Source organism: Alligator mississippiensis, chromosome 1 (assembly GCF_030867095.1).
Source record: "Alligator mississippiensis isolate rAllMis1 chromosome 1, rAllMis1, whole genome shotgun sequence".
Lineage (NCBI taxonomy): Eukaryota > Metazoa > Chordata > Crocodylia > Alligatoridae > Alligator > Alligator mississippiensis.
In genome coordinates, this window is record NC_081824.1 from 452,513,830 (window position 1) to 452,655,852 (window position 142,023).

General features: G+C 50.6%; 1 protein-coding gene, 1 long non-coding RNA gene, 2 other non-coding genes and 2 pseudogenes across 7 annotated transcripts; 4 read left to right on the forward strand and 2 right to left on the reverse strand.

Annotated features, from left to right (window-relative positions):
• The first annotated feature begins 7,233 nt into the window (after positions 1-7,233).
• LOC132247888 (U2 spliceosomal RNA) lies at positions 7,234-7,420 on the forward strand. The gene has a single exon (XR_009459292.1). It is a non-coding gene; the product is annotated as a U2 spliceosomal RNA (small nuclear RNA).
• Positions 7,421-7,534: 114 nt separating this feature from the next.
• Positions 7,535-74,111, reverse strand: LOC132248503 (uncharacterized). Its single transcript, XR_009459701.1, has 2 exons — positions 73,254-74,111; positions 7,535-10,506 (listed from the first exon to the last, which is right to left on the reverse strand). It is a non-coding gene; the product is annotated as an uncharacterized LOC132248503 (long non-coding RNA).
• LOC132247858 (U2 spliceosomal RNA) lies at positions 21,210-21,388 on the forward strand (annotated as a pseudogene).
• On the forward strand, positions 32,637-32,812 carry LOC132247900 (U2 spliceosomal RNA; annotated as a pseudogene).
• On the forward strand, positions 41,955-42,139 carry LOC132247908 (U2 spliceosomal RNA). Its single transcript, XR_009459304.1, has one exon. It is a non-coding gene; the product is annotated as a U2 spliceosomal RNA (small nuclear RNA).
• Positions 74,112-82,099: 7,988 nt separating the features above from the next.
• On the reverse strand, positions 82,100-107,867 carry LOC132248487 (endogenous retroviral envelope protein HEMO-like). Of its 4 annotated transcripts, none has more exons than XR_009459679.1 (3): positions 107,777-107,867; positions 106,987-107,164; positions 104,623-104,711 (listed from the first exon to the last, which is right to left on the reverse strand). XR_009459679.1 is itself a non-coding variant. In XM_059721471.1 (2 exons), the coding sequence occupies exon 2, from the start codon at positions 84,371-84,373 to the stop codon at positions 82,889-82,891; it is 1,485 nt and encodes a 494-aa protein (XP_059577454.1). In that variant the 5' UTR covers positions 84,374-84,981; positions 106,987-107,063; the 3' UTR covers positions 82,100-82,888. The 4 variants fall into 4 exon arrangements, 1 of the variants encoding a protein (XP_059577454.1); XR_009459681.1 differs by lacking the exon at positions 104,623-104,711 and adding an exon at positions 105,876-105,929; XR_009459680.1 differs by lacking the exon at positions 104,623-104,711 and adding an exon at positions 106,156-106,242.
• Positions 107,868-142,023: the final 34,156 nt, after the last annotated feature.

Here is a 142,023-nt window from a genome sequence, read left to right on the forward strand (position 1 = left end):
TGGAAGACGAGGTGTTTATTGGTTCAGAAGGGGCTTTGTTTTACTTCACGGGAGTGTGTTTATTTGGTGCATGCAGAGTTGGGGTACTACAGGAGTAAAGGGGAGTGGGAAGGTATTGATTGGAGGAAATTGTTTGAATAGGAGGAAGGGAGGGGAAGGGTTGAGAGAAACTATGTTATGATGTGTGTTATGTGTTGATAAATGAGATGGAGTCGAAATGTTTGAGTTGTTTAGGTAAGGGGGGGGGAAGTGTTTCTTTGCTGTTCGAGAAAGATTCTTATGTTATGGGGTGAATGGTTCTGTTTTGAGATTTGATGTGAGAAAGCTGGTGGTTTTCCTTGATTGTGTTGAAAGTTTTATGGGTTTGATACTTTGTTATTTAAAAAAAGAAAATTAATCTGTTCTTATCAGTTTAATCACTGCTATGTCTTCGATGTGAGGACCGCTCCCCTTCTGGGCAAGCGCCTTCCTCCTCCTCCTCCTCCTCCTCCTCTCTGGGTTCCAAAAGCAGCAGCACCAGGGGCGGGATCGCAACCCCAGGGGGCAGACCCTATGCAAAGGGCTGACGCTGGTTGGGCAACACACTGGCAGGGGAGTGAGCATGCGAGCGGGCGAGCAAGCCCGCACGCGCGCGCCCTCCTGCTCAGCAGCACTGCCCCCCCACTCCCGCTGGGGGGGGCCAGGGCCCTGCCCGGGGCCGCAGGGGCCCGCCGCAGCCCCGGAAGCGGTGCCCAGAGGGTGGGTGGGGGAGGCCGGGGCTTTCCCTGCTAGCTACTGGCAGGCCTTGCAGCCCCTTTCTGTGTGTCTCACCCTCCGGCTCAGCCTGCAAGGCCATTTATGACCAGATGCTATCTTCGTCTGGTCGTAAAGCCAGAGTGGTGGGGGGGGGGGGGTGGGCAAGTCCAAGTCAAGGCAAATGAAAGCAGGAGACGGAGACTGGAGCAAATGGAAGGAAGCCCGAGTCGAGTGGAGCGCGACGAAGGCAGTAGACGGAGGCCTGCCAAGGGTGAACTGAAGACAGCCCGAGTGGAGGCGGGCGGGTGTAAGTCAGTCGAAGTCAAGTCGCGTCCAAAGAAGCTGCAGTAGACCGAGCCCCGGGCAACCTGAAGCGAGGAGTCGAGTCTGCAGCGAGCCTGCAGTGCGACGCTGCAGCTAGTCAAGCAACCAAAACGCTGGCATGCATCCATAGAAGCTTCTCAAGCAAATCCTGGGACATCATTCTCCCCTTGTACTCGGCCTCAGCTGGAGTACTGCGTCCAGTTTTGGGCTCCGCAATTCAAAAAGGATGTGGAGAAGCTGGAGAGAGTCTGTCCAGAGAAGAGCCACGCCCGCGCTATCAGAGGTCAGGGAAGCAGACCCTACGATGACAGGCTGAGAGCCCTGGGGCTATTTAGCCTGGATAAAGCCCAGGCTCGCTCAGGGCCGATCTGATGGCCACCTCTAAGGTGGTCACCCCTGATCAACAGTATCTGGGGAACATTTGTTCACCAGAGCGCCCCAAGGGATGGATGACGGCTAGGTCAAATGGTCATCAACTACTACAACACGGTTTCAGGCTGGACATAAGGAAGAATTTCTTTCCTGTCCAAGCCCCCAAGGCAAGGTCTATCTAGAACAGCCTGCCACCAGAGGTGGTTCAAGCACCTACCTTGAACACCTTCAAGAGCAAACTGGATGCTTATCTTGTTGGGCTCCTATGACCCCAGCTGACTTCCTGCCCTTTGGGCAGGGGGCTGGATGGACTCTATGATCTTCTGAGGTCCCTTCCAGCCCTAATGTCTATGAAATCTATGTGTCGAGTCAGGAGCGGCACACACTTGCCAGCCCCTGCCCACCCACACGGTGGCTTTCCCACAGCAGAACCAGCCAGTCGCTCAGTTGCCAGGCCCCAGGACTGACTGCCACTGCCCTGCCGGGGCCACCCCTGGCCCTGCTTGCTGGGCCGCCGGCCTGGGGGGCCCGCTCCCCCTCTGGGGCTGGGCAGGTTATTGCTTCTCGGCCTCTTGAAGGCTCAGATCAGGTTGGCGGATGGGCCTAGGTCCGGCCGCTGCCGGGTCGGGCCTCGAGAGGCCGGGCGCTGGGGAGGACGGAGGCAGCGGCGGCGGAGATGAAGGCAGTGGCGTTGGCGATTTTGACGGAGGCGACAATGGCAGAGGAAGGAGCTGAAAGGAGAGAAGGACGGGAAGATCGAGATCCGTGGGAGAGCGGAAGCCGTGACCAGAAGATCGGAGGAGCGTTTGGAGGTCGAGGTGAGCGTTCGGCGGAGGAGGAAGGGTGGAGGGTGGTACAGGAGAGAGGGAAGGCCCAGGTGGGAGCAGGGGGGAGGAAGATCCCCAAAGAGGGAAGACCAGCAGTGGCGGAGGGAGGACGGCAGGAGCGTTCTGAGGAGGGGAGGGAAGCAGCAGGAGCTGCGGCAGCGTCGGGAGCGGAAAAAGAAGATGGAGGAGCAGGAAGGGAGACAAAATGGAGGCTGAAGGTGGTTTTGGGCCAGGAGGGCCACAAAGGACTGAAAACATTGAATCGGGTGGACTTTATGGCCGCGGTTCTATTTTCAACATTGAAAGTGAACCCCAGGGATGTGAGCTGCGTGGTAGCTTTTGATAACTATAGACAATGGAATGTGACCTTTGCGGATGATAAGAACTACGCTGCTTTCTGGAAAGCTCATGGAGAGGCGGTGCAACAGGGAGTTGGAGGGGTTGCACTTTGAGGTGGGGCAGAAAGCATGTGCGAGAGTGTTGTTTATTAAAATGTATAATGATATGTTGGAGAAGGATGAGGTGGGGTTCTGGCTGGAAGGGAGGGTCCAAAGAGTGGTTTATGTTGAAAAAGTGCGAGACCGGTGGGTAATTTGGATGGGGTCGTGGAGGGCAAAGGTGGTCTTACATGGGGGGGAGTCCAGGGGCAGTGAGGCATTTGATGTCTGTGGTGCAAATTGGGCCCTATAAAGGGTATTTAACGTACAACGACCAGCCCAAGTTATGTAGCAGGTGTGGGCAGGGGGGCCACCTGGCAGCCTTTTGCCATTTGACCATATGCTTTTGCTGCAGGGCAATGGGGCACAGGGCCCAGTTTTGCAAAGAGAAGCTGGTATGCAGGGGCTGTGGGCGGGAGGGGCACATACAGCAGCAGTGCCCGTTTTCTAATGCGAATAAAGTGCGGCGGGGGGAACCAGGAGGAGAACAGAAGAGAGGAGGGGCAGCAGGAGGGGGGCGAGGGAATGGTGGTGGAGGCAACACCTGTGGAGGAGTGTGACAAGGGGGGAATAGAGGAAGGGGTAAGGGGTTTGCTGGAGGAGGAAATAGAGATGGGGGGGAGGGAAAGGGGGAAGAAGGGGAGGGGGGGATATGGTATTAAAACAACTGCGGGGTATGGTGGAGCAATTGGGGACAGGACAAATGAAGGGGAAGGACTGGGCGGAGGAGATGGAAACGATGGAACAGGGGGGTTTGAAGAAAAAGAAAAAAGAGATGGAAGGGAAGGGGGGGAAGAAGAAACTGGAGGTGGAGGAGGGAGGGAGCAAAAAGACAAGGGAAATGAAAGGGAGAGAGGGGGGAAAGGAAAGGGAAGGAAGTGAGTGGTGTTTTGAGTCTGGGAGCTGTGGAAAGTCTCATTGAGACAACTGGGATACGGAGGGAGGGCGTTGAATCATCCGGGGAGTCCTCAGAGAGCGGGAGTGGGGAGGAAGGGTGAAGGGGTAGGGTGGTTTTGTTGGTTTTTTGTAAAGGAATTGAAATGGAAGGGAGTTTCCAAATTGCTTCCGTAAATGTGCAGAGTTTATTTTCAAGAAAGAGGTGGGAGAGGGTGGGGGAGTTCCTAAAAACATTGAAAGTGGACATTATATGCTTGCAAGAATGTGGGATTGGTTGGGAGGGGAATTATGGTTTCTTGGGGAAAAAGTGGGAGAAGGGTGGGTCGTGGTGGGTGGGGGAAATAAGGCAGCAGGGGTGGGGATTTTGGTGAATGAGGTATGGGTGAGGGTGATTGGGGTGGACACTTTAATTGAAGGTCGTTTGCAGCACATGAGGGTGGAAGTGGGGGGGGGGGGGGGATTTTCAACTTGTATGCACCTGTGGTGAAGGCTGAGAGAAGGGATTTCTTTAAGAAGATGGGGATATGTGGGGGGGGGGGGGAAAGGATTTTTGTTGGGGATTTCAATTGTATTTATACAAAAAGGTGATAGGGAAGGGGGTGTGTGGAGGGGTATTGGATAGTACAGGGAGATGGTTGGGGAATTGGATTCGGGAGGAGGGGTTGGTGGACATTTGGAAGGGGGAGCAGGTGGGAACATGGATTGATCCCGGGGGGAGGGAGGGTATCTTGAAATGATTTTGTTTCGATTTCGGAAGGAGCCAGGGTGGAGGGTAAGGAGGTTTTAGAAGTGGGTCTTAGTGATCACAAGGTGGTGAAGGTGGACTTGTGGGTAGGGGAAGCAGGGGGGAGAGGGAAGGGAGTGTGGAAATTGAATACAAGGGTGTTGGGGGACGAGGGGGTGCATGGGAGGTTTGGGAGGGAGTATGGTGAGTGGCAGACAACAAAGGTTTTGTTTAAGTCAAGGTGGGAGTGGTGGAGGGTTACAAAGGAAAGAATTAAGAAGTGGTTTATGCAGGTGGGGAAGCAGAAGGCGTGGGAGAGAAGAAGGGAATTGAGGAGGGTGCGGAAGTTGATTTGGGAGGCGGCAGGGGGGCAGGATGTGAAGCGGGAGTTGGGGGAGGCAAAGCGGGCGGTGGAAGAGTGATTTCGGGGGAAAGAGCAGGGAAAAAATGTTTTTGGCACGGGTACCGTGGGTGGGGGAGGGGGAGGAATGGGGGAAGTATTTTTCTGAGAGGGTAAAGAAGGGGAAAAAGGAAATGGGGCTGGTGATCATGGGGGAGGGGGTGCGGGTGGAAAATCAGGAAGAGGTGTTGAGGGAGGTGATGGGTTTTTATGCAGGGTTGTATAAGAGGCAGGAGGTGGATGGGGGGACAAGGGGGAGGGGAGGTGAGGGAGGTGTTTGGGGGGGGGAATGAAAAGGGGAAAGACACCGGGTTTGGATGGGCTACCAGTGGAATTTTACGAAAGGTTTTGGGAAGTGGTGGGGGGGATGTGGTGGAGGTGTTTCACGAGCTAATGAAGATGGGGGTAGTGGGGGAGGGGTTTGTGGTGGGGGTGGTGGTGTTGCTACACAAGAAGGGAATGAGGGAGGAGCTCCAAAATTGGAGGCCTGTCACTTTGTTAAATGTAGACTAAGTTATTCTCAAAGGTGTTGGCAATGCGGATGGGGAGGGTGTTGGGAAAGGTGGGGGTGGGGGGGGGGACCAGATGTGTGGTGAAGGGTAGAAGGATTGTAGATACTCAATGGGTGATGAGAGAGATGCTGCAGTATGTGGGGGAGAGGGGATGGAAGGTGGTGGTGGGTAGTGTTGATTTTGAAAAGGCATATGACAGTTTAGAGCACTGGTTTTTGTTTGGGGTTTTGGAGCTGATGGGGTTCCCGGGGAAACTTGTGGGGTGGGTGAGGGCACTGTATGAAGGAGCACGAAGCAGGATTTTGGTGAGGGGGGGTTCTGGGGGGTGGGGGAGTTTCGAGTGGAGAGAGGGGTGCGGCAGGGGTGCCCCCTTTCTCCGGGTTTATTTATATGCGGGATAGAGCCTTTGGTGCAGCGGGTGCGGAGGGATGGGAGGGTGAGGGGGGTTCTGGTGCCGGGGGGGGGGGGGGAGAGGGAGTTAAGGTGATGGTATATATGGATGACATTGCTTTTGTGGTCAGGGACGAGGGGTCTTTGGGGAGGGTGGTAGAGGGAATTAGGGACTATGGGGAGGTGGCGGGGGTACGGGTAAATAAGGGGAAGAGCATTTTGTTGGCAATAGGGGAATGGAGGGGTTTGGAGGAGCAAGGTTGGCAGGTGGAGAGGGAGGGGGCGAAGGTGTTGGGGGTCTATATGGATGTGGGGGGGAAAGGGGAACAGGCATGGGAGGTGGTTTGAGGGAGGGTGAAAAAGGTGGTAGGGATATGGGGTACAAGAAGGTTGTTGTTTAGGGGGAAGGTTAGTGTCATAAAGCAGTTTTCATTACTGATGGTTTTATTTGTGGCGATGGTGTACCTGCCCACTTGGCTGCAGGTGAGGCGGGTACAGAGGGAAGTTTATTTATTTTTCCGGGGGGGGGGGGGAGGAGATGGAGAGGGTGGCAAGGGGGGAGGTGTATAAGAGGGAGGAGCTGGGAGGGTGGGGGGTACCGGAATTGGAAGCTTTTGTCTATGCACATTTTTGGAAGGGGGTGGTGAGGGCGGCGGGGTTGGAAGGGAGGAAAGTAGGGGAGTTTTGCAGATACTGGGCGGGGAGGTTTTTGAGAAGGCTGGGTTTGTATGGGGGGCGGTGGACCGGGGTGTGGGCTGAAAAGCCAGCAAAGTGGTACACGAGAGGGTGGAATTTTTTGAGGGCAAAGGGTTTGGAAGGGGTAGGGTATGAGGGTTTGAGGGATGCAAAGCGGGTGGGATGCAATGTCAGATATAGGGGAATTATTGGGGATGCAGGTGGGGAGTGTACAGAAAGGGATAGTTGGGAAAAGGTGGAAGGGGGAGCATGAGGATTTCACATGGCGGGTGGTTTGTAGGGTGATCCCTGTGAGGGCAGAACAGTGATAGTGGGGTCTCACAAGGTCGGCGGAGTGTCCGTGGGAGGAGACTATTGTTCATGTGCTATGGGAATGTGCTTTTGCTCAACGGGTCCGGCAGAGGGTGGGGAGGTTTTGTGAGGCAATGGGGTGGGGGGATTGTGTGAGTTTTGAAGGGGCGCTGTATGGGTTAGTGGGTTGTAGGAAGAGGGAGGTTAGGGTGTTATTACTTTGTGCACAGGTGGCGATTTGGAAAGCGAGGTGTTTGTGGGTGCAAAAAGGGCTTTATTTTTCATCACGGGAGTGTATTTACTTATTGTATGCAGAGTTGGGATCTTATCGTAGTAGAGGGAAAGGGGAGTGGGAGGGGATGGAGTGGAGGAGGCTTTTTGAGTGAAGGGAGGGATAGCCATTAGGATTTTGGTGTAGAGTAAAAAAAGGGGAATGGGGAAGGGTTAGTTTGAAGGGTTAAAAGGGGTTTTTTGGATATCTGTTCCAAGTTGGGTTTCTGTTTGGAGAAAAGAAGTGTAATTGTCCTTTGGTTGTTTTGAAAGTAATGTAGTATGATGGGAATTTATGTAAACGGTTTGCGTTTGGAGTGGGATAATCAAAGTCTTTGTTGTTTGAGTTGAGATTTCAATATTTTGGTACTATGTCAATTAAAAAAAAAAATCTGTTCTTATCAGTTTAATTGCTGATATGTTCTCGATGCGAGGACTGACGCATTAAACGCATTTTTGGTGCTGGGAGCGGGCCTCAGAGCTTGCTCTAGCCCCTCCACGCATCAGCCCGGTATTGTAGTGCCTCTTGGCCCGGTGCCTGCTCCCCTTCTGGGGGAGCGCTGCCTTCCTCCTCTCTGGGTTCCAAAAGCAGCGTGTGGTGGGAGAAACCTCCCTAAGGTTGGTTGTCTAGCTGTAATTTGATAGACAGACAACGCGGGTAAAGACAGACAGCTGTTTATTTGCTAGAGCAAAGACCATAAAGCCAGCAAAAGGCAAAATGGCCCCCCCCCCCCCCCCCCAAGGGTGAGGTGATCTTTTATACTTCTTACAGCAAGGCAAGACTACATGGTTAACAACAAAGCAATACTTGGGTGGTGCTTTGCAAATCTTTGTAACGGCATATTTCTATTAAGCTGAACTAGCACTTTCTAAAAGCTAAAAGTTAAGTAACAGTAACATTATAATATGTTAGCAAAACCTTATACAGTAGTAGATACTTCTCAAGGACACAACCAGTGCACCCAGAACAATGGTTTCCCTGTCTTATCTTGCTTCTTGCTGTAGCTGACTTTTCAGCACACAGATCTATTTTTTAACTTGAAAAATGCTTAATAGAGTTAATGATTATATGACAGCCAAGCCTTTGCTTGTACCATTCTGCCATGTGGTCAGCTGTATTGCTAGGCCACAGGTCATGCCTTGTATTCAGCTGTAAAGCTAATACTTCTTAATAATCCAAATTATTGTAAGCCTAACAGTATGCTATCAAAAAACTATTTTATTTCAGGGTAATAACAAACCTGTGCACTACAATTCCTCCCTTTGTTTTAATTTTCCAGAGGAAATTTTGGAACACACTTTTAGGTATTTAACTTTTTGTGGGGTTAGGTTTGGATGATTGATAATGGATATTTGTATAAACTGACCATATATTTTTACTTGTCTTTGCATAAACTGTTGTCCTAGACAGCACAGACACTGAAAACAGCACAACAGGCAGATTATAGTTATAACAATTCCGATTAAGCTTAATATAAAAGGTCTAAGCCATCCTGTAAGGGAAGGCAACCAATTAGTGAGCCAACTAAGAGATGTATCTTTGGGGATTTTAGCTATATCTTTAGCTTTTTGGATATGGACAGCTGTATCATTGAGGTGGGTTTGTACTATTGTAAAAGAACTGTTAACCCAAACGCAACATTCTGGTCCGATATCCGCACAAGCTCCCCCTTGAGCAGCAAGGAGAAAATCAAGGGCTATACGGTTTTCAATTATCATTTGTCAGAGTTCTTCTTGGTGTCAGCCAAGGCAGCAATGGCCTTTGAGAGTTCCTTGTGATCTTTACTGAATTTATGAGCCATGATTTTTATCACAGCTTGCAGGCATGGTGTAAATCTTCCAAGACAAGCAGTGTCTATTCCCGGGAGTATATCTGCTAAAGAACACCCGACTAATACTCCTTTGGTAAGCGGAGTTTTTTGATATTTGTCTACTATATCACGGCTTTCTTGCAAATCCCTCTTGTTTCGCCACCTGTCCCGTGGAAGGTGCGTGGCGAAGGACATAGAGGGTTTTAGCATTGCCGGATAGCAGATACCTTTTCCTTTGGCAGGGATTTTATGGTAGGCGTGGGAGCCACACACCCAGTATTTTCCTTTTAAAGCAGCGAGGTTTGAATACTTAGGAGGTATTCAGCCCCCGTTTCCTAATCCTAGCACCCCGCGTTCACCCTCTGATTTAAAGGAAGGATTTGCAGTTCCATTGAAGAAGCGTTGTCCCCGGGAGGTATCAGTGTACAAACAATACCACAAGGTATTATTTAAAGAGGAGATGGGGGTGCAGATAGGATTAGTGCCCTTGGTTAAGTTGTTGTTGTTGTAGAAATCATTGTAAGAGCTGCAATAGGTAGGAGTTGCTGTGTTGTTATTATGCCAGTCTCCTCCACTTGAACTAGTAAAATAGTGGTGACATATGTTTGTGTCTAAATTAATGCAGTCTGATACTGAGCAGTTTATATAGAAACACCAATTTTTAACAACAGGCTTTATTAAAAGGAACTCCTGCTGACTTTGGTCCCAAGCTTGGTTATTAGAGGGGTTTAAAAGTGACTCGGGGCCCAAGGGGATGGGAGTCATGGGAATTTCTCCTTGGGTGTGGAGAGGAAAATGACTGTACACCCAACAATCACTTTGGTTTTCTGCTTTAGCGGCTCTGTCAACATATTGGAGATGCATATTGTTATCAGAGATATGGGCAACAGTAGGCTTAAGAGTAGCCTTAGCCTGAGGAGACTTTGTAAATTGTCTGAAAACTGGGTGGGGCTAGGCTTTATACAATATTCTGTTCCATAAGTAAATACCCGAACTTCTGCTGAACTACAGCAATGTGAGGGAGGATATCAAGGGGCAATGTTGACCTTCCCGGCTATATCAGAGAGTTCGATTGAATCACTTATTCAGACAGGAAAACCTCGGGCACCAGGATTAGCACACTTATAGCAACTGGCAGCTATAGCCGACCCCTGTGAGAGACTTATTTCTCCAGCAAAGAGAAAGATTAGAAATAACATAGTTATAAAAACCATATTATAATAAAAATCAGCACAAACAGTATGTATAACCCTGCAGCTCTTAATAACTGATCTTCTGGGACATGTTACAGTCTCAAAGTGCTTGGTTTCAGCTGATCCAAAAGTGTCTAGAGGATGCAGTACTTGGAGTTCGGTGCTCTCTGGGCTGGGCAGGACCCCAAAAGGGTGACAGTTCATTAGTGGACCTTGGTTAGTTTGAGTTTTATATTATCTAATGGGCTGCAGGTCCAGGAGGTGTTTGTCTTAATTTTTTTGTCCGTTTCTGGCTCACCCTTGTCGCGGTCAGGCGGGCGTGCGGTGCTCCTGTGAAATCTGCAGTCGTCTTCTTCTGGCTTCCCCTTTTCCAGGTCAGGGAAGCTCGCGTTGGAGCCAATCCTGAGCTCTGATGAAACTTCTGTCTTCTTTGTATGAGTATAATGAATCCAGTTGTCTTTTTCTGATACTCTTATGGCGGTGTGGGAGGTGAGGAGGACTACATACGGTCCTTGTCACTTAACTTGGAAACGGTCTCCCCTTAAACTTTTTATATACACCCAGCCTCCAGGCTGGATGCGATGTGTTGGGACATCGGCAGGGAGGGGTTGGCTTAAAGCAGCATACCTATGGAGAGATTTTAACTGAGACTGTAGAGATAAAATATAAGAGGTGAGTCCTTTATCGCCTAAAAGAGAAGACGTGTGAGCCGGTAGTAAGGGGAAATGTTGGGGAACAGGGTGTCTAAACAGCAGCTTGTAAGGGCTGAGCTTTAGTTTTTTTGGGGGGGTCATTCTGATGGATGTAAGGGCCAGTGGGAGAATCTTAGTCCATTTTAACCTGCTCTCAGCACATAGCTTTTCAATTTTTTGTTTTAGGGTCTGATTCATTTTTTTTACTTGTCCTGAGCTTTCTGGGTGCCAAGGGGTATGCAATTTATATTCTATTCCTAGGCAGCTGGCCAGTGTTTTATTTAAGTCAGCAGTAAAATGTAATCCTTGAGTGCTTTTAATGATACGTGGAGGACCAAACCTGGGTATAATTTTATTAAGGAGTATTTTTACTACTTGTTGTGCTGTAGCTCTTCTGGTGGGGAAGGCTTCTACCCACCCTGTGAGTTGGTCAATAATTATTAGGAGGTTTTTGTACTCATTGTCTTCAGGCATATCAGTAAAATCTATTTGTAGTCTTGCAAAGGGAGTATAAGCCCAGGGGCAGGCTCCAGGGGGTCCTGATTTTTTTTTTCTTTGATATTAAACTTTTTTGTATGTACTGTAGTGTTCTAAAAGCCTTTTTGCTTTGTGGTAGACTCCGGGTGTGTAGAACAGCCTGTTAGTGATAGTGGCAAGTTTTTCATAACCTAAATGCTCTCTTTGATGGAGTTGTTGCAGATAGGGTCTAAGGGCTGCTTTAGGTAGCACTATCCTTTCATCTGGCAATTGCCATATTCCATCTTTTTCACAGGTGGCTCCTGCCGCTTTCTATCTCTGTTGTTCTAAAGGTGGTGCAGACTTGTACATTTTTAGCTCTAGCAGTATTTCCAAATATGCCTTTGACTGAGAAATTTGAGCTTGGAAGGCTAGGGCGGATAGCGGCAGTAAGGCTGCTGTTTGAGCTGCAGCATTGGCCAGGGCATTGCCTTTTGAGACTTGATCTCCCTTTTTGGTATGGGCTGGGCAATGCATTACAGCTATGGCTTTTGGCAACATTATAGCTCATAGGAGATCATTGACTTGTTTAGCATTTGATACTTTAGTTCCAGAGGCTGTCATAAATCCTCTGTGTTTCCACAATTGTCCAGTGGCATGACTGATTCCAAAGGCATACTTAGAATCAGTCCAAATATTTACAGAGTGGCCCAATGTTAATTGACAAGCTCCTGTAAGGGCAGTAAGTTCAGCCGCCTGCGAGCTCAACTGCCCAGGCAGTGGTTCAGCTTTAAGTACTTTAAATGGAGTTACTATTGCATAACCCGTTCTTTTAACTCCATTGACTAAATTGAAGAGCCATCTACAAAAAAAAAATCAAGTCAGGGTTGTCTAAGGGTAAGTCACTAAGATCTATCCTGGGTTTGTCTGAAAATGCTGCAACTTGAAGGCAATCGTGGGAGTCTGGTTCCCCATTGCTGGGTAGAGGTAATAAGCCAGATTCAGGGTATTGCATCTCTCTATGACCAAGTCTGTAGCCATTAAAAGTGTGGCTTTCTATTTGTTCATTCTCTGATGAGAAAAATGTTGAGTATTTTTCTGGAGGAGGAGGGCTACTGCTTGTGGAGCCTTTAGGATAAGGGGGTATCCAAGGACTAATTCCTGGGCTTTTTCGACTATTGTTGCAGCTGCTACCACTGTGCAAAGGCAGCCTACTCCCCCCTTTGCCACTGGATCTAATTGTGCAGACAAGTAAGCTGCAGGCAGCTTTATGATCTCAAAAGACTGGTTCTTCTGTATCTTTTGGGGTTTGTTTTTTTTGGCGGGGGGGGGCTTAATAAAAGTTTTAGTAGCAATGGCTAAGATTTTTGTCATGGATTTATTCTCAACACCCTCAGTGTCAGGTTGGAGCTTCTTTTTAATCTCTTTGCTAGCCTGACTTATGAATACAAGTTTTAACACAGGCAAAGTGGCAGGTGTCTCGGGCTCCATGTGTCCATACTGATGTATAGCTTTATAGAGTCTTTCAAAGTAGTCTGAAGGGTGTTTTTCAGGGCCCTGAACAGTAGCTGTCACTTTGGACCAGTTTGTAGTTTTATCTCCTGCTTTCTTTAATCCTTTTAAAATGCTGTCTTTTAGTATTCGTATTGAATTTTGCCCCCTTTCCTGACTGTAATTCTAACTTGGATTTTGCCTAGGCACGCCATTAGGCATGGGGTGGTTTTCATGGGGCTGATCGGCTAGAAATTGGTCAGCATGGCGTAGTACTTGAGTCTTCTCATCCGTAGCTAAGAGGCTTTTGAGAAGCTGCATGACATCTGACCAGGAGGGGTTATGAGTTATGAAAATGGTTTTGAAGCGCCTTAGAACTACTTCGGGATCATCTCTGAGCCTGGGGGTGTTTTCTTGCCAGTTTAAGAGGTCGGTGGTGGAGAACGGAGCATGTGTCCAGTGACTGATAACTTCTCCACCCTCACCAGGCACAGGGTATTCTCTTAGAGGTAACTGAAGTGCAGGCTTAGACAATTTTTGACGAGTGCGATTTGAAATCGGAGTGGAACTGGAATCTGGAGAGGGATCTCTGGATCCCTCTCCAGATCCGGGACTCGGGGATTCCGAGAGAGACAATCGAGGTGATGCCTCCCGAAGACTTCTCAGTCCCTCGGCCAGCCCGGGGGCAATGTTTTGGGGTTCAAACATTGGGGGTGGTATCAATGGTAGGTTAGGGGGCCTAGGCATGGGTCTGTAATCAGCTTCTGAATATGACGGTGGTGTAGCAGGTTTTGGACACAGAAGGGGAGCTAACAGATTCTGGAAAGATGCAGGGGTCAGGGAAGCTAAAGGTTTACTAGCAACATTGTCTCATAAATACCAATAATTTATTAGGTCGAGGCAGGGGTCCTCCAAGATCTTTCATAAGGCAGCCAGACAATTTGGGTCAAACGATCCATTTTCTGGCCATTGTCTTCCCAAATCTAACTGGGACGTATAAGACGTCCAATTAGTTAAACAGAGTTCTGCCATACGAGACTTGGACAGTTCTGCCCGTCCCTCCAAATGTTTCCAATTCTTAATCATAAAATCAAGGGGTGAATCGGGAATAGCTTTTCCTAGACTGGAACCCATGATTATATCCAAGCACAAGCAGTCTTATTTCCTTAAGTTCTACCTGCCTAGGAGCTGTTTTGTCCACATACAACAACCGGTGTTCTCAGACTCCACTGGCTTTCTCTGTGAGGAGGGGCGTCTTGAGTCCGAGCCCTAGTCATTGGCCGTTATAACAGCATTTCTACCTTATATCTGTGTCTTTTGCCTTTCAGCCAGGCTGCTGCTCTAACAGCTTTTAAATCAGCAGACAGATACCCTCAAAGACTGCTTCCAGAGACCTCTAGAGGTTAAAACCAGATAGAAACCAAAAACATACCTGACCTGAGGTACTCGCCGGTACAGTTCCTTTACCCGACTTGAGGATCCCGCCTTATTGGTCCCAAGGGGACTGTCCACCTCCCAAGACTGACCCAAATAGGTGAACTCACCTGGTGCGTGCTGGGGTGTCGGGGGATGGAGGTCTCCAAAGGCTCCAAGCTATATATATGGGTCCCATCTGGGGTGCCAAATTGTGGTGGGAGAAGCCTCCCTAAGGTTCGTTGTCTAGCTCTAATTTGATAGACAGACAATGCGGGTAAAGAAAGACAACTGTTTCTTTGCTTGAGCAAAGAACAAAGCCAGCAAAAGGCAAAATGGCCCCCCCTCAAGGGTGAGGCGATCTTTTATACTTCTTACAACAAGGCAAGACTACATGGTTAACAACAAAGCAATACTTGGGTGGTGCTTTGCAAATCTTTGTAAGAGCATATTTCTATTAAGCTGAACTAGCACTTATTAAAAGCTAAAAGTAACAGTAACATTATAATATGTTAGCAAAACCTTATACAGTAGTAGATACTTCTCAAGGACACAACCAGTGCACCCAGAACAATGGTTTCCCTGTCTTATTTTACTACTTGCTGTAGCTGATTTTTTTTCAGCACACAGATACAGATCCACTTTTTAACTCCGTTAAGCATTTTCTGAGTTAAAATGATTACTTGACACAAGCAAAGGCCTAGCTATCATTCTGCCTTGTGGTCAGCTGTATTGCTAGGCCACAGGTCATGCCTTGTATTCAGCTGTAAAGCTAATACTTCTTAATAATCCAAATTATTGTAAGCTTAACAGTATGCTATCAGAAAACTATTCTATTTCAGGGTAATAACAAACCTGCGCATGGCAGCGGCAGCAGGGGTGGGGCTGTAGCTCCTGGGTGCCCCCAGGGGGCAGACTCTATGCAAAGGTTTGCTGCTGGGCAGGCAGCACACTGACAGGGGAGGGAGGAAGGGAGCGAGCAAGTGAGCAGCGCCCTCTGGCGTGGCAGGCAGCACAAGGCTCCTGCCTCCTGCCCAGGAGAAGCCAGGGCCCTGCCCGGGGCCGCAGGGCCTGGGCCTGGGCAGGCGGGGGGGTGCGGGCCGGGAGCCTGCCGGGGCCCGCTGCAGGCCTGGAAGCAGCACCTGGAGGGTGGGTCGGGGAGGCCAGGGCTTTCCCAGCTACTGGCAGGCAGGCCTTGCAGCCTTTTTCTGTGTCTCTTGCCAGGTCTCTGGCTTGGCCTGTGAGGCCGCTTAAGACCAGATGCTGCCTTCGTCCAGGGTGGTCGTTGTCGTTGACGCTGCTGCCGCCGCCGAACAAAGCCAGAGTGGCGGGGCGTGCACAAGTGCAAGTCAAATGAAACCAGTAGACGGAGACCAGGGCAAACGGAAAGAAGCCCGAGGCAAGGCAAGGTGAGCCTGCAGTGCGATGCTGCAGCTAGTCAAGCGACCAAAAGGCTGGCTTGCATCCAGAGACGCTTCTCAAGCAAAGCCTAGGACATCGTCCTTCTCCCCTTGTAATAGGCCTCAGCGAGGCTGCAGCTGGAGTACTGCGTCCAGTGTTGGGCTGGCTCCACAATTCAAAATGGATGTGATGTGGAGAAGCTGGAGAGAGCCTGTCCAGAGAAGAGCCGCGCGCGCACAATCACAGGTCAGGGAAGCAGACCCTGTGATGACAGGCTGAGAGCCCTGGGGCTCTTGAGCCTGGATAAAGCCCAGGCTCACTCACTCGCTCGGGGGCGATCTGATGGCCGCCTCTAAGTTGACCACCAACCAGTAGCTGGGGGAACGCGTTTGTTCACCCGAGCGAGCGAGGGCCCCAAGGAAGGGATGATGGCCAGGTCAAACGGTCATCAACTAACTACTACAAGGCCGTTTCAGGCTGGACAGGAGGAAGAATTTCTTTCTTGTCTGAGCCCCAAGGCAAGGTCTGTCGGGAACAGCCTGCCACCGGAGGTGGTTCGGTTCGAGAACTGATACGTCCTCGACATGAGGCCTCTAGAAGGCCATGAGCAGAGCACCAGGGAAGACGGAGGGGACAGCGGAGCAGAGAGAGATGGCAGCTACGAAGGCGAGGCCCAATATGCAGATCGGGATGCAGATTGGTATGCAAATGACAGCAGAGACGAGGGCTGAGGAGGATAGAGTTCAGGGGCAGCGGCGGCGATGGGCGAACCAGATCAGCAGAAGGGACGATGGAGTTGGTGAGCGAACGGCGGAGGAAGGGTGGACCTGTGTGCAGCGGAAAGGGAAGGCCCAAGTGGAAGCAGGGGGGGGCAGAAGACCCCCAAAGAGAGAGGAGCATTGCTGGCAGCAGGGAGTCGTCGGGAGACCCAGGGGCAAGAGAAGGAGGCGGCAGGAGAGGGGGACCCTGAAGAGGAAGAAAATGGAGCCCAGGGGACAAAATGGAGGGTGAAGGTAACCTTTGCCCTTGAGGGGTATAAGGGAAACAAGACTGAGGCGCGGAGACTTTATGGCTGAGGTCCTCTTGAAGACTCTCAAAGTGAATCCGAGGGACTTGCACTGTGTGGTGCCCTTCGACAACAGGAAGGTCTGGAATGTGACTTGAAAATGAGTAAAGTTATGCTGCCTTTTGGAAGGCGAGTGAGGAGGCATTGGAACGAGGGGAGCTGGAGGGGTTGGTGTTTGATATGGGGCGGAAGGCACGGGAGAGAGTGCTGTATATTAAGATGTTTACAGACATGTTGCATAAGGACAACGTGAGAAGATGGTTGGAACAGAGGGTGGAGAGAGTGACATTAGTAGAAAAAGAATGTGATTGGTGGGGGGTTTGGACAGGGGCATGGAGGGCGAAGGTGGTGCTCCATGAGGTGGTGGGGAGCCCCGGGGTGGTTAAGCACTTGGCTTTGGCAGTGCAAGTTGGGCCGTGTAGGGGATATGTGGTGTATCGCGACCAGCCCAAGCTGTGCAATAGGTGCGGGCAAGAGGGGCACCTGGCGGCGTTCTGCCAACTTAGGGTGTGTTATTGCTGCAGGGGGCTGGGGCACACAGCTCAATTCTGCAAGGAGAGCTTTGTATGTAAGGGTTGCGGGCAGGAGGGGCACATACAGCAGACGTGCCCCTCGTCCTACACAAATCTAGTGCGGATGGCGGGGAGTCGTGAGGAGTGGGGGGGGGGGGAGGAGAGAGAAATGGAGGAGGAGGAACAGATGGGTGTGCTAGAAGAGGGAGGAGAGATGTTTGTGGAGGAAAGGTCTGGGGGGGAGGAGGAGGGTAAAGAGGGGATCAGAGGCAGTCAAGGAGCTGGTGGAGGAGGAGAAGTTGGAGATGAAGGAACAGAAGGGGGAAGAGGGGGGCGATGCGGCATCGCAACATTTGAGGGGTATGCTGGCGGAGTTGGAAATGGAACAAAAATGGGACAAACAACGGGTCAAACACAAGAGAAGGGGTGGGCAGAGCAACTGGAGGAGGTGGAGGCAATTGAACAAGGGTGGGAGGGGAGTCTCAAGAAAAAGAAGAAACGAGGGGAGGAAAAGGGGAAGAAGAAGCTAGGGGTGCAAGCAGAAGGTGGAAAGGAAGAAGGGAAGGGGAAGAAGAAAGAGCAGAGGGAGGGAGAAGGGGAAAGGAAGGAAAGTTTGGGATTTCTGAGCCCAAGAACAGTGGAGGGGCTGTTTGAACCACCTGGGAAATGGAGGAAAGGGGTAGAGGCCTCACTGGAGGCATCAGAGTGGGAGTGGGGATGAGGTGTGAGGGGGGGAATTTTCATTTCTGTTGATTGCCATGGAAGGGGAATTTTGTGTTGTCTCCTTGAATGTGAGGAGTCTGTTATCTAAGAAAAGGTAGGAAAGGGTGGGAGGGTATTTGAGGGTGTTAAGGGCTGATATTATTTGTTTACAAGAGTGTGGGATTGGGTGGGAGGGGGATTATGGGGTGCTGCAGAGAAGATGAGGATAAGGGAAGGTCGTGGTGGGCAGGGGTGGGTGGAAATAAGGTGGCAGGGGTGGGGATTTTAGTGAATGAAACATGGGTGAGTGCTTGGGGTGGAGGTGTTAATTGAGGGGCAATTGCAACACATGAGGGTAGAGGTGGGGGGGGAGGAGGTGGGGGCGTTCAATGTCTATGCACCAGCTGTGAAGGAGGAGTGGAGGGAATTCTTTCGGAGATTGGCAATATGTGGGGGAGGGAAGAAGGTGTTTGTAGGGGACTAACTGCATTATTGAGGGAGGGGATAGAGAAGGGGGGGATTGGCTGGGGAAGTTTGGACAGCATGGGGAGGTGTTTGGGGAACTGGGTTCAGGAAGAGGGGCTGGTGGATGTCTGGAGGGGGGAGCGGTTGGGAACGAGGACCGAACTGGGGGGGGGGGGGGGGAGAAGGTTTTGCAAATTGATTTTGTTTGTTTGGTTTCAGAAAGGGTGGGGGTGGAAAGGAAGGAGGTGGTGGAAGTTGGGTTTAGCGATCACAGGATGTTGAGGGTAGAGTTACAGGTTGGGAGAGGGAGGGGGGTGTGGAAGCTGAACACAGGAGTACTGGAAGACGAACTGGTGTTTGGGAGGGAATATGAGAGGTGGAAAACAACAAGGGTGCTGTTTAAGTCTCATTGGGAGTGGTGGAGGGTTATGAAGGAGAAGATCAGGGGGTGGTTTATTCGAGTTGGGAAACAGCAGGCGTGGGAGAAGAGGAAGGAGCTGGGGAGACTGCAGGGGAAGGTTCAGGGGTTGATTCGGGAAGTGATGGGGGGAAAGGAAGTGAAGCGCGAGAGTTGGGGGAGGCGAAGTGGATGGTGGAGGAATGGTTTTGGGGGAAGGAGCAGGAGAGGATGTTTTTAGCACTGGCACTGTGGATGGGGGAGGGGAAAGAATGGGGGAAGTATTTTGCAGAGAAGGTGAAGAAAGGGAGCAGGGAAGTGGGGGCAGTGGTGACAGGGGAGGGGGTGCGAGTAGAGAAGCAAAGGGAGGTGTTGAAGGAGGTGACAGGATTCTATGCGGAGCTGTATAAAAAGCGGGAGGTGGATGGGATGGCAGGGGAGAGGTTTTTGGGGGAGTTGGAAAAGAGGGTAGAAGAGAGGGAGAGGGTGGAGTTGGAGAGGGACATCACGGAGGAAGAGGTGAAGGAGGTGCTGGGGCAGATGAAGGGGAAGACGCCGGGTTTGGATGGGTTGCCGGCTGAATTCTACGAGCGGTTTTGGGGGGTGGGGGGGGGGGGACATGGTGGAGGTGTTCTGGGAGGTGATGGGGTCAGGGGAGGCGGGGGAGGGTTTTGTGGTGGGGGTGGTGGTGTTACTGCACAAGAAAGGGGACAAGGAGGTGTTGAAGAATTGGAGACCTATTACATTATTGAATGTAGACTATAAGTTGCTCTCAAAGGTGCTGGCAGCAAGAATGGGGAAGGTGATGGGGGAGGTGGTGGGGGAAGACCAGATGTGTGCAGTGAAGGGTAGGAGGTTGGGGGATACGCAGTGGGTATGGAGGGATATGTTGGAGTACGTGGGGGAGAGGGGGTGGAAGGTGGTGGTGGGCAGTGTAGACCTAGAGAAGGCCTATGACAGTTTGGAGCACGGGTTCCTGTTTGAGGTGTTGGGGCGGATGGGTTTTCCTGGGAAATTCGTGGGGTGGGTGAGAGCCCTGTATAGAGGGGCGAGGAGCAGAATCTTGGTGAAGGGCTGTTTGGGAGAGGAATTCAGGGTGGAGAGAGGGGTGCGCCAGGGGTGCCCCCTCTCTCCGGGGCTGTTTGTGTGCGGCATATAGAGCCATTGGCACAGAAGGTGAGGAGGGATGGGAGGGTGACACTGTACATGGATGACGTGATGTTTATGGTGAGGGATAAGGGGTTGCTGGAGAGGGTGGTGGAAGGAATTAAGGAATATTGGGAAGCAGCGGGGCCACGGGTGAACAAAGGGAAAAGTAGTTTGTTGGCGGTGGGGGAGTGGGCCGGACTGGAGGAGGTGGGGTGGTGGGTGCAGAAGGAGGGTTTGAAGGTGCTGGGAGTCTCTATGGATATGAAGGGGAAGGGGGAACGGGCGTGGGAGGAGGTTCGAGGGAGGGTGAGGAAAGTGGTAGGGCTATGGAGAAAGAGGAAGCTGTCGTTCTGGGGGAAGGTGGGGATTATGAAACAGTCTTTGCTGCTGACAATTTTCTTTGTGGCAATAGTGTACCCGCCCACCTGGTTGCAGGTGAGGCGGGTGCAAAGGGAAATGTCTCTCTCTTTTTGGGGTGGGCAGATGGAGAAGGTGGGGAGGAGAGAGGTATATAAGGGGGAGGACTTGGGAGGCTGGGGCGTGCTGGAACTAGAGGTTTTTCTGTATGTGCACTTCTGGAAAGGGGTGGTGCGACTTGCGGGCCTGGAGGGGAGGAAAGTGGGGGCAATGTGTAGATATTGGGCGGGAAGGTATTTAAGGAGGTTGGGGTTATATGGAGGGAGGTGGACAAGTTTGTAGGCTGAGAGACCGGCCAAGTGGTATGCACGGGGGTGGGGTTTTTTGAGGGCGAAGGGGGTTGGAGGGGTTAGGGTGTGAGGGACTGAAGGAAGCAAAGCGGGTGCTGAAGGAAATCAGAGGAAGGGATGAGATGGCAGATATAGGGGAGTTGTCAGAAGGGCAGGTGGGAAGGGTCTGGAAGGGGATAGTGGGGAAAAGATGGAAGGGGGAGCACGAGGATTTTGCGTGGCGGGTGGTTAGGAGGGTGCTACTGGTGAGGGCGGAGCAGAGGAAATGGGGGTTGATAAGGTCAGGGGAGTGCCCGAGGGAACTGTGTGGCAGGGAGGAAACGGTGTCCCACATGTTGTGGGAATGTTCGCACGCGGAGAAGGTCTGGCAGAGGGTGGCGAGGTTTTGTAAAGAGACAGGGTGGGGGGATTGTGTGAGTTACGAGGGAGCGGTGTACGGTTTGGCAAGGCATAAAGTGTGGGAATGGGAGATTCAGGCATTACTGTTGTGTACACGGATGGCATTGTGGAAAACAAGGTGTTTACTGGTCCAGAAGGGGCTTTGTTTTACATCACGGGAATGTGTTTATTTGGCATATGTGGAGTTGGGGTACTATAGGAGGGAAGGGGAATGGGAAGGTATTGATTGGAGGAAATTGTTTGAGTAAGAGGGAAGGAAGGGGAAAGGGAAAGTTGAAGAGAACCAATGTTATGATGCATGTTATGTTACGTGTTGATAATCAAGATGGAGCTGGAACCCTTTGTGAGTTGAGCCTGTAAAAAGGGGAGAAGCGTTTCTTTGTTTGTATGGGAAAATTTTGTTATGTTATGAGGTGAATGTTGTTATTTAGAGTTCTGAACTGAGAAAGTGGAAATTTTGTTGGTGGTGGTAAACGTGGTATGGCTTTAAATAAAAAAAAAAAAATCTGTTCTTATCAGTTTAATTGCTGATATGTCCTCGATGTGAGGACCGAGGCATTAAATGCATTTTTGGTGCCAGGAGTGGGCCTTGGAGCTTGCTCCAGACCCTCCACGCATTGGCCCAGTATTGCAGTGCCTCTGGGCCCAGTGCCTGCTCCCCTCCCAGGGGAGTGCCACCTTCCTCCTCTCTGGGTTCCAAAAGCAGCTGCAGCAGGGGCAGGGCCGTGGCCCCTGGGCAGCCCCAGGGGGCAGACCCTATGCAAAGGAATGCCGCTGGCTGGGCGGGCAGCATACTGACATGGAGGGGAGGGAGGGAGTGAGTGCGCGTCTGTCCTCCTGCTTGGCAGGCAGCACAGCCCCGCCAGCGCCTCCTGCCGGGGGGGAGGCCGGGGCTGCGGGGCCTGGGCAGCAGGGGTGCAGGCCAGGAGCCCACCCAGCCTGTGGGGCCCGCCGCGGGCCTGGAAGCAGTGCCTGGAGGGTGGGTTGGGGAGGCCAGGGCCTTCCCGGCTATTGGCAGGCAGGCCTTGCAGCCTCTTTCCAAGTCGGCCTGCAAGGCCGCTCAAGACCAGACGCTGCCTTTGTCGAGCGTTGTCACCACTGCTGACGACCAAAGCCAGAGTGAGTGGCGGGGTATATGCAAGCGCAAGTCAAATGAAAGCAGTAGATGGAGACCGGGGCAAACAGAAGGAAGCAAGCCTGAGTCGAGTCTGCAGCGCGATGCTGCCAGCTAGTCAAGTGACCCAAACGCTGGCTTGCATCCAGAGATGCTTCTCGAGCAAATCCCGGGCGGGCGGGACGTCCTTCTCCCCTTGTACTCCGCCTCAGCTGGAGTACTGCGTCCAGTTTTTGGCTGGCTCCACAATTCAAAAAGGACCTGACGTGGAGAAGCTGGAGAGAGTCCATCCAGAGAAGAGCCACACCCGCAGTGCAAGATCAGAGGTCAGGGAAGCAGACCTTACGATAACAGGCTGAGAGCCCTGCCTGGGGCTCTTGAGCCTGGATAAAGCCCAGGCTCGCTCGCTCACTCGGGGGCAATCTGATGGCCACCTCTAAGTTGACCGCCAACCAGTAGCTGGGGGAACGTGTTTGTTCACCAGAGCGAGCGTCCCAAGGAAGGGAGGACGACCCGGTCGAACGGTCATCAACTAACTACTACAAGGCCATTTCAGGCTGGACAGGAGGAAGAATTTCTTTCCTGTCCGAGCCCCCAAGGCAAGGTCTGTCGGGAACAGCCTGCCACCGGAGGTGGTTCGGTTCAGTTTGAGCGCCTGCCTCCCTTGAACCCCTTCAAGAGCAAACGGGATGCTTCTCTTGCTGGGATCCACTGACCCCAGCAGACTTCCTTCCGGCCCTTTGGGCAGGGGGCTGGACGGACTTGATCTTCTGAGGTCCCTTCCAGCCCAAACATCTATGAAATCGTTGAGTCGAGTGGAGGAAGGAGCAGCACGCACCTGCCAGCCCCCGCTTTCCCGCCCGCAGGAGAGCCAGCCAGTAGCTCAGTCGCCAGGCCCCGGGACCAACCGAGCAACCCCCACTGCCGGGGCTGCCCCTGGCCCTGCTCGCCGGGCCCCCTGGGCTGCCGGCCTGGGGCACCTGCTCCCCCTCCGGGGTTGGGCGGGTTATCGCTTCTCGGCCTCTTTGAAGGCTCAGATCGGGGATGGCTGGGCAGAAGCCTGGCTGTCTCCCGGTTGGGCCAATGGGAGACGGAGAGCTAGGAGGAGATGGCGGCAGCGGACGGAGCGTTTTCGATGAAAGAAGGATCAATTGCGAGGAGGAGTATGCTGGTGGACGAGGAGCGGCGGAAGGAGGCGACAGCGGAGAATGGTCAGCCGATGGAGGAGGGCGTGTGGATGGTGGCAGGTAGAAAGCGGAAGCAGGAAGAATGGCTGAGGGAAGAGAAGGAAGTGGAGGAGGGGGCAAGAGGCGAGAAAGCAGGGAAGAAAGAAGAGAAGGAGCAGCAGGTGCAGTGGGACCAGCGGAGCGAGAGTGTGAGGGGGAAAGAATGGGGCGAGGAAGAATGCGGTGAAGGAGGAGATAACACAGGACCCATGTGGGGAAAGAACGACCCACGGCGGTGGGTAAAGCTAAGGATAAAAGCGACTGTTGAAAGAGGGATTTTTGGGAGAATCGAGACTACAAAGGGCAGAGTTTATGGAAAGAATACTATTCGGAGACTGCGGAGTGGATGCGAAGGACTTGAGCGCGGTTATCGCGCATGAAAACAACCGGGCGTGGACTATTTCCTTCTGGAAGAGAAGGGCTTATGATGACTTCTGGGTGTGGCATGATAAATTGAGGAGGGAGGGGCACTGAAGGGGATACGCTTTGAGGCGGGGGAAAAAGAACGGGGGAGAGTGTTGGTGATACGTTTGTTTAACGATATGGTGGAGCAGGAGGACGTGGCGAGATGGTTAGAGGGCAAGGTGCAGAGGGTCATGTGGGTAGAATGGATTCTCGATAAGTATAAGATCTGGAATGGGGCATGGAGGGCACGGGTGTTGCTGTTTGAGGGGGGGAGCGGGGGGGGGGGTCAAGCATTTGTCTTCTACGTGTTTTTTGGGGCCAAACAAGGGGTATGTTTATTATTTTGGGCAACCAAGCTGTGTTCAACTTGTGGGAAGGAGGGGCACCTGGCAGTGTTTTGCGAGTTTACAGTTTGCTTTCGGTGTGGGGGATAGGGGCATAGGGCATGGGTGTGCACGACGGTTGGGAAATGTATTATTTGTGGGAAAGAGGGGCATTTTTTGCGGGAGTGCCCTATATCGTATGCTGGTTGGGCTCGGGGGAAGGAACTGGAGAGGGAGGAGGAGGATGTAGAATCCTTGGGGGAGGTGGGGGGGGAGGGGGAGGAAGATGAAGAGGGAGAGGAGGACAGTGTGTCCTCAGTACCCTCCATGGAGGGAATAACCGGGGCTGAAGAAAGGGCGGGTATGGGGGGGTGTGGGGAGGATAAGGGGGAGGGGGGGAAGGAAGAGAGTCTGAAGAAATTTGAGAAGGAAGAGGGGGCAAGGGAAGTAGATGGGAGGGAAAGTGGAGAGGCACTGGCAAGACAGAGGGAAAGTGCTGAAAGTAGTGGGGGAAAGGAGGTGAAGAAAGCGAAGGGGAGGAAAGGGGGAGACAAGAAGCAGGAAGGGGAAGAAGAGATGGGGAAGGGAAAAAAGTTGTTGGGGGAGGGGGAGAAAGAAGGGAAGAGTCTGGGAAGTGGCAGGGAGAGTGGGGAGAAGGGTTTCTTAAGCCTGATGGCCACTGTGGCTTTAGCGAGAGCTATGGGAATGTGGGCAGAGGGGATGGGGAGGGGAGGAAAAGAAGGTTTGAGAGGGAAAGGGGGGGGAGGTGAAGCGGTGGGCTGAAAGAGAATGTTGCCGATAGTGTCCCTAAATGTGAGGAGTTTATTAGGGAGAAAGAAATGGGAAAGGATAAGAGAATGCCTGGAGCAGAAGGAGGCAGATATATTTTGTTTGCAAGGATGTGGAATTGGGTGGAGCAGGGATTACAGGCACCTGCGGAGAAGATGGGGTTGGGGACAATCATGGTGGGCCAGGGCAGAGGATAATAGGCAGTGGGAGTGTTAATTGGGGGGGGGGGGCAGGATTGGCAGGTGAAGGGTGTTAAAATGTTGGTGGATGGGAGGCTGCAAAGGGTGAACTTGAGGGTGGGGGGGGAGGAAGTGATTTTATGGAATGTGTATGCACCAGCAGGGAAGGTAGAAAGGATGGGGTTTTTCAAGAGGTTGGCTGTTTGTTGTGGGGGGGAGGGCATAAAATAGTAGTAGGGGACTTTAACTGTATTATTCAGAGAGGGGGGGAGGGTGGGGGGGAATGGATAGTACGGGGAGATACTTGAGGGATTGGGTTAAGGAAGAAGGGTTAAAAGACATGTGGGAAGGGGAAGGGGTGGTGACAAGGGTGGATCCGAGGGGGGGGGGGGAGGCAGTCTTGCATAGATTTTATGTTTGTTTCATGGGGAGTGAGGGGGGTGAGGAAAGTGGTTGGGGATGTGGGTTTTTCTGACCATCAAATGTTGAGGGTGGAGGTAGGGGAAGTGGGGGAGAAGGGTATGGAAGTTGAATCTGAAATTAGTGGAAGATGAGGGAAGGTGCAAAGAGTTGAGGGAACTATACAGAGGGTGGAGGACACTGGGGGTTGTTTGCAACAAGATGGGAGTGGTGGGTGATGGTTAGAGGGAGGGTCAAGGAATGGTTTATTAAAGAGGGGAGAAGAGCGAGGGAGGGAATTGGAAAGGAGACAGGGTTGTGCAGGAGTTGTTAAGGAGGGCAGGGGAAGGGAGGGAGGTTCGGGAGGAGTTAAGGGAGGCAAGACAGAAGGTGGAGGAATGGTTTGGGGAGCAGGAGAAGGAGAGGGTTTTTCTGGTGAGGGCACCATGGGTGGAGGAGGGGGAAAGGTGGAATAAATATCTGGCATCAAGGGTGAGAAAAGGGAGGGCAGAACTGGGGAAAATTAAAATAGGGGAGGGGAAATGGGTGGATGGGACAAAGGAGATTTTGGAGGAAGTGACAGTTTTATGAAGACTTGTATAGAGGGGGAAGGGGGAACAGGGGAGGGAGGAGTCAGTGGGTGAAGGGGCTAAAGAGACAGGTGACAGAAGAGGATAGGGAGGGGTTGGAGAGGGAAATAATGGTGGGGGAGGTGGAAGGGTGTTTGAAAGGGATGGAGGGAGGGAAAGTGCTGGGACTAGATGGGTTAGGGAAGGAATTTTATTGCAAATTTTGGGACTTGGTGGGGGAGGATATAGTTATGTTGTTTAGAGAGATCACGGAATTGGGTATGGTGGGGGAGGGGTTTGCAGATGGGGTGGTAATCTTGCTACATAAAAAGGGGGAGAGGGGGGATCTGAAAAACTGGAGGCCAATTACTTGGTTAAATGGAGACTATAAGTTGTTCATGAAGGTGTTGGCTGGGAGCTTGAAGAGGGTGTTGGGACAGGTGGTGGGAGAAGGACAAATGTGTGTGGTGAAGGGAAGGAAGATCTATCAGAGGCACTGGGTTTTGAGGGATATTGTAGAGTATGCACAGGTGAGGAAATGGGAATTGGGGATAGGAAGCTTAGATTTGGAGAAAGCTTACAATCGGGTGGAACACGGGTTTCTGTTTGAGGTATTGGAGGGGATGGGGGTGCCAAGGAGGCTTGTGGGGTGGGTGAAAGGGGTATACGAAGGGGCACAGAGCAGGATGTTAGTTAAAGGGTGTTTGGGAAGGGAGTTTAGGGTGGGAGTGGGGGTTTGCCAGGGATGTCCACTGTCACCGGGGTTGTTTGTGTGTAGTATGGAGGTGTTAGCACAAAAGATTAGGGGGGGATAGGGGTATCAGAGGGGTGCAAGCTCCTGGGGGGGGGTAAAGGTTTTGTTGTATATGGATGATATTACAGTGGTGGTGAGAGATAAATATTCGTTAGGGAGGGTGTTGACATGTATGGGAGTATGGGGAAATTTCTGGGGCAAGGTTGAACAAGGGTAAGAGTGGTGTGTGGGTACAAGGGGAGTGGGAGGGGGATAGAGGGATTTGGGGTGGAGGTAATTAGGGATAACTTGAGGGTTTTGGGGGTTATGTTTGATAGAGATGGGAAGGGGAAGCGGGCATGGGAGGAATTGCAAGGGAGGGTAAAGAAAGTGGTGGGGTGGTGGGGCACCAGGGGACTGTCTTTGGGTGGAAAGACGGAGGTCATCAAGAGGTTTTTGCTGCCAGTAGTGCTGTTCACGGGGAGGGTATATCCCCTGTCATGGGCACAAGCCAGGAAGGTACAGAGGGAGATTTCTTTTCTTTTGGAGGGGCAAAGTGGAGAGGGTGGCAAGGAAAGAAATATATAAGGAAGGGGAGAGGGGTGGATGGGGTGTGCTGGAAGTGGAGGTGTTTGTGTATGGGCATGTGGTGGCAGGGATGGTGAGGGAAGCACTGAGGGGCAAGGGATATGCAGGGAAGTTTGGGAGGTATTCAGGGGGGAGGTTGTGGAGGGCTCTTGGTTGTTTGGGGACAGATGGACGGGGGTGTGGGCAGGGGAACTGTCTATGCATTATGGGAGGGTAGGGAGTTTCATCAGGGATAAGGAACTGGGTGGGTTGGGGAGAGAGGGGTTGCAAAATGCAAGGGCGATGCTGAAAATGATTAGGGGGAAGGATGGGCTAACAGATGTGAGGGAACTTTTGTGGGGACAGGTACAGCAGGTATGGAAGGGGGTGATAGATAAGAGATGGGAACCGGGACACAGGGAATTAGGGTGGAGGGTTGCTAGAAGGGTATTGATGGTAAGGGAAACACAATATAGATGGGGATTGGTAAGATAACCGGTATGTCCACGGGAGTTATGTCAGGGGGAAGAGTCAGTACACCATGTCTTTTGGGAATGTGATTATGCACGGAAGGTATGGGGGAGGGTGAGGAAACTTTTGAGGGAGCTAGGGTGGGCGGAAGGGATCTCGTATGAAGGGGCATTATATAGATTAGTGGAAGAGGAGGAAAGGACTTGGGAGGTGCGGGTTATTTTGATGGGGTGAGGATGGCACTGTGGAAAGTAAGGTGTTTACTGGTTGGGAAGGGGTTATTTTTCACAACTAGGGAATGTTTACAACTAGGGTGGTAGGAGGTAAAGGGATACATAGAGGGAGGTGGAGGGAGGCAGGCAGGATAGGGCTAAAGGGGGGGTATGGCACGGGGTAAGGTGGAGGCACTTATTTGAGCTGGCAGGGATAGGGTAGTGGGGGGGGACATGGGTGGACAGAGGAGATAGGAGGAAAAGTAGAGGAGAGAATGAGAAAGAAGGAGGGGAAGTGGAAAGGGAGAAGAGGGAGGGATGGAGAACCGCTTGCTTTTTGCACTGTGCCCGGCCTGGTATTGCACCATTTCCAGGACCGGTGCCAACCCAGTCCGGCAGACTGCCAGAACTATAGGAACAAAAAGTGAGCTGACTAGCAGCTTGCTTTCGCTTCTCCTGTTGCAGCAAGGGTTCTTGTCAGTCATGACAGGCTAGAGAAGGCGGTGCCGCCAATACGTCCGAAAGAGTATCCGGTTGCGCAAGCGACCGTGCTTCTCAGGTTAGTAGCTTAAGGGTCTTCCGGTTCGCCGGACCCCAATAAAGCGAAAACCCCAGCTCGGGCTAGTAGCTGAAGACCTTGGGTCCCCCTCGGTCGGAGTAGGCGAATGCCAGGGTTCGGAGGACAGAACGTGGATCAACAGCCCCAGGTCTCAAGGACGTCCTGATCCACTGACGAGAACGTTTGAGGCGTGGAGACCCCAGCTAGGGCGGAATGTCGACTAGGGATGCCAGAGGACCCTCCCAGGAGGGTGGACCAGCGAACCCGAGCTGGCAAAGAACCCCGACACCCCCCCAATGATGTTGGGACCCCGACAGGCTGCGGCGGACCCCCGACCATTTATTGACCCCCGGAGGCAGAGAGACTCTCAAAGCCCAGAACCCCAGCTGACGAGAGCTGCCTCCTGGTGGAGGACCCCGGAGCCTGAGGACACCCCCCAGATGACGACAGAGCGCCCCAAGCAACAGCGGACCCCTCTGGACCCCCATGGCACCTCGGTGATGACAGCAGGCCCCGAACGACAACCCCCGGACCCCAGCAGTCCCAAGGATGCCTTCCCCCCCCCCCCCCCCGAGGGTCTCACCACACTGGTGGAGGAGCCCCAACCCCCCCCCCCCCCCCCCCCCCCCGTCACCGGACCCCCCCCACAGACGACCCAGGGGAAGGAGCAGAGGTGACAGCGCTCATGTTCCTCGCTTTCCCCCTCCCGGACAAGCTGTTCTGCCCAACCTGCCACCCGCCGAGACCATACAGATTGCACGGCGATATGAACAAGCACCTATGGCACTTCCACCAGCTGTGCCTAGCTTTCTACTGCTCCCTCTGCGGCACCCAATACAAGGCCTTGAAGCTCCTCAAAAACCACCAGAAGGTATGCCAAGGCCACGGAGCAGAGAGGAGACCCGGCACGCTGGTGAGGTATGCCGCCCTGGCCCGGCACACCCAGGCCGCGGTGCGAAGACCCGCCAGACCGGCCACCCCACTGGACCAGACCTCCGGGGACCGCCCGATGGAGAGACCTGCCCCGACGATGCCACCGTGCAGGTCCCCGCCAACGGGCCCCCGTCCCGCCGAGGATTCCGGAGCTGCCGGGTGCCCTCCAGCCCCAGAGCGTGCCGGGATCTCCTGGTGCGGAGCTTTCCCCACAGCAGAGGATGCCCTCTCCATGGCAGACCCTCTGGCTGGAAGAGCTCTCCTGGGCCAACGCCTTCGAGGCTTTCGAGGCCTCAGTGGCCCGGCTCACAGAGGAGCTCTCGGCAGCTGCCCAGCCCGGCCAACCCCGAGGAAACAGTAGACCGGCGATGCGACGGGATCACAGACCGCAGCCGCAGAGGCGACCCAGGCGCCAGTGCTATGGTAGCAGCCTCCCGGATCCAGAAGCTGTACCAGGCCAAGCGTCCCAAGGCGGTGAGAGAGATCCTGGAGGGACCCTCGGCCTTCTGCCAGGTCCCCCGGGAGGCTCTTTTCAGCTATTTCAGCAGGGTCTTCAACCCCACAGCAGAAGCCACCACCCCACACCCTGCGACCATTGAAGCACTGACCCGTGCCCCCGGCGGAGGTGTTGGAGGATGCCTTCACACCGCAGGAGGTGGAAGCCCGCCTGAAGAGGAACAGGGACACTACCCCTGGCAAGGACGGGATCAGGTACAGTCTCCTTAAAACGCGACCTGGGCTGCCTCGTTCTTTCTGTTCTCTTCAACAGGTGTAGAGTTCCGGCGCACGCCCGCCGCCTGGAAGAGGGCCATGATGGTCCTCATCCACAAGAAGGGAGACCCGAACGACCCGGGCAACTGGAGACCCATCCCCCTGCGCTCCACTGTCTCTAAACTATACGCCAGCTGCCTGGCGGGCCGCATCACCGACTGGGCGGTGACCGGCGGAGCCGTAAGCCGAAGCCAGAAAGGCTTCATGTGCACGGAGGGCTGCTACGAGCACAATTTCACCCTCCAGATGGCCCTGGACAACACCCAGAGGACCAGGAGGTAGTGCGCAGTGGCGTGGCTGGACATTTCCAACGCCTTTGGGTCCGTGTCGCACCGCCACATCTTTTGGTACCCTCCGCAAGCTGGGCCTGACGGACGGCATCACCAACCTGGTGCGCGAGCTCTACCGTGGTTGCACCATGACAGTCCGCGCCACTGACGGGGAGACAGTGGAGATCCCCATCCGGTCAGGAGCGAGACAGGGCTGGGCCCCTCAGCCCCATCACATTTAACCTGGCCATGGAACTGCTCCTTCGAGCTGTGGCAGGCGGCCCCAGCGGGCTCGACCTCTACGGCCAGAAGTTGAGCCTCCTGGCCTACGCCTATGACCTCGTGCTCCTCACCCCCGACGCCACCCAGCTGCAACAGATGCCGGACATGAGGTCCGAGGCAGCCAGGTGGATGGGCCTGCGTTTTAACATTGCCAAGTGCGCTTCCCTGCACATCGACAGGAAGCAGAACAGCCGCGTCCTGGACTCCACCCTCATGATTCAGGGCCAGGCGATGCAGCACCTGCGCAACAGCGAGGCCTACTGCCACCTGGGGACGCCCACTGGCCACCGGGCCAGGCAGATGCCGGAGGAGACTATCAATGGCATCGTGCAGGACGCACGCAAACTGGACTCGTCCTTGCTGGCCCCCTGGCAGAAGATCGACGTGGTGAACACTTTCCTCATCCCCCGTGTCGCCTTCGTCCTGAGAGGCTCGGTGGTCCCCAAGACCCCCTCAAGAAGGCGGACACCTTCAGCAGCCGCCGGATCTCAAAGTGGCTGCACCTGCCGCTGAGGGCCAGCAATGAAGTCCTGCACATCCCCTGCCGGCAGGGGGGTGCCAATGTGCCCCGCATGGGAGACCTCGGTGAGATCGCCGTGGTCACCCACGCCTTCCGCCTCCTGACCTGCCCAGATGCAATGGTAAGTATCACTGCCACCAGCGCCCTGGAGACCGCCCGCAAGAGGATCAGCAGGCAACCCACCAGACATGACCTGGCCACCTTCCTGAGCGGCTCGCTGGAGGGCGAGTTCAGCCGAGACGGTGGGGACTTTGCCTCACTGTGGAGCCGAGCCTGCAACGCCACACGTCGCCTCGGGAAGCGCATCGGCTGCGCCTGGACCTGGACCGAGGAGTGCCGGGAGCTGGCAGTCTCCCTGCAGCCAGCCACGCACGCCGCCTCCGTGACCGTGACGCCCCGCACAAGGACCTTCCTGGAGAGGTTCCTGAAGGACGCTGTCCGCAACAAATACGCCAGCGACCTGAGGGCCAAACCTGTCCAGGGTAAGGTCTTCGATGTCACCTCGAAGTGGGACGCCAGCAACCACTTCACGCCTAGAGGGAGCTTCACGCGCTTCGCGGACTGGCGCTTCCTCCACCGCGCCCGCCTCAACTGCCTGCCTCTCAACGGGGCCGTCCGCTTCGGCCACCGGGACAAGAGGTGCCGACGGTGCGGCTACGCGGCCGAGACCCTCCCCCACGTGCTGTGCAGCTGCAAGCCGCACGACAGGGCCTGGCAGCTCCGCCACAACGCTGTCCAGGACCGGCTGGTGAGGGCCACCCCAGCCGCAGCAGGGCAGGTCTATGTCAACTGCACTGTCCCGGGCTGCGAGAGCCAGATGCGCCCCAACATCGTGATCACCGACGAGGAGGCCAAGAAGATCGTCATCGTGGACGTCACCATCCTGTTTGAGAACCGGCGCCAAGCCTTCACCGATGCCCGGGCTCGCAAGCGGGAGAAGTACGCCCCACTGGCCGACACCTTGAGGGGCCACGGCTACAACGTGACGGTCGACGCACTCATCATGGGAACGCTCGGAGCTTGGGACCCCAGTAACGAGAGCGTCCTGCGTGCCTGCTGCGTCTCCCGCCGTTACGCCAAGCTGATGCGCTGCCTCATAGTGTCCGACACCATCCGGTGGTCCCGCGACATTTACGTGGAGCACATCGTGGGCCACCGCCAATACAAGGACCCCACCAGGAAAACAGCCGCCGGACCAGACCCAGAGGGGACTGCCTGAAACCCCCCCCTCCCGCACCAGACGGACCTTCGCTTCAAGAGGATTCATCAACAACGGACGACGACCCAGCGCCACTTGAAGAGGACCCCTGCGATAGACTATATTTAGACTGAGACACTTTTTTCTCGGACCACTTCTTCCACCATTGCGGACCATTGTCACTGGTATGTGTGTTTCTATCCTCTTTTTCTCAGCGTTGTGAAACCCCCCACTCCCTTCACCCCCAGGCTTAGTTGGTTAACTTTGTATCGCATGTAACCTAGTTGCGTTCCCAACCTCACCCCCATCCTTCTATTGTTAGTCCCTCGCCCGGGCGCTCTGTATTTCCCTATCGGCTTTGTCATCTTCTTTGGATTTACAATCCTTAACATCTACTAATAAAAGTCAATCTGTTCTTATCAGTTTAATCGCTGATATGTCCTCGATGGGAGGACCGACGCATTAAACGCATTTTTTGGTGCCGGGAGCGGGCCTTGGAGCTTGCTCCAGCGCCTCCACGCATCAGCCCGGTATTGCAGTGCCTCCAGGCCCGGTGCCCGCTCCCCTTCTGGGAGAGCGCTGCCTTCCTCCTCTCTGGGTTCCAAAAGCAGCGGCAGCGGGGGCGGGGCCATGGCCCCTGGGTGGCCCCATAGGGAAGACCCTATGCAAAGGCCTGCTGCTGCTGGGCAGGCAGCACACTGACAGGGAGGGGAGCGAGCGAGCAAGCGCCCTCCTGCTTGGCAGGCAGCACAGCCCCACCACCGCCTCCCGCCGGGGAGGCCGGGGCCCCGTGTGGGGCCCCAGGCCTGGGCAGGCAAGGGGTGTGGGCCGGGAGCCCGCTGCGGGACCGGAAGCAGCACCCGGAGGGTGGGTCGGGGAGGCCGGGGCCTTCCCGGCTACTGGCAGGCAGGCCTTGCAGCTTCTTTCCATGTCTCTTGCCCTCTGGCTTGGCCTGCAAGGCCGCTTAAGATGAGATGCTGCCTTTGTCGAGCGTTGTTGTTGCCGCTGCCGACCAAAGCCAGAGCAGTGGGGTGTGTGCAAGCGTGAGTCAAACGAAAGCAGTAGATGGAGACCAGGGCAAACGGAAGGAAGCCCAAGCCAAGCCAAGCCTGCAGAACAATGCTGCCAGCTAGTCAAGCGACCAGACCAAAACGCTGGCTTGCATCCATAGATGCTTCTCGAGCAAGTCGTGGACGGGACGTCCTTCTCCCCCTGTACTCGGCCTCGGCTGGAGTACTGCGGTCAGTTTTGGGCTGGCTCCACAATTCAAAAAGGACGTGATGTGGAGAAGCTGGAGCGAGTCCGTCCAGAGAAGAGCCACGCCCACACACGATCACAAGTCAGGGAAGCAGACCCAATGATGACAGGCTGAGAGCCCTGCCGGGGCTCTTGAGCCTGGATAAAGCCCAGGCTCGCTCGCTCAGGAGCGATCTGATGGCCACCTCCAAGTTGACCGCCAACCAGCAGCTGGGGGGACGTGTGTGTTCACCAGAGCGAGCGCCCCAAGCAAGGTGTAAGGTTCGACCTAGAAACTACTATGCAAAGCCTAAGCAAAAGTGAATGTTATGTGTCGAATGCCCATCTGCAATGATAAGGAGCAGACAGTCTTAGATAGAGGAAGCTTGAAAACAAAAAACAGAATCAGAGGCACTGGAACAAAGAGCTCATTATAATACTAAAAATCACACCCTGAAGCAGGGAAGATATATGCTAATGAAACATATATGTACGTTAACGAGATACACAGGTATAGAGACATGCTCAGTAAAGAACTCCTTGCGTCACTCCTTTATAACCAATTAGCAAACAAGGATGCTTATGAAGATTCAACCTCTGGTATATAAGGGGCGCAGTATTGAATATGTGTGTGCTTGTCTTGTGAAATTATTCCGCTTGCACCTTTTATTGCTAGCAATAAATCTTTTTTATACTTTCACCCCTGGTATCTTTATTGGCCTTTGCATACCGGGCACGAACCCAGACTTGAGCTGGGGCCTAACAAAGGGATGATGACCAGGTCGAACTGTCATCAACTAACTACTACAAGGCCATTTCAGGCTGGACAGGAGGAAGAATTTCTTTCCTGTCTGAGCCCCCAAGGCAAGGTCTGTCTGGAACAGCCTGCCGCCGGAGGTGGTTCGAGCACCTGCCTCCCTTGAACACCTTCAAGAGCAAATGGGATGCTTCTCTTGCTGGGATCCTATGACACCAGCAGACTTCCTTCCGGCCCTTTGGGCAGGGGGCTGGACGGACTCGATCTTCCGAGGTCTCTTCCAGCCCGAATGTCTACGAAATCGTCGAGTCGAGGAAGGAGCAGCACGCACCTGCCAGCCTCCGCCCGCCCGCAGGAGAGCCAGCCAGTCGCCAGGCCCCAGGACCGACCGACCGCTGCCACCCCCGCCACTGGGGCCGCCCCCAGCCCTGCTCGCCGGGCCCTCTGGGCTGCCAGCCCGGGGCACCCACTCCCCCTCCAGGTCTCGGCAGGTTATCGCTTCTTGGCCTCTTGAAGGCTCAGATCAGGTTGGCGGACAGGCCTCGGTCCAGCTGCTGCCTGGTCGGGCCTTGAGAGGATGGAGGCGACGGATGATATGCAGAGTGCAATGCAGATGATGGTGGAGACAGGAGTGGAGGAGAAAGGAGGTCGGGAGCAGCAACAGCAGAGGGAGAACCAGGAGATTGGAGGTGAAAGCGGCGGAAGAGGTGAGCGGACGGCGGAGGAGGAGGGGTGGACCGGAGTTCAGCGGAGAGGGACAACCCAGGCGGGAGCGGGGCGGGGTAGAAGACCCCTGAAGAGAGAGGAGCGTCGGCGGCGGAAGAGAGGCATCGGGAGGCCCCTGGGCAGGAGAAGGAGGCGGCGAGACCCGAGGAACCAGAGAAGGAAGATGGAGTTTGTGGAACAAAATGGAGGGTCAAAGTAACCCTGACTTTGGAGGGTTATAAAGGGAACAAGACTTTACGGCGCGGGGACTTCGTTACAAGTACTGTTTAGGACCCTGAAAGTGAATCCAAAGGACTTGGACTGCGTGGTGGCCTTTGATAGTAGGAGGGTCTGGAATCTAACTTTTGGAAATGAGGAATGCTATGCAGCCTTCTGGAAGGCGCATAAGGAGGAGTTAGGGCGGGGGGAATTGGAGGGGTTGATCTTTGATATGGGGCAGAAGGTGCGGGAGAGGATCCTGTATATTAAGATGTTTAGTGGTATGGTGAAGAGACAGGATATGAAATCTTGGCTAGAACAGAGGGTGCAGAGAGTACTGTTTGTGGAAAAGGAGTGTGACCAATGGGGGATTTGGATGGGGGCATGGAGGGCAAAGGTGGTTTTGCATGAGGAGGTGGGGAGCCCTGGGGCGGTTAAGCACTTGGCCTCAGCAGTGCAAGCTGGTCCTTGTAGAGGATATCCAACTTATTTTGACCAGCCCAAACTGTGTAACAGGTGCGGGCAAGCAGGGCACCTGGCAGCATTTTGTCGGTTGACAATTTGTTACCGGTGCAGGGGGATGGGACACACGGCCCAATTTGGTAAAGAGGGCTCTGTGTGTAAAGCTTGTGGGCAAGAGGGGCACGTTCAGCAAGCGTGTCCATCGTCCTATTCTAATAAAGTAGGGATGACGGGGCATCGAGAGGAGCAGAGGGGGAAGGAGGGAGGAATGGAGGAGGAGGAACAGCTGGGGGAGGAGAAGGAGGAGATGGTTGTGGAAGAAACACCAATGGGAGAGGAGGAGGTGGTGTTGGAGTTGGTGGAGGAGTTAGACACAGAAGGGAAGGGGGGGGAGAGAACGAGAGGGGGGACATGGCCAGACAAATGAAAGAGAAGGGGTGGGCAGAGCAAATGGAGGAGATGGAGGCAACTGAACAAGGGAAGGAAGGGGGTTTAAAGAAAAGGAAGAAACGGGGGGGGGGGAGAAAGGGGGGAAGAAGTTGGGGTTGCAAACTGAGGGAAAGGGTGGGAGGGAAAAAGGGAAGGAAAAAGGCGGGGGGGAAGGGGGAAGGGATTGGGATTTCTAAGCCCAGGAGCGGTGGAGGGCCTGGTGGAAGCAACTGGAATATGGAGGAAGGGGGTAGAGTCATCAGTAGAGTCACTGGAGAGTGGGAGTGGGGAAGAGGTGTAAGGGGGGGGGAAGGTGTGGTTTAATGATGATTTCAATGGAAGGGGCCTCTTGTGTTTGTTCATTAAATGTGAGGAGTTTGTGGTCAAGGAAAAGGTGGGAAAGAGTGGGAGGGTATTTGAGGGCATTAAGGGCTGATATTATTTGTCTACAAGAATGTGGGATTGGGTGGGATGAGGGTTATAGGATGGTGCAGAGAAGATGGGCTAAGGGGAAATCATGGTGGGCTGGGGCAGGGGGGAATAAGGCTGCAGGGGTGGGAATTTTAGTTGACAAGACGCAGGTGAGGGTAATTGGGGTGGAGGTGCTAATGGAAGGGCATTTGCAACACATGAGGATGGAGGTGGGGGGGAAGAGGTGGGGGTGTTTAATGTCTATGCACTGGTGGTGAAGGCAGAGAGGAGGGAATTTTTTCGGAGATTGGTGATACGTGAGGGAGGGGGTGGGAAGAAGGTTTTTGTAGGGGATTTCAAATATTATTGAGAAAGGAGATAGGGAAGGGGGGGTTGGGGGGGATGTTTGGAGCATGGGGAGGTGTTTGGGGAATTGGATTGGGGAAGAGGGGCTGGTGGATGTCTGGAGGGGGGAGCAGGTGGGAATGAGGATGGATCGGGGGGGAAGAGGGTTTCACAAATTGATTTTGTGTTTCGGAGGGGGTTGGGGTGGAAGGGAAGGAGGTGGTGGAAGTGGGTTTTAGCGATCATAAAATGGTGAGGGTAGAGTTACAGGTTGGGGGAGGGAGTGGGAGAGGAAGGGGGGTGTGGAAGTTTACTTCAAGGATGTTGGAAGACGAACAGGTGTGTGGGGCATTTGGGAGGGAATATAAGGGGTGGAAGACAAGGAGGATGCTTTTTAAGTGGCATTGGGAATGGTGGAGGGTTACAAAGGAGAAGATTAGGAGTTGGTTTATTTGGGTTGGGAAGCGGAAAGGGTGGGAGAAGAGGAGGGAATTGGGGAGGTTGCAGGGAAGGGTGCAGAGGTTGATTTGGGAGGCGATTGGGGGGGGAAGGAGGTGAAGCGGGAGTTGGGGGAGGCGAAGCAGGCGGTGGAGGATTGGTTTCGGGAGAGGGAGCAGGAGAGGATGTTTTTAGCAAGGGCACCGTGGGTGGGGGAGGGGGAGGAATGGGGGAGGTATTTTGTGGAAAGGGTGAAGAAGGGAAGTGGGGGCAGTGGTGACCGGGGAGGGGGTGCGGGTAGAGAAGCAAGGGGAGGTGTTGGAGGACTTGACAAGGTTCTATGAGGGGTTGTATAGTAGGCGGGAGGTGGATGAAGCAGTGGGGGAGAAGGTTTTGGGGGAGCTGGGAAGGAGGGTTGGGGAGCGGGCGGATTTGGAGAAGGATATAATGGGTGAGGAGGTAAGGGAGGTGTTAGGGAAGATGAAGAGGGGGAAGACGCCAGGTTTGGATGGACTGCCGACGGAGTTTTATGAGAGGTTTTGGGGGGTGGTGGGGGGGGAATGTGGTGGAGGCATTTCGGGAGATTATGGGGTCAGGGGTGGTGGGGTTGCTGTATAAAAAGGGGAATAGGGAGCTGCTACAGAACTGGAGGCCTATTACATTACTGAATGTAGATTATAAGTTATTTTCGAAAGTGTTGGCAATGAGGATGGGGAGGTGGTGGGGGAAGACCAGACACATGCGGTGAAGGGTAGGAGGATGGTAGATACACAGTGGGTGTGGAGGGATGTGTTGGAGTACGTGGGAGAGAGGGGGTGGAGGGTGGTGGTGGGTAGTGTAGATTTAGAGAAGGCCTATGATAGTTTGGAGCACAGGTTTTTGTTTGAGGTGTTGGGGTTTCCAGGGAAGTTTGTGGGATGGGTGAAAGCATTGTATAGGGGAGCATGGAGCAGAGTTTTGGTGAAGGGATTTTTGGGAGGGGAATTTAGGGTGGAGAGAGGGATGCGTCAGGGGTGCCCCCTGTCTCCGGGGCTCTTTGTGTGTGGCATTGAGCCCCTGGCGCAAAGGATGAGGAGGGATGGGAGGGTGAGGGGAATTCCGGTGCCGGGGGGAGGGGAGTTGAGAGTGAGTTTATATATGGACGACATGATGTTCATGGTGCGAGATGAGGGGTCGTTGAGGAGGGAGGTGGAAGGAATTCGGGAGTATGGGGAGGCGGCGGTGCCATGGGTGAATAAGGGGAAGAGTAGTTTGTTGGCAGTGGGGGAATGGAGGGGGTTGGAGGAGGAAGGGTGGTGTGTGGAGAGGGAGGGGTTGAAGGTACTGGGAGTGTATATGGATGTGAAGGGAAAGGGGGAACGGGTGTGGGAGGAGGTTGGAGGGAGGATGAGGAAAGTGGTCCCCCATAGCCCTACCAGGAAATTGTCATTTAGAGGGAAGGTGGGGGTTATTAAGCAGGTGCTGTTGCTGACAATTCTGTTCGTGGCAATGGTGTACCTGTCCACTTGGTTGCAGGTGAGGCAGGTACATAGGGAGGAGTGTCTCTTCTTCTGGGGTGGGAAGGTGAAGAGGGTGGCGAGGAGGGAGATATATAAGGGGGAGGACTTGGGAGGGTGGGGAGTACCGGAATTAGAGGTTTTTTTGTATGTGCATTTTTGGAAAGGGGTGGTAAGAGTTGTGGGGCTGGAGGGGAGGAAAGTTGGGGCATTATGTAGGTATTGGGCGGGAAGGTATTTGAGAAGGTTGGGGTTATATGGGGGGAGGTGGATGGGGTTGTGGGCTGAGAGACTGGCAAGGTGGTATATGCAGGGGTGGGGTTTCTTGAGGGCAAAGGGGTTGGAGGGTTTAGGGTGTAAGGGATCGAGGGAAGCAAAACGGGTATGGAGGGAAATTAGAGGGAGAGATGGGATGGCGGACATAGGGGAATTGACGTGGGGACAGGTGGGGAAAGGGATAGTGGGAAAGAGGTAGAAGGGGGAGCACAAGGATTTTGCGTGGCGGGTGGTGAGAAGGGTATTACCAGTGAGGGTGGAGCAGAGGAAATGGGGGTTGGTAAGGTTGGGGAAGTGTCTGAGAGAACTGTGCAGGAGGGAGGAGACGGTGTTTCATGTATTATGGGAATGTTCATTTGCTCAGAGGGTTTGGAAACGGGTGGCGGGGTTTTGTAAGGCAATAGGATGGGGGGAATGTGTGAGTTACGAGGGAGCGGTGTATGGACTGGTGAGGGGTAAAGTAAGGGAACAGGAAGTTTGGGTGTTATTATTGTGTACACGGGTTGCAGTGTGGAAGACAAGGTGTTTATTGGTTCAGAAGGGGCTTTGCTTTATGTCACAGGAGTGTGTTTATTTGGCATATGCAGAGGTGGGGTACTATAGGAATAAAGGGGAAGGGGAGTGGGAAGGTGTTGATTGGGGGAAATTTTTTGAATAGGAGGAAGGGAGGGGAAGGAAGGAGAAGAGAAACAAGGTTATTTCTTGTGTTAGGTCTTGGAAAGTGAGATGGAGTCGGAGGTGGGAGGGTTTGTTGCAGGGGGGGGAGAAGTGTTTCTTTGGGTGTTTAAGAAATTTCTGATGGTAGGGGGTGAATGGTTCTGTTTGGAGATTTGACGTGGGAAAGCTGGTGTTTTTGTTGTTGGTGGTGATGCTTTTATGATTTTGATACCTTGTTATTAATAAAAAAAAAAATCTGTTCTTATCAGTTTAATCGCTGATACATCTTCGATGTGTGGCCTCTAGAAGGCCCTGATCTGAGCGCCGGGGAAGACAGAGGGTACAGCGGTGCAGAGAGAGATGGCAGTTGCGAAGGCGAGGTCCAATATGCAGATCAGGATGCAAATGATGGCAGAGACGAGAGCTCAGGAGCAGTGACAGCGATGGGCGAACCAGATCAGCGGAAGGAACGACGGAGGTGGTGAGCGAACAGCGGAGGAGGAGGAGGAAGGGTGGACCCATGTGCAGCGGAAAGGGAAGGCCCAAGAGGGAGCGGGGGGCAGAAGACCCCCGAAGAGAGAGGAGCGTCAACAGCGGAAGGGAGTCGTCGGGAGGCAGCAGGAGTGGCGGACCCTGAAGAGGAAGAAAATGGAGGCCAACAGACAAAATGGAGGGTGAAGGTAACCCTCACTGTTGAGGGGTATAAGGGAAACAAGACTCTGAGGCGTGGAGACTTTATGGCTGAGGTCCTCTTTAGGACCCCCAAAGTGAATCCGAGGGACTTGCACTGCGTGGTGCCCTTCGACAACAGGAAGGTCTGGAAGGTGACTTTTGAAAATGAGAAATGTTATGCTGCCTTTTGGAAGGCGCGTGAGGCGGCACTGGAAGGAGGGGAGCTGGAGGGGTTGGTGTTTGATATGGGGGGGACGGCACAGGAGAGAGTGCTGTATATTAAGATGTTTACGGACATGTTGGATAAGGACGACGTGAGAAGATGGTTGGAGCAGAGGGTGGAGAGAGTGACGTTTGTGGAAAAAGTGTGATCGGTGGGGGGTTTGGATGGGGGCATGGAGGGCGAAGGTGGTGCTCCATGAGGTGGTGGGGAGCCCTGGGGCGGTTAAGCACTTGGCTTCGGCAGTGCAAGTTGGGCCGTGTAGGGGATATGTGGTCTATCATGACCAGCCCAAGCTGTGCAATAGGTGCGGGCAAGAGGGGCACCTGGCGGCGTTCTGCCGACTTAGGGTGTGTTATCCCTGCAGGGGGCTGGGGCACACAGCTCAATTCTGCAAGGAGAGCTTTGTGTGTAAGGGTTGCGGGCAGGAGGGGCACATACAGCAGACATGCCCCTCGTCCTATGCAAATCGAGTGCGGATGGCGGGGCATCGTGAGGGGGGAGGGGGAGGAGAGAGAAATGGAGGAGGAGGAACAGATGGGTGTGCCAGAGGAGGGAGGAGAGATGTTTGTGGAGGAAAGACCTGGGGAGGAGGAGAGTAAAGAGGAGATCGAAGAGGCAGTCATGGGGCTGGTGGAGGAAGAGGTTTTGGAGATGAAAGAACAGAAGGGGGACGAGGGAAAGGGGGGGATGCGGCGTTGCGACATTTGAGGGGTATGGTGGCGGAGTTGGAAATGGAACAAACAGTGGGACAAAACGGGTCAAACATAAGGGAAGGGGTGGGCAGAGCAACTGGAGGAGATGGAGGCAATTGAACAAAGGCAGGGAGGGAGTCTGAAGAAAAGGAAGAAACAAGGCAGGGAGGAAAGGGGGAAGAAGAAGGTGGGGGTGCAAACTGAGGGTAGAAAGGAAGAAGGGAAGGGGAAAGAGAAAGAGGAGAGGGAGGAAAGTTTGGGATTTCTGAGCCCGGAGGAGGAGTCAGAGGAGAGTTCGGAATCAGTGGAAGATGAACCTGGGGGTGGGGAAGGAAGGGATGCAAAATCTAAAATGAAAGATGATGGAAGAAGAATTAGAGATGTGTGTTCTTGGGAGGAGAGTAGATTGGAATGGGAGAGGCAGCGATTGCGTAAAGGTTGGAGAAAAGTGCCAAGAGTGATGAAGTGTGGGGAGTCGAGTCGAAAGTAAAACGGGTAAGCGGAAGGTTGTGTTTGGAAAATGAGAAGAGAACAGAAAATGATAATGGGGATTAAGTTAAGTATTAATGTGCGGGGATGAAATGACGGATTGAAGGGGTGTAGGTATGTAAAGGGTGCGGGTGAATGTTGTTATTTTGAGTTGTGAAATGGGAAAGATGGTGTTTTTGTCATTTGTGACAAAAGTCTTGTGTTTTTGATACTTGGTATTAATAAAATAAAAATCTGTTATCAGTTTAATCGCTGATACGTCCTCGATGTGAGGACCGATGCATTAAACACATTTTTGGTGCCAGGGTCAGGCCTCGGAGCTTGCTCCAGCCCCTCCACGCATCGGCCCGGTATTGCACTGCCTCCGGGCCCGGTGCCTGCTCCCCTTCTGGGGGAGCACCACCTTCCTCCTCTCTGGGTTCAAAAGCAGTGGCAGCAGCAGCACGGGCAGGGCTGTGGCCCCTGGGTGGCCCCAGGGGGCAGACCCTATGCAAAAGGCTGCCGCTGCCAGGCAGCCAGCACACTGGCAGGGGAGGGAGCGAGCGTGCGCGTGCCCTCCCGCTCAGCAGGCAGCGCAGCCCCGCCACCACCTGCCAGGGGGAGGCTGGGGCCCCGCCCGGGGCCACAGGGCCTGGGCAGGCAGGGGGGTGCGGGCCAGGAGCCCGCTGGGGCCCGCTGCGGGCCCGGAAGCGGTGCCCGGATGGTAGGTCGGGGAGGCCAGGACCTTCCTGGCTACTGGCAGGCAGGCCTTGCAGCCTCCGTCTGCATCAGCCTGCAAGGCCACTTAAGACCAGACACTGCCTTCGTCGAGTGTCGCTGTCATCGCCACCGCCCAAAGCCAGAGGGAGTGGTGGGGCGCGTGCAAGCGCAAGTCAAATGAAAGCAGTAGACGGAGACCGGGGCAAACAGAAGGAAGGAAGCCCGAGCTGAGTCGAGTCGTGTCTGCAGCGCAATGCTGCCAGCTAGGCAAGCAACCCAAATGCTGGCTTGCATCCAGAGATGCTTCTTGAGCAAATCCCGGGCGGGCGGGACGTCCTTCTCCCCTTGTACTCCGCCTCGGCTGGAGTGCTGCGTCCAGTTTTGGGCTGGCTCCACAATTCAAAAAGGACGGGCGTGATGTGGAGAAGCTGGAGAGAGTCCGTCCAGAGAAGAGCCACGCGCCCACCGCGCACGATCACAGGTCAGGGAAGCAGACCCTATGATGACAGGCTGAGAGCCCTGCCTGGGGCTCTTGAGCCTGCATAAAGCCCAGGCTCGCTCACTCGCTCGGGGGTGATCTGATGGCCACCTCTAAGTTGACCGCCAACCAGTAGCTGGGGGAACGCGTTTGTTCACCAGAGCGAGCGAGCGCGCGCCCCAGGGAAGGGAAGGGAAGGGAGGACGACCCGGTAGAACCATCATCAACTAACTACTACAAGGCTATTTCAGGCTGGACAGGAGGAAGAATTGCTTTTCTGTCCGAGCCCCCAAGGCAAGGTCTATCGGGAACAGCCTGCCACCGGAGGTGGTTCGGTTCGAGCGCCTACCTCCCTTGAACCCCTTCAAGAGCAGACGGGATGCTTCTCTTGCTGGGATCCACTGACCCCAGCGGCCTTCCTTCCAGCTGGCCCTTTGGGCAGGGGGCTGGACGGACTCGATGATCTTCCGAGGTCCCTTCCAGTTCGAACGTCTATGAAATCGTCAAGTCGAGTAGAGGAAGGAGCAGCACGCATCTGCCAGCCAGTCCCGCCCACCCGCACAGTGGCTTTCCCGCCTGCAGGAGAAAGAGCCAGCCAGTTGCTCAGTCGCCAGGCTCCGAGACCGACCACCGCCACCCCGCCGCCAGGGCCGCCCCCTGCCCTGCTTGCCAGGCCCTCTGGGCCACCGGCCCAGGGCGCCCACTCCCCCTCCACCGTTGGGCAGGTTATCGCTTCTCGGCCTCTTGAAGGCTCAGATCGGGTTGGCGGACGGGCCTAGGTCCGGCCGCTGCCTGGTCAGGCCTCGAGAGGCCAGGAGTCAGGAGCGGAGATGGCGGAGCAGGCGAAGAGAGCAGTGAAGGAAAGGGCGAGGCGGATGGAGATCAGTGAGCAGAGGACACTGGAGAGGACGGAGGTTGGTGAAGAGCGGAGATTGGAGGAGATGGAGGTTGGTGAGCAGAGGACATCAGAGGAGGTGGAGGTCGGGGAGCAGAGGAGAGTGGAAAGGAGGCAACGAGGTCCGGGAGAGAGCGGGGGGAGCGGTCATACCATCGGAGGAGGTGAGCAGAACAACGAAGGAGGTGAGCAGTCGGCAGCAGCGGAGGTTTGGAGTGTTGTAGGACGTCGGGGGAAGGTTCAGCTGGGAGTGGGGGGGAAGACCCCTGAAGAAGGCGGATCGGCAGGAGCGGCAGCAACAGAGGGCGGTCGGAGGAAAGAGACCAGGCAGGAGAAGGAGGCAGCAGGGACAGCGAAAGCGGCGGGTGCAGAGAGAGAAGAGGACAAGCGAAGGAGGGATGTTCGCTGGAAAGTGAAAGTGACTCTGGAGCAGGAAGGATTTCAAGGAGCAAAGACTTTGAGCCAGTGGGACTCTGTCTAAAATCTTATTGGGAGTTTTGAAGGTGCAACTGGTGGACTTAGTCTGTGTACTAGCATTTGATAATTATCGCGAGTGGCACGTGTCTTTTTGGAGTGCAAAAGCATATAATGCTTTTTGGGAGGCCCACGGAGTGGCTGTGGAACGGGGAGAGCTGGGGGGGGCTAAGGTTTGAGGTGGGCCAGAGGACGAGAGAGTGTGTGGTGTACATAAAGATGTATACAGATATGGTGGAAGAGGGGGATGTGGTGAACTGGTTAGAGGGTAGGGTGCAGCGGGTGAAAACAGTGAAGAAATGTTTTGACTGGTGGAGGGTTTGGACAGGGGGGTGGAGGGCATGAGTTATTTTGCATGAAGAAGTGGGGAATCTGGTGGGTATGAAGCGCCTGTTACCAGTTTTAAGGATGGGGATGCACAAGGGCTATATTATGTACGATGACCAGCCAAAGCTGTGTAGTAGGTTGGGGGGGGGGGGGCACCTGGCAGCATTTTGTGCGTTAACGATTTGTTTTCAGTGTAGGGGGATGGGACATAGGGCACAATTTTGCATGGAGAAAATGGGTGTAAGCAAGAGGGGCACTTTCAGTGAGATTGCCCCTTCTCATATGCAAATAGAGAGTGCGGGTACGAGAAGACCGGGGGGGGGGGGGGGGGGGAAACAGGGGGAGAGGTGGAACAAGGGGATGGGGAACACCTGGAAGGGAGGGCAGGGAGGGAGAGGTTGGTAGAAATGGCAAAATGAGGGGATGGAGGAGGAAGAACTGATAATAGAGGAAACACCTGAGGGGGAGGGAGGACGAGGACAAGCCATTGAAGAAGCAGTACTGGGGTTACTGGAAGAAGAATTGGAAGGAGAAAAGAAGGAGCAGAAGGGAGAGGAGGAAGGTGGGGCAGAAGCCTTAAAACAGCTGAGAGGGATGGTGGAGTGTTTGGGGGAAGTGGAAACATCTGAAGGAGGGAGTTGGACAGAGGAAATGGAAGCCCTGGAACAAGGACAAGAAGGGAGTTTAAAGAAAAGGAAAAAACAAGGGGGGGGGGTGAAAGGGGGTTATAAGAGAGCGGGGATGGAGATGGATGGTGGGGACTCGGGAGAGAAGGGGAAAGAGGGAGGAGGGAAAGGGGGACGAAAGGTTACAGGAAGGGAGGGAAGGGAGGGTGGGGGGGATATTTGAGCCCTGGAGCAGTGGAAGGTTTGGTAGCTACAATGAGGATATGGAGACCAGGGATGGTGACTCCTGGGGATGAGTCTGAAAGTGAATTAGAGAGTGGGAGTGGGGTGGAGGGGTGAGAAGACAAAAGGGGGTGGTTTTGTTTTTGAAAAAAATTGGAATGGCAATGAAGATTGTTTCTTTGAATGTGAGAAGCTTGTTAACGAGGAAAAGGTGGGAGAGGGTGGGGAGATGGTTAGAAGCACTGGACACAGACATGATTTGTGTTCAAGAATGTGGGATAGGGTGGGAAAGGGCTTACGGGTTTTTGAGGAAATGCTGGGGGAAGGGGCAGTCGTGGTGGGCTGGGGTGGGAGGGAATAGAGCAGCAGGGGTGGGTATCTTGTTGAATGGGACACAGGTGCGGGTAATCAGGGTGGAGACATTCATTGAGGGGCAGTTGCAGCACATGAAGATGGAGGTGGGGAGGGAGGAGGTGGGGGTCTTTAACATATATGCACTGGCAGTGAAAGCGGAAGGAAGGGAATTCTTGAGGAAGTTGGGGATATGTGGGGGTGGGGGAGGAAAGAAGGTTGTCGTAGGGGATTTCAATTGTATTATAGAAGAAGGGGATAGGGAAGGGGGTGTTGGGGGGGGCTTCTGGACTCTACAGGGAGATGGGTGAGAAATTGGATTCGGGAGGAGGGGCTGCAAGATGTGTGGGAGGGGGAGCAGGTGGGAACAAGGATGGATCCAGGAGGAAGAAGGGTATCGAGGACAGATTTTGTGTTTGTGTCCGGGGGGGTGAGGGTGGAGGGGAAGGAAATGGGAGAGGTGGGGTTTAGTGATCACAAGTGGCTGAGGGTGGATTTGCAGGTTGGGTTTTTGAGGGATGTGTTGGAATACATGGGAGAGAGGGGGTGGAGGGTGGTGATGGGAAGCGTGGACCTTGAAAAGGCTTATGATAGTTTGGAGCACGGGTTTTTGTTTAGGGTGTTGAGGCGGATGGGGTTTCCTGGGAAATCTGTGGGGTGGGTGAGGGCACTGTATGGGGGGGCACGGAGTAGGATTCTGGTGAAGGGATTTTTGGGAGAGGAATTCCAGGTGGAGAGGGGGGTGCGCCAGGGGTGCCCCCTGTCTCCGGGGTTGTTTATATGTGGTATGGAGTCACTGGCACAAAGGGTGAGAAGGGATGGGAGGGTGAGGGGGATTCCAATACCGGGGGGAGGGGAGTTGAGGGTTAGTTTATATATGGATGATGTGAGCTTCATGGTTCGAGATGAGGGGGCTTTAAGGAGGGTGGTGGAGGGTATTAGGGAGTATGGGGAGGCGGCGGGACCACGGGTGAACAAAGGGAAGAGCTCTTTGTTGGCCACGGGGGAATGGAAAGGGTTGGAGGAGGAAGGGTAGCAGGTGGAGAGGGAGGGTTTGAAGGTACTGGGAGTGTATATGGATGTGAGGGGGAAGGGGGAACGGGCATGGGAGGAGGTTCGAGGAAGGGTGAGGAAAGAGGCAGGGATATGGGGGACTAGAAAGAAAGGGGAAGTAGGGATTATGAAACTGTGTTTGTTGCCAACCATTTTGTTTGTGGCGATGGTGTACCCGACCACCTGGCTGCAGGTGAGGCAGGTGCAAAGGGAAATGTGTCTTTTTTGGGGGGAGGGGGGGGAGACAGAGAGGGTGGCGAGGAGGAGGATATACAAGAGGGAGCATCTGGGAGGGTGGGGTGTACCAGAATTAGAAGTCTTTTTGTATGTGCACTTTTGGAAAGGGGTGGTGAGGGCTGCGGGGCTGGAAGGGAGGAAAGTGGGGGCAATGTGTAGATACTGGGCAGGAAGGTTTTTGAGAAGATTGGGGCTATACAGGAGGTGGACGGGGCTGTGGGCTGAAAGACCAGCTAGGTGGTACGAGCAGGGGTGGGAGGGTTTGAGAGAAGCAAAGAGGGTACTGAGGGAAATTTGGGGGAGGGACAAAATGGCAGACATAGGGGAGGTGGCGGAAGGGGGAGCAAGAGGATTTTGCTTGGAGGGTTGTAAGGAAGGTAATACCAGCGAGGGTAGAACAGAGGAAATGGGGGTTGCTGCAGTCGGGGGAGTGCCCGAGGGAATTGTGTGGGAGGGTGGAAACTGTGTTACACTTGTTATGGGAGTGTTTTTATGCACAGAGGGTTTGGCAGTGGGTGGCAAGATTCTGTAAAGCGATAGGGTGGGGGGATTGTGTGGCTTATAAGGGGGTGGTGTATGGTTTGGTAAAGCCGAAGGTGAGGGAATGGGAAATGAGGATCTTATTATTGTGTACAGAGGGGGCGATATGGAAAACAAGGTGTCTACTAGTTCAGAAGGGGCTATATTTCACTTCACAGGAATGTGTGTGCTTAGTATACGCGGAATTGGAGTATTATAGGAAGAAAGGGGAAGGGGAAGGTATAGGTTGGAGAAAATTGTTTGAGTAGGAGGGAATTGAAAGGGAAGGGAAGGTTCAAGAGAATAATGTTATGATGTATATTATGTGTTTGAGAAATGAGATGGATTTGGAATGGTTTTGAGTTGATTATGTAAAAGGGGGAGAAGCATTTCTTTAGCTTTGGTTTTGTTTTGGGAAGGTTCTTATGTTATGATGTGTATGTGTTGTCTTGAGGTTTGAAGGGACAAGCTGGTGTTTTGTTTGGTTGAGTTCAAATTCTTATGGTTTTGATACTTTTGTAATAAAAGTACTTTCCGTGTCGCTCGGCCTGCGAGGCCACTTAAGACCAGACGCTGCCTTCGTCGAGCTTTGGCAGCGGCGACAACGACAACCAAAGCCAGAGCGGTGGGGCGTGTGCAAGTCAAGTGAAAGCAGTAGACAGAGACCGGGGCAAAGGGAAGGAAGCCTGAGTCAAGTCGAGTCTGCAGTGCGATGCTGCAGCTAGTCAAGCGACCCAAACGCTGGCTTGCATCCGTAGATGTTTCTCGAGCAAATCCCGGGCGGGACGTCCTTCTCCCCTTGTACTCGGCCTCAGCGAGGCCGCAGCTGGAGTACTGCGTCCAGTTTTGGGCTTGCTCTGCAATTCCAAAAGGACGTGATGCGGAGAAGCTGGAGAGAGTCCGTCCAGAGAAGAGCCACGCCCGCGCACGATCAGAGGTCAGGGAAGCAGACCCTGCAATGACAGGCTGAGAGCCCTGCCTAGGGCTCTTGAGCCTGGATAAAGCCCAGGCTCGCTCGCTCGCTCGGGGGCGATCTGATGGCCACTTCCAAGTTGACCACCAACCAGTAGCTGGGGGAACGCGTTTGTTCACCAGAGTGAGCGCCCCAAGGAAGGGATGACGACTAGGTCAAATAGTCATCAACTAACTACTACAAGGCCGTTTCAGGCTGGACAGGAGGAAGAATTTCTTTCCTGTCTGAGCCCCCAAGGCAAGGTCTGTCTGGAACAGCCTGCCACCGGAGGTGGTTCAAGCGCCTGCCTCCCTTGAACACCTTCAAGAGCAAACAGGATGCTTCTCTTGCTGGGATCCTATGACCCCAGCGGACCTCCTTCCGGCCCTTTGGGCAGGGGGCTAGACAGACCCAATGACCTTCCGAGGTCCCTTCCAGCCCAAACATCTATGAAATCGTCGAGTTGAGTCGAGTCAGGAGCAGCACGCACCTGCCAGCCCCCGCCCGCCCGCAGGAGAGCCAGCCAGTCGCTCAGTCACCAGGCCCCGGGACCGACCGACCGACCACCGCCGCCCCGGCTCCCAGCCCTGCTTGCCGGGTCCCCTGGGCCGCCAGCCCGGGGTGCCTGCTCCCACTCCGGGGTTGGGCGGGTTATTGCTTCTCGGTCTCTTGAAGGCTCAGATCAGGTTGGCGTACGGGCCTAGGTCCAGCCACTGCCTGGTCAGGCCTCGAGAGGCCGGGCACGGGGGAGGATGGAGGCGGCGGCGGCAATGGAGGAGATGAAGGCGGTGGCATTGGTGGTTTTGGCGGAGACGACCATGGCGGAGTAGGGAGCTGAGAGGAGAGGAGGACAGGAGGATCGTGATCAGCTGGAGAGCAGAAGCGGTGACCAGAAGATCGGAGGAGCGGATGGCAAGTTTGGTGGTCGAGGTTAGCGTTCATCGGAGGAGGAAGGGTGAAGCGTAAAGCTAAGGAGGCTGTAGTCATGGGGGACCTAAACTACCCAGACATCTGCTGGGAGACACAGCCAGCAAAGTCCCACCATTCACGCAGGTTACCATCCTGTGTACAGGACCTCCACCTGATGCAGAGGTACACAGTCCCACTAGGGGGGATGCCTTACTGGATCTGGTACTGGCAACAGGAGATATGTTAGGGGACCTACAGATCAGTGGCCATCTGGGGGACAGCAATCACCTACTAATAGAATTCACCATAAGACATCAAGTGGGTAAGTTAACTAGTAGGGTGAAAGTGCTAGACTTTAGGAATGCTGATTTCAATGAACTCAGGCAATTAGTCAAGGACGCGCTGCAGAGTAGGAGTTTTGAAGTGATGGGAGCCCAAGAAGGGTGGCTGTGCCTTAAGGAAATGATCCTTCGGGCACAAACGGAGACGATCCCGATGCGAGGAAAAAGAGGGAAAGGGGCCAGGAGGCTTCCTTGGCTGACCAGAGAAATCCAGGGCAGCCTACAGGCCAAAAGGGGGGCACAATAACAAGTGGAAACAGGGAGAGATCACCAAAGAGGAGTATACCTCTTCTGCTCGCGCTTGTAGGGAGGCAGTTAGACAGGCCAAAGCTACCATGGAGCTGAGGATGGCATCCCAAGTTAAGGATAACAAGAAATTGTTTTTTTTAGATATATGGGGGGAAAAAGGAAGGCCCAGGGAGGAACAGGACCCCTACTAAATGGGCAGAAGCAATTGGTGACGGACAGGGGGGGACAAGGCTGAACTCCTCAACGAGTTCTTTGCCTCAGTGTTCCTAAGCGAGGGGCAGGACAAGGCTCTCATTGGGACTGTAGAGAGGCAGCAGCAGTAAGGCGCCAGACTACGATGTGTAGACCCTGAGATGATGCAGAGGCACTTGGAGGAACTGGATGCGTTTAAGTTGGCAGGCCCGGATAAGCTGCATCCAAGGGTACTGAAGGCACTGGCTGACGTCATTGCACAGCCACTGGCGGGAATATTTGAATGCTCGTGGTGCACGGGCCAAGTCCTGGAGGACTGGAAAAGGGCCAATGTGGTCCCAATGTTCAAGGGGAGGAAAGAGGACCCAGGCAACTATAGGCTAGTCAGTCTCACCTCCATCCTTGGCAAAGTCTTTGAAAAAATTATCAAGGCTCACATATGCGAGAGCCCGGCAGGACAAATTATGCTGAGTGGAAACCAGCATGGGTTCGCAGCAGGCAGATCATGCCTGACTAATCTAGTCTCTTTTTATGACCAGGTTACGAAACGCCTGGACAGAGGAGGAAGGGTGGATGTCGTATACTTAGACTTCAGGAAGGCCTTCGATACGGTATCCCACCCCATACTGGTGAACAAGTTAAGAGGCTGTGACTTGGATGACTACACAGTCCACTGGGTGGCGAATTGGCTAGAGGGTCATACCCAGAGAGTCATGGTGGATGGGTCAGTTTCGACCTGGAGGGGTGGGGGCAGTGGGGTCCCACAGGGCTTGGTCCTTGGACCAATACTCTTCAATGTCTTCATCAGTGACTTGGACGAGGGAGTGAAGTGTACTCTGTCCAAGTTTGCGGATGACACAAAACTGTGGGGAGAAGTGGACATGACGGAGGGCAGGGAACAGCTGCAAGCAGACCTGGATAGGTTTGACAAATGAGCAGAAAACAAGAGAATGCAATTCAACAAGGAGAAATGCAAAGTGCTGCACCTAGGGAGGAAAAAAGTAGGCACACTTACTGCCTAGGAAATGACCTGCTGGGTGGCACAGAAGTAGAAAGGGATCTTGGAGTCCTAGTGGACTCCAAGATTAACATGAGTCGGCAGTGACGAAGCCATCAGAAAAGCTAATGGCACTTTATCGTGCATCAGCAGATGCATGATGAATAGATCCAAAGAGGTGATACTTCCCCTCTATCGGGCGCTGGTCAGACCGCAGTTGGAGTACTGCGTGCAATTCTGGGCACCGCACTTCAAGAGGGATGCGGATAACCTGGAGAGGGTCCAGAGAAGGGCCACTCCCATGGTTAAGGGCCTGCAGACCAAGCCCTATGAGGAGAGACTAGAGAACCTGGACCTTTTCAGCCTCCGCAAGAGAAGGTTGAGAGGCGACCTTGTGGCTGCCTATAAGTTCATCATGGGGGCACAAAAGGGAATTGGTGAGGTTTTATTCACCAAGGCGCCCCCGGGGGTTACAAGAAATAATGGCCACAAGCTAGCAGAGAGCAGGTTTAGACTGGACATTAGGAAGAACTTCTTCACAGTCAGAGTGGCCAAGGTCTGGAACGGGCTCCCAAGGGAGGTGGTGCTCTCCCCTACCCTGGGGGTCTTCAAGAGGAGGTTAGATATGCATCTAGCTGGGGTCATCTAGACCCAGCACTCTTTCCTGCCTATGCAAGGGGTCGGACTCAATGATCTATTGAGGTCCCTCCCGACCCTATCATCTATGAATCAAAGCCTTTCAGACATGGTGCTAGCCAGCGTAGCACTGCAGAGCCTTTAAGTGTGGTGTGGGTTCTCTCCCCCATAGTGGAGCATCTTGCATTTCTCAGCATTGAATGCCATCAGGTTTTGATCTGCCCACTGGGTAAGTCTGTTGATCAGCCTGGATTGCCAGCCTATCCTCTAGGGTGGCTGCACTTCCCCATAGTTTGACGTCATCAGCAAACTTAGCCAGTCCACTTATAAACCCGAGTCCAGATCATTTATAAAACACATTGGAGAGTGTAGGTCCGATAATGAAGCCCTGGGGGACACCACTAGTTACAGTGTGTCAAGTTGAATTGGTTCCATCAACTATCACTCTGGGTCCGTCCACGGAGCCAGTTCCCCAGCCACTGGACCGTGAAATTGTCTGGGCCGCAATTCCCCAATTTTTCTATGAGGACATCATGGGACATCAAGTCAAGTCAAAGGCTTTCTTGAAGTCCAAGAACATGATATCCACCTCTTCTCCCTTGTCCAGGTGATGCGTCACCTGGTCATAACAGGAAACCAGGTTTGTCAGATAAGATCTACCTGCCACAAAGCCGTGTTGGCTCTCTCAGAATATTACCTTCTGTTAGGATGTTGGTAATGGTTTCCTTAATGATTTTTTCCAGGATCTTTCCAGGGAGTGAAGTCAAGCAAACTGGCCTGTAGTTCCCTGGATCTTCCCTTCTCCCTTTCTTAAAGATAGGTACCACACAGGCCCTCTTCCAATCCTCAGGCACCTCACCCAAGCACAAGTTCTCAAATATCCTCGCCACATGCCAGGATATGATGTGTTAAAGGAACTAGCTGACTCTTGGGTGCATTCCATCCAGGCCAGCTGATTTGTGGATGTCCAGCCTCTTAAGATGTTCCCTCACAAGATCAGTGGTAATGGTGGATGCAGAGTTGCCCTTCCTCTGGTGATCCTGCCTCCTGTCAGGCAGGGTGATCCTACTGGGCTGATGGAAGGCCAACATGAAGTAGTCACTAAGGAGATTGGCTTTTTCCTGAGCATCAGTTATAAGCTGCCCCACTTGGTTTAGTAAAAGGTCCGATGCTACCATTGTTCTTTTTACAACTTCCCACATATTTGAAGAAAGACTTTTTGTTGTCCTTAACTGAAGTGGCCAGTCTGAACTCGGTTTCAGCCTTGGCTTTCCTAGTTTGCTCCCTACAGGTGCAGGCTACTGCCAAGTACTCCTCCTTAGTGATGTTTCCCCATCTTCCATCCCTTAAGCTTATTTTTGTTTGGTCCAGGGGTTGTTTGGGTTTGTTTGTTTTTGTTTTTTGGGTTTTTTTAAGATGCAGGAGATCCTCGAGTTCCGTACTGAGCCAAGGGGGTCATCCAGCCCTTTTGCTATTTTTTCTGTGGGTTGGAATGGACTTCCCTAGAGTTTCAAGGATCGCATCCTTGAGGAGCAACCATTCATCAACATTCCTCCCTGCCAGATTATAGTTTCTAAAGGCCTAAACAACTACTTTCCTAAGCTTGTGGAAGTCAGCCTTTCTAAAGTCAAGGACCAACTTGCCAGCTTTGCAGTAAAAGTGATCAACTCAAGGTCACCGTCTCCTCGATTCCCTTTGATTTTCAGGTCACACTCACTAGATCATCCCCTTTGGTCAGTACCAGGTGAAAGTTTTGATGTACATGGATGATGTTACTTTTGTGGTTTGGGATGAGGGGTCTTTGGAACAGTTTTTGAAATATACTGGGGATTATGGGGAGGTGGCAGGGATGCGCATTAAGGAAGAGAACAGCATACATTTGATGGTAGGAAATTGGGGGAGTTTACAGGATTATTGGTTGCAAATGGAGCAGAAGGGATTGAAAGTGTTGGGGGTATATATGGATGTGGCAGGGAAAGGGCAGGTAGCATGGGAGGTTTTAAACAGGGTGGGTGAGGCAAGTGTTAGGGTTATGGGGATTATCGTTTAGGCTGAAAATTTGTCTGGTGAAACACGTTTTGTTGCCTATGGTATTATTTGTGGCAGTAGTGTATCTGCCAACACGGCTACAGGCCAAACAGGTGCAGAGGGAGATGTGTTTATTTTCTGGGGGTGGCAAAAGGGAGGGGTGGCCAGGAGGGAGTTACATAAAAAGGGGAAGCATTAGGAGGGTGGGGTCTACCAGAGATCAAGGCATTTGTGTACTTACATTTTTGGAAATGGGTAGTAAAGCTAGTGAGGACACAGGAGGGGGAAAGGGAGATTTTGTAGGTATTGTGCAGGAAAGTTTTTGAAGCAACTGGGGTTATATGGGGAGAGGTGGACAGGGCTTTGGGCAGGGAAGCCAGCAGGGTGGCATATGCAAGTGTGAAATTTTCTGTGGGGTCACAGCTTGGAGGGACTAGGGGTAGGAGGGTTGAGGGATGCAAAGAAGGTGCTAAGGTTCATTAGGGAGCAGGATATGATTCCCAATCTAAGCAAACTGTCATGGGAACAGGTTGGTGGGGAAAGGGTGGAATGTGAGGATTTCCGATGGCACGGAGGATTCTTCCCACTAGGAAAAATGCAGCGGAGATGGGGTTTATTACGAACAGCAAAGTGTCCGAGGGAAATCTGTGCGAAGGAGGAGACAATTTATCACGTTCTATGGGAGTGGTATTTTGCAGTGTGGGGGATAGGGCACGCAGGTTCTGTACACAGTTACCAGTTATTTCAAACTTTTGGCTAAAATAGAAAAAAGGTTGACAGGTGTTAAGAGAAAAGCCAAAGATAGCACAGCTACCCGTAATACAAGTTAAAGTAGACTCAAGTCAAGAAAGTATGATAGTTATTTATCTCTTGGCTTCACAAGTCTTTGTACTGGTAGCGAGGAACAGCCCCAGTGTGTTATGTGTCACAAAACTTTCTGCTGAGAGTATGAAACCAAGCAAATTAAAATATCTAGAAACAGGTCAGAAAGAGCTAGCTAACAAACCTCATGATTTTTTCTATTTGAAAACATGATGAAATTTAAACAGTGAAAAAGTGAGTCTAGTTAAATATAGTAGCATCGCTTCAAAAAGCTTTTTTTTGCCTCTTATCAAGTTGCATACAGAATTTCAGTGCAAAAAGCTCCAAGCAACTGGAGACATTTTAAATTCTTCTAGCAGCTGTTGACATGGTTACTACTATGCTGGGGGAGTCTAGCACACAACAACTTTTAAGCATCTCATTGGAGAATGTTGCTGTGTCCCACCAAATCACAGATCTAGCAGAGGATTTAAATGAGCAGCTATGTAAAGATAAGAAACAAACAATTTGCCATTCAGATAGATGAGGCGATGGATAGCACCAAGGATGCTCGTTTAATAATATACATAAGGTTCATTGATGAGGTTAAAATAAAAAAGAGGATTTATTCTTCTATAAAGAAATTACAGGGACAAGCAAAGTTGAGGACCTTTTCAATATTATTGATAGCTATATGAGTGCAAGTCTCCTAGAGTGGTCAAACTACATGGAAGCATACACAGACATAGCAAGCCATCATGAAGGACTTCAAGCTTTAATTCAGCAAAAATCTCCTGGTGCTGTGGGGACACACTGCATGATTCACAGACAAGCTCCTGCTTTCAAAGATTTGAGCCCAGTATTAGAAGAAGTTCTACAAACAAGCAAACAAACTTTGTGAACTACATCAAAACAAGACCTTTAAAAGGCAAGCATTTTTTCTAGGTCACATGAAGAGATGAATGCAGAGCACACTTCTTTACCGTGAATCAAAGTGGCTGATCTCGGAGGAATGTTTTAACATGAGCATTCCAGCTGAGGAACGAACTTTACTAGTACTTAACCAAGGAAAATCATGACAGTGCTCATATGTTTAGCAACAGTGATTTCAACATGAAGTTGGCATATTTAAGTGATGTGTTTGAGAAGCTGAACACTCTTAACACCGCACTGCAAGGTGGTGACAGTAATATTCAAAAAAGTATATTAAAAAAAATTGAACTGTGGCAGAGGAAAATGGCAAGTGAAAATAAGTGGACATTTCCTAGTTTAAAACCATTTAAATCAAGAGCAGTGACACACAAATTAATGGAGATGTGAAAAACTATCTTGGGTCACCTTTCTTCACTGAAATCCCACTTTGAGAATTACTTTCCTGATCTGGAAGTGAAAAATTATGACTGGATTAGGGAACCTTTCAATACTGTACTGAAAAGTGGTATCCTCACTATTACTGAAGAGGAGCAATTCATTGATATCTTTTCTGACGCCTCTCTGAAAATCAAAGTTCCCGACAATGTCTCCCTGAATTTTGGATTAGTATGCAAGCTGAGTACAAAGCAAGAAAGCTATGAAAATACTGATTCCTTTCACAACATCCTACCTGTGTAAAACAGAGCTTTCACCAGTTGCCACTCTATAGAGCAAATATCAATCAAAAATAAGTGTGGAGCACAAAATGACACTGGCAGTCTCAAAAATAAAGCCCAGGTTCAAGAAACTAAGTAGTATCAAGCAAGATCATCCTTCTCATTGAAAACTATTGACAGTTCTAAATTGGACAAGTTTGTTCCAGTGAACAGTTTTGAATTTGATAAACTTTCTGAAGTGTTTTTTGACAAATATAGTTAACACACAAAAGGTAAATGTGCTTTACTTTACAGGGTTGTGGTATCCATGGGTGACTGGAATAGACGTTCTCTTCCTGGCACTTTTCTTCAAGCTGCCTGGCCACAAACACCATGCTGCTCATTCCATGTCCTTTTCTAAAGCCACATTAACTCTCAGGCAGTAGGTCATTTAGATGGTCAGTCAGCCAGTTGAGGACTCCTGCTACCATCTTGCTGGCAGTTGAGAAGGAGATGCCCCTGTGACTGTCACACAGTTGGAGATTTCCCTTCTTGTATAGGTGGACAAGGAAGCATCCTTGAATTCTTGAGGGACTACCTCCTGCACCCACATACTGCAGAAGATCTCAGTTAGTTTCTCCATGAGGCCGTGACTGCTTGATTTGTAGACCTCCACTGGAACTGTGTTTGCCACCAGACATTTGCTGTATGGCCTTTTGGACTTCGCTTGAAGCTCTGCCTACAGTTGCAGGCGATTTGGAGACAGCTTGCATATGGCATCCATGCTGACAGAGGACGTTTGACTGAGGTGACAATGAAGTGTTCAGCCTCTCTCTGGAGGATTGGGGGACTTGGTTGGAAGCACGGGCCTGCCGGCAGACAGCAATGGGCAGGATCCAAGGACCTGCAGACCATAAACAGCTTTTAGGGCAAAGAATTTCCTTGTGTCATTTTGGTCAGCATAGTGCTGGATCTCGTCTGCTTTGTTCTTCAACCATGTGTGCTGCATCCCTCACAGCTTACACTGAATAGTCTTGCATATCGAGCTGTAGGTGTGTTGCACCGATGCAGATTTATCATAGAAGTAGATTCTGTAGAGACATGAGTTTCTCCTCTAGCAGCCATCGAGTCTCAGCATCATTTCATCAAGCCAGTCTTGGTGTGTGCAGACACTTGGTCCCAGGGTCTCAAGGGCTGCAGGGTGTATAGCTTCATGGAACCACTTCCAGTTGGCTTTGATGGAACCGTAATGGAGCAGTGCAGTGCAAATCTGATCTTTCAGATGGTTTGCAAAAAGACAGTCTAGTGCTGTTGTTCATCAGCCCTGCAGTTTTGAGTAGCTTCGGGTCCACTTTGTTCTTGTGGATGCTATCTAGCTTGAATTGTGACCTTTAGTGAGGAGATGAGTTGATTGTCAGTCCAGGATTTAGCACCACACATCGCCTTGGTTACACAGACATCACATCTGTCCCTTCTTCAGATAATGACATAGTCAATAAGATGCCAGTGCTTGGAGCAAGGGTGCATCCACAATGTCTTCTTCTGACTGGGGAGACTGAACACAGTGCTAGTAATCAGGAGCTCATGTTCAGCACAATCCAAATACACCATTCCTACTGCAGTTTCCAATCCCGTGCTTCCCGATGACATCATCCCATACTTGGCAGTTAGAGCCAATCCTGGTGTTTAAGTCACTAAGGAGGGTAAGACCATCAGACTTTGGTACAGCAATGATCATGGAATGCAGGTCATCACAGAACCGGTTCTTGACTTGGTCAGAGTTGGTCACAGTCAAGGCATATGCACTGATGATAGTGGCACACTTTTTGCCAGCTAGCCAGCCAGCTCCTTAAGCAGCTTCTTGACAAGGCTGTTTTGTGTAGCAAAGCCGACACCCGCTTCCCATTTGGCTTTGCTGCCACAACCATTCCAGAAGGATGTATAGCCAGCTTTTCCTTCTATGAGCTGCCCTTTGTCAGGTAGGCGAGTCTTGCCAAGGGCAGCAACCTGGATGCCTTATCAACCCAGTTCTCTCTCAATAAGGGCAGTTCTCCTTTCAGGTCTGTTGGTGTTTCCGTCAGTCAGCAGACATATGTCCCACGCGCCCAGCTCGAGGGGGACTGGATTTCTTTTCAACCGCTGTAGTGGGACCCCTGCTAGGCACAGTATGCTGGCCAGGGTGAGGTGAACAATGTTTAGGGCACCTTTTTTAGCCCCTTCCTCATTCCAGGACATGAGCAATGCAATCCTGAATAGGGCTGCTCAGGCACTCACAGGAGTGCTGAGTTTTACTGCTGCTTCTGTCCAGTAGAAAGCAACCCAAAGCCCTGAGCCGCCTGTGTGCAGGTTTGCAGCTGCAGCTTCCAGTGGGTCCATACCTGCTTCTTTGTCACAGGCTTGTCATCACAGGGCTTGTACTAGATGCATGTTGTGCAGGATTTGGATGCAAATTGAGGAGGAGTTGTGCAGCATCAGCCTCACTCGCTAGTCCAAGCCAACTGGTAGCCAGCGGCAGGACAGTTGGAGATTGGCCCAGATGCAGCGGATGACCAGGATGTCTTTTGCACAAATCGACAGTGCATTGGTGTACCGCCATCATGGCCATTGGATCATGAAAGTCTTGTCTACCTGGCTTAGCTGAAGTCAGACTTTGCATGCAAAGATAGGCATGTCCTTAACTCCTCAGAAGTCTGAAGACTGACTGAGTACCCTCACCTGGTTTGGTCTGCCTGCCAAGGCAGTTTACCAGGGTGTGGCTGCTGTTGAATGCAGACAGCTGCTTGGACCTACAGGTGAGAGCCAAGTGCTGGTGAGGACCAACAGAAGAGCAGCCACTCAAGCAAGTGCAACATAGCACCTCTAGAGAAAGAGTACCTCTCCCAGACACCCCAGTGAGGGAAGGTAGAATTAACTAAGAGTATTATTATCAATTATTTTGTTTACAGGGATGGTATACCCACTATCGCAGATGCAAGCACAACAGATCCAAACAGATCCGTTTTCTTTTGCAGAGGGAAAACAGAGAGGGTTGCAAGTGGGGGGAAATGGGGGTTACCAGAGGTGGAGGTTTTTGTTTATGGGCATTTTGTGGCATCAGTGGTATGGGAGGCAAAAAGAGAAGGGGGGGCTGTAGGTATTGGGGAGGGAAGATATTGAGGGCAGGAGGTTTTCTGGGGCATGGTAGATAGGGTTAGGGGCAGGAAAACCATCACTGCACTATACAAGGATGGGAGCATTTATCAGGACATGTTTTAGGAGCATTAGGGGTAGAAGGGTTACATACTGAAAAAAAGTGTTTAAAAAGGTGAGTAGAGGGAAGGATAAGTTAACAAATGCTGGGAATTTATTGGGACAAAGGGGTGCATGGTGTCATATTGAATGAAATAGTTTGAATGTTTGTAATCGTTGCCCATTAGCCAGTTTCAGGAAGACAACAAGATTTATCTTCTTATCTAGGCCGTTGTTTTGGTCTACGTGCGGAAGGTCCTGACTTTGCTCAAAGTCTTAACTCTTGAATTTTATCTTTAGAGGCCTTTAACAAAGTTAACCTAAAAATGACCCTTAAGTAAATATCCCAAATTCCGAGAGATCAAACCCTAGGGCCTTTTGACAAGATTGGAAATAAAAAAAAAAAAAAATCAATTCAGTGATGTGGAAATTCCCCAAAGTAATTACAATAGTCAAGAAAGAAACTAATTACTAAGCAAAAGAATCTGTTAAGTAAGATCTGAGCCCAAATTTGGGAGTGGTGACAGGTTTGGGTAGGAGGGGCCCAGGACAGCAACTCACTCAATAAAAACTGTAACCTACTGTCCCAATTTGGAGGTAATCTCACTTGCAGAACGACGAAGGAAGAATCGCAAGTATAGGCCAGATCAGACTGATCACCTGAACCACCCTCTCCATGAACACGAATCTCTTAGTTCACACTGAAGCTGCAAAGCACCCGAAAGGGACTGAAGGAAGGGGACTTAGTCCTATCAGTATTGAGGCCAGCCCATTGAATCGTATTGCTGAGGCGAGCCCATTGTACCGTACTACTGAGGCCAACACATTAAATTGTACTACTGAGGAATGAAACCATATTTAGGTGTTTGGCTTCTCGGAATTCTAGGATTGTAAGTATGTTATGAAAATAATAGTATTGTTTCAAATTTAACCTTTAGTTGTAACTGAAGTTGTTTTTGTAATACTAATTCTTATAGCATTGTTTGGGAAGGAAGTGCATTTGGAGCATTGTTTCTGATATATGTAGTTATTGTGTTCTTAATGTTTGTGGTAGTTCTTAAAAGCTAAGCAGTGTTATATGCGTAGCAAAGAATTTTAAAATAAAATTGTGTCGTATGAATTAAGTGTGTAATCATTTTGAAATCATGCAATCAACTAGATACTCCCCCAGCCAGTACATCAAAACGAATCAGTAAATTGTGTGGGATTTTCTCTATTCCATAACCCACTAGAGACGCATGGATCAGACAGGGGAAAGGGAACAACAACATTTTTCTATTCCTCTTTCACTTAAGTGGAGCCGTTTGTTTGAACCAAAAGGAATTGGGTAAGACAGGCGGGGGGGGGAATGGTGTTTATGGATAGATGTGTGTAGATGATAGGTTGGTTGTGTGTGTTTTGTGACTCTAATATGGGTTTATGTGATCTTAAAGCTTTGGTTTGTTTCATCACCTTTATAACGAACAGTATGTCAAAGACATGTTAACACAGTTTCAGTACTTAGAAAGGAAGCTGACGGGTTGGAATACGTTGTGTTATATAAGCGGAGGTTCTTTTGTCGATATTAATGTTATTGTGGTGTTTTGTTAACAGTTGATAGTCCATAAGTGGATGCATATATGATACCCTATTTGAGGACTTCTGTATTGTATTGTGGTTTATGCTGTTCTATATGGTTTTAATTTTTTTTTTTTAAACTATAACAAAATCTGTTCTTATCAGTTTAATCCAGGGGCAGGAAATTATTTTGGATGGAGGGCTGCTTCCTGAGCTTTCGCAAGCCATCAAGGGCCACGTGATAGGCAACCGGGGCAGATAAATATTAAAAAATTTCTAAAATTTTTAGGGGCTCCGTAAGCCAGATAAAATGATGCAGAGCATGTTGAACTTCCGCTCTGAGGCAGTTGTATGGATGGGGCTCCACTTCAACAATCACCAAGTGCACCTCCCCGAGCATGGACTGCACAAGAGCAGCACCATCCTAGACATCTAGAGTAGTGGTCACTAACTGGTTGATCCCAGAGCCTTTTGAAGTTAATCTTGGGCTGGGGGGGCCAAGTCCATGCATGTACACACATGCATGCCCCACCTCCCTTCCAGCCCAACAGGTCAGTCAATGGGGGAGGGAAGGGGCAGAGGCCCAGGGGGCATGCACAGCAGGTTCTGGACACAAGCCCAGCCTGCAGTGGGAGCTGCCACTGCTGTGCATGAATTGGGGGGGGGGGGGGGGGACGACAGGACACGACACACATGCCCCCAGCAACTATACATGGGGCAGGGGGACAGAACCACAAGCAGCTCATCCAGGAGATGGGCCCCCTCCATGGCTGCCCAGGCCAGATGGAAGAGGGAGCACAGCAGGGTGAGGCATGTGTCAGAGGAGACCCACCACCACCACCAAGTGAGGATCCTTCTGGGGAGGTTCCTGAAGGATGCAATCCCAGGTCATTGGCATACTTCCCTTAGGGCAAAACCCAACCAGGGCTAGGTCTTTGAGCTCCCCTCAAAGTGGAACGCAAGTAACCACTTCATGTGATGCTCCCATTGGGCATGGTTCACAGAGTGGCGCTTCATCCACCATGCCTGCCTTTCAATGGCATTGTCTGGTACAGGAACCACAACAGAAAGTGCTAGCACTATAGCTACAAGGCAGAGACTCCCTCCCATTTGTCACAGAAACACAAAGTTAGTTCTGAAAGGGATCTCAGGCGGTCATCTAGTCCAACGCCCTGCTCAAAGCAGGACTATCCACAGCTAGATCATTCCAGCCAAAGCTTTTTCTAGCCAGGTCTTGAAAATTTCCAAAGGTAGAGATTCCACCACCTCGCTGGGTAACTCATTCTAGTGTTTTACTACCCTCCTAGTGAGAACATTCTTCCCAATATCCAACCTAAACTCCCCTTGCTGCAACTTGAGACCATTGCTCCTTGTTCTATCATCTGCCACCACTGAGAACAGTCCAGCTCCATCCTCTCTGGAACCCCTCTTCAGGTAGTTGAAGACTGCTATTGAATCCCCTCAGTCTCCTCTTCTCTAAACTAAGTAAGTCCAGTTCCCTCAGTCTTTCACCACAAGCCATGTCCCCCAGTCCCTCACCATTTTTGCTGCCCCCTGCTGGACTCTCTCCAATTTGTCCACATCCTTTCTGTAGCAGGGGGCCCAAAACTGAACAAAATACTCCAGCTGCAGTCTCACCAGTGCTGAATAGAGGGAAAGAATCGCTTCCCTGGGCCTGCTACCAACACACCTACCAGTGCAGCCCAGCATGCCATTAGCCTTGTTGGCAGCTAGGGCACACTGCTGCCTCATATTCAACTTATTGTCCACTGTAACCCCCAGGTCCTTTTCTGTAGAGCTGCTGCCCAACCAGTCAGTCCCCACTTGTACTGGTGCATGGGATTCTTCCTCCCTAAGTGCAGGACTTCACACTTGTCCTTGTTGATCCTCATGAGATTCCTTTTGGCCCAATCCTCCAATCTGTCTAGGTCACTCTTCATCTTAGCCCTACCCTCTGGCCCATCTACTACTCCCTCTGGGCCCTCTCCTACAAGCTCCACATCAGAGCATGGAAGCTGCACCACAATGCCATCCAGGACTGACTGGCCAATGACATCCCAGCCTCAGCAGGGAGCATATCCATCAACTGCATTATCCCAGGCTGCAAAAGCCAGCTGCACCCAGACATCATGACCAACAAGGACAGCAAGTATGTCCTGATGGTAGATGTCACCATCCCCTTCAAAGACCCACAGCAAGCTTTCATCAAGACCTAAGAACACAGTTGAGAAAAGTATCCTCCCAATCTTCCCTGGCTACACTGAAATCACCTCCAAGGACTTTTAATCCTGGGCTCTTCCCTACCCCACAACTATATCCCACATGTTGTTTTTTGTAACTCTGTTTTTCAAACTCTCTCCCTATTACAATGTGTTACTGTTGTGCAGAGTCTCCTGTATATCCTCTGCTTTGTAAATGTCCCTTAATTCTCTCTCCCTTCCCTACCACCCCCTGGCTTAGTTGGCTATATGGTTTATATGTAAATTTAGTTGCATCCCCCACCCCTAACCTTCCTCTACTATGTCACCCCTCTGCTCAGGCCTGCCTATATTTCTTTGCACTTTGAATTTTGTCATTTGAACTTTAACATTTTCTAATAAAAGTTAAATCTGGTGCCTGATCAAGGCCACAAGAACTGGGAGGCAGCCACAACAGAGCAGTATAAATGGAGGCAGAAGCAGAGCTCCCAGAGTCTGATGCAGCAACAATGGTGCTAGAGCAGGGGTGGGCAAAACACAACCCAGGAGCCGGGTGTGGCCTATGGGGCCCCTAAAAAAGTTTAGTAAATTAATTTGCCCCTGGATGCTTATCATGCAACCCTCCATGGCTTGCCAAAACTCAGTAAATGGCCCTTCGCCCAAAAATAACTGCCCGCCCCTGTGCTAGAGAAAAGCAAGACAACAGAAGGAGGAAAGGAAAGCAAAGCATCAGAGTGGGAAGTGGTGGAGAAAAAGAAAGGGTGGAAAAGGATACAGTGGCTAGAAGATTAACTGGTGGAACACATCACTCATTCTAGTGAGACAGGAAGAATAAGTAGTGGTGCGTGGACAATGGAATGAAGAAAACATGGCAAGAATTCAGCCCTTGCCAGAGTACCTATTGGGCCCAGACTTGAGATGCAGCTTGGGCTGGTAGTCTTGCCTGGAGGTTGGGCCTGGGAGTTCATTTTTCAGGATGTTTGAGGCTTCTAAAATGTTGGCAATTTACAGAGCAAAGAAGAAAGGGGACCAGAGTCTTCACATTTTTTCCACTTTGGAAAATTGGAAGGGAATGGGGAACACATGGTAATCATAAAACATGTTCAATTTGGCTGCACAGAAAGAGGACACAAAACTTTGGTTAAGTATATTTATCAAAAAATGAACTGGATGAAGTAGGCAACACCCAGATGGAATTTGGACAGGGGCCTGGCACACAAACCCTGTTCTGGAGCAATCTGGACAGCCCAGGAGATGTACAACACCTCATACCTCCTTTCAATAATAGCACTTGGGGCAGCTAGAGCAGTACTTTGTTATCCTGGGTAACTAAAGAACTGTAGATACAAAGAGGAAGATAGCTTGGCAGGAGCATGTCCATACATAATATGCAATATCTGCAAAAGAACAAACACGTGACCAAAGAGTGCAAGAAGGAAGAGATACTGCAAACTGTGCAGGGGCAAAGGGCATGTAATTCCAGTTTTGCCCCCAGTTGTGGGTAAACCACAAAAGGCAGGGAAAAGGAAGAGGAAGGAGGAGGGTGGGGCAAAACTGTGAGACCTTACTGGAAGAGCTTGAATAAGTGGAGCATCAGAGATCAGAAGCAGGGAAAGGGGAAGAGAAGTGGTACATGCGGAAAAAAGAGAAGGTAAAGGAGAGAATCTCGTATTGTTAGTTTGTAATGTTCCTTCTGTCACAACCCAAGGCTGTGATTTTTGTTTGTGCGCGCTTCGGCACTGCTGAATTATTTTCTCGCCGTTTGTAGCTTTCTTTGCAGGGTGCATTTCTCAAGTTGCAAGAGAAATGCATGGTGCAAAGGAGTTCCCGCCACTCGTATGTAAATTTATTCCCCGCTATTGGCTAGTTCTAAATTATTCCCATGTGGCAGCTAGCGATTGGCTTGCTAGCCGTATAAAAAGCTTGAGTGGTTTCCGCCCAAGTTGAAGAGGACTCCACATCCATCTCGTGGGGACTCTGGGTACACGGCAGGGTAATAGAAACCCTGTGAGAGACTCAGAGGAGTTTGGCAGCCTGATCCACCTCCCACCTCTTCCCGACTTCGCGCAGTAACCTTTCTTAAGGCGTATCTACGAGTTTTCTGCTTTGTGGCGCGCTTGTCGAGGACATCCAGAGCTCTGTTTCTGTGGAGCCTAGCAAACTCCACGTGATTGTTCGTGTTGTTTTTGTTTGTAACCGCAACTTAAACGAAGCTTTCCTGCCTGCACCGCGACCATCTACGGTGTAAGTAAAATAATCTTTATATCAACCTTTAAGCGTCTGTGCCTAATTCTAGCGTGTCGCCCGTTTTCTCCAACCCAGCGTGCCCGGGCTGCTGGCCACAGCCCGCGGCGCGAAAAAAGGGCCCCGGATCGCTCCTGGCCTGCACACCTTCCAGTATTGATTTTCAGTTATGGAAGAAGAAGTGTACCACTTGCAACTATATTCACATGCCTGTGAATCTTGCTATAGATCTGGTAGTTGAGGGGTGGGGAGGAGAAGAGTAAAGTAAAGTAGTATGGAGAATGAGGAGGGTAAAATGAAATGGTTGGGAATTAGTAGTAAAAGGAAGAAGGATGTGGGGCAAACAAACAGGGAAGATGAAAATGACAGAACAGGCTCCTTTCTAGATCCTCCATCTACCCCACCCCCTACTAGCCATTAAGGCAGGCAAGCCTAAAACATTTTGGCAGTGTTTTTTACTACCCAAGAAGACTAGGCAGAAAGATTCCTAGAACTGGACACAGAACAACTAGACATAGGCTTGTTGTTTTGATGACCAGTTTGGAGTGGAAGAGGAAAATGCATTGGAGAAAGAGCAGCCAGAGTCAACGGAACAACACCTGTAAAAGTCGAAGAGGAACCAAGACCTCCAAAACAACAGTAGAAGAAGTCTTGCTGAATGCAAGATCAGAACTGAAAGATGGGTGGAGGATACTTGAAGCATATTTAAAAGTGGATATTATTGACTTGCAACAGTGCACAATCTCCACACAAGAATTGTATACAGGCAACCCGCGCTTAAAACGAACATTATAGTGAAATTAGCACTAAACGAAACAGTGTTAAATTGATACCCGACTTCACTTGGCACTAAGCAAGTTTTGTTATAATACCTGCGGTCACCATCTTGGGTCATCAAAAATTTTCGGTTTTGCTTATTTCACTTAAACACTTGGTTTTTCAGGAACCAGTTAAGTGCACTAAGCAGGGGTTGCCTGTAGAGTATGAAAGACATTGGATACTGGAACCATTTGGTTGGTCTAGTTCCAATATGAGCAGAGCAGTAGGGGTAGCTATCTTAATCAAGAATCTGGGAATTATGATTAGAAGAATCAGAGAGGTGGTGGGTGGAAGGATGTTGCAAGTGATGTGCAAAGACCATGGGTCAGCTTTCAGGATCATTAATATTATATGCACCACTAGAATGAGATGAGAGGTGTGGTTTTCTGGAAAGGCTAGAGTTTGTCACAGAAGACACAGAACCCTATGTTAAGGTAGGGGATTTTAATTGTGCGCATGAGGCATGGGATATGAAAGATGGGAAGGCAAGAAGGGCCTAGAGAGAAATCCACGCAAATCTTGAACCAAATACTCTAATATGACAACCTACAGGATACCAGGGAAAGCAGTGGCATTTACATGGCCCAATGCAGAGGGCAGGCCTTTTCACAAATAGATTATATTTTGACATCTAAATACTGAAGGAAGATGGAAGCAGCAACAGAGCCTGTCTTTTCATTAGATCATTGTCTATTGACCATGTCATATTGAATGAAATAGTTTGAATGTTTGTAAAGGTTGCCCATTAGCCAGTTTCAGGAAGATAAGATTTATCTAGTTCATTGTTTTGGGACTACGTGCAAAAGGTCCTGACTTTGCTTAAAGTCTTAATTTAAATTTCATCTTTTAGAAATCTTTTACAAAGAGAGCAAATATCCTGAATTCCAAGAGATCAAACCCTGAGGCCTTTTGACCAGGTTGGTAAGAAACGGGCATTTGCAGTGATATGGAAGTTTCCCAAAGGTAATTTAAAATGCTCAACAAAGGTAAAAGAATCTGTTGAGTAAGATCCGAGCCCAAATTTGGGAGCAACCATATATTGAGTAGGAGGAGCCCACTGACGGCAACTCGCTCAATAAAAACGGTAACTTGCCGTCCCAATTTGGAGGTGACTATACTTGTAGAACAACGAAGGAAAAATCGCAAGTATAGCCCGGTTCAGACTGATCACCTGAAACTACCCTCTCCGTGAACACGAATCTCCTAGTTCACGCTGAAGCCGCGGAGCACCTGAAAAGGACTGAAGGAAGGGGACTTAGTCCTATCAGTGCTGAAGCCAGCCTACTGAATTGTATTGCTGAGCCCATTTCATTGAACCGTACTACTGAGGCCAACCCATTAAATCGTACTACTGAGGAATGAAACCATATTTTGGTATTTGGCTTCTTGGAATTCTAGGATTGTAAGTATAATATGAAAAATAATAGTACTGATTCAAATTTAACTTTTAGTTGTAATTGTAGTTGTTTTTGTAACACTAATTCTTATAATATTGTTTGGGAAGGAAGTGCATTCGGAGCATTGTTTCTGATATATGTAATTATTGTGTTTTTAATGTTTGTAGTGTTTCTTAAAGCTAAGCAGTGTTATATACGTAGCAAAGAGTTTTAAAATAAAATTGTGTTGTATAAATTAAGTGTGTAATCATTGTGAAATCGTGCAATCAGCTAACTACTCCCCCAGCCAGTGCATCAAAACGAATCAGTAAATTTTGTGGGATTTTCTCTATTCCATAACCCACTAGACACAGACCACAAGTCTGGAGGAGGGACAGAGAATGCAGAAAGGGAAAGGAATGTGAAAACCAAAATCAAGTCTGCATATGCAGTCATGTACTTTGATTCTACTAATAAAGTGAGCATTTCCCATCCAGAATGGACTGTGAAAATGGGTTAAAGGAAGGCATGAAAGAACTCTGTGAGGGTGGGGAGAGAATGTGCAAAGACAGAAGTGTATAGAAGACAACTACAGCAAGATCTACAAAAATGGCATCATTTGAGTAGGTTAAGGTTTTGAAGCAAAAGAAGGAACTGTGGAGGAGAAAGGAAACCTCAAACAATGGTTCAGAGAACAGGGCAGAAAGAAGATATTCCTGGTACCCGAGATGTAGGGCAGAAAGTTTTCTAGTGCTTCATTTTTCCATGGGAAATTTTCCATTTCTAAAAATTCATTAGTAAAAATTAATGGATGCCAATACAGTATTAGGCAAGCTTGGCAGTTTCAAAGTTCTAATTACAAGTTTTTCAAGCAATTATCCCTAGAAAGTGTGCGAGAGAATACATACATGTTAAATTGATTTGTGAACAGGCAGGTAACTACAGTACACTCGCATAATAATCCAAACCCAAAATCAAGTTATGAATTCACTTAATTGGCCATGCAGATCAAATCAAAACTAAAACTAAAATTCTTATTTCACCTCAAACTGCAAGTGAAAGCAAAACCAGAACTAGAACTGTGATTAATTTGCTTCATTTCAGTTCAAACACACAGAGCAGTGTCTCATTTCCTTTCTGGAGTTGGGAAAGTTGGAAGTGTTTGCATAAGATCTGTTAGATTGTTAGTGCTTTTGGTTTCAAGTAGTCATAATAATGCCCAATCAGAAAAAACAAAACAAAACAAAAAAAACAAGTGCATGGCATCTTTATAGTGAAGTTCAAGCCACTGAAGGAAGGAAGCAAGCGAGTATATGTAAATATTGTGGGCAGGAGCATGCTAACAACAAGAATGAAAAAACATGCAACAACATGTAGAAACTGTCCTAAAAGAATACAAGCCATATACAGAAAGCTAATACAACTAAGTGGTATGTGACAAGGGACTGGGCATAAATCAAATACTTAACCACAGGGAAAGAAACCGAGCAGAGCGAAGATAAGACAGGAAGAAGAGTGCTTCCAGAGCAGCTGCTCCTTTAAGACAGAGAAACCCCAGGATGGGTGGTGTGGCACACAGAGAAAGAACTCCTAAGAAAAAAAGGCTGAAAAAAGACTGCTGGGAATGGAGAATCCCTAGAACCGGACCCAACTAGAAGACAAGACTTGACCCAATATCATTAAGCGGGGAAGTCACCGGTGAAGTAAGTTCATCTTAAAAATAAAAAATAAAAATAAATAAAAATACTCCGCAGGGAAAAAGAGCCTTGGCCAAAGTTGCAAGAAGGAGAGAATAGTGACTATTCCTCAGGTCCAAGCAAAAGTTGAGTTTATGGTTTCCTTCGTTTTTGGACACTGAGCCTAGCTCTAGGGGGTTGGAGGAGAGAAGGAGCCTGTGACAACTACTCCCTCACCCTTAAAAAGGTTGAAAAAAAAAAAAAACCTCTCACACACACACAAAAAAAAAATATTAACCTAAAAGAAGCAGGAGTGTCCCAAGGGATCTAGAGAGACCAGATCTTACCTGGAAATAGAGGGAATTAGAAGAAAGAGACAGATACAAAAGAGTATCCTGGTCACATCTGAATGGTTGTTACCTTTACCCTAAATGGTGTATTATCCCAGACTAGATCCAGCTAAATATTTCTAATATAAAAATTAAGAGTTACATACAACAGCAGAAAATAACCACAGTTTATCCAAGAGATTTCAGTAACACCTCCCAAATAACATCCAAATTAATCAAGATGTGGCAGGTGAGAGTCAAAATATAATACAGGAGTCCAAACACTGGGCAATCTGAGAAATAAAAGCTAAAATAAGACCTCAGACATAAGTGGTTCCGTCACAGGGTGGGTGGAACAACATCATCTGACAAAAGTCTACTTCAAGAATCCTAAGTAAACAAATGTATATGTTAAACAACACAGTAGAGACCAGCATCTATATTGTTTTAAAACATTACAAGTCTTTCCCCCCTTTTGTTGCAGGAATTTTGTAGCTCAAGTGAAATACCAGATTTGCAAAAAAAAAAAAAGGAAAATGAAAATGCTGAGCTGCCAGATCTGAGGGAAGAGACAGCAGGATCCTTGCTTTCAAGATCACCATCACCAAATATGCAATCCACCATGAGTAGCTGCTCAGGAGTCAAGCTTTTTAATCAAACTTTATGGGCAAAATGTCAAAAGATAAAAAAAACAGATGAGACATTAGCTCAAGCTATATTTGCCAGTGGTACACCTCTTTCTTAACTGGAAATCAGTACTGGGAGGAACATTACAAACTTATTTGCCAATCATATAAGTTACCATCACATTATTGCGTACATCACATTCTCTCTTAGAAAGTATGACAGAGTTCAAACAATGGTTAGTCAAAGGATTGGTCAAGCAGAATCAATTACTCTGATGTCAGATGGGGTGGACCGATATACAAGGAAATCCTTTATTGAATATTATATGTTAGCAACACCTGGACTAATTTTCCCAAAAGCAATTGCTACCAAATCTTCTCGTCATACAGGTGACTACATAGCCAAATTACTGAGTGAAGAAATTGAAAGTGAAGGTCCATTCAGGGTACAAGCCCTTGTAACTGATAATGTAAACATGAAAGCTGCATGGCAGATGTTAAAGGCAAAGTATCCTCATTTAATAGTATTTGTCTATCTTGCTCATGGGTTAAATCTTCTGGCAAAGGACAGGGTAAGGTGAGTACAATGAAGACAATATTGGCAAACTACAAAGCGACTGTGAAGTTATTTAACAATCACCCTGTTGCTAATCACACTAAAGAGAGTACAGAAAGAGAAGCAAGGGAAGGCACTTTTAGTGCCAGGAGGAACTAGATGGGGCTCAGCTACAAAGTGTTTACATAGTTTGCTGTGCACAAAGAACTGTTTGCAGTGTGCTTCAATAGATGACACCATATCCCAGATTATTCCACTGAACACTGAAAAGCAGATTATCAACAATGTGTTCTAGGCTTGAGTTCAATTTGGTGAAAATGGGGGCGCTGGAGCTGCTTACTCTGCCTGATGCCACTGCCAGCCACAGCCAGTAGCAGCAGCCTGCTATCATCTGGCACAAACCTGAGGGCACATGCCTCTTGGGAAGAGCCCGGCACAGCTCCACAGCTCTCCCTGGGGCATGGAGCAGCAAAGTGAATCCTGGAGGCAACAGCAAGGGGCCCACACCCACCCACATGCCCTTCTCCTGCAGGCAGGAGCTTCCCTTCCCCACTCACCAGCCATACCCCGGGGAATTGTGTGATTACGCCTAGTCAAAGGTTTACACACAAAATTACGTGGGCACGTAATCCCTGGGGTGCAACTCAAAGTGCCGTCTCAGGAGGGAAAGGATATTCTTTATGGTCAAAGCAGGAAGAATAGGGAAAGCTAGGTTTTGTCTCTAGTTCTGTCACACATTTCTATGCAACTCTGTATCACTCAGTCCACCCCTCTTATCTCAGCTTCCATCTGAAAAATAGGGTGATATAGTACTTCCCTGCCACAAAAGGCATGGAGAGGATTGATTAGCAGCTGAGATGTTACACCTGAGGCCATGAGCTAAAACAGAAAACAGCATTTCTCAACCTCTGGGTCACAACAATGTATGAAAGCCTGGCAAGCAAGCTTTAAAAACGGATCAACAAACTTTAAAAATTAATTCTCCTTTAAAGAAAGAGAAAAACGTGGGAAACCGTGGTTTTTCCCCTTGCAGGCTGAAGCTCTTGACAGCCTGCAAAGGGCTGCTTCGGGCCCCCCCCACCATGATCCACACACTGGGGACTGGGGGCAGTAATGAGAGGCAGTAATGAGAGGCACTGGGTCAGCACTGGCCACCACTGTTTACAAATAGGTCCTGGTACAAAAGAGGTTGAGAACCACTGAGCTAGAGGTACACTGATATACTGGTCCATATTGTAAATGCTCTAAGAATATCCACAGCAGGGTACCTGAAACCAGAAGCATCAAAAGTAGAAGCTTCTCTGAGGCATTAGCCTTAGGAATCCAAGTCCAGCTAATCAAGTTCCTCCTTTAACTATACTGGGATTTGTGTAGCTGGCATAGACTTCAGCTGAGTTGCACGAAGGATGAATGCAGCCAAAATGCCTCAGTAACTGTCCCTGTAACAACTGCCACAGGGATTCAGGCAGGCAAGACCCTAACTTGAGGCTCAACAGTGCAATGGCAATGCAGGTGATCTGCTGACAGTGAACTGCAGCTCAGCTGTGGTCCAAACCCCAACCTGAGAGCAGCTGCAAAGCGACAATCCAGTCCCCTGGCTGCCAGGTTCCTGGGCTTAGAGAGGCCAAAACACACCCCCTTATCTCCACCAGGACACCTTGCCCCTGCTGCAAAAAAGGTACCTGCCTACCCCATGCTACTTTGTGCTGCAGCTCCCTTGCAAACAGTCTTTCAGCTGCTACTTCAGAACCAGCTCAATTCACTCCCCAGGCACCAAGCAATGGACATCCGCAGGGACTGGGACTGCAGCTCCAGAGCAGCCAGACCCATGTTTCCAGGACTGGAGCGTGCAAACCACCCTGGTATGCAGACACAGCCTTGCAAAGCAGTTAACAAGCCTACCAGTGCCTCTGGTCAAAGCTTGCCATTAAAAGACATTTCTTTCTTGCAATAATCTAGTTGCTCTAATAAAAGAGATCACCTCTATCTACCGCGAGTCCCAACTGCTTCCACCTGTTTAAGTAGCCCAAGTCCTTCAATTAATAAAAATCCAAAATTCTCCAGCCAGAAAACTCCCAAACCTGCATTTTTCCCCCCAAATGCAATGAAACGCCACATACCTACCTACAGGTTGATCAGCTAAAGCCGATACATTTACATTTCTGAAGCAATGGGAATAGCTACCAGTGCTTCTATGTTATATAACCAAACAAAGTCGACGTAGCCCCGACCTGAAGGGGCTCCGGCCCCACGCGGACCCCCGGCGGCTCCAGCCCGCGGCGGGCCGAGCAGAGGCAGCAGGTCCCGGCGCCCCCCCCGCGCCCCGCGCACTGACCTGGCTCCGGCTCCCGGCTGCGCCGCCGGCCCCAGTGCGCGCACCTGCACCTCGGACGTGGCGCCGCCGCCTCCAGCAGCTTGCGAAGGCAAACCTTGCGAGGGCTTTTCGCCCTTCCCGAAGGAAATCCGCGGGAGACAAGCGGCCGGGAGCCGCGAGCACGGGAGCGGAGCGGAGCGGAGCGGAGAGGAGAGCAGCCCCAGCTCCCGCGCACACGCTCCCCGCGCCGGGCGCCTGCGCAGAGACGGGGGCTTCCCCTCAGTGGCCCTGCTGGGAAAGCGGCGCCACCTGGCTTCCGCCTTGCCCGCGGGTCTCTGCCCCGGGAACAATCCTGCCGGTGGAGCTGCGCTGCTGCACGAGGCCCGGCTGGCGCAACATGCTTCAGTTTTACCCCGTTCGGATCATTGTAGGGCGGAGGCGTTTGCTTTAGTTTTTTTGTGTTTCAGTTAGGGTTATTCTTTTTGGTTTCTTCAGTTCCTTTTCCTGACATCACAGTAGCCCTAGTGTCACTGAGAAACACCCTCTGCTTTTCCAAGCTTCCCAGAACACAGCCTTTCTTTCCAAATGAGCAATTAAATGAAGGGCTGCTAGAAGGCTTTCCAGGAGAGGTTGCTAACCAGCGGGTCCCACAGGACAAGATGAGGTCCAGGGTGCATCAGACAGAAAACTTTTCAGTGATGAGACTTCTCCTTGCGCGGGTTTTCTGTTGGTTTGTTTTGGTTTCGTTTAATGAAGCAAGGGGGTGTCGGTCTCCCAAGCATGTTTTCCTAGCAGGAGGTCTGAAAAGTATGGCTATTTTCAAAAACCAAATGTTTGCCCCTTCCTCTCAAGTCCTTGTGCACCACAAACAGAAGGGTGAGCAGTTTGAGTGCTTGCACGTGACCGTGCATTTGCATGTTTAATTAACCCATTGGTCGGTTAATCTGGCAACCTGTGTGAATACCTACCTGACCTGCTGCATGGCAGTGGTAACCTTCAGCAGAAATGGGCTTCTTTGTTGCCCTAGCAAAACAAGCCTGCTATGCCTAGACTTGGTTGCCAGGGAATTATCTGCCTGTGACCTGTAACTGAGTGCCTTTACATAACTTAGGTATCTGTAATGGTCTACAGATAAAATTACATTCAGTTTTTTTGTTTTTCTTTTGTGTTTTTGCCAAAATCTAGTTGGTCTAATACAAGATATCACCCCTACCACAAGTCCTGATTCTTTTTACATAGCTTAATGTAACTGTTGTCTCTGACTGCACTTCATAAAATGGTGATTTACAATCTGTTTATTAGCTGCAGTGCCCCTAACATCCTGGAAACAATGAGTTGAGTGCCAAGGGGTCTAGGATGTAGCCCTGTTGGAAGACAGGCAAATCAGGTTCTTTGGATAAATCTGATATCTTTTATTAGACCAACTGAAATAGTTTGAGAGAGAATTTTTCCAGCTTTTTGAGTTAGTTTAATGAAGGATATCAGATTTACCCAAAGAACCCTGAGTTGATTGCCAGGCACTTAGACCTGCTGCAGGATTTGCATTTGCCCTCCAATTCATTTCTACAAAGCCACCCTGGCAATGGCAAACAAGACTGCAGAGGAATAAAATGGTAGGTTTGGGGGAAAAGCCCTTTCTTACAAATATGGATGAGATATGTATATGTATTGTTCCTGACATGCTGCAGAGAACCCGCAACCCTAGTTTTATTTGTGTCTGAAATTACAATCTTCTCAGCTCAGTTCTGCCATTCAGTAGATTTGGCCTGCCTGAAAGATACCCAAAAGGGGGGAGGGGGGGAGGACTAAGCATTAAATTAAAGTGCAATTTCCAGAATTGGTTTCTAGTGTCACCACATGTCATTGGGTGATGTGCTGACTTTGGGTGGGCTGGCAAAGGGCAGATGGAAGTCGAATTCCTCTCAATGGAATCTGAACAACAGACAAGTAAATCCTAGTGGGGGATTCTCCCCACAGGCAGATTAACCAGAGTTTATTGGCTAGTTAAGTAGGGAGCAGGGAAACCAAGTCCTAGCCTCTGACCATTGTTCTTTCTTAGGGTTGCCTTATTAGAATTGGGTGCAATCCAGGGATTGGAAACCCCTGGCACGTGAGCCAGAGCATGGAGTCTGGGCAGCTGCCACCAGCCACAGAGCCTGGGGCTGCTTGCAGCAAGCAGACAATAGGGAGACTGCAAGCTCTGCAGCAAGTAGCCCAGGCTCCATGGCTGGCAGCAATTGCTCAGAGCACTGGCCTGCTGAAGCTAAGAAGCTGCAAACAGCTGCATCAAGCTCTGTGGTGGCACTGGGTGCACACAGGCTTCTGGATGGATGGATGGTGGTATAGGAGCCAGGGTTGCCCTGCCCCAGGCCCTTTTACTGCTGTCTGCCAGTACAGTGGTTTCCTGACAGTGTAGAAGTTTGCAACCTCCCAGCTGCCAGCCACAGCTGGCCCAGGTTCTAGGCAGCTGCAACAAGCAGGCTGCAAACTGCTGCACTGGGCTCCAGAGCCCTGGCACCAGCTCAATGCTGTGCACCTCAAGGCGTGAGGAAGGGGAGAGGCCTGGGGGCATTACAATCCCTGCTCCCCACCCAGGCCACCTGCCCAGAAGCGCGTGTGCAGCTGCTGCAAGCAATGGGGATCAGGCCCCTCATGGCTCCCCCATGGTCTGCCCCTGATATGGCAAATTAAGACATCAGTCAGGATTGGGGTATTTTTCGCCTGACCCCTGGTGTGATTACTGGCCTCTGTATCTCAACTCCCTTGCTGACAGTCTCTCGCATGCTAACAATCATTGCGATTCAGACTGAACTGCTTCTGGGAGCAGAGTATCTGGGAGGAGGAAGGTAGCGACACACCCAGGACAGCCAAATGGGATGAGGGGTGCTCAGGACTCCCCAACAACAAAAGGAGTCTTTTCACTTCACCAGCTAGCTATATAGCTTGTAAGATGCGGTGATATACAGATCCATTTAATGGATCCAGGCTGAGATCTGTTACCAATTTGTTTCCCAAAACAAAGTTCTTGGAGCACAAGTAGGTCAAGTGCCTAGGTTTCCAAAAAGCTACAGAATCTTTGAACTAGCTCCGGATCTAACAGCTCTTTACTTTGCAGCCAGAGAAGGAGAGTGGAATGGCAGTGCACTGCCATGCAGAAGCATCCCTAGTGAAGGTGGGCAGCAGCAGAGCAGTGCCCTCAACCGTAGTGATCCCCAGTGGTGGTGAGGACTGATAGTAATGGTGGAGCAGCTACACTAGCTACCATATTCACTCCATGTGACTGAGAGAACTCTGAACATATTGGCTGTAATAACCTGTTCCTAGTTGGTTGCAGTGGGCCACTGATTATTTAAGGGTTTCCCATGTCTGTTGTTCCATTCCCTTCCCCCTAAAATAAACCATGCGATAGTTTGGTATTGCTTGCAAATGCGGAACTTTGTTTTCCCAGGTTTCTGGGTGGGGGTTTGAGCCAAGGTAATACATTTGTATAAAACCCCTAAGCTGAACTCAGCCCTTCTTACTGCAGTCTCATGCCCAGCCGAAGGGTAACACCCACATAGCATCAACCTACTATCACACTTGTCTAAAGGCCCTTTGAAGCCTTGCACAGTGTGCACCTCCATCTAACTTGGGGTGGAGATTTTGTCCTTCTTTCTCTCCCTTAGCATCCTGCTCCTTTAGCCAGGAGTTGGGCACAAGAACTGGCAGTCTTGTCCACAGCCAGCTAATATGCCCCACAATGCTGTCTCAGTCCTTCACCCACAGAAGTGCTGAGGCCACACTTCCAGCAGCTGTGGCACACTGCCCATGCCCACCCAGCCCCTTCCGGGAGGAAGCACACTGCAGCTTAGCTGCTTCTTTCCTAGCCAGTGTCACGGAGACACCTGTACTCTGGGCAATGGGGGGAAATCTCCAGTCCAGTAGCCATTACACATGCCACAGGGGCCTGCGTTACAGGAGTAGGGGTGTTCAGCAGCTGACTGTGGCAGGGTGCTGAGGTCAGGTGGATTCTGGGAGGGAGCAGTGGGGTGCTGGAGCAGAACTAGGGGATGATGGTGGCACAGGCATGGGAAGATTAGAGGGTGCACCAGTGTCATGCAGTAGACAGGGACTAGGTAGGCGGGGGTGCTTTGGCAGGCAGTAGGTGTTTGACTAGAGGCCCAACAGGGCCTCAATTCCTAGCATAGCTCCCTCCCACCCCTTCTGCTTATTTTGAGGAAGGCCTCAGGTTCCAACCAGGCTTCTTTCCTGGAAAATAAAACCTGGCCTGGCCAGGTTCTCAAAACATGGGAGCAAGGAGTTTTAAGACCCTTGCAGATCACAGCTGGAAGAGCCCTCTTTACAGACTTAACACTGTAGGGACAACTCATTAGCACCCATGCCCAAGTACTGAAATAAGTCACACCTGTATGGCTAGCTGCCTGCTAACAGGTAATTGGGTTTTGTTATGTAATCATTAAAATCCAATTGGTTTCTCCAGGTACTGGCTGTGTAACACAGGTGTTAACAATGAAATTGTTCTAGCAGTCTGCCTGTCTGAACAGCCAGCTGAGAGCAATTAAAGGCTCTGGTTGTATTCCTTGTGATGATTCTTTAAGCTTAATGGTACTGTACCTAGCAAACCAGGACAAGGCCAAGCCATGAGGGACTGGGACTCCTTGCAGCAGCTGGGAAGTCTGGTGTCTGGGAGAGGGAGGGTGGATTGATGATGTGGTAGGGAGAGAGGGGTTGGTAGGCAGCAGGGCTTGGCAGCTGTGGAGTGCTGGGGGTGTGGGTACTGTGGGGGGAACAAGAGGGGCAGGAAACAGGGATGAAACAGGGTGGCAAGAAGATGGGGCACACAGGAGAGAGGGATATTGGGATGGCAGTCCTAGATGGGGAATGTGGGGGGTACTGGCAGGGGGCTCTAAGGCAGTGGTTCTCAACTTTTATTTATTAATTTTTTTTTTGTACCAGGACTCATCTGTAAACATTAATGGCCAGTCCAGACCTAGTGCTCTTCACTCCTGACCCACTGCCCCCAGTATATAGGCTGGGGGGGAGGATATAGCGGGGCCCTAGTCAGCCTCTCGCAGACTGGAACTCTGCCAGCCTGCAAGAAAAAAGCCAGGTTTCCCATGTTTTTCTCTTTCAAAGGAGAATCCATTTTTAAAGTTTGTTCACAACCCTTTCATATATTCTTGAGACCCACTTTTGGCTCGCACCCCACAGGTTGAGAAACGCTGCTGTAAGGTGCTTTGGTGGGTTAGGAAGACCTTGTGGCTGGGAGTGGCAGAAGCTACTGTGAATGGTTGGAGGTGGGTGTTGGCAGTGACAGGGGAAAGCAGGAATTGGGGTGGAGGTGGAAAGCATATGGGGTGTGCAGGCTGCTGAAGGCAGGCTGGGGTGAGAGGCACTGGACAGGGGAATAGTTCTGCAGTAGGCATTGGGCTTCTTTGGATGAATTGAAAAGAAAAGGGGTGATCTGTTCAGAGACGGCTGCTAGGAATTTGGGCTGCCACTGAAGCCAGGAGGTGCCCTTCTTGGTAGAGCCTGTGTGTGTGAGACTGTCCTGGTGGAATAAGCCGAATGACCTCCCCAGTCTGCGCTGTGGGCACACATCCACTCCAGGAACAGCACCTTCCCTTCTCTCCCACAAGTCACTCCTTTTTTTTCCCCCTTTACAATTCATTCCCTCTCCCTTCCCTGCCACAATTTCAACCCATTCTCTCTTCTGAACAAAAAACACTCGCCACCATAGGCCACAGCACGGTTTCCAAAACAGAGCACAATGCTTTCATTTTTTGCTGTTTCTCTTGGCCTACTCAGTCATTGAAACAGTATTGCCAACTCCACCATGTAAAAAATCATGAGATATACTCTTAAAAATCAAGAGATTTGGCAGCTAAATCATAAGATCCTATTTTTTAAGTGTGTGTGTGCAGTGGGGAGTGTTATTTGTAAAGAGATGGGGGGGGGCTGTGGGTGTCTGTCTGAGGTTTGGAGCCTGGGGAGAGGGGGTCCCTGCATACCCTGGCAGCATGTAAGGTACTGTGGGTCAGGAGTAAGGGGCAGCAGCAGGGCTGGGTATGCTGTGGCTTAGGGCTGAAGGGCGGATACAGACACACACACTTGCAGACACACAGACCGCACCCAGCTGGAAAGTGGAGGGGAAGGGGCAGGGGGTGCAGATTGAGGCCCCCATGGTGTGGGAGGAAGTGGGGCAGGAGCTGGCATGAATGGGGCCCCGGGGGCTGGGGTGGGTTGTATGACAGAGGGAGCCCAGACCAGGCACCCCTGAGGGAAGCGTGGGGAAGCATATGCCCCCCGGATTTGTGCGCAGGGCAGAGGGGCTGCCCACTGTGGGTCTGGGGCTCTGCACCATGCTGCCTTTGCCCCAAGAGCCGCATGATGCCATTGCTACCTGCCAGACAGCAGGAGGCACGCTGGCCTCGTGACTGAGCTCCTGGGGTAAAGGCAGCAGGATGCAGTGCCCCAGCCTGAAATGGGCAGCCCACCTCTGCCCCGCGCACAAATCTGGAGGCCGCGCTGTCTCTAACTGACTGCCACTCTATGCACCCTTCTTCTACTTTCATAGTATTCCCAGTTGTGATTAAACTGAATCATCTGTCATCACTTCTGTGCAACTGTAACTTCTCAACCCATCTGCTCATACAGATTTACAGGCTGGACACTATTAGAAAAAAAATCCCCTTATCCCAAGTCCAGGGGGGCTATACCTGAACCCGATAATCTGTAAGGTCCCTTCTAGCCCCTAACATCTATGAAACTATCCCTTGCTTCTGCTTATGCAGTTCCAACCTGCACTGGCTTTTGCTTTTCCTGCCTCTAGTTTGGTAAAACTATTTGACTTGTTCCCCAAACCTCTCCTTTCCCTGTGCTTTGAATAATTCCCTCCTCCCCCATACATGTTTTTGTATGTTTCCATAATCTAATTTAATTTAAATTTCCTTTTTTTTTTTCATTCTTGTGACCTCAGAACCACAGACCTGAAACTAAGACAAAGATTTCAGGCCATTTAGAGAGCTTAAAAGGTCCAGGAATGCTGACAGATCTTTGCTTTCAGCGTATTGATTATTTTGGGGAGGTAAGTATTGCTTACCTGCGCCTTGCCAGAAAACACCAGCTCAAGATCAGCAAGGACTTTACTGTTTGCTGCTTCCATACAGAAAAAAAATTAAGTGAATGAAAACTGAACAGCCTCCTTGTTACTTTCATTTCCTTGTTTCTTCCTCTTTTTTAAGTGGAATAAAGCAACATGTGGTCTTAATGGAAGAGGGGAGTCCTGCATAATTTTGCCCATTATTTTCCAGTACTTTTGTTTGATATCCATTTCTGCTCTTAGGAGCCATTGCTGCTGCTGTCATGTCTTCTATCAGGCAGCTCCATGTTCACTCACAACAGCTACAGAAAGTTTCTGAGGAAAAATGTTAGGTGTTTTTGTGAGCCCCTGAAACCAGAACGAGATGAGGAAAGCTATGGAAAGTGTATATAGAAGTACTCCTTTCTATCCCTCCAAGAAGCTTCCCCAAGATTGATATTACCACTAACATGCTGTGTTTGCACTCTAGAAATGGGACTGTATCTTGACAAGTTAACTCTGAACAGGTTAGTTGTCCCAAGCAAATGCCAAGGGCAATGCACTTATATCTTCAAAGTTAAATCAAAGGTTGGAGCAAAAAAGCCAGCACTCAGCAGAAGGAACTATTTGACTCCTATCTATTGTTTCATTTGTTACTGTGGTTTTGTTCCATTATTAATGACACCAGAAAGAGAGAACAAACATGAGATCCTCTGCGGGGACACAGACGAGGCAAGAAAGAAAACTGGAATTAACCAAAATGTGTAGGAAAACGTAGGGCTATAATAAGGCAAGCTAAAAAAAAAAAAATCGAGAACTTGCTGGAGACATAAAACAATAAAAAATTATTTAAGTACATTACAAGCAGGAAACCTGCCAGGGAGTCAGTTCAGTCACTGGATGATCACGGTGTAAAAACAGATTGGAAATAAGTTAGGCCTACTGCAAAAGAATGAAATTAATCCTTTGCATCTGTCTTTATTGTAGAAGATGTGAGGGAGGTTCCTCACCAGAGCCACTCCTCCTCCCAGGGGACAAATCAATAGAAACTGACTCATATGGAGCTATCAGAAAATAAGGTTTGAAGCTGGTAACAGCTACCAATTGCCAGGACCAGACGGCATTTACCCTAGAGTCCATACTCCAAATTGTCAAACTCTTTAGCATGCAACCTTCACCAAAAACAACCTTGGTCCCAGAGGACTGGAGTTTTGCAAATGTTAACTCCACTCTTTAAAAAAGGCTCAGGATAGGCAGGGGCAGGACCAGGCAACTAGAGGGAACAGGCTAAATTCTGTTTCTCAGAAATCTGTAGAAAGATAGTAAAAATGGGGTTGTCCAGTTCATGGGTAAAACAAATTTGATGTGGAGAAATCAGCGTGGCTTTGCTAAAGCAAGAACATGACTCACCACCAGCCTGTTGGAGTTCTCTGAGGGCAGCAACAAGCATGCAGATCGTTGTGATCTGGTTGATATAGTATATTTTGACTTCCAAAAAGCCTCCACAAAGCCTCACATCAAAGGGCATTTGTACACACCACAAGATTTCCCATTAACCCATATGCAGTGTAGGTGGAGCAATGTTCTGGGGCCCCCACCAGTGGGATCCCCAGTACCCAATGAATATTAATCCACCTCAAAACCACAAAAACAACACCCAACCACCCACCCAATGCTAGTGCTGCTTTACAAAAAGCGCCTCAGTGCTCAGGTTTTGCAAATAGTTTCACAAAAGACAGCAGTGAGTGAAACGATTAATTCTCTTTTACATAACAATCCTTTAATGTTTTGACCCTTTTATTTTCCTTTTCATTGGTAAAACCCTGTGTCAGTGTGGAAATACACAGTCCATTCATGGTGCATTTCAGTGTATTCACAATAAGAACCAAGATACCCACTCACTCACACACCCCTGAAGGTCAGAAACAAAAAATAAAGCAGGGTGGGGTGCATCTGCCCTGGGCACAGGGATGCCAAACAATTTGGGGAAGGGGATGCAAACAAGGCAATACAATTTTCATTAAATGACAGTGTCGTGGAAACACACACAGAGTACTTTTGGGTCAGGTCAGCAGAAGCTTTTATTCAAAAGAAACTATAGCTGTAGGGGGAGTTGCAAAGTGACATGGATTTCCCAAGCACTTGGAAGGGGTCCCCCCCCCAAGAGCAAAATCAGGAGGCTTATATACTTTTTAACAGTCACTTACAACTCACGTGATCATATAGTGAAATTAGCATGAAAAGCGGCTATAATATTACTTCATTATTTCTTTGCTGTTATCAGGATAGGAATTATGGGGGAGGTAGGGTTAGTTCACAAACCTCCTTCTTGCACCTGGAAATCTACTTTGTACATACTTTTTTTTTCTACCTTCAAGGCCGTGGTGAACGAAGCAGTTGCAGAAGAGTTACAAAGAACAAACACTTGCCCTTATCTGTTCTACTGTACAGAGCCAGCAATTCTACACAAAGCGGTTATGTCATCTTATAACTAAAATTATCAAAGTTTAAGGCATATATTTTTTCTGATTCCACAGCGCCCCCCCCTTTGAGACTATTTAGTCTCACTTTAGCCTTAAATTTCCATTCTCATGAGCCCCTCTATTTCATCATGCAGCCTTTCATGTTTTCTTTCAATCTGCTCACACTTTTGTAACACCATTATTCTAGACTCTGCTGTGGGTTTTCTTGCCTTGCTAAAGTTTCCCCTGCTGGCTTTCACGCAGCAGAGGATCAGTTGCATTAAGACATAGAACATTATCAGAACTATCAAGACAAACAATATTCCATACAGGATTTTCTTGCCAAGGGCCCCGAAATCTGGGAGCCAGGAGGTTAGCCAAGACCACATTTCTTCTAGACCCCAGTCAGTATTTTCTGAGGCCACTTGATGTAGGACCCTTAACTGATTTCGGATTTTGCGAATGTCAGTTTTGATTCGCATGTCCTGATTGACATAGACACAACGGGTGGAGTTTACTAAGGCACATACTCCTCCCTGGGATACCAATAGGTAATCTAGGGCTATGCGGTGTTGTATAGTTACTTGTGAGATTTGGGAGATCTCTTTTTGCAGAGCCTGAATTGCATCCGCAGTGGCATTTCCCATGGCTTCCATTGTGGCTGAAATGTTAATTATGGCTAGTTCCAATTCTCTTACTCCAAGCCACGGTATGAAGGTTCTCACAAATCGATGGAACCCTGTGTTTCTGGTAGCTGAGGGGTTAACCGCCCTTTTCATGTGATGGTTCAAATTGTTTACTTGTTCCAGATATATTGCACTATGCATTTCGAAACCAGGGATAACACGTCCAAGAGTGCATGCCCCCACCCAATTCCAGGGCAAGATTTTATGAGCCCTGTTTCCGCAGAGCCAGTAAAGGCCTGGGGCAGAAAGGGTACTCAAATCTCGACAGTTGTTGTGCCCTATCCGGCACTTTCGATTGATATGCATCGTATAGGACGGTCCACGTTCAGCTGCTATCCTGCTGGACCGACACATATTACAAGAAGTAAAATTGGAGTGAATGTAAAATTCCGATCTGTTTGCAATGAGAGCAACATGAGGTTCCTTAGAAAAGTTGTAGACCATGAATCCTGTACAATTGAGAGAGGGTACGTTACCCAACAGGATTCCACTGGTGCTACTAGGGCTATAATCTAGAGTAGTTAGGCAATGAGGGTAGTGTCCTACAGGTGTGGCTTTATTATAAGCTCCGGTGTTGTTGGATCTGTAACAGAAAGGCGCCTCTACTCTTGGGGAGATTATCCAGTTAGCAGGGGCGGCCCTCCATTCTTTAGGAGCGGACCGATGGGCAGCTAACGAGTAGTGTCTAACGAAGCCGCCGTTTATTGTTCCCCATTGCTGGAGGGATATTGGTACTCCGATCATTGGGATTCCTTGGTGTAGGTGTGCTGGGCTGTGAGAGCATATCCAGCAGTCACTTTTATTTCCAGCTTGAGCCACCGCATGGGAGATCTGCAAATACAAATTTTTCCCCCACCCCCCTTGGGTGATACTGAGATACCCAAGTGTGATATATAAGGATATCAGTGCCATTTTTAGATACAGGAGGGACAAAGAATCTTAACAACAAACATAACCAGTACCAGTAAGAAAAAGAACACTGCCAGCCAAACCCAGGATGGCAGCCAAAGTCTTTCTTCGTCCTCTGGGCTCAAGTTACCTAAAGGACTGATAATATCGGCTCTTGCTCTTGATCGAGGTGGTGATCTTCCGAATGGGAGCATTCACTTTCTTCGAGGCCGAAGATGATATCTTCGTTCTTCAACTGATGAATCCGGCTGGGCTGAGGTGTTGGGTGCAGGGGAGAGGTTATTAGCACTTGCACCCTGATGCTCCTCACTTGCCTGAGTGAGGTCCTGAGGGTCTTTGTCCTTGGCCTCAGGGAAAGATCCCAACCTTGGTTGGAATACAGCTGCTTCGGGGTCCAATGGAGGTGATACCTTCTTGCAGTGCGAGGCGTGAGTCCACGTTTGGTGACCTTGGCAACGAACAGCAGAATTAGTGGTCAGAAGTACCTGGAAAGGTCCTTTCCATCTGGGTTGAAGTGCGTTTTTCCGTTGATAGACCTTTACGTAGATCCAATCCCCTGGTTCGAGGTTGTGACAGGGAACATCCGGTGGTTGAGGTAAGGCTTCTTGGACCTGTGAATGAACAGACCTGGCATACTTCATTAATGCCTTGCAATAATTTAGTACAGTTTCATCAGTTAATTGTAGGTCTGTTTGGTGAGGGGCAACAGGTGGTGTAGCTGGCATCCTCATGGGTCGTGCCATGAGTATTTCGTAAGGGGTTAGGCCATGTTTTCTGTTAACAGTGTTTCTAATGTGCATAAGAGCAATGGGCAGTGCATCAGGCCATTTGAGGCCTGTTTCAGCACAAATCTTCGAAACGCGCGTTTTTAAATCAGAGTTTTTACGTTCTACAGCACCACTTGATTGTGGATGATAACTACAGTGTAGGTGTTGCTGTATGTTGAGTGCTTGGCAGATGTTTTTTACTATCTGTCCTGTGAAATGGGTGCCACGGTCACTATCTATTGTGAGGGGCAATCCAAATCTAGGGATGAAATCTTTGAGCAATTTCTTTGCTACAGTGATGGAATCAGCATGTACGCATGGGTAGGCTTCCACCCATCCAGAGAACACATCAATAATAACAAGAATGTACTCATAAGAACAGCACTTAGGTAGCTGCAGAAAATCAATTTGCAGATTTACAAACGGTCCCCATGGAGGGGGATGGGCTGCGGGTGTCGTTTTTACCCGTTGCCCAATGTTGTGAGCTAAGCAGATGGGACAGGAGCTACAGTACTGTTGTGCCATGGAAGGAAAATTTGGGGCAAACCAATTTCTTTGTACTGTAGCAATCATTCCTCCTTTGCTCGTATGGGCCACAGAGTGGGTTAAACGAGCAAGATGTGGCAAAAGCTCTCTAGGCGCCACCAGGCAGCTGTCCGGGGAGCGCCAGAGAGAGTCGGGGTGCAGTGAACATCCTGCATGCAGCCAGTCATTTCTTTCCTTTTTTGGGGCCTGATTTTGAAGAAGGGCCAGACTTGAAAGGCTAGCCAAAGGAGACTGGTCTGCTGAAAAACAAACAAAAACAGAGTTAGGAGCCTGTGGGCCAGAAAGGGCCGCATTTCTGGCAGAACGGTCTGCCAGATCATTTCCTCGTGTGACATCATCAAAGGGTTTCTCATGAGCTTTACATTTAACAATAGCAATAGCAAGAGGCAATTGAACAGCTTCTAAGAGCGCTTTTACATAACAACCATGACTGATTTGGGTCCCTGATGAAGTGAGGAACCCTCTTTGTTTCCAGATTTGTCCAAAATCATGAACAACACCAAAAGCATACTTAGAGTCAGTATAAATGGTTGTGGTTTGATTTTTTGCAAGAATGCAAGCACGTGTTAAAGCAATGAGTTCAGCAACTTGAGCAGAACGAGCTTGGGGTAAAGAATAGGCTTCCAAAACAGCGTACTGAGTGCATACTGCATATCCCGCAACTAATTTGCCTGCATCATTTCTAAGACAGGAACCATCAACAAACAAAACAAGGTCAGAGTTCGGGATAGGAATGTCCTTGAGGTCAGTTCGAGGGGTTAACAATTGAGTTGTGATAGACAGGCAATCATGAGGCTCACCATCAGAGGCAATAGGCAGAAGTGACGCAGGATTCAGAATTGAACAGCGATTTAAGGTTACATTTGCAGCTGACAGTAGAAGTTTCTCATATTTAGTAAGACGGGAATTGGAAATGTGCTGAGTTTTGCCCTTGAGCAGAAGGGCCATCACAGCATGTGGAACTGCAACGGTTAAAGAGTGTCCCAAAACTAGAGAATCTGCCTTTTCAACCAACAAGGCAGCAGCTGCAACTGAACGGAGGCAAGGAGGAAGTCCCGCAGCTACGGGATCAAGGGCAGAGCTGTAATATGCAATTGGGCGATGCTTTTCACCGTGCAGCTGAGTGAGTACTCCTAAAGCGATTCCTTCCCGTTCATGACAAAACAAGGTAAAGGGTTTCTTATAATTAGGAAGTCCAAGAGCAGGAGCAAGAGTGAGGGCTTGCTTAAGGGCCACAAATGCTTGTTCGGCTTCAGGAGTTCAAGGGAGGGGTTCCAGGGTGGTATCATGAGTGAATGCTTGCAAGGGTTTTGCGAAAGCAGCATAACCCAGGATCCACTGTCTACAATAACCCGTTGCACCTAAGAATCCCCTCATCTGTTTTCTAGTCATAGGTTCGGGAATGTTGAGGATAGCTTCAACTCTACTAGGGGAAAGGTGTCGTTCACCTGCTGAGATATCATGCCCTAAATAATGTACCTTAGACTTGCAGAGCTGCAATTTAGATTTTGAGGCCTTGTGGCCTTTCTGAGCTAAAGCTGTGAGGAGTGTCAAAGTATCTTGCTCACAGGCCTCTAAAGTGGGTGAGGCTAACAATAGATCAACAACGTACTGAACAAGGGTGGACCCCCCTTTGAACGTGATAGGATCCAAATCTTTTTTTAGGATCTGGGAAAACAGGGTTGGGGACTCTGTATATCCCTGAGGGAGTCTTGTCCAGGTATATTGAAATCCCTGATAAGTAAATGCAAACAGATACTGGCTATCCTTATGAACGGGGATAGAGAAAAAAGCGGAACAAAGATCCACTACTGTGAAATATGTAGCATCTGAAGGGATACAGGAAAGAATAGTGGCAGGGTTAGGGACCACGGGGAAAGCGGGTAACACAGCGGCATTTACAGCTCGAAGATCTTGCACAAAGCGATACGTATCTTTACCAGGTTTTTTGACAGGTAGGATAGGTGTGTTGCAAGGGGAGCGTATTGGGACAATAATCCCTTGCTCAAGGAGTGAGGAAACGACAGGCTTGATCCCTTCCTCAGCTTCCTTTGAGATGGGGTACTGTGGATCACGAGGAAGTGGCTTGGCAGGGTTCAGGATGATACGCACTGGTTCAGCACTCAGCATGTGCCCCACTTCATTCGCGTGGGTGGACCACAGCTGTGGAGGTACTCGTGCCAACAGTTCCTCTTGCAAGAAGGAAGTGTCGGAATCAGAGTACTCCTGGGTTAGCAAAGCCACAAGCTCGGTTTCCCTCTGTTCCGGTACCTCAAGGTAAACACCATCTGGGCTACAATAAATCACGCATCCCAGTTTACACAGCAAATCCTTACCAAGAAGGTTGACAGGTGCACAGGGGCTAAGAAGAAAGGCATGATTTTCAGACAAAGGGCCAATAGAGATGGAGACAGGTTCAGAGACGGGATGTGGGATAGGTTGTCCGCCTATACCGACAGCATTTACAGTTTCAGGAGAATAAGGTAGAAAAGGAAACTCAGCAGCCTTTAGCGTGGAGCGGGACGCTCCGGTGTCGACAAGACAGGAGACAGGTTTACCAGAAATAAGGCATTCAACAAACGGACCAGATTGGTCAGTAGCAAGCAAAGGAGCAATGATGTCACTGTCCCTCAGGCTGTCCTATTCAACACTGGGAAAATTGACAGGAAGTGGAGGTGGGGGCTGGGGTCTGGGTCCTTGGCCGGGGCGGTTGGGGCATTCTGATTTCCAATGTCCTTCTTGCTTGCAATAATGACATTGGTTCCCATAGCCTGGGTTTTGTGGGCTCAAGGATCTATCTCTTCCCCTGAATCTACCCGGGCCTCCCCTTCCCCGTCCTCGTCCCCTTCCTCTACCTGGACCCTGCAACTGAGAAATCTGTAAGGCCATTAACTTAAACTCGGCACTGTCTTTAGACCGTTCCAATTTGTTATGAAAATGGTTAGCCGCAGCAAGGACTTCAGTCAAATCTTTAGTTTCCCAGCCAATAATTACTGTTTGAATTTTCTCAGCAATTTTAGGGTTAAGTCCCTGGACGAATGCTGCCACTATTGCTTGTTTAGCATTTCCGACTGGGTTATCCATTCCTGAGTATCGTTCAAATGCCTGTTTGAGGCGTTCTAAATAGTCACTGGGGTGTTCATTTTTGTTTTGTTTACAGGTATTTATTTTGGTCCAGTCTGCCTTTTTTGGGCAAATTGTGAGAACTGCCTGAACCAAAGCATTTCTCTTGTCAATAAAGTCTTGGCCAATCCCTGGGTTTTGTTCTGGCCAAGTACAGGCAGCGTACAGACGTAGCATAGTCTCCTTGGGCAAAATGGATCGCATGAGCTGATTAATGTCAGCCCATGTTGGATTATAACAATTTATAACAGTCTGCAATTCTTCCTGAAATTTTTCTGGGTCTTCCCTGATTTTTGGGAACTTTTGAGTTAAATTGTAGAGATCACCTGGAGTCCAGGGTGCATGCACAGTTACTATATTTTGTCCATCAGTGCCAATGCCTGGCATTTGTCTTAGGGGGTAAACTTGTGCAGTTCGGGATCTCAGATTGATGGGAGATCTTTCCATGCCTATTCCCATTCTTCTAAATACACCTGTGGTGGGTTGTGACCCAGGAGTAAATTGCCACACTGGTGATGATTGAGTGGCAGATATGGTGGATGAGTCCGGACTATTAAGCTCTGTGGATGGATTTACTGAAGGAGCTTCAGCTAATGGGTCACTAGCCTGGGCTGCAGCCTGATGTTGAACCGGCTGTTGCTGATGTGGGAGTCCCAGGAGAGCAGGGTTCGAACAAAGGTCAAGGATATCCTCTGCTGGCTCCGGTGGTGGGGGCGCCCCGGGCAATGCTGGATACATCGGAGCGGTGGCCAGCGTGTAATTTGGGGGAGCAGCCAATTTCTCCCGAACAGCTTTTAACTGCTGTTTTAATTTTTCTTGAGAGTCTTTTAGGCTCCTAGTTTGAGATTCTGTCCGCCGTTTGGACATTTCATCATACCAATAAAAGAACGCGTCCCACTGGTTTTGTGGTGTTTTGGATCCACGGGACTCTAACGCCCCTCTCAAGTGCACTATTTTATCCTGATCAAATGTTCCTTCCTGTGGAAAATGCTTCACAGGATCATCCCTAGTATACCAGTTCCACTTATCCAGGTACTTGCAAGTCTCGGGAGAATAGTGTGTGTACATAAAGTACTCCGGAGTCCCCTTAGGGGGGACAGGAACCTGTTTAGACTGACTTGTTCCCATTTTCAGTCACACAGGGAGACGTAGGAGAGGCTTATTTAGGATGTCCGGGCCGCTCAGTGCCTTGCCCCGCAGTTTTTCACTGTCCAGACAAAAAGCTTCTGACCCGACACCGGCTCATAAAATGGAAATGGGGAGGGAAACACTAGAGGGATCCTTTCACTCCTGCTTTTGGCAGAAGCTACTGGGACGAGGGGTTTGGAAAAGACAAAATCACTCAGACGCCCTTACCACTGGGTCACGAGGTTCCAGTTGGGTCCCCTTGCTTTCAAAACTGCCCTGTCAGGCAGAATTGGGGCGTCTGAACCCAACCTTAGTCTCAGTCCTGGTCAGTGGCTCATATTTCTAAATACACACACACATTCATTCAATAAGCCCTGTCCACTGAGTCACGAGGTTCCAGTTGGGCCCCCTTGCTTTCAAAACTGCCCTGTCAGGCAGAATTGGGGCGGCTGAGCCCAACCGTAGTCTCAGTCCTGGTCAGTGGCTCATATTTCTAAATACACACACACATGCACATTTATTCAGTCAGCCAGACCTCCTACCCCACACCGCCTTAGTTAATTAACTACAAGCCCGATGTGCTGTTGGATGAAGGTGCCTCAAACAGTTTCTCCCTAAAACGTACGTTACCAGACACAAAATGGGATCCTTTACCAGACAGAAAATTTTAGCCGGCAGGAAGGTTCAGACTGACCTGTTTTAACAAGGTTCAGATCCAGTTACCACGGCCAAGTTGGAAGCCTGCAGGCAGTCCTCCTCCGAAACCCCAATAGAGATTTTGAATTAGGTCTCTTACCTCTCAAGTTTGGCGCCTCAGGGTTCGGGGTGGGGGGTAGCCTGCGGTCCTCCTTCCTCAGCCTGTGTTCTGGATCCGAGTCACGGCACCAGGAATTGTCGTGGAAACACACACAGAGTACTTTTGGGTCAGGTCAGCAGAAGCTTTTATTCAAAAGAAACTACAGCTGTAGGGGGAGTTCCAAAGTGACATGGATTTCCCAAGCACTTGGAAGGGGTCCCCCCCCCCAAGAGCAAAATCAGGAGGCTTATATACTTTTTAACAGTCGCTTACAACTCACGTGATCATATAGTGAAATTAGCATGAAAAGCGGCTATAATATTACTTCATTATTTCTTTGCTGTTATCAGGATGGGAATTATGGGGGAGGTAGGGTTAGTTCACAAACCTCCTTCTTGCACCTGGAAATCTACTTTGTACATATTTTTTTTTTCTACCTTCAATGCCGCGGTGAGCGAAGCATTTGCAGAAGAGTTACAAAGAACAAATACTTGCCCTTATCTGTTCTACTGTACCGAGCCAGCAATTCTACACAAAGCGGTTATGTCATCTTATAACTAAAATAATCAAAGTTTAAGGCATATATTTTTTCTGATTCCACAACAGTATCCAGTGAATACTTTTGCAAGTGCAGCAAAAATAGCTGAAATCAATTGAAATGTTATTCAGATTGGTGAATCACAATAAATTGCAATGTTATTTCCATTGGTAAATCACAATAATTTGAACTTTTATTCATGCAGGCCCAGGCCTTGCCCCAGAGACCTGACAGATTTTTTTTATTGCTGAATCACAATAAATTGGAATACTATTCATGCATGTATGTATATGAAAAAAGGTGGGACCTCCCTCACCTAGTCCAATGGGACTGCTCTGCCTGGCAAGAAGCGGGACGGCCAGGGTGAGGGCGTATTTATACCCAGCATCAGTGTTGATCTAGTAAAGGATCACCTTGAGAAGCTGGACACCTTAAAGACAGCTGGTCCTGACAGATTACACCCTAGGGTACTCAAGGAGCTGGCAGGTCTCATAGCCCAACCACTGGCAAAAATATTAAAAAATCGTGGCGCTCAGGTGAAGTACCTGAAGACTGGAAGAAGGCCAGTGTGGTACCCTGGTAAGGTTCTTGAGAAAATGATCAAAGAGACCCTTCTGAATGTCTCTAGTGGGTTATGGAATAGAGAAAATCCCACACAATTTACTGATTCGTTTTGATGCACTGGCTGGGGGAGTAGTTAGCTGATTGCAGATTTCACAATGATTACACGCTTAATTCATACAACACAATTTTATTTTTAAATTCTTTGCTACGTATATAACACTGCTTAGCTTTAAGAAACACCACAAACATTAAGAACACAATAATTACATATATCAGAAACAATGCTCCGAATGCACTTCCATCCCAAACAATGCTATAAGAATTAGTATTACAAAAACAACTACAATTACAACTAAAAGTTAAATTTGAATCAATACTGTTATTTTCATACTATACTTACAATCCTAGAATTCTGAGAAGCCAAACACCTAAATATGGTTTCATTCCTCAGTAGTACGGTTCAATGGGCTCGCCTCAGCAATACAATTCAATGGGCTGGCCGCAATACTGATAGGAATAAGTCCCCTTCCTTCAGTCCCTTTCGGGCGCTCTGCAGCTTCAGCGTGTACTAAGAGATTCGTGTTCACGGAGAGGGTGGTTCAGGTGATCGGTCTGATCCGGCCTACACTTGCGATTCTTCCTTCGTTGTTCTGCAAGTATAGTCACCTCCAAATTGGGACAGTAGGTTACAGTTTTTATTGAGTGAGCTACCGTCTTGGGCCACTCCTACTCAAACCTGTCATTACCCCCAAATTTGGGCTCGGATCTTACTCAACAGATTCTTTTGCTTAGTAATTAGTTTCTTTTGTTGATCATTTTAATTACTTTGGGGAACTTCCATACCACTACAAGTGACCTTTTCTTACCAATCTGGTCAAAAGGTCCTAGGGTTTGATCTCTCGGAACTCAGGATATTTGCTTAAGAATCATTGTTAGGTTCTCTTTGTAAAAGACTTCTAAAGATAAAATTCAAGAGTTAAAACTTTAAGCAAAGTCTGGATTTTCCACACGTAGTCCAAAACAATGACCTAGATAAGGAGATAAATCTTATCTTCTTCCTGAAACTGGCTAATGGGCAACCATTACAAACATTCAAACTATTCCATTCAATATGACAAGATTCACTAAAGCTGCGGCCTAGAAATATACTATGAATAGACCTTCCTGCAGCAGTCTGTCCTAAAGATGATTGGAAGGAAGAGACAGTCCTTGAGCTGTTGCTACAGCTGCCACCATACTTGCCCACAGAGTAAAGGGAATATTGCGGGACATTAAAAGATATTCAGGCACTGAAAGTATATATTAAGCCCAAACATTACAACACTTACTTCTGTACCCCTGGAGCTTGCTTTACTACCTGTTTGTCCAGAATCTCCTGATGCAGCACACACACATACACAATGCCCTGAATTAGGTTGTACTGGCTAAATACAGAAGTGATCTGTCATGACCTTGTAAGTGGAGCTCACCCTTCACTCTTCAGGCTGTATACCTGCATACCTTTCTTACAGTGGTGCTGTGAGGGTCAACTAGTAAAATGGTTGCACAGTATATTTTAACAAGTGGGGCTATTTCATTGTGTGTCAACATATTGCACATAAATATTATTTATTTATTAGGTGCATGTGTGTCTAATCTTACTTACACACCCACACGCGCCCTATTACCCTCTGTGGGAACTCTGGGGAAGGGCAGGCCCATTGTTGGGAGAGGGATTACACATTCACTGTGGCTGGATTTAAAATAGAAATCCAGGTGCAAGCAGTTCTGGGAAACAGTGCTCTGCGTGGGGAACCATAACGAGTTGGCCAGGACTTGTGCCAGGCCCAGGGCTGGCTTTCGCCACACGGCCTAGATACACAAGGGACATTCAGGATGCCCAAGTCCTAAAATCATATCAGGACACTCATCTGGTGATTTCAGTGGGGTTCAAGGCCCGCTACCAGTCTAGGCTGCCAGAGTGCTATGGAAGCGTGCACGGAGGGGATGCTTACGTGAGAGATGTGATTTGGGGATCAAGATGTCCTGGAAATAGCACAGCATGGCATCTCTAAGGAGACCCAGGGATAATCAAGAGGTTAATACCGTATTTTGCCTTGGAGGGGTCAGATGATCCGTTCTGTGCAGCGGGAAGTTCTGTGTTTCCAGTAAGGACAAATCTTACTGGACTGGTAATGAAGGAAGAGCAACCTGCCCAAATGCAGCCAAGAAACAGAAGCTTGGGTAAAAGAGTCAGTGACACCAAGAAATGACATTTCACATCCTGATTGAAATGAACCATTGCTCAAATGGCAGCAGACTCTTTGCATAGGGGAGGTCATCGCTGCAGCTTGTCACAGAAGGGCTCTGGATTTGCAGAAGTAACCGAACGGGGAGTTGACAACTGCCTTGAAAAGGATGGCTCCGGAGATCCAGTGTCTCTTCCCTCTTCTCCAAACTAGGACAACCTGGGTCTTCAGTGGCCTTCTCAGTAGGGGTGTGCAAAACAGGCCCTGCATGATTCGAATTTGGATTTGGCCCAAATCGGGGACAGGGATTCGATTAATTGATTCAGATCACTGTCCCCGATTTGGTTTGGGCAAATCCAAATCTGAAGATTCGATGCTGATTCAGAGAATCAGTGATTCGGCCATAAACACAGCTTGAAATATTTTTGTACATACCTCGAGGTACCAGCACAGCTCATGATCGCTGTGATGGAGCGTCCCACAGGAGTGCCCCGCTATGCTACGTGCTCAGTGGTGAACCCGGAAGTGGACCAGAAGTATTTTCAGTCTATTTCTGGGTCTGCCGGGGAGCCAATCAGGGGCCCCCCATCCCCTCCGGCTCTGCGATCAGCCTCAGGGCAGACCCTGGGTGTCCCCCCCAGACCCAGGAGGCACCAGTCACCAAGCTGGGGCGATGCAGGAGGGCCCCCAGTGCACTACCCAGCGGACCCAGAAGTGGACCGGAAGTGCTTCTGGTCCACTTCTGGGTCTGCTGCCGAGTGCGCTGGGGAGCGCCCCCGTGCTCCTGTGGGACGCTACATGTGCCCCCGCATGGCAGTGTTCATGAGCTGTCTGCTACCTAGACTTATGTAGAAAAAACATTTAAAGCTGTGTCTATGTCCAAATCACAGAATCTTTTTGAATCTCTCCGAATTAATTCAGAGGGATCTGATTCGATTTGGAGAGATTAAAAGGTCCTCTGATTCAGTTCAGATTTGGAGATCCAGCCCCAAATCGGACTGAATCTCTGCCAAATTGATTCACGGACCGAAGCTTTGCACAGTCCTACTTCTCAGCCTTCCAGACGGGTGACGGTTACATCTCCTCCCCCAGTGCAGTGGGGAATGTGGAGGTCTCTGTCCATCCCATGAATAATACTGGCATCCCCTCCACCCTACTGATCCCTCTCCACCTTCTGAAGCTTCCTCAGTTTCCATGTCCAGCCACTGGGGGTACTTAAACGAAAAAAGGTTGAAAACCCCTGGAGTAGTCGGTTGGAGTACCAGGAAAGCATGACCAGAACCTCCTGCCTTGACATCTGCCTAGGCCCGTCATAGGTGGAACAAGCACTGGACCTGACTGCTTACAGACTCCTTTTCCTGGTCCAGTGCACACAGTGATTTGCAAAGTTTCAGGACACAACAGGGGCATTATTTGATGTCCCCTCTCAGCTGTCACTGTGAAGAGCAACAGCATCACCTTGCCTGTTAGCTGACAGCCAGAAAGTTTCCTTTCTGCAGTCAATTGCCTCTCAGACCCATCTGCTAGGATGAGATCAGCCCAGACACACGTGTCACAAAGCCTGGACTTGGACGTTCCACCAGCTGACTCCAGGGGTTGCACCAGAAACCTCACAGACAGCAGTGTCATCACATCTGCAGCACGAGGGAGAAGAGCTTAGGTATGATCATGGCAAAGCTCTGCCCCCGTGGTATTATTACAGAACACTAAAGCTTTCTAACAAGCAACGTCACACAGCACTCTGAGGGCAGCAGTTTCTTGGACCTTAGCCTCACAAGGCCTGCAATCCTTTAATCCAGTGGGCAATGGGATAATTTCTACTTAAGGATCAGGCTCTGGCCCTGGAATAAAAGAATTAGGGTTCTTCTAGGGAAACAGGGCCTGAGCCTAGGGCACAGCATGTGGTTCCTAAAGCAGACTGATGTGCCTCACTCCTTTTTATGCACAGAGAATACTGTACTCCATCAGGTCCAAACTCAAAGTGATGGGGAAGCGTGAAATCACAGCATGTCCTAGCACCACCCTTGAATCCAAGTGGAGACCAACACAAAGAGTCAAAGACACATCTGGATATGCACTTAAATATTTATTTAAAGAATAAATTACAGAACTTAATTACAGAACTACAGAATTATGGAGGATGGCCCAGGGCATGGAGGCGGAGGGCAGACCTGCAGCAGCAGGAGAAGTCAATGTACTGGCCAGCAAAATGGCTACATGAGCCATTCCTGGAGGACGAGCAGGAGACAGCGAATGTCCTGGTTTCTTGCCACAAGCAGCAGCGCTGTGGGAATACTGGATTGCCTCATTTCAGAGATGCAGCAGAGACAGCGAGTGCCCTGGTGTCTCACCACGAATACAGGATCGCCTCTTTTCAGATAAAGCAGCAGCAGTGCTGGAGACGCACTAGATCTCCCTGTTTCAGGGACGGAGCAGCAGCACTGTGGAGACACTGGATCTCCCTGTTTCTGAGGACAAGCAGCGGTGCTGTGGAGTCACTGATCTCCTGGAGGAGGAAGAGGACGAGACGACACTGGATCCCCGGAGTTGTCCTCTTCCCCTATGCTGCCAACACCTCTGTTCGGTTGCTGCAGAGTCAAGATGGAAGAAGCCTTCTGGGACAGCCCCCAGTGATGGCCTCCCACGATGCATTCTGCCTGCCACCATTTGCAACAGCTTCCACTTCTGTTTTGCCTTGAACAGCCTCTTGCCATGAGCGGACAACCTCCTGATGGCCACCAAGCCCCAGCAGTGGGAGCACCCCATGTCTGGGAGCAGCTTCCCACTCTGGCCACCAGCCAGAGCTTCAGCTGGCCCTATTTATAGAGGAGCGGCTGACTGCAGCTGACCAATCACATAGGGTCTGTCCATATATGGCCATCAAATTGTCCTATAGCCATCCAAATGTCCATATATGGCCATCAGATACGGTGACCATTGATTGTTCATATATGGAGAACTCCTCTCCAATTAATCCAGGTGAGAAAATGGGAAAAGCCTGGGTACATCCCACACCTTTCTTTCACCATGGCAAAATCAGGACTCTGGCTGCAACAAACACTTGTAATCATAAATGTCCTTGTCTTTGGTTTTCTCCTCTTTGGGGTTTCCTGCTTTGCTCCAGACACGTGGGGCACAGCCCCCATTCCTCATTGGCAGCGAGGTTCTGCCACAATCACAGGCCTCCAGGAGCTGGGGCTTGAAAGGAAACACTCACTCCCAGGAGAGTCGCGCTAAAATCCAACTTGCCCTATTCGTTTCATCCTCCCCCTCGTCTTGTGGGGACATCCCTTCCTTCCTGGATCGTGCCTGGGACCACGAACTGTTCTTTCGCTAAACCACCTGCCTCTCTGGGCACAAACGGACTTCGGACTGAGCACAAAGCTCCAACTCTTTGGTCTATCTCAAGTCAAGGGGAGAGCTGGCATTTAGCTGTCACTGCCTCCTCTTGCTGCCCCTATAAGTCAGTGGTACGTGAGCTGTTTTACTGAGACTTATACTTGAATCTAGTTACAAGAGTCCTGAGGAAATCAGTCCATCCGGCAGTCCTTAGTAAGACACCTCACAAGTTCGTCTGTTATGAGATCAACCTGGCAGTTTCCTCACAAAGGCCTATGCTAGGCTCTGACATCAGACCACTAAGTCAAGACACAGGACCAGTGACTTCATAGACACTTGGGTCTTCGGGCCAGCTGAGTAAAACAGAGGAGCTCACTTATGTACATCACAAAGCATCCCAGCTAAGTAAAGCAACCTCACACAGCCCTCTGCAGTGACCTCACTCGAGGGCTTTTCCTTCACAATCCCTTTTAGCACTTGTTCTTCCAAGAGACACTTGGCCAAATTCTCAGATCAGATTTGGGGATCAGGCTGAGCCCCGGGAAGAACACAACATGGCATGTCTAGGGAGACAGGGACAAGCGGAGGGCAAAAGTGTAGATTTGCTAAGGTGGGGTCGGCTGCTGCTGCCACATTGTGGGAGGGGGATGTTCTGTGCTTCCGGTAAGGACAGACCTCTGTGTGATATGGGAGTAAAGGGAGAGCTTAGATGCAAACAAGAGATGAGCGCTTAGGTGAACCACACTTGGTGACAACAGGGAACGTCATTTCGGTTCTTTTTTGACGTGGATCATTCAAGTGGCACGTGAGAAGTCAGCACTGAACGTGGCCACAGAAAGCTTCTGGATTTGCTGAAATCAGAAAGGAGAGGAGTGATGACTGAACAGAAGAGGACATCTCAGGGGATCCACTGACTCCCCTCCCTTCTCTAAATCAGGAGGCTGAATGCAGTACTCCTCCAGTGAAAGGAGGTGATCTGACATTTCTCCAGAGCACCAGACCCACTGTCTCCACCGGCTCTCATGTCCTAGTCCCAGGCATCCACACGGCTTTTGTCCATCTTTGGCCATATAAGAAAACACACATACATGACTAAACATGGCCATAAAAGCCACTCAAAAAGTCCCGTGCCCATGTAACGGCAATGCCCACAGTCATAATAGCTGTGTGTTTCCCTATATGGAGACTTGGACGGGATGGGGACCAATCTGATGGCCATATATGGACAAGCCAAGTCTGGTTGGCCCTCAGTGAGTGATGCCATGGGACCTGGCTGGCCAGCAGCTCCCTTATAAAAGGGCCCAAGGGCTGAGCTCCTCTCTGAAGCCAAGGACTTCCCATCAAAGCGAGAAGCTCCTTGACAGTAGTGTTGCCACGAGACAAACCACATGCGAATGGCTCAGGGGAAACAAAGCAGAAGGACCGGTGCAGAGAGGTGCCGCCGCAGGCTGCTGAGGGCAGAGCATAGGCCTAGAGAGAAGAAATGGCAAAGAAGGACCCGACTGGAGAAGAGGCCAAGGCTGGCACTCCTAAAGGAGGAGGTGGTGGAAGAGAGGCTGGACCACCGTGTTTGGGAAATAGATGAGGGGGCCTGTGGAGACAACGAAGCTTCTTCTTGGGCAGAAGATGAATATCCTAACAAGGCACAACCCCGAATAACGACCTGGAGGAATACTGCAGCTACGAGAGTCTATCAGATGGATTTTGTGTACTGAGGGAGGAGAAGAGGAGGAGACATTGCCTTTACACTCAGGGTCCGTGTAAAATAGGAAGACTCTAGAAAGAAAGAAGCCTCTGCATTCTCAGGGCAGGGAGCCAAACGGCAACACATCCTGCTGAGACAGGGCAATCAGGAACAGACCCAAGAGCTTGGAAAAGTCACTGGCACTAAATCTAACAGAAACCCTCTTCCTGCTACCAAGCAGCCAGAAGGAGGATGGCTCAAGACCAAGGTAGCACACCCAAGCTGCATTTCCAGAGGCAAACTGGTCTTTGGTGAAAACTCAGAGTCTCCTAGCCCTCCAAAGAGAAGATCAGCTCCTTCTTGCAAATGTGTTCCCTGTCTGATCCTGCCAGTAGCTCCTGGTCCTTTCTGCCTGATGTCCCCAGAGCCTTTTAGTTTCATTAAATAAAGATCATTTTCTCAGGATTGTGATGTTCTCCTTATTTTGTGTGATCATGCCTTGTTTTAATAAGATAAATACACATCAATATATGAACTGTTCAGTTCCACTATTTAGAGCAAGTCTTGATAAGAGAGTGTCCTCCCGTGTCTCAGGCACAACTCATGACATGGGTGCTTGTGCAATCGTGTCTGTCTTGTGGCACAGACTGGGGGGGACTACTGCAGTCCTGGCTGCTAAGCTACTGCCTTACCAGTTCCCAATCAATCATGATTCACTGAGGGACCAGCTCAATACACAGGACCTAACTACTAGTAGCTACTAGGTAATTAGTCAATCAGCAACCATTAACACCTACAAAACCACAGATTCAGGAGAGGGAATAATCAATACAATCAACTGCCCCAAGACAGAGACAGTCAGTCCCACAAGCACCCATGGCGTGAGTTTTGCATGTCAGCAGCTAGGAGTGCAGGGCCCCAGAAGCCAGAAGCCCCCTGCCCCTACCTCCTCCACAGCTGGCAGACGTTGTGGCCACAGCAGGAGCTAGCAGGCCTGCAGCTTTCGCCCTGCTGCGCCTTCACACGCACAGTGTCACCCATGGCATGAGTTTGGCTAGTCTGCAGCTTGAGGTGCAGTTCCCCCAAACCCCTGCACTGATCTTCTTGAAACTTGGCAGGCTTTGTGGCCTCCCCACGGGCCACCACCCCTGCACTTTTCACTCCCCTGTGGTGCAACACATACACATGACAGGAGTTTGCTTTCAAGAATTTGAGGTGCAGTTCCTCCCAAACCCCTGCACCGACCTCCTTGAAACGTGGCAGGCTTCATGCTCCTAGAAGAGGCTACCATCCCTGCATATTTCATCCAAATCAGATGAAAAACAACAGCATTATAGATATTTCATTGATTCCCCATGATACCCTATGGCCAGATCTCTGAAGCTTTTCCGAAGCGCTTTGGAGAGCCTAACGAAGCCAGCACTTGGATCCAGACATGCTGCTTCGGATGCCGAAGTGTCCAAAGCTTCTCCAGATCTGAAGTACGGTCTGAAGCCTTGCACAGCCCTAAGCCAACCTGTAAAGCAAGTGTCCCACTTGGAGGCAAGGCCCTATGAGGAGAGACGGAGAGACCAGAATCTCTTCAGCTGTCACCAGAGAAGGCTGAGAGGTGATCTTGTGGCTGCCTGAATTTCATCAGGGAAGCACAGCAGGGACTAGGAGATGCTCTATTTACTAGGGCACCCCCTGGAGTTGCTAGGAACAATGGCCACAAATCGATGGAGAGAAGATTTAGGTTGGACATTAGAAAGAGCTTCTTCATGGTGAGGGTTGCCAGAATCTGGAAAGGGCTCCCAAGGGAGGTGATGCTCTCCTCTACCCTGGGGGTCTTCAAGAGGAGACGGGACCAGACTGGATACGTGCAGTGAAATCCTCGGCAAAGCCCTGGGAATCCCTCCGCTCCTGTGACATGATTTCATCTGCTCCAGTGTGTTCCAGGCTCAGCCCGTACCTGAAAGGTCTTCCCTTGGCAATAAAATCCTCAGTAAGGGTCTGGGGGTGGTTTTTAGCAGCCATTCATCATGTTGCACATAAGAGAGGATGGTCCCGGCAGGATCCCAGGTACCATCCATGTCCCAGATGACTTGATGTCCAGGAATCAGAGGGAACTTCAGGCCCCAAGGCTGCAGCAAGAATTATTATAACAAACCTGACGGCTGCCCTGTCCTCAGCACATAGAGGACTTCCAGCCCCAGCCCCTTTCCCTCAGGGCACCTGGAAAGAGCTCCACATTTAAGGCACATGGAAGGGCATGTTTAACTCCGTTGCTGTCTCTGGAGCAGCCAGCAGGGCCCTTTCTCATCATAAGAGTCACTTTACTGCCTCCAGAAATCTTCTTGTGGCAGATCGAGTGACTTCAGCCAAAATCCTGGAACAGATGCCCCCAAAATAGACCGAATAGCATCCTCCCTTTTCTGTGCTCTCCCCCCGTGATGACCACCCAGCTGAGCAGCGCATCACCCCCATGCCTACAGCAATGCCCAGGGGGGTTTTATTTAACAGACAGCAGCTGCACTCTGGGCAGAGAAGAAATTTGTATGATGCCAATGATAGATATCTACTGGCCTCTGTTGGGTGTAAATGGTGTGCTGACCCCATGGCTCTCTCAGACCATGGACTGGAGAGGACAAAGAAACATGGGACTGGAAGGGACCTCTTTATTCATGGCTATATCCTTGCCAGTGCAGGCAATCCCACTGTATGATCCCATGCTGAAATTCGACAATCAGTATTTTAAAACTAGTTGTTCCCTCCCACGGGGAACCTGCTCCAGAGCCTCCTGTTCTGATGGTTACAATCCTTCTTCTGAGCTTCAGCCTATATGTATGTGTGACCCCTATTTCCCCACTTCTCCTGGGGCTGGCATTTGTCTTTTCTCTTGTGTGGCTCTTCTCCCTCTCAGCAGTATTTCCAGAGGGCAGTCAGCTCCCTTCTCAGCCTGCCTCTCACTAGGATGAACAAGCCGGTTCATCCCAGGAAGTCTCAGCTGTTCTTGTTCCACTTCTGGCATGTGGGGGCTCCAATCGCACACAGCCGACTTCCTTCCATAAATGGATGTCTCACATCTGCCTGCACTGTTGCCTCTGCTTTTGTGTGCCTGCTTTTCAGCTGTACATTCCCAATGCTGGGGACTCAGGCCTATGCTGTGTGTGAAGGGGAGCTGTCACATTTGCATGTATATATAGCATGTACATACAGCAGGTACATCTAGTTTTCACATCACTTGCAGGCACATATAGCAATACCTCTTCTCCCCTGGTTCCAGGGTATCCTGGATCTGGCAATGGGGGTTTTCCAAGAGAATGGAGGCAAAGCGGAGAGGAGACTTCTCACAGACACCAACTCTGATCTCTCCCTCAGCTACGGAGGAGGTTGCGTGGAGCCACAGCCCCCAGAAGACCGGGGTGGCAGAGCCACACTGAGAGTCCGCTCTGCCTCTCCCTCCACTCCCTGCATCGCGCAGAGCTGGAGGTCACTGCATCCCACAATTGCATCCTGGTCCAGAGAGCAAGTCACTGCAGGGAGACCGAGTGACTTTAAACTCTCCAGCTGGGAGGCACAACAAGGGTCATACCTCTCTTCACATCAGAAACACCCTGGTTTTGAAGGCCTTCAGTGTACACGAGTACGGGGAAATGCTTCAAATGCGACATCTGCCTGCACCCACAACGTGATGGCTAGAGAGCACTGTCTATGAGACAAAGCCAGGATGGCAAGAAACTCTTCATGAATGCCAGTCAGCATTGACTTTGGCAGCACAGGACATCTCTGTCTAAACTACCAGTCCCTTCCATTTTACATCACCTGGCCACTGCCAGTGCCAGGACTGCAGGAAAGTCTTCATTAGTGACAGTCACCACTGACTTCAGCAGCACGGGACATCTCTGCCCAAACCACCAGTCCCTTCAGCTGTACCTCACCTGGGGTGGAAGCAAGAGCCCCCTGTGCCCCCACCAGCGCTTGTGCCCCGGCTCCAGCCAGTTTCCCCAACCCACCCCGCAGCCCCCGCCCCCGCCCAGCCGGGCAGCGCCCCTCACTCCCAGCCCGCAGCCCCGCCCCGCCCCGCACGGACCTGCTCTCTGCTCCCTGCCCCGCCCCCTCCCATCGACGTCACACGCATGACGTCACCGGTTGGCGCCGCTGCTGCCGCCCCGCCCCCGCGTTAACCCCTTGGTGGCAGCAGCCTCTGGCAAGACTGGGGTGGGGGGGCCCTTCCGGTCCCTGCCTCAGTTTCCCCGCGCGCTCCCGCCAGCCCCGCCCCGCCCCGGCCCTGCCTCAGTTTCCCCCGCCAGCCTCCAGCCCGGCCGCAGTTTCCCTTGTGCCTGGAGACGCCCCGGGCGCCTGCCCGCGTCCCGGTGCGGAGGGCCGTGCCGCCCGGGGCTGGGGGACGCGCCGGGGTCGGGGCGAGGGGGCCCCGGTGCTGCCGGCTCTCGGGGGCTCAGTGTCCCGCAGCGCCGGGCTCCGGGGAGGGTTTCGGGGTCCCCCCACCCCAGCTCTGGCGGTGTACTGGGGTCCCCGGTGCTGCCAGCTCTGGGCGGTATCGGCCCCCCTGCACACGGCACCGTGGGGGTCTCGGGGTCCCTAATACTGCCAGTCCTGACTCTCATACTGTTCCACCTAGGAAAGAAAACGTGCCACATTTTGATTTTGTTTTATTTTAACTGTTTTTTTTAATGCCATTCCATCCAAAGTACAGGTAGCACGTCTCCCCATCTGGTGGAGGGACTGGAAGTGGAGATAGAAGCAATGGAAAATGCTCCTGCCCCCATGCTGGTGGGGAGGGATATTACAGAGCTGGAGCATAAGCGAGCAGCGTGGGGAAACTTCCTAGATCCCCTCCGCATTGATGTAGTGACTCGCTGGCAGAGCAAGAAGGTGAGGAGGGGAGGTAGGGAAACCGCCCAGAGCCAAGTAACCCAGTTGGCTGTGGAGGCAAGAGGGGGATAAGGAAGAGACCCCCGACTGCAGCAACCAGCTGGCTGCTGAGGGAACCAATGACCCTGGGGTCAAGCTAAGTGACAGCCCCAGGGAGGAGCCCAGTCAGTCAGTGGTAGAGGAAGCCGAGGCTCTCAGGGAGGAATTAGAGAACATCCCAGTGAAGGAAGGGTCACCCCTTAGGGAAGCACTTGAACTCCCTGCTGATTGCCTAGCTGGGCAGGAGTTCAAACCCCAGCTTGGAGGAACTTTGACGGGTGGCCCAGGCGCAGAAACAGGTCACCCCAGATAAGAGGGAACAGGTGATCTGGGATAAGTGGGAACCAACGATGCGGCTAGGACCAGCCCTGACTGCATCATGAAGGACTTCCATGAACTGGGAGACAGCCTCAAGAAGACTGGAGCACAGGTTGTATTTTCTTCCATCTTTCCGGTCGGCTGCAGCTGGAGATGCCAGGGTGCCTGCATCAAAGAAGTTAACCGGCGGCTCCAGAGTCGGTGTCTTCAGGAGAGCTTCGGATTCTACAGCCATGACCAGCACTTGCAGGGAGGAGGCTTCCTGGGAGATGATGATCTTCATCTCTCCCCCAGAGGTAAGTATCTGTTGGCCCGCAGCTTGGCTGATCTCCTCCCAAGAGCTTTAAACTAGGCTCGATGGGGGTTGGGCAACCAGTAGTCAAAGAGAGCCCAGGGCTGGTAAATGACAAACAAGATGCCAGATCACACCAGGTAAGTATTAAGGGGTTGGTAAGCCATAAACAAGGCACCAGACCACACCAGGTAAGTAATAAAGGGAATATATGCCATCAAGGCACAGGGACACCAAGAGCCCCCTTTGGGGGATTAAAATGTCTTTATAGAAATGCCAGGAGTATGGGGAACAAGCAGGAGGAGCTCGCACTCTTGCTTGCTAGCACCCAGTACGACCTAGTCGGACTAACCGAGACATGGTGGGATTCTACACATGACTGGGCGGTAGGCATTGAGGGGTATAGGTTGTATAGGCGAGTGGCCATCCTCTGGACACTCTCCAGATTCCCTGCGTCCCTCCTGAAGTGCGGCGCCCAAAACTGGACACAGTGCTCCAACTGTGGCCTGACCAGTGCTGCATAGACGGGGAGCATCACCTCCTCTGATCTATTAATCATGCACCTGCTAATGCACGACAAGGTGCGATTGGCCTTGTTGATGGCCTCGTTACACTGCCGGCTCATGTTCATCTTGGAGTCAATTATGAGTCCAAGATCCCTCTCTGCCTCCGAGCTGCTGAGAAGGATACTCCCCAACCTATAGGTGTGCTGGGGGTTCCTCCTTCCCAGGTGGAGTACCTTAAATTTATCTTTATTAAATTGCATCCTATTTCTCTCTGCCCATTGATCCAACCTGTCCAGGTCAGCCTGAATCTGCTATCTGTGTTGGTCTAAAGACATGGGCAGACAAGGCTCTATGGCTCAATGTGATATTTTTTATTAGGCCAGCTAACCCTGCCCCTGCCCTACTGACTCCCTCCCTCGATCTGCTCCCCCACACTCCTTCCCCCCACACCTACCAGCCAGACGCTGCTGTCCAAGCTGCCGGGCTGCAGAGCAGCAATCAGATCTCTATGACCCGCTTTGGCAGCTCAATAATCAGTCTTTGGTTTCAGCCCAAAAATATCTTTCAGTGCTGCCCTAATAAAAAGCATTCCCCTAAATCCACTGCCAATCACTAACACCAGGCTCCCACCCAGACCAGTACACACCCACCTGCACCAGTAAATCCCTTGGTTCATAAAACCAGTTGCACTTGAACCATCATTTCTTAGCCCTTCTGCGGGATGGAAAAGAGCCCGCACCAATTAAACATACATTGAGTATGTGGTGACAATGGTTATGAGTAGGTACTTTCAGGGATCATTTCTGTAGTTGATGCCTAGAGAGGGGTATGTAACAGTGATTTATTAGTGGTGTAGCCTACACCCTTCGCTACTGGGTGTATTTAGATGAGGGTCCCTCATTATCTGGCCATGTCCTCAGCAAATCTCGGCTACTGAATCCCTCCCGTCAGGAAACCTCTTTGGTGAACGGAGGCTTGCCCTGACTAAGGGGAGCAGCGCAGGCGTCTGCAGTGCGTGCCACGGTACACTGTTCTCACGCTGCTCGCCGTGGTTTCAAGTCATCACTGCTCAAATCCTGCACAGCTTCTGGTTGAGTTTTACCAAGCCAGGCATGCAAACACCTCCCATCTTGGGAAAAGAAAAGAAAAGAGAAACACTTGGCTGCCAGGGATAAACCGAGCAACTCCTCAGCTGAAGGATCTCTCACAAAAAGGATCTGGAGGGACACTCTGCATTTCAGTATCGATCCAGGAAGAGGCAATTGCCATTTACATCAGCCTAACCTATCCACAAAGGACAAACCGGAGTACAGCGCAGGTTCATCCTACAAAACTGATCCACGTTTTATCTGCAGATCCAGAGTCTTTACCTGCACCCGTCAGCCTGGCACATGAATGGCACGCATCCTCGCAGCCCACCCCCAGGCTCCCCGTACATGATTGCAGGTCTCCTTGACTCCATCTATCTCGACACATTTATTCTGGGAGGAACCTGACAGGCTTCAGTGTCCAGAAGTAGGCGGGGGAGAAAACCCTGGGTTTAGAAAAATCCACTTGAGGAAGAGAAGGGCAGGGACATTTGGACATGCATGGAAAGGGGCTGAGGAAAAAGGAGGTGCTGTCCTGCAAACAACTCAGGAACTATGAGATGTCAGATGAACAGTGAATAAGGGCGAATTACAGGCGTCGTTCCTCCGATGCACATCTAGGAAAGCAGGCAGGGACCTGCTCTCCAGCCCAGCCCAGGGGCACTGGATGCAACGACTCTGCAGTGCAGCTGGATTTTATGGTGCGATCGTGTGGTGGCTATAAAGTCCAGGCAGGCAGGCCTACGAGAAGGGGCCTTAGCACCTGACCCCGCACAGTCTCTTACCTTCATGTGGCTGAGGAGGGGCTGGAGGAGCCCCCAGAGCACAGGACGCTCTGTCTCCATCCTTGCCTCCATCTGCCAGCTCTGTCACACCAGGGGATGCAGGAACTGCTGCAATCTCACATCCAAGCCCGAGAAGAGTCACCCGCAGCTCCCACCCCTCATGAAAATCTCAGCGACTCTAAAAGAATAAAATGAAATACAAATAAAAAGGCAACGTATGGGCAGCCAAGACAGTAACTGTGTTCCTGAGCTCTGCATGCACCTGTGCCAAAGAAAACTCATCTCAGTGGTACTAGTCAGTCCTGCTCCTCCCAGCAGCTCCCCAACCCCCCCCAAACGCCCTGAGATTTAAACCAGAGCTGCTCCTGCCCCGCGCCCCCTCCCCACCCGCCACCAAAATCTCCCGCGGGGCAGAACGGATCGTGCCCACGGGCAGGACCTGACCTGCTATTTCAGTTGACACCAACACAGTAAAACAGGAGGTAGAAAGAGAAGCAAAGCCCTGAACGCACCAGACCAGCGGGGGAAGCCAAGCACGTGTGGGTGGGATGCCACAGCCCGAGGGTGCAGCGGGACCAGAGGTGCTGCCCGCACTGCCCCGGCCCAGCCCCGGGGATGCGCAGGACACGCGGGGACCTGCCTGGTGCGGGCAGCGCAGCTCCGCCACGGCCGCCTGCCCGCGCCCACCTCGTCCTGCCCGGCCCGGCCCGGCCCGGCTCGGGGGCACTGGGACTGGGACCCGGGCGGCGCATGGGTGGAGGGGGAGAGAGATAGATACAGATCTCGGTACCTTGTATACAGAGGCACCTATGTCTACTCCAATATAACAACACGGGGTCCGTGCCTGTCTGTCCCCACGTCCTGGAGCCGCGGGACAGGGGGACCGGGGCGTTTGCAGCCGGCCGGGCCGGGCCGGGCCGGGCACTGCGGGAGGCGGCGGTCGCAGCCCCGCTTGGCCCGGCCCGGCCCGGCCCGGCCCGTGCGCTCCCCCCGCGGGGCCGGGCTCCCTCCCCTCTGCTGCCCGCCGGCTGCGGGGCTCGGAGCGGGGCAGCGCCGGGGCCGGGGCCGGGCAGGAGGCGGCCGGAGCAGAGGGGGAGCCCGGCCGCAGCCGCCCCGCCGCCCCCGGCCCTGCGCCGCCCGCGACCTGCCGGGCTCTTCCCGGCACCCCGGGGGCTCCGGGCCTCCGCCGGCCGCGCTGCCCAGGCTGCCCCGGGGGGTGGCGGGGGCCGCCCGCGCCGGACAAGGACCCCGGCCTGCGTGTGTGCGCGTGTGTGCATGCATATTCCCGCACGCGGGCACGAGGGTGTGCGTCTCTCCATTCTGTATGTGCATGTCAGTGTACATGTGTCTGTGCGTGCATGCATGTGCGTGTGTCTGCGTGCATGTGCGTGCATGTCTGTGCATATGTGCATGTGTGTTGATGTGTGTGCGTGTGCATGCATGTGCATTTGTGTGTGCATGTCTGCGTGCATTCATACATGCATGTGCCTGTGTGCATGAGTCTGTGTGAGTGTGCATGTCTGCATGTGCCTGCCTGCGTGTGCATGTATGCTGTGTGTGCATGCGTGCATGTCTGCATGCATACATGCATGTGTGTGTGCATGCGCTCCTCTGCATGTGCGTGTGCCTGTATGCACGTGTGTCTATGTTCATGGCAGAAGAGTATATTTGTGTCTGTGTCCATGTGCAGAGAGTGAGTGCCTACAGTGCGCTCCTGTCTGAATGTGTGTATGAGTGCATGCATCTGTGTTCATGGCATGGAGAGCGTGTTAATGTGTCCTCATGCAGAGTGAGTAGAGAGCACACCTGTCTCTGCGTGCGTGCGTGCATGTGTATGCGTCTGTGTTCATGGCAGGGAGAATATGTGTGTGTCTACGTGCCCATGTGCAGAGAGATGGTGCGTCATGAAGGACACGTGCCCACGGCGGTGACGGGAGTACGACGGTGGCGGCGGGAGACTGGCGGTGCTAAGCGGGAGCTCCCGCAGGCGGCACTGGTGCTGTCAGCGGTCGGAGGGTGGGGGGTGGTGGCGAGCACTGACCAGGGGGCAGCAACCACCCAGAGACCTTGCCAGCAATGTTGGCCGTGCGTTTTTGTAGGGAGTGCAGTGCCACGCTCAGGGGGGGCATGTGTACATGCGTGCATCCCTACACATTGCCCCTGTGGTAAGTAGAGTCACACAAGGAACAATGGTCACAAACTGACAGAGAGCAGATTTAGGCTAGGTATCAGGGAAAACTCCTTCAGAGTAAGGGTGGCCAAAATTTGGAGTGGGCTCCCAAGGGAGGCAGTGCTCTCTCCCACCTCGGGGGTCTTTAAGAGAGGGCTGGATAGGCACCTGGCTGGGGGCATCTGGCCCAGCGCTCCTTCCTGCCCAAGCAGGGGGTCGGACTCGATGATCTGTTGCGGTCCCTTCCCACCCTAGCATCTGTGAATCTGTGAATCCGTGCTTAAAGTATACCATTTTGTCAACCTTCAGACCTAGGAGACTTCACATTTTGTCATGAGAGCACGCTACCAACATCCAAGGTGGTTAGCGCATGGGCACTGCTTTATAGTTATTTTTTTTAATGTTTGCATGAACTGATCTCCCCAAGCTCACAACATGACTTTTTCGTCTTCTACTTCACCTCCCTTTCCCAAACAAGGCCACGGAGCCACTATAACAAATGTATCTTGTGTTTCACTCTTAGTGACAAAAGGGATTTATCTAATCTTCTTATGCCACTGCTTCTGTCCCTGAAGTAGCACACCAAGAGAGCATCGAATCACCAACTATGGGACTGGAAGAGACATCGGGGCTGTCTAGTCACCGCCTGCTCAAGGCAGGAGCACGCCCTACAAACCCGTCCAGCCAAGCATCAACCCTGCTCGTACGCATTGGCAAGCATGGAGATTGCACAACTCTCCAGGTAGCCCATTTTCGTGTTCCAAAAAACCTAAAAAAAATCACCCTCATATAGAGCGAAAGGTCTTGAATCGAACCAAAATATCCCCTGCTGCAATTCTTGATTTACTCTGCGTCTGTTGCTGTGGCTGAAGAAAACAGGACACGTCTCCATCCTCTCCATGGCCACCTCTCAGGGATTTGAAGACATCGAGCTCTCGAGGACTAATCTCACAACAGAGTCGTTCAACCAAGATACGTCCATCTTCCAGTCCGTTCATCTCAAGCGAAAGAGATAGCGCCATTATCGTTAAGGAAGCAGGCAGGAAAGGTAAAATGAGGATGGCAGAGAAGGAGCATTACCTCAAGGCGCAGTAAGCACATGATATCCATGAAAGAGCCTCTTCAGCCACAGCTCTGGTGAAAGGGCTGTTTGTCCAAAGGCAGAAGAGGGAGATCCAGGGCACGGATCTGGTTAAACATTTCGCCCTCCAGAAAGGGAAAGGGCTTGAAGGGAATCTGAGGGAAGTTGCCCATGAAAGCGGTGCAATGCTGAGAGACTGGGAGGATCCACACCGTCAAAGGGCCGACAGCAGGCGGCAAGTAATATAGTGTATTTCCCCCAGCTCAGAGCTGGGAGCCAGCGGGAGCCCCCCGGCCTACAGAAATAGAGGTTACGTCACCGCAGGGAACACGTGTGAGATAGACCTGGGCCGTATGTTCTTGTGCACACACAATAAATGGTGTTCGTTAGGAGCTGTTGTTGGAGTCCCTTTCCTCATCCGCTGTCACAGTGCCCTGGAAGGAAACCCTTGCAGGGTCCAGGCCTGGTTGGAGTCCCTCCTTGTGAGTACCATCAGGTCGTGTGCAAGCCAAGCCCTGTCTCACACCCGGCGGCTGATGCAGCAGTGCGGCCGGACACGGCCGAGACGTGCAGGTGGGCAGACCCGGAGAACGTGACACGCATCACAATGGCCCCTTCTAGAACCGGCTCGTCGCCGTGCGGCTCTTGGAGACGAACACAGCAGGTCAACTGCTCCCGACCCGACACTGGTTGTTGTCAGGTCACACCCGTGTCCTTGCGATCACCCTGACCGCAAGGGTAAGTGTGGGCAAATGAGGGGGGTGTTTGCACCCACACTGGGGGAGTCCTAGGGTGGGTGACTTGTGGCTGGGGGTATTGTCACTTTTATGCTTTCATTTCTTTCCTAAACATGACTTCAGTCCGCTCCAGTAGCAAGCCAAGCACTGAAGACTAGGTGTGCTTGCCTGCCATGGGGGGAGGCGGGGGGAGTGCTTGGAGCGATGATGTTTGCCGGGGCAGGCATGGTGAGGGGTGCAGCGGAGGGGGCAGTGAGGATGCGGATGGTTGCTTTAGGGTTTCCATATTTCCAGGTCCAAAATGCAGGACACCTGTCACATGGCGGAGGGGGGATGGGGGGATATGACAGCGTGGGGGCAGGGACATGCCAGTGCCCTGTCACTGCCCATGCTGTTGCCCCTCAGTGCCAAGCCACAGCCCCCGCCAGCCCTGCTGCTGCCCCTCACTCCCAACCCACTGACCCCAGCCCTGCCAGTGCCCCTCACCCCCAAACTGCAGTACCCTGCCCCCCGGGCCATGATGCTGCCCCTCACTCCAGACATCAAGTAACTGGGAATTACTGGTTGTGGTTTCAACTTGCTCTTCCTTTTTTCTTTCATACAGCTACAGAAAACTGGATAGCTTCTTATCCCAGGATACAACCATGGGATCCTTTGGAGACACAGGAAGGTAAATCAAATAGAGATGTCAATTCTCACTGTTATACGCTCTTTTTGCCTCGCCTAATTTGAGAGATTCAGGTGTTACTTGAAGAATGCAGTGCTCAGCAGATCTTCACAATGCGTGGTAAGGAAATGAGTAGTGCGTGTGATCAAACACTCCTGTCGCTGTCGACAGCAGCACGTGATGTTAAATGTGATTAATGCCATCTCCGTGTAACGACTCTGGTTTCATGGCGAGGGGAAGGGCAGGGAGCTGCACTGGAAAGAAGATGGCCCAGCCAGGTGTCTGTGCATAGCGGTGGAGTGAGCTCTGGAGCAGGGCCAGAAAAGATCCCCTGAGGCCCGCAGACGACAATGAAGCCTTACTTCATTTTCATTTCCCCTCTTTATTCTAGGGAAGGAGAAGATGCTATTGAGGCTAACTTTGCCTTGGTTGAACACTGAGGAAAAGGGCTGAGGGCTCAACCCAACAAGAACAGTTTTTCTGTTGGCTTTTTTGGTACTTGAAGTGACCCCTAAATTCTGCTTCCAGTTTCATTGGTTGCCGTCCATTGACTCTGGGGGATTTACATAAGCAAAACCTGATTATTAAAGTGTTTTGTGTTGGATGATAGCCTTGAAGGGTCTTCTTTGGGGTCTTCTTCTCCTTTAATGCCTTAGTAGTCCCATCGATGCACTGTTAATTTTCCAAGTTTCCTGCTTTAATCTATTTTAAAAATGTATTTCTATGTGTTTAATTGGGTGTCCAGCATGGAATAAACTCCCCGCAGTGGTGGTTCATAGCTTCATAGATGTAGGGTGGGAAGCGACCCGAGCAGATCATCGAGTCGGACCCCCTGCCCTGGGCAGGAATGAATACTGGGCTCATATGAGTCCTGGTACATTGAAGCTCATGTGACCCAGCTGGGTAGTTATCCAGGCTCCTTGGAAAGACCCCCAAGGTAGGAGCCAGCACCACTTCCCTTGGCAGCTGGTTCCAGATCCTGGTCGCCCTGACTGTGACCCTGAGGGGTGCAGTCACCTGCCTTGGAAATCTTCAGGAGGAGACGGGAATGTCACCGCGCCGCGGTCACTTGACCCCCTGTGTCTTGTCCTGCCTGGTGCAGGGGTGGACCCGAGGATCGACAAGGTCCTTCCAGGCCTGACAGTGCATGAATCGACGAACAGTTTGCTCCCCACGTAACATCCTGGTCTCCCCTTCTCACGCTGGACTTCAGGCTCTGTGGGCTTCTTTTGGATTTCAATTTCCATTTTCTAAACGAGTTGATGCAAACAGTCTCCTAAAACTTGCTATTTAATATCATAACACTTTTCTTTCATGCCTTCCTGCTTCCTTTTTTTGTTAAGAGGTCTGGCTCTGTGGCAGTGTGCTCATGGTCCGTGTGTCCATTATGGCATGCTTTTGAAATTAAAGTAAGGATATACATTTATTTAATTTTAACTTTAGGATCTTCCCCATTTTTCTTTACACAATTCCTCTTTCTAAAACACAAGACCACGGCACTAAGTTGAAATATTCTTCTTTATGAATCCTGTGGTATTAATACCATTGGACTAACTCTGGGTGTCCGTCTTTCTACTGCCTGCTGGAGCGCGGTGATGTCCAGGCTCTGGCAGACTCGGTTCATATAGTTTGCTCCAACGTGCTGCATTTCCAGCGTGTCAGAGCAGGCTCCCTGCCCGCGTATAGGAGCTCATAGTGACTCACTGAAATAATAGAAAAGTTTTTGCATTTTGCTTTTAGTAATGCATGCTTTCAGCAATATTGTGCTCACCTTCTGTATCCATTTCTTCAGCTTTCATTTTAAGGGTTTTTGTCTTAAGAATGATACATTTCATCTATCAGTTATCAAAATTAGACTATATGCCATTAAGAGGAAAACAGTATTCATTCATGAGATGCTGCAGGAGATTTTCAATCGAAGACAGAAACATACTGTGTCCTAGGCAGGCATTTCTAATTCGTCATCCTCTCAGTGTTGCCTAGGCGCAAAGCTCTACTTTATAAATCCTGGGGGAATCTCACTTCTTCCAGCAGTTTGGATGAGAGGTTTTTTCATGGACTCCTCCCCTCCAGGTTGCTGTGGCACAGGCTGTTTCCCTCCCGTCCATGTTACCCCCTTATGGTAATTCAGACCATTGCTCACATGAGAAAAGATGATCAGGACAGCGGTTACTAGAACTTCATTTCCCTGCAATGCAAGAAGTGTTTTGTCTTGCCTACAATGTAAATGCAAAACACGGAAATCTTCACCACTGTTTAGTCTTCCTGAAACTTAATTCAACATATCTCAGCTCAGAGGACACAGAGTAAAGTAGATGAAATGAAGTTAAGTTAATAATCCTCGCATTTTCTTTTTAACTTCTCCCTCTCCCATTGACATGGATCTTCTGCCACCTTGGCTGCAATGCTTGTGGTTCCCCTGTCACTTGTTGTGCACATAATTCAGCACTAGTCCTTCACTCCTGGAGAGACTGTCCTGTCATTTCAGACCTGTCCCCTGGATAACGTCTTTCCATCGTTCCCCCTCATTCTTCTCCCTCAGGCCCTAGCTATCAGGTGTGCTACGTGTCTGTGTATCTGCCGGGGGTGGCCGAAGGTCAGTGGTATGTCCAGTCTGTATTTTGGGAAGCACTTTGCAATCTTTCAGGATGAATGACGATGCATGGATATAAAAGCAGGGCACAGTCATTAGGCGTGTGTCTCCACATGCAGGGGCATGCGGTTGCCACAGCAAAAATAGAGGTGACATAAATTTCCTTTATGCTGCGGTGCAAGCCCTTGCACATGGGATTGGTGCAGGGCAAGCTGTCTTGGGTGGGGGTGGGAGGCTGGAGCCAGCAGCTGTGCTGGCCCCAGCAACTTGACTTGGGGCCTCCCAGGGCAGCAGTGGCAGCAATCCTGCTGCTTGGAGCCTGCCCAGGTGCCAGAGCATAGCTCTGTCCAGCCAGGCTCTGTTTCTGGCAGCACACGTAGGTGCCATGTGCACTGTGCCACCTTTGATTTCTTTTGTTTTTTGACACCAGGAGCTCCCAGTGTCAAATTTGGGCACCACACTATAAATCTGCAGCATGGCAAAGGAGTGCATATGTGCCACGTGTGGTCTATGGGGCCTGAAACGTGTTTGAAGTACCACAAACTGCATGTGCACACTCATCGGGACACGATTGATGTGTGCAAAGAAGTGGCACAATGCATGTTGATTTATTTTTCTGTTTTTGTCTCTCTGATTTATTTTTGTTTTCTTTTGAAAGGTATAGATGTGCTTAGCACCCAGAGAGTGGTGGTAGCTGGGTCGTTCTTGGCCCGGATGGAGGTGGGCAGTGGGGTCTCATGGGGTTTGGTCCTTGAACAGGTGTCATTTAATATTTTCATCAGCGATTTGGAGGAGGGTATGGAAAGCACCCTCTGCAAGTTCGCAGATGATACTAAGTTATGGGGAAAAATTAATACACTGGAGGGCAGGTAGCAGATACAGGCTGACCTGGACAGGTTGGATCAATGGACGGAACAAAATAGGATTGAGTTCAACAAAGATAAATGCAGGGTACTGCACCGAGGCAGGGGGAATCCCCAGCACACCGCCAGGTTGGGGCATGACCTCCTCAGTGGCTCAGAGGCTGAGAGGGATCTTGGAGTCACAGTTGACTCCAAGATGAACATGAGCTGGCAGTGTAATGAGGCCATCAACAAAGCCAATTGCACCTTGTCATGTATTAGCAGATGCATGAGCAACAGATGGAGGGAGGTGATGCTCCCGCTCGATGCAGCACTGGTCAGGCTGCAGCTGGAGTACCGTGTCCAGTTTTGGGTGCCCACTTCAGCAGGGACACGGAGAACTTGGAGAGGGTCCAGAGGAGGGCCACTCGCATAATTAGTGGTCTCTGTGAAAGACCCTGTGAGGGGATGTTGAGAGATCTGGATTTCTTCGGTCTTTACAAGAGACGGCTGAGGGGCAACCTCGAAGCCGCCTATAACTTCATCAGAGAGGATGGCAGGGAATTGGTGATGCGCTGTTTACCAGAGCACCCCAGAGAGTAACTCAGAATAATGGGTGCAAACTAGCGGAGAGTAGATTCAGGTTTGACATTAGGAAGGCATTTTTTACAGTAAGGGTGGCCAGAATCTGGAACTGGCTTCCAAGAGAGGTGGTGCTTTCACCCAACTTGGAGGTCTTCAAGAGGAGGCTAGATAGGCACCTGGCTGGGGTCCTCTGACCTCGGCCCTCTTTCCTGCCGGGGCAGGAGGTCGGACACGATGATCCTTCGTGGCCCCTTCCGACTCGACAGTCTATGAATCTTAACACCTAATCATCTTGGCTCCTCACACTACTGAAAGTAATAACTTCCAATTAACCAGGTTTTGAACTCCTCAACAGGGCAGAGCAGGAGGAGGGCTATGGGTGCAGCTGCATCCCTCTGCCTTCTTTCCTCCAGCGCCTCCGCACCCGAGAGCCGAGGCCCCGAGGAGGCAGCCAGGAAGGGCAGGAGCAGCTATTTGACAGCGGAGACTGGAGGACCTTGCAGGCTCAATGGAGGCAGCAGCTGCAGCTGCAGGTAAGTCTGTGGAGGAAGGGGACAGGGCCGTGGGTGGGGGGCAGATGGAGGCCCCAGTAGGGCTCTGGGGATGGGGGACAGCAGCCACTCCAAAATTCACCATAGCCCCCCGACCCCCCACCCAGCACCACTGCCACCCTCCCCGAGTTTCAGAGCGGGGAGACTGCTTGTTTCATGACTGATGTCATGATTTTCTTCTTTTGTTTCACAGGTCATGCAGAAAAATGTAGATGCTCTTCTGGAGGATTTTGGGAACATACATACATTTTTCGCAACATACAGGACCTTTGCCTCTCCTGGTGAGGTCCTAGAAATGCTCCTCAGCAGGTAAGAGCCAAGAGCTGTGGAGGAAGCTGTGATGGCCTTTAGAGGTGGGACGTTGCAAGAAATGATCTCAAATAGTTTTGAAGATGGCATACTTAAGAAGTTAATGCTATGCATGTATTTCTAACGAGCTTGAAAAAGTCAGTGTTTCAGTTGAAACAGGGTTGAAAATGCCTCCTCAGAGCTGAGTACTTCCTCAAACAAGGAGACCAATAAGTAAATTGGACTGCTTGGTTCCTTAGTGGAAAGAGAGGACAGCTGGAGGCAAGCAGTCCTCCAAACAGCTCAACACACTGCTGGGAAAATCCAGAGTTAACAAATCCAGGCTGTCGCTGTCCCTGTGCGTAACTCTTTGCTGCATGAATCGGCCTGTGCTGGATCAGGACCTTTCTATCTCGTCCCCCTGCTCTCTGCAAGTCCGTTCATAGTGTCTGAGGAAGGCCAACAAAAGTCTGTAGCTCTCTGAAGAAGTTATTGTCTCAGTGCCACCCTGCCCTGCCTCCTGCCTGCCCCTAGCAGTGGTCTCCAGAACAGGTATAAAGCATACCATTAGGCACCATGTCTCAGCATTAAATTCTCCCACAAGCATATTTCAATGGAAAATGTGGGCAGCCTTTAATATGTATAGATTTGCAATGGCCAAGTTTTTCCCTACAACAGTCGGTAAAGAAGACTTCTATTTTTCCTAGCAGCAAATAATTAACATCTTTATTTTGCAACTAATTCTTCTAATGTAATGTCACACGAAAGGGTGGGCCAAATTGTACCATTTAGTTGCTGGAAATGCCCTGGTGTAGAAGGAAGCAGAAGAGGGAGGGGGACAGGGCTAAGACTTGACCTCCTTCCTGTCCTCTTTGTAGTGATATGCCGCTGAAAGGTGATATCCATCTGAGAGTGAACAGCGAGAGCAGTCTCAATACTCTCACGACTTCAGAAAATGCGACAGCCCCTCTCCGCGTATGGAGAACATGAGGGGCGGAGGGGAAATCTTATCACAGCAGCCCTTCCCCAAAGGGCAGTCTCAATCTGGTCCTCAGCAGGATGAGGGTGGGCTGACAGCCGGAGAAGAAATTATGTTAAACCAAAGTCCTGTAGAAAGAGACTCCTTGGGGCACAAGGGTGCTAACTACAGGGGCTGCCTGCCTCCTCGCTCCACTCTGTAGCACCTTCGTGCCCGGCCAGTCCCTCCATTGCCCAGTGCTGCCCCCGAACTGGGACTGATGCTCCCTTTCAGCCTGGGACTCTTCTGCCCTGGCACAAAGTGCTGTGGTCCTGGGTGCACGTGCAGATGCTGTGCCTGGGAGCAGTTGACTCTGGCGCCAAGTGCACCAGAGTTTATGGCTCGCCTTAATGTCACGTGTAGATGCACCCGATGTGTAACAGCCTCTCTTTGGTGCTGGACTAAGCCAGCAGCCCTGGGGTGGGAGCAGGTCTAGTTATCACCGATCTATATGCAGTCTTCTCCTTTCTTCCAAGCCCTCCCACCTTTCCAACGACAAGGTCTGCTAATCTAGCTCTTCCATTTAACCAGATCCCCGCTTTGCTGTCCAGCCTCACTATTAGAAAAAAAACATTTTATTTGAGTCTCAGTGAAAGCATGATGTAGCCATGATAGTCCAGTAATTATGGGAAAGGCAGGGATTTCTGAAGAAACCTCTCACATCTTTTACTCTGCTCAGGGTCACAACGTGATCCTTGTCCCCCCAAACTGGCCAGATTTGGTTTCCTCTCTGACTTGGGGAGTGGTTTTCCTGCTGCTCTTTTGTGCTTTTGCAGACTAATCAGAATAGTGATAAGAACGTAAATGGATATGACAAGGACATTTTACTAAGGCGTAGTTACGTTCTTGTCCGTCATGATCTCTGATCACACCTGCTGGTCCTATTACCCTGATAGGCTGTGCGGTCTAGTGGTGCTGAAGCGTCTAGTGGTGCTGCCCTTCCAAGTATGTTGAGCTTGTTTTTTAAATAACTCTCTAAAATATCCATTTTGATGTTTAGGCATGGAAAGCTGGAGACCTTGAGCTGCAGAGGAGATGAAAGTCCAGATTTCTCAGCGGACTCCAGGGCAGTCCTCAGGAAGTAAGTGTGCTGTACAGCAAAACCTCAGTCAGGATTCAAGGGATGTGGTAAAACTAATCATCTTTCATATATATATATATATATATATATATATATATATATATATATATATATATATATATATATACACACACACACACACACACACACATGCACACAGAGCCATCCTTATTGGTATCAGCAAAGAATTCACTGTATCATGCCTACATTAATTGACACAGACTGGGATGCTGCCCCAAAACTAAACAGAAACTGTCCTTTATTTTGGGGTCAATAATTTCTGGGGGACAAACAAAGCATGCTTGTTGCCCTTGCTTCTTTTCACCACATGTTATGCAAATATGCATGTTATTGTCTGTTGTGGATTTCATTTTCTATTCTGGAAATGCCGACATACTCTAGGGGGGATGTAGCCCTGATTGTGCTTGCATGTGATGCATGTGTGTATGTCTGTGAGCATGTGTTTGTGCATGCATGTGCCTGTGTGCACACGTGCATGTGTACATGCATGTGTGTGCACACATCTTTGGCATGCACAAGTGTGTGCTTGCATGTGTCTGTGCATGCACAAGTGTGCATGTATCTGCATGCATGTTTCTGCATGACTGTATCTCTGTGTGCTTGCATGTGATGCATGTATGTGTGTATGTCTGCGTGCATGTGTTTGTGTGCATGCAAGTGCCTGTCCCCCAAATCCTACATGCTGGAATTGCTTAAGCATTGGTTAATTGGTCATTTGATTAATCATTCATCCTTGTGGATTTTTAAATTGTGTTTACATTTGGATGCTCAAAATGGTGAAACTGAACCTTTCTTAAATGAAAAAAGAAGATGTCTTCTTCTGCCTCTAGTTCCATACGGACCATTACTTAGTTTTTAAGAGGCAGGAGTCTAATGAACCTTCCCTCAGCACATCTATACATTGTCATCTGCATGCTCTGAGGTTTGGTATGCACTGGCAGTATAAAGGACTTGAAGGATTATATTTGATCCCCCCCTTGTTGATCCCGCTGACTCCCTTCAGCTCTCGGCAGTGAGCGTATGGCTCTGAGTTTCTCTGTAAGAGTGCTAGCACAGCTTCCGGCAAGTAAATTAACACAGTTTCCCACATTAAGTAAATTGTCTTAACTCCCATGATCTTGCTTGTCAATGATTGGATTTAAGCAAGGGTTCAAGTAGCTTCAATTCTTTCATTTCTTTTGGGAAAAAACAAGTTCCACATCCTTTTGTGTCATGTGCCATCTCGTCAGTACCCCAGGACTAGTAAATCCAAGACGAGAGTCTAACTTCCAAGCCCTTACACAGGATCTTCCCTCCCAGAAACAACCTTTCTACAAAGTTTCATGAATAGGGTTTTTAGTTTTCCGAAGTTTAACATTGCTCATTCCTAAGACATTCTGGCAGGGGGGTGTTACAGAGAAAGCCACAGGTTTTCAAACCCCACTACAAAATGATTATTAATACTTACCATTACACGCTATAAAATATCTGACCTACCAGTCCCACCATCGGGAAATCCTCTTAACTGGGTGGCTGTGGGGTTGTGAAGTGCGAGTAGGGCATGTTCTGGGAAGCAGCAGCTGTTGAGTCTGGACCTGAGATGGTCGAAGCTCGATCTTATCTCTAAGTCTGATGTTAATAAAGTGCTGAATAACCTGCTTGTCTTTGGGTTTACTTGGGAAGAAATATGAATTAGTGGCTAAAGTAATGGCCTTGGAAACCAGGACTTCCTGAGGCTACTGCCCACTCTGGAACAGATGTGTTTTAATCCCCTATATACTTTGCTTAAGGCTTTATCAGAGCCTCTGGAAACTGCAGCGGGGAGCCGCAGCCAGTCCTGGTCCCAGTCCTGATCTGGATGCATGGGGAGGGGCAGTTTGGGTCAGGGCAACCCCAATCCAGATGTGTGGGGGAGGGGAAGGGAAGAGTGGCCCGGATGTGGGGGATGGGGGAACAGCTGGATCCTCCCCCTCTATGTGACACTGGGCAGGCTGCAGTTGGAGTACTGTGTCCAGTTCTGGGCGCTGCATTTCAGGCGGGATGTGGACAGCATGGAGAGGGTCCAGAGGAGGGCCACCCGCATGATCCGGGGACAGCAGGGCAGACCCTATGAGGAGAGGCTATGGGACCTGAACCTGTTCAACCTTTGCAAGAGAAGGCTGAGGGGGGACCTGGTGGCCATCTGTAAACTTACTACAGGAGACCAGCGGGGTTTGGGAGAGACCTTGTTCCCCTGAGGGTCTCCCTGAGTAACAAGGAATAACGGCCGTAAGTTGCTAGAGAGTAGGTTTAGACTAGACATCCGAAGGCACTGCTTCACAGTCAGAGCGGCTGGGATCTGGCACCAACTCCCAAGGGAAGTGGTGCTGGCTCCTACCCTGGGGGTCTTTAAGAGGAGGCTCGACGTTTACCTGGCTGGGGTCATTTGAGCCCAGTTTTCTCTCCTGCCCAGGGCAGGGGTCGGACTAGCAGATCTACAAGGTCCCTTCCCACCCTACATCTATGAATCTATGAATTGTAAAGTGGGTTTGCATTATGCAAATGTGACTGATGTGCCATGCTCCAGGAATGTGTGTACAGAAGAAATCGAAGGAAACCTGTATTTACTCTCTCCTGATACAAGAATTTAGGGCCACCTCATTAAATGATGAGGCAGCAGGTTTGAAACAACCAAAAGGAAGCACTTTTTCACACCTCACTAATTTGTGAAACACATCACCCCCGGATGTTGTGGAGGCCAGTACTATAACCAGGTTCAGGAAAAGATTGCAACTACCCTTTCGAAAGTTGTCAATCTGGGGCTGTCAGTCATAGGGCTTAGGGATGTCCACGTGCGTGGTGACTTAGCAAACATCGAGACGGAGGATGCATCTCTCTATTCACTTTCTCCTACTTGTCCTCCAAAACATCTGCTCCTTACCACTTGTGGAGACAGTGTTGCGAGATAGCCGGGCCTCTGCTCTGAGCCAGATTGTGATTCTTACGGTCCTATGTATCATGTCTGTACAGGAGAATGGGCATTATTCCTGCCTGTCTGTGGGAGAGCAAGGGGAGAGACTGGCAGACTTCAAAAGCTGTGGTAGTGACTTAGCTGAAGTTTACCCACTCAAGTAGGCATTTCTTCTTTGTGTGACACTAGGAGAGAAGCACTGCAGAAAGTGGCCCAAATGTAGCAAGAAGAAAAGAAAGCAAGAAAAGTAGAAAGCGAGAAAGCCAGGCAATTTGTGTGTTGTGTAAAGGTTGTGTTTGGGGCAGGATGTTCGTGTTTTCCTGTGTCTCTTTTACTTTGTTTGCTGTAATACTAGATCAAATTGGAGGATGGTGATATCGCTAAAAATAGTTATAATTGTCCTATATTTTGCATCTTGAGGATACAATTCAGTGTTCATTCACTAGTTTGATGAGTAATTAAGAGTGGTAAAATGTGTGTCAGTGAGTTTAGACCAGGATTACGGAAAAAGGTGCCCAGATCAGAATTCCTTGCTTGCTCATAGCAGAAGGAATAGATTCATCTTTTTATTCAAGTTTGAATGACAAATATCACTGTTACATAGACTGATTATGACTGGATTTTGTCAATGTATTTCTTTTCAGTCCAATCATCTTCTTCTTGAAAACTTGGCTGCACTTCAGCCCTGAAGATTTCAAAGAGCCGCCGAAGTACCACACACTGCGGAAAGTAATAGCACACCTGAACAAGAACGTCCCTGGCTGTGACATTGAAATGGAGGCCAAACACCTCCTCCACCAGTTTCAAAACGAAGCAGAAAATGAGAGTAAGTTATATTTTTTTTCAAGCTATCACTTCATCATCTCCGAAACTGCACTAAAGAATTGCATTTTGGGAGGTAAATGTTAGCAACAATTATATTGCCAGGGCCTAATCCTGATATCACTTACACGACAGGATCAGGCCCTGTAGACTTTAGGGTTTTTCTGGCTCTGTCCCTGGTGAATCTCTCCTGGGAGAGTGGGTAAAGAGTGGGTAGAAACACAAATCTGCAGTGGGGAATCACAGGCCTGGTCGTGCGGATTGGAAACTGGGAACTTGGCATTTCAGAGAATTTGCCAGCGCACAAGAGTCAGAGCAGCAGCCAAGAGGCAAATTGCCTTTGCATTTTCAGCACCTTGGAAGTATGGCCAAAGCTGCTCTCTACCTACTTCTCTTCTTGCAAAGAGAAAAATCTCATCAGATGTTACCGTGCTCTGACCAAAGGCAGCTTCAGGCAAAGCCTTTTTGTAGTGAAGCATGTCTTGCTAGTGACCACCATAGCACAGGAAGTGCGTGTGACTGTTGTTTCCTCTTTGAGCGATGGGTTTCTGACCTCCAAGGACAGAGAAATAACTTACATTCCAGGTCAAAGACCTGCTGAAACAATGGTGAGCTGTGGCAATATAAGAATGCTATATGTCCAGCGTCAAATTGACACACGGTCCTTAACCCAGTTAGAAACTTTCCTGTGGCAAATCACTTGCTGGGTATGCTTCTTGGACCTGGTGCAATGTGCTAATGTCTCGCTTTGGCACAGAAGTGAAAGGAAATGATATATGAAATAGAGGATACAAAAGCAAAGCAGTATTTTAACCCCGTAAACTTGACCTGGTGGATGTTCCAGAAAGAAGGTGTTATTTTAGAATTGGGTTCACTGCCAGATAAACTCAGGCATTTAAAGGTGGTTAAAAGATGCATTGCATCCCTCAAAAAGGCAGTTCCCCGGCCAACTTTTTCTTCAGCCCCAAAAACATTCATATCTCCAAGGTTGCTAATAGGTGTCTAATGAGGTTCTGTCCTGGATTTGGTTCCAGTGGGCCAAGAAAATGTTCAGGTCTATGTTTCGATCCAACTCTTGTTCAAAGCAAGCAGAAGTTTCCAGGGGTTTTGTTCTTGCATTTATTTCTTGTAGTAATATTTGAAAAAGGTTCTTAAACTTTGAGTGACAGACACCTCACTTGACTGAGAAGTGTCAATGAGTTAGACTATAGGGGAAATGCCAGTGGAAATTAAGAGGTTAACATCTTGTAGAACAAGATTTAGAGTTGATTTTACTGAGTTAAGATAAAGAGAGAGAGAGGGGAGATGCCAGTTGGGGAGGGAAGGAATCAGAAATGGAGGACAGAGAGCTGATTTTTGTGAACAATTGTTAAAAATTCTATTTATGTGGCTTCTTTTCATAAACTATCCATACATAACTAAGGCTGGTAGAGCCATTTTCACTCACCTCATTTAGCTCAAAATAAACTGGTGTATCTAGGCCAGCCTGAGGACCAGCCAGGAGACCAGCCAGGGGACCAGCCCAAGGGCCAGCCCAGGGAACTGCCTGAGGTCCAGCCCGGGAAGCAGCCCAAAGGCCAGCCCGGGGAGCAGCCGGAGGACCAACCTGGGGTTCATCCCAAGGACCAGCCGGGGGACCAGCCCGAGGGCCAGCCAGGGGCCCTGCCCAAGGACCAGCCCAGGGACCTGCCCGAGGTCCAGCCTGGGGAGCAGCCTGAGGGCCAGCCAGAGGACCAACCTGGGGACCAGCCCAAGGGCCAGCCCAAGGACCAGCCCGAGGCCCATCTGGGGGACCGACCTTGGGACCTGCCCGAAGTCCAACCCAAGGGCCAGCCTGGAGAGCAGCCCGAGGTCCAGCCCGGGGTGCAGCCCGAGGGCCAGCCCGGGGAGCAGCGGGAGGAACAACCTGGGGACCAGCCCAAGGGCCAGCTAGGGGACCTGCACGAGGTCCAGCCCAGGGACCTGCCCAAGGTTCAGCCCGGGGTGCAGACCGAGGGCCAGCCGGAGGACCAACCTGGGGACCAGCCTGAGGGCCAGCCCAGGGACCAGCCCGAGGACCATTTGGGGGACCGACCTTGGGACCTGCCCGAGAGCCAACCTGGGGACCTGCCCAGAGTCCAGCCCAAGGGCCAGCCCAGGGACCTGTCCGGGGACCAGCCCAGGAACCTGCCTCAGGAAAAGGTATGGTCTAGAACCTTTTGTTTAAAGTATTCAATTTGAAAAGGGGATGAGGAATTGCCAATATTTGTATTATAAATGAAAATTGAATTTCCACATGCATTGTTTACTCCTGTCCCCCAGAAAGCTGTTTATAGCTGTGACCAAACACAAGTGCACGGCTGCAAACAGCTTAAATGGCCCACTGGGTGAAAATCTGGCCCCTCATTGCATGTGGTGTCAGCTAAAGATGTTTCAAAACGTAGTGTCTTGTGTAACGTGTGTCTGCTGGGGCTCCCAACCTGTGGGTGTTTTCAGAATGGGAGGGGGGCAAGGGAGCAGAAGGAGTTGAGTCTTAGGGTTTTTCAGCCCCCGCTACAGAGTGGGGCCAGTGTATTACAGGCCCCCCAAAGTGGGGTGGCTCCAATTCACCCACTCCACCCCTCCACACCAGCTGCAGAGCACCAAGAACAAGCTCCCTCCACTGCCTTTCCCCCCTCCCATTCTGAAACAGCCAACACTGGCACAGAGCTTGGCCCTTGTTGTGGAAACCTGCTTGCAGGCTCCCAGCGGGCAGCTAGATCCCCACCCCTCCAGACCAACAGTGAACTTCTGTTTGGTCTCAGGCAATGTAGGAACTCAGAACGCTTTGCAAAAATCCTTCTGAGTTAGAGCTGGGAGCTCCACTTCTCTCTGCACCCTTACGGCACGTCCACACATGTGTGCTTGCAGCAGCTCAAATAGGAGCGGCATGTATTTGAGCCGGGGATTTCTGGCTCACCAAATGCCTGGCCACACCCTTTGGTGTGGGGCAAGTTGTGCCATCTGGGGCAAAATAAGCCCACCCAGCTCCTTCCAGATCTGCAGCGAGGGGGAGATAGAGCCTGGGGCCAGCAGCTGCTTGCAGGAGTGAGGTGGGACAGGGGGTGGGGATAGGTGTGGGGGGATTGTGGGGGGGCTGTGGGTGGGCGGGGACTGTGGGAGGATGCTGCTCAGGTAGGGTGGGTCCTCTGCCCCCCAACAAGGCATAACTCCCTGACACAGCACATGGACTGCCGCCCCCAGGACCACAGCATTCCCCCCCTGCCAGGCCCACATGCCCCCTGCAGGGCCCACAGCTCCCCCACATAACCTACCCCCACAATACCTCAGCCCCCCGTGCACAGCCTGCAGCTCACTGGGAGCAGCAGTGAGCACTGGGGCATTTGGGGCCTCCTGGCACATCCCCCCATGTGGCACAGCAGTGCGGCTCGGCACTGGCCGCTGCTCTGCCACATCACCTGGGCCCACTCCCGGAGACCACCTGTCATGCTGGCCCAGGTCCTGCGTGCATGGGCACCACGTGCCATCGGGTGGGGCCTGTTTCATGCACGCAGGACCCATCCCGCCTCAACACACAGTCCCCGTGAGGGGCACGGGGCACCCGCAAGTGACAGCATGAGTGGCCCAGAGCTACCCAAAAGCTCATGGTGCTATACTAAACCAGGCCAGGCCTCGACTGAGTTGCACTGCCCCCCAGTGAGGAAGGGATTGGGGCGGGAGCTAGGGCTGAGGCTGGGACAAGCTGCCCAGCTGGGGCAGGGGGATGTGGGACTTGGGGAGGGGGTTGGGGGTGGCGCGGCTTGCTCTGGGTGGAAGGGGGCAAACAGCAGCAGGGCATAGCCCCCACTCCCGGCACTGCTGCACTTGCATCCTGTGCCCCCTCACTCCGGATGGGCAACCGGCGGGCGATGCCCTATTGCCACTTACCCAGCCGGGGCAGAGAGGCACGGGATGTGGGCACAGCAGTGCGGGGAGTGGGGTCTATGCCCTGCTACTGCTTGCCCCCTTCCACCTGGAGCAAGCTGTATTTGCATTGTGCCCCTCCCTGCCATCCGTCCTGGCTGGGCAAGAGGCAGCGAGGCATATCCCCCACTCCCCGCACTGTTGTGCCCGCATCCCAGGCTCCCCTGCCCTCCTGCCCCTGTCCCATGCCTCCCTCCCCAGCTGGGCAGAAGTCAGAGGAGTCTGTAAACACAAAGGAGTGCAGAAGATGGAAGCAAAGTTTCCAGGGTTTTGAATATTACTTTCCATATCACAACCTTGCCCAATAGGTAATGGCAGAGAAAGGTCAGTAGGCGCATCTGCCCTGCAGGAGCTCCTTCCTGAGCAAAGCACATAGTGCAGTCCGGAATGCTACCGTTTCTTTCAGCAGACAAGGTTCTTTGGGTAAAAGTGCTGTCTTTTATTAGACCAACTAAACACCCATTTCAAACGGCAAAAATCGATATCTTCCGTGTTTCAGGGGTGTTAGTTGTAGATGGAATACTAAATATGAATACTTCATTACAAATACCAAACCAAGTTACTCCTGGAGGTAGGACACCACCACTAACAACATTCAAGAACCAGGCATAGACCCAAAATACCTGCTTCTGGTTCTGCTCTTTCATCCCTACTGCTTCCATCATGTTTCTGACTTTTTCCCTTCATTTATTTTTCATTATTTACCTCTCTGAATGCTCATTATCTCCTTCATGCATACCTTCCATGGCTGCGTGTTCATCACCTCCTCCTTCCTCCACCTCTGATCTGCTCTGTCTGCACCTTACTCCCAGAAGAACGAAGACGCCTACGTCATTCACTGCTCAGTGCCGAACAGTCAAGGTGCTGTGTACAAAGGCATTCTGGTAAGTGATGTGGAAGAGCTGTGTAGATTTATTACAGGATGTGTTTTCACTCGGGATGACAAGTTACATGTAAATTCTCTGCTGCTCTGATTCACACCAAGACAAAGCTTTGAAATATTAGGGGCCACCTCATGCCCTTGATTCTTAGGTGAATTGACATTGTTATTTTAGTAGTCAAAGTACATTCCACCTCCCAAACTTTTCTCTGGGCTTTCAGCTGGATAATATCCACCACTTGTCCTCAATCATTGACTAAGGTACCAAGAAACCATGCACGCCATTTGTATGAATGGGCGTGTGTGCACAGGTAGGCAGACAGATACACTGAAGAGCAGCTTGGAGGCAAGTCACCGAAAGATGCTGTATAGCACTAGAAAATTAGGATCCCAAAGGGCATATACTTCTAAATATCATAGTGTATTACCCCTCATTTTCTCTTATAGAAAAGTAGAGCTGGAAGAGACCTCAGGAGGCCATCTAATCTAACCCCCTGCTGAAGGCAGGATGATTCCTAACTAAACCTTTCCACTCAAGTTATGTCTGACCTATTCTTAATACTGCAGAAACCAACCTCCCACACAACTACTATTCTCAATGCCCAAAACACCAAGAAGAACCATAACCCGCTACAGTTAAAGCAAGGAGGCGGAGGTCCAATCCCAAATGTGGTGCTTGGTAGGACCCCAAGCAGAGAAGCAAAACCCAGGAACTTGTAGGTTTTTTTAGTTCTAACAAGAGCAATCAGCACACCCGAGTCCAAATCCCCAGCCAAGAGACAGTGTTCCCAGTGCGTTTGCTGTCCTTCCCAGTCTTGAGTTCTCTGCAAATTTGCTCAGGAAGCTCTTTATTCCTGCATCCAAATCATCTGAACAGCAGCGGAGCCAGGGCAGATCCCTGTAGGAGTCCACTCAAAGCCTCCTGCCGTTCCCACCTGGATCCATGCAGAATGACCTTTGCTTGTGGCTGCTGAGCCAGTTGTCTATCTGCTTTGGAGTCATTTGCTTTTCCCCATGTTTCTCCCAGTTGTTTGTGAGAAGGTTGTATGGGACTTTCCAGTGAAAGGGAAACCGTTTAGAGGGAAACCCTGGGCCAGACACATGGTGAGGGAGATGCTGCTTGTGCCATCTCACTGGCCCAAGGTAGATTTAGGCAAGTAAAGCCTTGATGGCATAGGACCAGCCTAGTGGCTTCTGAGACTCTGCTACGTGTGGGTGACCACGCTGCAATGAAAGATTTCCGAGAGACAGAGGCAAAATAAAAGAACATGCATAGTGGTCTTTTTTACACTAGGGACAAACCAAATCTAGAGACGCAGCTTGGTAGAGTAAAATACACACAGAAACCGTCACCCTTTGCTAGGATGTTCTGTGCACAATACTATTTCCATCTCTCTGTAATTTCCATTTGTGCACTGTCTGTACCTCAGCGATGAGACACCAAACCAACATGCCAGATACATAAAGTGAAAACAAATGTCAAGAAACAAGGAAGTAAAATTATTCACTGCAAAATGCTTTTTCCAGTTAACGAGCCAAGACACAACTAGAGATGTGATCTCAAAAATTATGAGAAAATATGATCTGGACATGGAGGAAGCTGGAAACTACCAACTTGTGCAGGTCATTTCGGAACACAAAGGTAAGAGAGCAAAACTTTTTGCTGGTTCAAATATCCTCCTCATATTTGCAGAAGAACATGCCTATGAATCCATTTTAGAAATAGTGCAGTGCTTCATCTCATAGCCAGGTGGAGTAGACCTCCCTCTTGATTACCTGGTAGGAGTCAGCACACCTCTACTCCCCTTTGGGATGTCATGCATGCAGCTGGGGAAGACTGACAATTAGAGATCCAGCGCTGACATGTGTCCCGCTGTCTGAAGTCAGGGCCAAATGAAACAGAAGAAAGGTCTGGGAGCGTCACCTGTACCCTGACTGGTGCCCAGAAAGCCACAGGGACGACACAGTCCAGATCCACTCCCTGAAATCCATCCTGCTTGAAAAAATCTACGACCTCTGCACCAGGAATTTGTGATGACTTGTGTAATCTCCGCATCACGGTATTAATTCTGGTGCAGCACAGTACAGCCTCCCTCTCCTCCAATTAGTTAAGTATGGGCTGAAGCCGTTTTTTGTCCTGATATGTCCCGTCTCCTTGTGAGTGATTACATCCTTGACTTCAATAACTTCCTGGAGAAGACTGAAGTTTACTAGATGTTTCAAATGGGCACAGCTCCTTTCTTCCTCGTGCATGTAAACTGAGTCACAGGGCTATATCCCACTTCACCTTGTGTGCCTAACCAGCATGGCCACAGCCACATAGCTGCCGTTTTGGATAGGGTTGTGCTGCAGCTCAGCATGTTTGGAGCCATGAACAGGTCAGATGCGCTCACTAGGCCGTACTATAAGTCATGGCATTTTGGCTGGCCAAAAGCTCATTGGAGAAGTGGGAGGAGAATGAGGGCCCTCCCATACTTTAATGTTTAAGCTAATGGGAAGGCTACTCATCCAGGGAGCAGGACACCCAGGGCCTAGCCCCACCTTCTAGAGTTAGGAAGTATTTCCTCATTTCCAGCTTAAATGCCCCCTGTTGCAATGGAAGCCCGTTACTATACCTGCTATCATCACAGACAACTAGAGATCCTCTTTACAAGTAACAACCCTTTCTGAAGATTTCTAACACCCCCTCCATTTTCTCAGGATTACATAATCCAGGTCTTCCAACTTTCCTGTCTAGGACAATATTAGACCCTTCCTCATTGTTGTTGCTCTTCTCCAGACTCTTTCCAGTTCATCTGTTTGTCGTAAAGCACGATGCCTTGAACTGGCCACAGTTTTCCAGCTAAGGCCTCCCCAATGCTGAATATCATTGAAAAATGGTTTCCCCTACTTTGCACACAACATGCATGTTAATACAGCCCCATATGCTCTTGTTCTTTATCAGTTTTTGTAAGAATATTGCAGTGATGACTCATATTTAGCTTGTGCTCTACTCCTGTAACTATTATACTATCCTTTCATTAATTTAAGACCATTTTTTCCAATTGGTCAAGGTCATTGAGAATCCTCAACCTATCTTCCAGATCATCTGCTGTCCTACCTCGCTTGGCATCATCTGCAGATTTCCTAAGTGTATGCTCAGTTCCTTGAGACCTCTAGGACACATTTTATGTGGACTGAGATAAGAGGTCATTAAACACATTGCCTTTTCCGTATCGAGCAATTTTAATTCCCTTTCCCCAGTCAGTAATGGACCTACACTTCCTTTGGTCCTTGACATGTAACTTCACAGGATGCTTGTGTGTCTCGGACTAGCTGTATTGCAGTGCCTTGGTCTGCCTGGAGTTTTCCTTTCTTGTCATCTGTAGTATTGTAGCTATGTTTCTACATTTGGAGAGATTCCTTGTTAAGTTTCAAGTCACAAAAGCATTTGCTGTTTAGACAAGCCAGTCCGTTGATGTGATTCTTAACCTTCCTTACACAGGGATGGCATATCCTAGTGCCCTTAATATTCTCTCGAAGGTACAGCCAAATTCCCCGATTCCTTTTTCCTTTAAACTTACTGTCCATGGGATCCTGGCCACCAGTTGTTTGAGGTTTTGCATGCCCACGCTAATCTTTACTATTTATTTGAACTATTGTCATGCCAAAAGCCATACTTATGGTCAAAGACCCTACTGGGGAAAGCACTGTATAAATCCAGAGCATCACCCACAGAATAGCTTCACCTTCACAGAAGGCTATTTGATTGTAGGCATTGTACTTGCAGTGTTTGGCAAGCCCTAAGCCTGCTGAGTATCTTGAGTGGCAGGAGGAGAGTCTACCATCAATCCCTGACCATTGCGAGGTCAAACTATCATCACCATCAAATCAGCAGCAGTATCAGGCCCTGCACTGGATTTACAGCCTTCTTTCAGAGCCAGTGAAGAGAGGGAGGATGCAAAGGGAGGGGAGAAAGCCAGGTTGAGCAGGTTTCTTTCTGCTCGCCTCCGGGAACCAGCAACCCAACACCCCAGTGTCCCCCCTCCCCACACAGGCACCTTTTTGGAAAACAGCTGTCTCCCATTGCTAGCAGACAGGGACCTGTGAGCTCAGGGAGCAGCAATCTCCTCTGATGCCAAAAGGCAAAGTTCAATCCCTGCTCTTGGTTAATGATGAGGTAAAGGGGTTGTTTCAGCTGAATGGAAAAGAATTTGCCTTGACCTTTTTGTTGAATAAAGGACCCAACACATGCAAGCCGTAGAAAACCACACATGGAAATGATGCATTAAGGAAGCAAGTCAAATGATTGCCTTTCAACCTAAATGTACAGCCCTGTGTGTATACGTCATGCTACTGTCTGTAGTCAATGATCTCAGAGCCAGAAAACTGTTTCATGTAGTGCACAGGTAAGTTTGGTGTTATCAGACTTCCAGAAGCATAATTTTGGACGGTACAACATCTTCTCATACTTTTGCTGGTGGGAAAGGAGATGTTATAATTAGTAAAAACCAAATTAAAGAACCTTATTTAGACTTCTAAGTGGCACGTGTCCAGCCAGCATGCACCTCTGAATGCTCACCAGTTTTCTATGCTTGCTTGCAGTGCTACTATCCAGAGTCAATCACTCGACGCTTCTTTGCTTTTCTCTTTCTGCAGAGCTAGTCTTCCCACAGGAAGCAAATGTGCTTTCTTATATGAACAGCCAGGGGAACGCAGACATCAGCCAAAGAAGAAAGCCAGCTTTCCGTGCCTCCCCATTGTCTGCTGCAGACAAGAAAAAGAGGAGGCGCCTACCTCGCCTCTTTAGAGGCAGCAGGGTCAGACCCGAATGAGAGCATCCTGACAAGGAGCTGACACGAATACCATTCTCAGGCTGGGGGAGACTGGGAACCTGTGGGGGGTTGGGGTGCAGGCATGGGCGGGATGGGGTCAGGTGGGAATGGGGAGCAGAAGGGAATATAATTTATGTTCAGGAGGGATGTTGGGCACAAGGAGTGGGAGGGAGAGGGGGAAAATGGGAGGGAGGTTTGTTACAAGGCGGGGATAAGGGTAGGGTTTTGCAATTGCAAGAAAGCAGACCCCTGGGTGGGGGAAGGGGTATATACCCTTCCCCTTGCCCCCCCAGCCCTGCCGGTGCCCCTCACTCCCAACCCACAGCCCCTTTCCCACCCACCCCCATACCTCCTGGTGCTCCTCCCTTATCCTGCAGAGAATGAAAGTAGCCATCAATCCCTTCTTCAATTGCCCTGATCCCCCTCAGCCTGCTCACCTCTGCCTGGAGCCCCCTCACCTGCCCCTCCAGGGCCTCAGTCCGGGCACAGGTGGGACAGGCAAGAGACTCCCGGCCCCCACGCTACCCCCAGGCCTCAGAGGTCCCGCCAGGCAGCCCCCGCAGACAGGGCTCAGGGCACTGCCCACCCATCCAAGGGGCCTGTCTGGGCGGAGGCCTCACAGGAGCTGCGGGCCGGAGGCAGCAGCAGGGCAGGGGCCTTGGCTGCGCTCCGTGTCACCACCCCATAGTAGCACCCCTCCTCCTTCACTTCCCTGAAGTCTCTGGCATAAGCCCCCATGTGCTCCTGCCCATGCCTGGCCTGTGAACTGCAGTCAAACTGCTCCCCTGTTGGCAGTCCCTGTTCGCTGGCTCCGTGGTCACAGCCTGGTCCCCAACAGTTTGTGATGCACAAACACTCTCGGGAGACGAGGTTAGTTATATGCTCAAGACCTTTCCCAGCTTTCATTGGCATGCATGGTTTTCAAACTGTTTTGGGAAGGCTTCTGGATCATCTCCATGTTTGTTGTGAGGGGAGATTGGTGTGTTCAGCCTGAGGGAGCAGCTGGGGCTCGCTAAGCGCCTGCAACTCCAGGGTTTGACTGCATCCTGAGTACTGCGAGATGGTGTTTGCACTTGAACCTGGCCTCTTGGCCACCATGCTCATGCTGGCACTGGACCTCTTTGTGCTGGTGCTGGTCCTCCTTCTCCACCATCTCCATTCGCTTCAGCTCCAGGTCATGCTTGAGCTTGCACTCCTCAGCTTCCAGCTGCAGCTGGTATTTGCACAAGTCCCACTCAGAGGATGGCCCCTCGGGTTCTGCCTGCACGTGCGGAGGTGATCTTGCAGGCGGTCATCATCACACAGGATCTTAATCAGGTCTTCTCTCTTCTGCTCCTTCCTCTCTCTTTCATCACCTCTTTCAAGTTGCCCACAGTCATGTGGTCATACTCGTCAGTCACCCCAGCTATGTACACTGTCCACTTGACCCAATGCCAAATGAGAGATTGTTTGCTCAAGGGTTTCCAGTGACTCTGTTCCCTTCCCCAAATGATGCCTTCAAGACAGCAGGTTGTCGGATCCCACAGCTACCATCACACGTGGTGGGCCAGTGGCTACTGCTCCTGCGTTGAGCACCCACCTCACTGAGCCCGACCACCTTCCAGGCTCTAAGTGCGTCCCTGGGGGCACCTCACGTCCAGGCACCCCCACTCCTGGACCACACCTGCAAGGCTGGGGGAAATGAAGGCACCGTTCTCGATCTGGACTGATCTTGGCCCTATGCCCAATGGGAAACAAAGGCCTAGTAGCTTTTGAGGGTATTTGATCCACTGCAAGAACTTGGGGTGCTTCCCTGTCTGAAGCAGAAATAGAGGTCCCCCTTACTCAGCCAAACCAAGGGGATCCCAAGGCATAAACTACACCCTCTCCCAACAAGTCTCCCATGCTAGGAGAAATGTATTAGTTACAAGGAGTAGGTTTGCAATATGGCACAGGATTGAGCAATATCAGAGAAATCCCTTCCAGCAAATGGTGGCATGGTAGCCTTTGATCACACATCTGAGTTAATGCAGGCTATCTATTTAGTTAGTGGGGCTGTGCAAAATTTTGCTGGGTTTTTCATTTCAAAGCTGTTTCAATGCATTTCGAACTCAAAACAGTGAAATTGAAACAAGACAAAAGGATTTGAAACAGCTTTGAAATGAAACAAGGGCACTCAGAACATTTCAAAAGTTTCAAAATATTTTAAGTTTCGAAGCTGGGCTTATTCAGGTTCAGCACCAGTCACAGGTGACAGGGCAGCCTCCTTTCATCCAGCTCACAGGTCTGGGGCTCGCATCCCTGGAAGGAGTCCAGCACAGCCTGGCAGCCTTCCCCGGGGTACAGGCTGCACCCAGCACTGGAGATAAATGCTGCTGCTGCCTGTCCCAGGCAGCAGCTGCAGCCTCCCCTCATCCAGCACAGATACGGGAGCTTGGTCCCCCAAGAGTAGTGTGGCACAGCCCAGCAGTCCTCCCGGGGTGCAAGCCCCTGGATTTCTGCTGGGCATGGAGTGTACCCGGCACCGGAGAGAACTGCTGCTGCCTCCTGTTCCAGGCAGCAGCTGCAGCCTCCCCTCATCTGATACACTGATCTGGGCGCTCACACCCCTGGCAGGGCTGCTGGGCTGTGCCAGACTCCTCCCAGGTATGCAAACCCCTAGATCTGTGAGCGGGATAAGATGAGGCTGCTGCTGCTGTCGGAGACCAGCGCTGAGGCCAAGTAAGCCCTGTTTCAAAATTCAAAATCAGTTCAAGCTTTTGAAATGTTACAAGTGCCCTTAGTTCATTTTGACTCCTTTAGTTGTGTTTCAATTTCACTGTTTTGAGCTTGAAACATTTTTAAACAGCTTTGAAATGAAACAGCTGGCAAAATTTTGCACAGCCTCACTAACTAAATAGATAGCCAGCATTTACTCACATGCGTGATCAAAGGCTACCATGCCACCGTTTGCACTAAGGGACTTCTCTGATATTGCTCTATCCTGTGCCATATTCCAAACCTACTTCTTGTAACCAGTACATTTCTCCTGTGTACCTAGCAAGGGAGACTCATTGGGAGAGGGTGTAGATTATACCTTGGGATCCCCTTGGTTCGGCTGAGTAAGGGAAACCACTATTTCTGCTTCAGACAGAGAAGCACCCCAAGTTCTTGCAGTGGATCAAATACCATCAAGGACTACTAGGCCTGTGTTGCCCATGGGGCATAGTGCCAAGATCAGACCAGATCATGGTTGGTGGCTTCATTACCCCCAGAGAAGCACTTGGAGCCTGGAAGGTGGTTGGGCGCAGTGAGACACATGGCTCAATGCAGGAGCACCCTCTACTGGCCCACCACGTGTGATGGTAGTGGTGGGTTCTGACAAGCTGCTGTCTTGAAGGCATCATTTGGGGAAGGGAACAGAGTCACTGGAAACCCTTGAGCAAACAATCTCGCATTTGGTCAAGCGGACAGTGTAGATAGCTGGGGTGACTGACGAGTATGACCACATGACTGTGGTCAACTTGAAAGAGGTGATGAAAGAGAGGAGGAGGAGCAGAAGAAAGAAGACCTGATTAAGATCCTGTGCGATGATGACCAGGCTACAAGATCACCTCCTTGATCCATCCAGACCCTGAGGGGCCATCCTCTGAGTGGGACTTGTGCAAATACCAGCTGCAGCTGGAAGTTGAGGAGCACAACCTCAAGCATGACCTGGAGCTGAGGCAGATGCAGATGGTGGACAAGGACGCCCAGCGCCAGCACAAGGAGGCCCAGCGCCAGCGCTAGCATGAAGCTGAAGAGGCCGGGCTCAAGTGCGAACATGATCTCTTAGGAGTCCAGCACAGCCCAGTAGCCCTCCCAGATCTGTGCCCTGGATGAGAGGAGGCTGCAACAGGGAGCACAGAAGAGAACATAGTCTGACAATAGTCAGAGGGATGGACAAGCCTGGGGATCCTGTCCACAACATCTTGGATGCGGGCAGCAGGGAGACAGCAGACCTCTCGGGATAAGTGGTCCAGATGGCAGTTAGGTCCTTCTGTGCCCCTCAGCAGAGAGTCCCCATCCCCACCCCCTGTATCCTCCTCGGGGTGGGAATACTTACTTCCTGAACACTTATCTCCTCCTCTGGCGTCTCTGTGGGAGTCTCCTCCTGCATAGTGCGGGGACCTAGCTGATGTGCCGTGCCGGGGAGGAGTGGCCCCAGCTCTGCATGCTCTGGACCTGGAGACAACTGTTTTCCAGGTGGCTGCAGGGGGTCTTTGTTGCCAGTCTTCTCTGTGGCCACCTCCTCCCCCTTCTCCTGCACATCCTTCCTCTCTGCGCCGTTTCCCTGGAGTAGGGCCCAGCGGTAGATGTCAGTGTAGCCTTCATGGGCCCTGATGTGCGTAGCTGGCGTAGCTCCTGCTCAGGCTCCCGCACTCGGCGCTCCAGGGGCTCCACCAAGGAGCACATCCCACACGTGGGGGAGCGCCTGTGCTCGGGGTCAGCAGCCGCTGCCACCCCAGGCAGCCCCCGCAGTCCAGGGCCAGGGCTGCACGCTCTGTCTGTGTGGGGTCTCGGTGCGGGGAAGCTGAAGCTGACGGGCACGGCGAGTCACTGCCACGGCTGTGAGCTACGTCTCATACTTACCTGGTCTCAGCAGCTGCTCTTCAGGCCTCTGGGCTCAGGCCGCTTGCTCGGACCAGCCCTCTGGGCGCCTTCTGCGCGCCCCTCTGCACGAACTCCCGTGCAAACCGCTGCTCCCTAGTTGGGCTGCGCCTGCTTGTGCGCTCTGTTCGCAGGGCTCCCGGGGGGCTCAGCTAAGGAGGGACCTGGGCGGGGGGGTTTCCCTCCCGGGCTCCACTCAGCCGACATGTCCTGCCCGGCATGGCCCCACACACACACATGCACACACAATCTCGCACACATGCTCACACTTCCTCAGCCCCCTACAAGCTCCCCTGTGCTCACTCACCCTCTCTCTCAGCCCAGCTCCTACCTCCTGGCTCTTCACTGGGAGGTCCGGGTCTTTGGCTCCCAGGAACACAATGGGCATGAACCCACGTGTCTCCCCCGGGAAGCAGACCCAAGAACAATTTTGACTAATGTAGGCCACTGGATGTTCCCCCACCTCCTGTGTCTGGGACAGCACCGCACCTAACGCCACGTTGGAGGTATCCGTCTGCCATATAAATGGCTTGTTGAAGTCTGGTGTACACCCCTGGCTGGGTGCATAGAGCATTTTTAACTGAAAAATGCCTGCTCCATCTCAGGTGTCTCAGGTGTCCAGCTCCCTGCTCCCTCCCAGCATCCCTCACTCCTGAACTCCCCCAGCCCTGCCCGTGCCCCCCACTTCCAACCCACAGCCCCTTTCCCACCCTCCAGCCCCGCTGGTGCTCCTCATTCCCAACCCACAGCTCCCTGCTCCCCCCGGTAACCCTAGATAGGGGGGCATCGGCAGAGGGCAGGGGGCAGAGGGTGTCTGCAGGGGGGTGGCGGTGGGGGGGCAGGTGCAATCCATGGGGGTTGGGTGGGGAATGGGTTGGCACAATTTGTGGGAGGATGCGGGCTAAGCACAATCCATGGGAGGGTTTATGGGGATGCAGGATCTGCAGGGGATTTCTGGGGTCTGGGAACGTTTGGCAGGATCAGGTTTTTAGCCCCCAGCCTGTGTCAGTTCCAGTTTTCGTCTAAACATGGCAACAGCACGGACGTGCACCCAGACAGTGTCTGCAGAATGGCTGTACAACCTCCATTCCTGAGATGACAAAATGTATATAGTTAAAACGTTTATGTTCCTATTATTTAAGACAATTAAATATTTATTAGTTAAAAAGTCCTGGTAAAGGTCATCTTTTTAAACAGTTGTACTCTCCTGAACAAGATGTCTTTTCAAAAGGCAGAATGCTTCTTCGATTCAACATTTATTAATATTTTACTGAAATTATGATAACATTAGGAATTAGCTGGTGTTTTTCTACGTGCCTGGCCCTGGGATGCTCAAGCAGCCGTCAGGTGTTCAGACATCCCTCGGGAAAGTGAAAATAATTGCTAGGAAAGCAGACAGTTAGCTCTTGAATGACTCTGGCATCAGGACCCCAACCCGCTGCTCAGAAAACTGCAGTAGGAAATGAAGAAAATAGAGAACCGTTTTTACAATTTGTTCCTAATCAGATTTGTCACAGATAACACTTGGTACTGGGGAAACAAGTCCAGCAGAAAGCGGGCATGGAGAACGAGCAGCCTACTTGTGAGACTCTTCAGAGAAATGAATACCCAGCGATTTCCAATTCGTTTGAGTTTTCTCCAAAATTCTTTGGACCATTACGGAGGATATAGATATAGCTACAGATACAGATATAGATATACTGAAGGTTGAGTAGCGAAGGGACTCCCAGCAGGAATACAGCTTTACAAAGTAAGACCTAGTTTTGGAATGAGTGAAATCGTCACCTTCCCTTTCTTCTGTCCCCACCACATCATGTCCCTTTCTCATCTATGAAGTGTCTGGAGTGGACATGTTGAACTCTTAAGCCACCTCAAAGTTCAGCTGACCTCTAAAGTGTGGCCTGGTTGCTGCACCCACCCACAATTCCCAAATACATGTCCTCATACCTGCACAAAGGCTCATCCTTGATTAACTTTGGTGCTTACATGAAGGTCTCTAATGACCAGAACCACAGTCCAGGCCCACAAGACTTGCTTATACCAGCTATTGCAGGGTGGTATCTTCTATTAGACCAAGTAAATCGTTGCAAAAAAATGTCTTTATTTGTAAGCTTTTGGGCTCCCTCACCCTTCCTCAGGCAAAGGAGAACGCACAGATTGTACCACTTCTCCCAGGTAGAAATGTCCCTGTCCTGCATCCTGGCACTGCATCATCACTGGAGATGTCCCTGTTCCCACTCGGCTAGTAGATGAACTAGGGAGAAGTATAGGAAGAATCGGTGCCGTTCTGCAGGGAGAGGTGGAGACGCACTGCAGGATTTCCCTAATCAAATTGCCACAGAAGAAGTGCTTTTCTGTGTTAAATTATACAAGGTTAGATCTTTCATTTTCTGGCATTAAATGGGTCCCATGTCCTTCCCGTCCTTGTAATGGGAATAGGGAACAGACATTTCTCAAGGATCATTAAAAGTTCTGTTTTTAAGAAGGCACTACTGCTTTAAAAGCTGAAACACTACAAACAGCTATAATTTTACGCTTAACTAAGACTCCTCACCCATCTAAGAGCTTGGTCTTTATCAATCTCATGTTATCCCACCTTGTTTCCCTTCTCCACGTGAAGTGTTTTACATGCAAAGGCAGGTACACCGTGTAGCCTGGGTTTTAAAATGTGACTTGCCAAACCAGGGGCCTCCCATTCTCCAGCACATTGAGCAGACCATGGTGGGAAAACTCTGCCTTGACACAGAGCAGGGAGCTCAGTCGTGCTCCATAGGTTATTGTGTGTGCTGTGTGTGTGAGTGTGTAAGGCAGGTACTTACATCACGGCCAAAGAAATGACCAGGCAGTTTTCTCTGTTCTCTCAACTGTATTTAGTACAGCCCACACAGTGATGTTGCTGTCTCACTAAGAGCCCCATCTTGCTGCCTGACTCAGGTAAAACTCCCACTGAGGGTGAGCTCTGGCATCAAGCCTTAAAAGGGGCATGAATCACTGTTGTACATCCACGCACAACAGCAGCCATCCTTGTGGAGCTTGTCTCCTGCTGTGCAGGAACTGGGGGACCGACTACGTGTTCATCATGAACCTGCCCCTGGGGTCTTGGTGTTCAGGACAGGGGTTGACAGCCTGCAGCATGCTCAGAGCTGGGATCCAGCCTGCAGGACCTGGGGGGCACTGGCAGCACATGGCAGCAGGGGCCGCTGAGGTGGCACCCCAGGGTCCTTCTCCTGCTGGGTGCCATTCATTGCAGTACATGCCTGTGCCATGCTTCATCTCTTGCCTGCACAGCCCCTGCGGATAGCCCAGCCCTTCCTGCCTGTGTCTTAAGCTCACCAGAGAGTGGATCAAACCGTGGGAAGCTCCGCCAGCCTCAATGCAGAATGAGAAAAGGGAAAGTTGAACTGAAAAATACTGAAGGTTGACAGTGGTTGTTGCAAAACATTGGGAAATAAGTGCACATAGCTTAGTCTCCACTGGTTGCAAAGCAGTATCTGTATGTGCACTGTCCTATGGCATATAATTTGTTAAAGCCTTCATCATAAACATTTCAACTTGGTGCTATGGCTGTATGGCACTTCAGGCCTGAGCTGTCATCAAACACAGTGAGATAAGGTAAGTGGCTAGGGAAGAATAAGAGTTACACTTGACTCATATGTACTCACAACAGCAGCTGCTATATTCAGAGGACGTGCTGCTTATCTTAGAGCAATGGTTCCCCAGACATGATCCACAAATGCAAAAAAACCTCCTTCCCTGCCAATTAAAAGTTTCATGATGAAGTGAAAGGTGAACTGAAAAATACTGATGGTTGACAGTGGTCATTGCAAGGAATTTGGAAATAACTGTCCTAGGGAGCAGTGGGGAGAGCACTAGACACCAGTCTGTTTTCTTCACTGTCCTCAAGAAGGAGATGTGCCAGGACTGGACATGTACGGGGGAGATGTGTCTAACCTACAGTGTGTCCTAGCCTTTGTTCCCACCAAGAGCAGCTTGACATCTGTAGCCAAAGGGAATGGAGATGGTCCCAATGTAAAAGGTGCTGATCTCAAGATTTCCATACATGTCCTGTGCAAAGCCACCTACATTGAACAGGCATCCCATTTCTGAGGGAAATCTGAAATTAAGTGAAATATTTGTGATGCCATATTCATACCTACAATTCTGTGCAAAAAAGCTGAGTTCTGCACTGCTTGCCCCTTGTTTTGGAGGCTATGATCTGTTTTGGAGGCTATGATACCTCCCCGTAGTTTCAGCTCCCATTCGGGCTCCAACCTGACATTCTGGTTCAATGCTGCTAAAAAGTGGATGGCACAAAAATGCCTCCATCCTCTCTTCCTGAAGACCACGTTAAAATTCCTACTGATTTCATGCAGGCCCTTTCTGATGATTAGCAAGACGACTAACTTCAATTTCAGTTTTCTGAATAAATGTTCATGCTTTTTGGGTTCTCTAATACACTACAAGGCAAGCTGTTTATTATTGAACACTGACAGCTGCTCCCTGCCCAGGCTGTAAATGGAGTTGATGCAAGCACAGCTGGCTGAAAAACAGAGACCTGACTGTGGCTCTGGAGATTTTCCCAAGGGGAACCCCCTGCCTCTCCAAAATCATAGTGGACGGCCCAGGGAAGACCCCCTACTCTTCTGCCCCGTGTCAGCAATTCTCAGCTAAGGTGCCAGAAGATCCTGGGAGGGGTTTGGAGGGTGACTCAGTATTACCACACTTATTTGTGCAGACACCAGCACAGGAGCAACCCAGATTTCAAATAGGAAATAACAGCGGCAAAAGCTTTCTGACCAGCTGTGCTCTGTCTGAGGTCTTTACAGGAGATTTGCTTTTTCTTTCCACAATCAAAGCATAAGCTGAGATTTTCCAAGGGGTGACTTGAGTCTAAAAAAGCAAGCAAATTTCCTAAGAGGCGACAAGCACACTGGATCTCTAAATACCTTTCAGTTCTAGTAAGCAAAGGCGTCGGTTCTCAAGCTAAGGCATTGGCTCCAGAGCCTGTACACGTGTTTCAGGGTTTTCAAACACCTTCCTCCTCCCCTGGGTACGTGGGATTCAGCAATGTCTACTTTTACAGGAAAGAAAACCTGAACTGGGGGGAGGGCACACTACAGACAAAGCTGAGAAGTGTTGGTATTGACACAGAGGTGGCCGCTTTGGCAAGTCATGTTCGTCTTCACTCTGATCCTTTGAAAGGGAAAAAAGAAAGGACGCCCCACTCCCTCTTGCACGCGCACACACACGACAGCTGCAGCTTCTTGCAGAGACAGGGGCACAAATCCCACAAACCTACAAGACTTAGTTTTACACAGCAGCATGGTAACAACAATGTGGAAAGGTGTTACGCTTGTCCACCCATAGCCCCTATATATTCATCTTTACAAATACAGTCTTCTACACAA

What these genes read in the sequence shown, in the direction of transcription:
- LOC132248487 (XM_059721471.1), bottom strand. Translation starts at nt 84,373, where the DNA reads ATGGCACTGATATCCTTATATATCACACTTGGGTATCTCAGTATCACC.